The sequence below is a fragment of the Xiphophorus maculatus genome, chromosome 5 (assembly GCF_002775205.1).
Source record: "Xiphophorus maculatus strain JP 163 A chromosome 5, X_maculatus-5.0-male, whole genome shotgun sequence".
NCBI lineage: Eukaryota > Metazoa > Chordata > Actinopteri > Cyprinodontiformes > Poeciliidae > Xiphophorus > Xiphophorus maculatus.
Genome location: NC_036447.1, coordinates 29,165,644 through 29,292,464, shown reverse-complemented (window position 1 = coordinate 29,292,464; position 126,821 = coordinate 29,165,644). Strand labels below are relative to the sequence as shown.

At 40.6% G+C, this 126,821-nt stretch overlaps 1 protein-coding gene and 1 long non-coding RNA gene across 3 annotated transcripts; one reads left to right on the top strand and one right to left on the bottom strand.

The window, feature by feature from the left end:
- The first annotated feature begins 38,263 nt into the window (after nt 1-38,263).
- Nucleotides 38,264-100,689, top strand: fbxw7 (F-box and WD repeat domain containing 7). Of its 2 annotated transcripts, none has more exons than XM_014472651.2 (11): nt 38,264-38,651; nt 73,400-73,482; nt 74,738-74,879; nt 79,817-79,951; nt 80,042-80,165; nt 81,718-81,854; nt 82,321-82,434; nt 91,866-92,047; nt 94,195-94,420; nt 95,877-96,087; nt 100,421-100,689. In XM_014472651.2, the coding sequence occupies exons 1-11, from the start codon at nt 38,424-38,426 to the stop codon at nt 100,687-100,689; spliced, it is 1,851 nt and encodes a 616-aa protein (XP_014328137.1). In that variant the 5' UTR covers nt 38,264-38,423. The 2 variants fall into 2 exon arrangements, with proteins under 2 accessions (XP_014328137.1, XP_023189503.1); XM_023333735.1 differs by lacking the exon at nt 38,264-38,651 and adding an exon at nt 67,002-67,545.
- On the bottom strand, nt 88,047-93,722 carry LOC111608618. The gene is made up of 3 exons (XR_002752767.1): nt 93,227-93,722; nt 88,527-88,668; nt 88,047-88,401 (listed from the first exon to the last, which is right to left on the bottom strand). It is a non-coding gene; the product is annotated as an uncharacterized LOC111608618 (long non-coding RNA).
- Nucleotides 100,690-126,821: the final 26,132 nt, after the last annotated feature.

Sequence of the window (126,821 nt, the reverse complement as noted above, 5' to 3'; positions counted from 1 at the left end):
ATGAATGAACACATGGATGAACAGACAGATGGATGGCAGCAACACCCAATTTTACTATTTTCTTCCTCATTAAATGCTAACGCTAATTTCCAAATTTGGTCCTTTTTCAACATTTGGAACTTTCCAAGCGATCCCAGTGTTTCTAAACCTCGGGCTTCAGCGTCTGGTCCAGTCCAGTGTTGAAAATCCGCTGCTGAGCCTGTCTGCTTTCCTCTCTGAGTCTGACCGTCTGATGGCCGTTTGTGCAAAGCTGATTACATTCACACCCGGGGAGGGTCTGAGGGCGCGGGAACAGACAATCCAAAGCAATGAATACAAATGAGAAACGAGGCTCTGGCTGCAAACACAGCGCCGCAGGCCTGAGTCACTGCTCACACAAAACTGACCCCCGACTCACTTTCAATCTGATCCAATATTCTCCAATTTTATTTGGTGTTTATTGGAAAATCTATCATATTATGTTCTATCCTCAAGTTTTTAGTAACCCTAAAAAATAATATTCTCTTGAATGTTTTTGATAAAGGGCCGCTTTGCTTTTCCTCCTAACATTTGCCATTGCACCAAATCTCATTCCTAAAACTGGTCTCATTCTGGTTGCTGCTTGCAGAAAGCAGAACATTTTATGGAAGAATTTGATTGTGGCCAGACTGGCAAAGCTACAGCTTCTCATTAAACACAACTTCTGATTGATTTTCATCAAATTTTCACTGCACCAGGTGAGAGAAGAAGCGTACAGAAGAGTGAGAGAAATAAGACGTTTTTCTCCAGAGGATGGGTACCAGAAATCCTATTTTCTCTGTGAATTCTATTTTGTTCATGTTTGTTCCTTTTTTTTTGACTGAATCAGCGTCTGCCCAGATGTTGCTACCAGTTATGTTATCACTTTATACGTTTGCCAGACACACCAGTGTTCCCTGATAGTTTGATTTAAGGAGCTACGATGTTAGCTTGGTTAACGTTTCAGATGCAAACATGACACACCAGAGGATCCGTGTGTGTTTTTTGTCACGGTAGAAGACTTCACTACACCTCGGTTTTGTTTTGAGCCTGTCTCCGGCTTTAGAGAGATGATTTCCCACAGGATTTGGACAACATCAGACAGATTTGTGTGTGCTTTTAACACCTAGGCGCCGTGTCCTGCATTTGTATGATAACCGTGAGCAGAGCAGGAGAATAAGAATGGCATCGCTTTCCAGGAAAGTTGAGACTGTGTAAAATGCAAACACAAGGAACGTGAAATGTTCCCCCTTCAGGTTTTCTTTAGCCAATCTGTTTCTGAATCCATCTGGAACAGTCCGCAAATATACTCCCTAATTTTAGGAGTGCAACTGACTGGCTTCCTCAGCGAACCAAGAGCTAAATGAACCACCGCGAAATACCTGGTTTAAGAGCATTTGGGAACAAAGTGAGGACATCAACAGCCCTCCTTTGTTTCCAGGGTGTGCTTTTCATCTCACTGACTCCACGCTGGCCTCGGCTGCACACTTCCCAGGATCACATGCTCGCCGTTCGTGATATCTCAGGGTTTCAGACTCTCCCCCGAGGATCCGCGGGCAGGGCATGAAAATTACTGCAAGCCAAACCTAACCAATGCTGGCACTCTATGTTTAACTTAAGCTGTACGCTAATCCACAACTAAAAAAAAAAAGAAAACAAAAGAATATAAGGAGGCTCAAAATGCTGAAAGGAGTTAAGCCTTTTTCAGCGTGCGTGAGTTTATAAATTTGGAAGCATCATGCAAATTGCTCCCTTTCTGGGTCGTCTGTATGTTTATTCACAATGTTCTGACTGTCTTAATTTGTCATGTAAAAATAAGTGATGCTGGATGTTTCAGGTTATTGTAGCATCCTTCAAGAAATTCAGGACCCGTCCACTCAAATGAAACTAACAAACCTTGTCCAGTTTGACTCTCTGAGTGTTGGTCAGGATGCAGAACTGGATCTCACAATCATGCTGTCTTCTTTAGTGAAGAATAGTTAAGTCTGCAATCACTCATTAATCATTAATCCACTAATAAGCACAAAGAATTGACTAAATCCTAATATTCAAGTAAACTACAGCTTAAAGACCGCACAGATCTACCGTCATTGATTGGCTGGATTCATTTACAGACTGTGAGCTGATAGTTACTCAACAGTTTTGTCATTAATTACAGACATTTAGTATGAGATTTATGCCTGAAAAGTAAATCTGCTAAAAAAAACAATAAATGAACAAAGAAATATCTCTAAAGAAGTGATTCTGTCACACAGAGACCAAAGCACCAAACTAAAGACTTTTATCATCCAGTTTTTGTTTGAAAGAGAAAAAAGACATAAACAACAAATCATGCCAATGGGAATTATTGAATTTGTTTTAATTTATCATGCAATTGATTATTGTGACAGCCCTATTTAACACATTCAAATGACACACATTTTTTTTATGAACTGTGTGGTGAAGTGAGAGCTCTGGTGGAGTCAGCTGCACATTGTCTGAAAACAACGCAAATATAAACCATCATCTTCCTTTGACCTCCTGTCATCTTCTTTGTCATTTCTGTCAGTAGTATGTTACCATGTGTCTGAAAAACCACCTCATCCCAACACAAAACGGTATATGGACAACGTGTGTTTCTTCAAAATTGGCCCTTTTCCATTTAGTTTTTCTTGTAATTTAAATTTTCGCAATTTTATGGGTAATGGAGCTAGTATGTTTATGTAGATCAGTGGTCCAAGCAAATGAAAGTGCTTAAAAATAAAGATTCTGGACTTCTCATCTGGTTTCCTAAAGAGTGTTTTGCCTCTCCTTTACAGTCATTTATATGCTTTTGATTTGTCTTTTTAGTTCCCTTCCATTCCAGAACTTCATGTTTATCTTCAGCAGTAGTAGATCTGCATCAAAGCAGCTCATGTGAACCTGAGCAAATCGTTTCTGCGTCAGTACAGTGGAGACTGAAAGAGACTGAGGTGGAGTTCTGGATGAGACTCTCCTCTCCTCCGCTGCTGTTTGGTCAGAAGGCGGTCTCTGCAGCTGACAGGAAGACAACAACATGTCAAATCTGCTCAGAAAACTACCAGCAGGCGACTCCCTTCCTCTGAAAGCATCCTTTTTTTCTTGCCAGCAGGTGTAGAAGCAGGGTGTCACCGCACCCTCTCTATATGTGAACTCTTCACCCTAAACCATCAGACCAGAGGTTGAATAGCTTCACAGACAGCGCAACAACACCAAAGTGAAGCTTCTTTCCTTAAATTTTCACAATTTGAATTCCAAACTCTCTTCTTGCTCTTTCAGTTTCTTCTTTTTGACACCAAAAACACGACTATTTACTGTAGGAATCCAACAAGCTGTCCACTATGGATGAACTGTGGAACTGTAATAAATCTTGCCCAAAAGTTTATATTGAAAACAAATTTTTAAGTGAAAGTGAAGTCGAACAAGCAGAAAATGCCTCAGGGCTACATGGAAATCCTGACTGAACATTGTAAATGGTTCAAACTTTTACACACTCCTATAAACGCCGCCTGATTTGACATGTTTTACGATTATTTGAAATTCCTTGATGTCTTGATGGAGCTAGAGAGATTTGGTAGGGAGAGGATGAACGGGTTTTCTTATAAGACCTTTCACCTTCACAACCTTTAATAAGTAAAGACAGCAGCTGGAACTGAAACTATGACAAAATCTACGTTTTATGTATAGTAAATATTAAAAGTGCACTGCTTTATTACAAAATGTATTTGTTTTAAGATTTGTTCACTTTTTACTTTTACTTTATTTTCTGGTTTACATCCTTACTCCATTTTGAAAATATCAATAAACTGAATTCACACTTTCTTATAATTTTCAAGATAATGTAGCAAATCTACTTGTCACTGCAATCTAACTATTCTGCGAAGTGTTACTTACATTCACCAATCAGCTTATATATATATATATATATATATATATATATATATGGCAATTATATCCTGACATGTATATCTATGGATTATTTTCTGTACTTTGCTGCCATTTTATACCACCGTATGCACCTTTATTTTAATTTTTATTCTGACAACTATTACTAGTATTGTTATTATCATTCATTTATTCGTCTAGGTATAATTTCTATGAGATTTCTTTAACATAATATTTATTCTGTGTCTTGCTGGCTCCATGTAAGAATTGTGATGCGTTAAACGTATAATAATGGCAATATAATTGTTTTTTTTATTTTTATAAATATTACTACGTCACATTGCGGCGCAGTGGAGCAAACAAAACCGTGACGTCATCACCTCGCGACAACCACTCTTTCCTGTCGGTAGAGACGAGCAAACCAGGCGCTTGTTGAGGAGCCTGTAAACGGCTAAAAAACACCGGCAACTGACGCGCAGTTTGGTCTCAGCGGTGTGCTTTCCCCCTCGTAACGACCCGAGACCACCATAAGCTGAACTCTACAAGAACCGAGCCAAGGGTTCGGGCAGACCACCCAGTATAAGCGAGCAGCTAACGTTAGCGGTGTTTTTGGCTCATCTAACCGGTCGTGCTAACGCGTTAGCCTCGGATAGTCAGGTGCAAGCCGACTGCTTCTGCTGCTGCTGAAGGGAGGGAATCAAGCGTTGGCTTCCAGTGTCGAGCTTCCATGGATACATCGCCCTGGATCTACGCGGCCCGACGGAATTAGCGGAGGCTTCTGCTCTTTCCTTCTTCACATCCACCAGGTAAAAACAGTCCAGTGCAAGATCACAACTGCTCCGTTCAGCAGTGAACAGAGGGGCCTAGCATCAACTAGCATTAGCTCGGTGGCTATCCGTTAGCATCGCTAACTTAACGCAGTATTTTGAAAGTGGTGTTAAAGGGCTCTGAAAGAACATGAAAAGTCTTATTTTGGTTTAATTCTCTCGGTCTGACTTGAGTTTTTTTTTCCTGAACAAAGCTCACTAGCATCCCGAGCATGCTAACTGCGGGGAGTTAATCACAAGAGCGCATGAACTGGATATCTGGAGTTCTGCTCATCTTTCTTCAACTATATTCATTTCTCCTTCTGCACAGCCTTCACAACGCTCCAGTCGAGTCACTTTATGTCCGTAAAATACGATTTAAATCCTTAAAAATGTCAAAATGTAGACGCACTAAGCAGAGAAACATACTGGACTAGCTGCATGTGGTTAACCAGGTTAACATGGGCTGGATTGTAGCCCATGTGTCTTCACGACGCCTTATAAATGTAAAGATCTGTTTTGTTTTGTTTTTTTTAACGATGATCAATATCTAAATCGCTGTTATGTCTGCAGCCAGGAGAAAATCCTCTTCCCTCTGATGAATACGTGTAGATGCCACGAAAAGTAAAGTTACAAAGTGTTTAAGTAGGCAGTGGTTGAGCCCTTTAAACAACACTAAAGATTTAGTTTCTAGTGACGAGCATCACTGACAAAGACAATGAAACTGTAATGTTTACATGTGATGTTATAGTTGTCAGAAGTTTGTAGAAAAAAAAAGTTAAGTATTTATTACAAGGCATCAATTGCTCAACCTCCAAGTAATGCACTTTGGGACTTTGTAATATCATAAAACTTGTTTTTTTTTAAAACCTGCATATTAAATTCATTTTTATATCTCAGGTAGGATAGATGTGATCAACCTTTGTCAAATTATTTGCACACATGGCAGAAGTAACAGAACAGGGATGTCTGAATAAAGATGTCGGCAAAAATGTTCAAAATAAATAACTTAATCTAGAAGAACATTAAGTGACCTTGAAATTCACACCAATAACTTTTTTATTGGTTTAAAATTAAGCAGAATACGTGAGTTAAGTTTTGTACCCCCCTTTAGCCTAAAACCTCCTGCAAAAGTTGCACAGAAATTTTCTGCATTTCAAAACATTTCGTCGATGTCAGCTTGGAATGTCCAACAAATGATCCTTGATGAATGTTTCTCCTTTCTTGTGCTTAATTGTCTTGTAATAAGTCTTGTTTTTAGCCAAACGATCATGGTCCTTACTGTTTAAAATGATATTCTTTTACAATTTAAAATGGTGACACTCAGTACTCTGCAGTCAAACAGCAGCTGTTTGCTCTTTAGGAATCAAGTTGTTGGGCGTTGCATGCTATTTTAGCTCTGCAGTGTTAGATTTTTTTTTATGAATAGGAATGTATTTTGTCCTTCTGGCAGCCTGGACTGTGTGCAACAAAGTGCTGAAATATTCAGGTGAAAATGGATCCATGGCTGGGCTCTTTGTAATATGAATGAAAGGCTGTTAACATGTGACTGTACAAAAACAACACACCATGTGCACTGAGAGTATCATTCATTCCACATGAAATATGATTGGGAGTTATTTCAGATTTAGTTTTGACAGATGTTCTGGTAAAGTAGAAAGTTTTGAACCCGGTGTATTCTCTCTCTCTCTCTCTCTCTCTCTCTCTCTGACTATCATAAGATGAAAACAGTAAGTTAAGGTGATGGAGGTGTAACCAGCTTATATTTCCTGTTTTATATCACCGTTTTCAGAAATTATCCATTATGACTTGGATGATTTTTAGCTTGATATGAAGAAGTACTTTGGTTTTTGTCAATGATACGACTTTCCATACAGAGAACTGTGTTGGTAGCAGTTCAGATAATCAGTACTAGGGATGCACTAATTTGTTAGAGACGGGAATCAGCCGATTTTCTCCCAATCGACTCTGATCGGCTGATCAAATGCTGTTTTTTTTTTTTTTTTTAAAGGCTAACTCATTAAATTCCTAGATTACAGGAATAATAGATGCAAATAAAAAGAAGGAAAAAGAAAGAAAGTTTATTAGCCTGAGCCGACAGTATTTTCATCATTCTTTGACTCATGACACAAACACCCCCATTAATCACTCGGTTTGGTTATGGTGCAGAAATTGATTTCTATCCTACTGTGATGGATATTTCAGAACAAATGTTTTTTTTTTGTGATTAGGGATTGATGGCTACAGATTTATTGGAAGTTTTTGTGTTTCTTTAAAGGGGCAGTAGTATATATTTTCCAGGCATGTAGTGTCATTTTATAACGCAGTCAAGTAACTGTTACCTTCACTTGTTATAAAAATGCTATATCAAACACAACTTAAAAGAATTGTGACTTTGTAATTTAACACCTTGAAATTGGTTTCTATGTCTCTTTAAAAACTCCTGCTCTTTCTGAAACCTTAGGAAGTCGTCACAACATGGCTCCTCTATTAACCCTTTAATAACGTATTTACCAGCGTTGCAATGAGAAGTAGCTCCTATAATGAGCTCAGCAGATGTGCTAATTACTGCTGGCTAGTCTGAAGGAGCTGAGTGGGGGAGTCATGTGGGAGGGCTGCTCTGCCTTTGAGGTGGCGCTTGATCTTATAGATTGACTGTGGCTGTTTAGCTTTACACAGCTGAATGGTTGCCATGGGAGATTAAATGATTTCTCAAACTTGCATGAAAGAATCAAAACAACACTCCATGTGTGTTGTTGATGAGGGAATAACATTATAACTTGATGGAAAACAAAAAAGTAAATTTTCCATAACATTGCTCCTTTAAATCCGTCCTATGACAAACAGCATCAAATGAAAAGATAAAGACCTTTTGGATTTGGTGCTCTCATGTTACCCACTGGGACACTGTGGTTGCTTTGTGATATTGTTAGACGAGTCTGCTGTTAAGAAATAGACAAGCTAGCAATAACCTCATCGGTTTGTGTCCACAAGAACTCGCCATCAGAATATATCTGATGTATTCACGTGAAAGAGTCGCAGAACTCCTCGGTCGAAACGTGAAACGTTTTCTAGAAAGCCACCCTCGTGTTTTCCCCCTTGTCCTGACTCGCAGCGCTGCGGCTCGGTGATGATTTTGAAAATGTAAAGTGCGAAGATAGGACAATGGTGTCAGGAAAAGAATGGCATATTTTCGGTCCACATGGGGCATGAGGATGATGACATGAGATTTCCTGGCTGATAGCTGTGGCGAGGCCTTGAGAAGTAAGAGACCAGGGCTATCTCAAGAGTTTGTTTGCTCAAAGCCTTACATTCCCACACTCCTGAGTTGCGCTGTGTTACCCACCCCAGGGCTTTCCTAAGCCCTTTCTCATGTGGACAGTGGGTTTCCTGCCGTTTGAAGACTGTGTTGATAAATTGTGACGTCAGCTGGCGGCGCTCACGTGGCATTTCTTCAAATTTATCCCTAAAATAGAGAACAGTTCCTAATTGGAGCAACGTGGAGCCTCGTGATACTGAATATTTATTTCCACTACGTAATGTAGTCATTGATAGGTTTATTCTGCTGCTTTTAAACTAGGGAATAGGGAGGCAAGTTACCAATTAATGAGTTAATCTAAAGTTCATTGATTTGATAGATTGACGGATTAATTGATAAGCGGCCATTTTCTGAAAAACTTGAGTTTTCTCTTGTATTAACAAGGCTGACGGTCTTTCCATAACATAAAAGGCAAAATGTTTTAGAATATTCTGAAATAAAAAAAAGCAGTGAGTTGTGTTAAATACTGATTAAAATAAAAATGATGGTTTTCTCACATTATTAATCCTCCCGTGGTTAATAAATCTCATGGAGTCCATTCGGCTCCACAAGCTTTTTACCCTGTGCGCAGTCTGCTGGGTCACACTGACCCCTCGTGCGCTTTTACCAGGCTTTTTCTGTGTGTGCGGTTTTGGGATCTGACAGTCTGACGGGACACACTCCCCTCCGCCCGTCTCCTCCCTCTTCCACTGTCTAACCATGACATTTGCTGCACTCTGTTTCTGTATCTTCTGGTTCCACGTAAGGGGGATCAGTGGCGCCCTCTGCTGGATGGCGGCCCGCACCAAGAGAAGGTCTAAGTGGGCATTATTAATCAATTGGAACAAATTTCAATCTAATAAAACATTTATTGACAACTAATCGTTAGTCGGTTATTTCGTTCTCTAATGTAAACCCCTTGAAACCTTTCTCATTTAACTTTGTTACCAGGACAACCATCAGTGTATTTATCAGGCATGTGAGTGATGGAGGAGCACAAGACGGTTGCAGGGTTTCCCCCAGAAAACTTGCTAAGCCCGGTGGTCAGGGCACCAAGGCGGTCCACCGTGTTTTTGTATTAAAGATGTTAAGTAGACAGGAAAAGTAAAAATATTACTGGGTAATTATATGTTACGGGAAAATTATTGAGATGATCAATGCTGCTGAATTTGATTTAATGGTTTCAGCATACATAAATTAAACTATTTAAATTGGTTAACATTTAAATTTAAGATTATAAGGAGCTGGCAAATTTACTTTGTAAAAGTTCAAAGAACAATATTCATAGTTAGATTAGTTTGTTGCAACAATCTGATGCTCTGAGTTTGAGCTCTGTTTGTTCACAAATACAAATTAGTAAACTGCACTTATAATTTATTGCTTTTTACGTTGGCCAGTTAAACTACTCCCCCTCTTCCAGATTTCACTAAATCTAACACAGAAGCTGTTAGAGGTGCTGATGATTTTAGCAGCAAGAGGGGCCCCTAAGTCACAATCTGCTCAAGGCCTCATGCAGCTTTGGACCGGCCCTGCAGGATGAGTTAAATCTGCTGCACTGAGCAGAGATGCGCAACAAACAGGAGATTTAATTCAATGCTGTTAATGTGGCTTTAGTAGTTCTCCGATTTTGTGTCTGTTGAGTTTTTAATAAGAATCACAGAAACTGTTGCTCAAGTTTGAAGGACAAGTTTTTCAGATCTCCATGCAGCCGCGCGCAGTAACTCGGGCTGACTAAGTGGGCAAAGCATTTGATATTTGTTTTAAACTCTTACCTTGATACAGATTTCTCCAAAGAAAAATAATTCCTCACAGGAGGTTGACGTAAATATCTTTACAGGTCAGCCTGTGTCCAGTTCGAGTGAAAGGAGGCGCGCGCGATCCGCGCTGACGTAAACTTAATAAAGCAGCAGCAGAGCGCGAGGCAACGCGCAGAGGCACCAGCTGTGTGATTGGTCCGCTCTCCAGCTTTAAGTGCATAAACTATGAACCTTTTAGAAATAAATCTGCTCTGTGAGTGAAACGCTCAGAACAGAGATGCTTGCAATCCGGCTTAAAGATTTATCAAAAAATAAAAAAATTAAGCAGATTTTTTTCTCAATTATTAATTTTTCTAAAACATAAAAACAAGTGACGCTTAGCCTGGCGGGGGGTGTAACAAAGTATGGTGGGCCGCCAGGCTTATAATACACTGGAGGAAATCCTGTGGTTAAGTGGAGGGAAAATAATGTTTTTCATTTGCCTTGTTTGTGTTTTGTTTTTGCTCCCAAAGCTCAGTCAGATTGGCTCACGTTTGTTTTCAACATACTGGATATGGTTTGCATAGAAGCCAATATGGTGCATCTCCGTGTCCATGGTTACAGTGGCAGGACAACCTTATGTTTAGCCCTGAGAAACATCCCTGTCCTCTCTTACGCTCATTCCCACAGCATATTGCTGCCAGCGCCAGGTTTTGGGGAGGGAGTGCTGTGGTCCTGGGGATGTGCAGTGTTGGTTTCATGATCAAATTTGGTCTGATCAGACCAGAACACCGACTTCTGTGTTTGCGCTATTCCCTATCTGAGCTGGGCTGTCTTTCAAAAAGTATTAAGAATGTATTATTTTTCATTTCACTTTGCTGTATGTTGGTCAACCACATAAAACCCAAATAAAATGCATAAATGTTTTGGTTTTTAAATGTAGAAAAGTTGTATTTTGCTGCAGTTCTGTTTGCATCATCAGAGCTGCTGTCCTTTGTTTACATTTTTGTTTGTGGACTACTATTGTTTGCAATGGAGACAGAAAAGTATGAGTCTCATGTTCTAGACTGAAATCCATCTTGGGTTGTCAAGGAAACTGAAGACCACTGATTTTAGGAATGTCAAAAACTTGGAAAAGTCTCCCTGAAGCGGTGCAAATTAGTCTCAAGTTCAATTATTTTTCAGTCAGGTTTCATGAGCACTGTGGCAAGAACATTCTAGCTCATTTATTTTTATTCCATTAATCTCACCTGTTTCTATATAGGAATAAACAATGACCCGTGTTTTAGTTTGTTTGACCTGCGTTGTGTGTGCTTGCAGAAGGTCTGGGTGATAAATCGAGTTTTAATGATTAATTGAATTTTTAGTTTTTGAAGATTTTGTTTTTGGAAAATCTGGATTTTCCCCCTCACCATTGCACTCCTCGTGCTTCAGAGTGATGTCAGCACTCCTAAAGCCTTTTATCTTCACTGACTAGTGTGCACTGAAGTTGCAGTGAACTAAGATTGTACTGTACAACTGTAGGAATGCAGACGTCCCAGGACAAGAAATGGCAAGACTCTATGGAATCGATTTTATTTTTGGGTCTCTTCAACAGGCCATCAACAAATATCAGAATATTCAAAATATGACTAAATATAGTTACTGTGTACAGTCTAGTGATTCAAATTATACTTTTTTTTTTAAAGTATAAATGGAAATGATTATCAAGAGCAGTATTTGTGTTTGTGGAGCTGTGACTCCTCTGCCATGCAGTCACAGTCATACAGCTACCTATGACTGACTGCATGGATTTCATTAATAGTAATAATAATAATAATAATAATAATGCGTTTTATTTGTCTGTGCCTTTCAAAACACCCAAAGTCACTTTACAACATTAAAAACACAAATTATGCAGTAAAATATGGCTATAAAGACACAAAAACCATAAAATATCATAATCCCTCTCAATATTATAAAAGCACCACAAAATATTGCAATGAAGTTCTAAATCCTTATTGTCCCATATCTTACTGGATAAAACACACTATCGGTATTTTGTTCTTGTAGAAAATCAGAAAACTGTTCTCAAACCTGATTGGCTGGGAAATGGGATATGTCAGATTCCCACGATTGTTTCTAATGTAAATATTAAAAAATGCTTCTCAAAATATTGAGGCAAGAAAAAAGATTAATTGAAAACATTTTGGGACATTGAGGTTTGAAGCTACAGCGACGAGGTGAAGCCAACAGAAAGACACGGTTAGGTCTCCAGAGTTTGCTGTAAATGCTTTCGAGGTGTCGGTCGCTTAGCGATAACTAAGACGCTGACGCCACGTGCAAGCTCAGCAGTTTGAAAATGAAAGACCAGACTGCTGCTGCTGGTGGGGTTTGTTTTCTGGTCAGAGAGCGTTTTATGAATTCTTCATTTGGACAAAAGCAGTTTGTCTGAGAAGTTGGGAGTTTTACATTTGTGGAAGGAAAATCAAAGCATTGGAGTCTGAAATGGAGAGGAGGAGCTGGAAACTAGTCCCAGACAGCAGAAGCAAAGTCCCGTCTGTTTTAGTGGTGTAATTTAACAGGGAACCGCTCTGATAACCATCAAAGAAAGAGACTGTGTTGGGATTTAACTGGCTTGGCTTTAGTATTGTATACAGGCAGCTCAGAGGGTGGAGGAGGAGGGAGGCGAGAGACTGAGAGCGAAGAAAAACCAAATGAAAGGGCTTTTTTTTCTCTCTGGAGGTCCAGCAGGGATCTCCCGTCTCCAGAAACTCCCTCAGAGGGTGTAAGCGATCAGAACCATCCAGCTGGTTCAGGGCAGCACAGCTTTACTGCAGTAAAGGTCAGGCTGCAGTTGGTTCTCACTCTGAAGACCGGCTCTTCCTCCTGGAGTCGGTTGGGATCAAGCCTCTTAGTTAATCACCTGCTACAGTAAATAGAAACGCCACAGAGGAGGGATACAGGAATAAGTTCTAAGCTGTAGGTAATGCTATTAGATATTTGTTGTTATTGTTACCAGGTTTTGGATTCGGTAACACCAGCTTACCAGATTTATTTCTCACTGTTTTTCCTCTAAATTTTTCTGCCTTTTTAAATCCCCTCTGGATCACTTGGTTCTTCTCTGTTCACTGCAAAAGCACAAAATCTTACCAAGTACTTGGCAAGATTTTCTACTGCAAATATCAGCACTAAGATTTCCAGTGCAAATATCTTAGTAGACTTGAAATAGGACAACACTAACTTTGTAAGAAACTTTACAGAAAGCTAAAGGAGCTTGTAAATAATTCCTTAATATTGACAAAGTACTAGTTCCATTGGCAGAAGATTTAACTTAGACCATGTTGCAAATGAAATAATCTCCCAGTGAACTAGAACTTAAAAAAAAAAAAAACAATTAAGAAATTATTGACTTAAAGGGACAATATTATATGTTTTCCAGGTGCATAGTATCATTTTATAGCACATAAAATGATACTATGTGCTATAAAATAGTATCATTTTATAGCACATAGCACATTGACTTCATTTCTATATATCTGTATATATCAAATATGACCTAAAAGAAGTTTTACTTTGTACTTGGGTCTCTGCCTCCTTAAAAACTCCTGCTCTTTCTGAAACTCTGCCTTCAGAAAGTCATCACAACATGGCTTTTCTATAAACCCTTTTACAATGTGTTTACCAGCATTTCACTGAGAAGTAGATGATATAATGAGCTCAGCAGATGCTCAGTTCCTCTAGGTGTTTGCTAATTGCTGCTGGCTAGTCTGAAGGAGCTGAGTAGGGGAGTCATGCCCTGTGAGGCAGCATAAACTTTGATACTGAAGCTCTAAGTTGGAGGTGCTTCTCGGTGGAGCTAGTTGCTCCCTGGCGACTGGCACAGCTGAATGGTTGCCATGGGAGATTAAATAATTTCTCAAACATGCATTAATCAAGGCAACACTCCAGGTATGTTTTTTAGGAGGGAATAACATTATGACATGATGTAAAGATTAAAAAAAAGTCGATTTTACATCACACTTCGCCTTTAAAACTCCTATATCTTATAGCTCCTATATCTTGCTGAAAAGTTTTTCATAAGTTTTGTTGTTTTTTAAGTCTACAGTAGAAACTAGACTAAAAATACTTTGTTTGATCTTGTGCTTTTGAAGTGTTGTGTCTCTCTAGTATATTAAACCGGATGTTTGAGCTGCAGCAGCATTTCGGTCTGCTGTGACGTTGTTAATGACCCTCTGCTGTGTATCTGTGAAATCTGTGACATCTATGAAACATGTTAATAATTCAGTGCGGGGCATGTATCTTTAAGATGTTTTGCAAACAGAGAGGAATCTCCCCGGTTCTGATCCGGGCTGTGTTGTAAACATGGGGTGACGGTGCAGAGATGACGTGGCGCTGACAGTTGGGGACACAGCAAGTCAGACGCAATGCTAGAGAATCATTTCCTCTCACTTTGCTGTTGGGTGCAAATCGGTGTTAAAATATGATTTAATGAACGGAGGCGCATGCTACTCTCTCTCTTCCTGTTTGATTTCCTCGTCCCTCAAGGTGTACCACCAGGAGTCTAAAGTACAGTCAGTCACTGCAACTGTAGCACACAAACATCCTTGTGAATTCTTGTTTTTCCTTAAACTAAAAGTGAGTTTTGTTTCAAATTGGAGTATTTTCTTTATCCTACACTTCCATCTTTAATAGCAGACACCTTCTGTATCAATTTACATAGATAAATTGTCTATGTATGAGACCAATTAGACACATTTTTACAGTTTAAGAAGCAAAATGTTTTGGGAATAAAGTATAACTTTCTTTTAACCCTACATGTCAGTTTTAAGTTCACTTTATTTCTACCAACACTGTTTCTTGGGACACTTTACAAAAAAGATAATTTTAGTATTCAAATTGAGCATTTTTATGAGGATGGAATCACTGACATGCAGCACTCACTCCTCCTGGACCAGCACTTAGCGATAGCATGCAGCTAACGGATTGGACTCATCAGTATTTATGGATAGATGTAGCTTAGTATCAATAAGAAAATGGGGTAAATTTGTCCTGTGCTGTCTGATATTTTTTTTCAGGTGGAAGCATATACACAGCAAAGAGAATTGGTCTGAGCACAGAGCTCTGTGGTACTCCACAAGTGAATCTGCAGAGCGAATAAGATTTATCATTCAGATAAACCAGGACAACCAAAATCTATAAATAAAACCAAATTCAAAGAACACACACAATCGAAAATATAAATATAATCCATTATGTCTCTGTAAACAAAAACAAAACAAAAAATACTAACCATCAGAAGGGAAATTATTGAGCTGATTTTAATTTATCATATGATTAATTGCTTATAAAACACCGCAGTAATGAAAGGAATAACTTGACGGGGTCCGACAGGAGAGAGTAGAATATGTGATAAATGCATATCAAGAAAGAAAAACCTTTGACCTTTTTGTTGTTTTTAGTTTGATGATTTATTTCTTCTAAGTAAAGATGCCAAACATCTCTGCAGAACTCTGTCGTCATGGCATTCTTCCCCTTCCCCAGTGTTCACTGTTGGTATTTCTTATTAAAAGCATGGAAATGTAAAGTTAAAAAGTAAATGATTTTAATAACACATGTAGCCAGTGAGTTTGGAAACATGCTGTGTCTGCATGTTTACATACATTTTGTAGAAAATTAAGAGAGAAAAAAAAGAAGAAGAAAGTGTTGAACCTTTGAACTGTTGGCGTTTTCAGCAGATTTTCCCTGGCTCTGTTTCTCCTGTGTGACACAAACAGTCTTAAAATGTACAATTCAAAGTTATGTAGATTAGTTCTGTGGCCCAAATTTCCCTCCGCATCGATGAATTATTTACCGTCTCTCTAAATTCAAGCAGGCACGTGGTAAGTCAGCTCTGGTCTAAAATATAGCATGTATTATTTCATCTAGAGTTTAATCGGAAACTTTTTTCATCATGCGGAAAGCCCCGAGAAACCGCTGGGCTTTGAACTAAACGTCGATTTAAATGTAAGCTTTTTGAACATTTTAGTTTTATTTAAGCTACTTTACACTGGCCATTTATTTAAAGATGGATAGGGGACACAAGAGGACATGAGAGGTTTGAATTACTAATGTTGGTGTGGAACAACAAGGAGAATGTGTTGAGTTGGTCGTGGCAGGATATCCTCAGACTTGACCTGCAGGCAGCTGGCAGCCTGTTAAAGTGGCTTTTAAGTCTATTATAGAGGATAATCCTTTCCGTGAGTTTCAGTGAGCAGACAGAGCAGATAAACACTCCCTGCTATCACTTGTTCCACTGTCCTGTTTTGTCCCATCCTTCAATATTTGTCCCATTTTTGTTGCTTTCATAAACAGATGACTGATTGCCCTAGGTTACTACTTACTGATGGACTTCGATACCCAATAGAATTGTTTTAAATTAATGTTCTATTTGCTTACACTGGGTTTCTACTAAAATGTTCCTATTGCACGTAACTTTGTTGATATTCTGCTAATGTTGAAAAACACAATTTTGCAATTGTGGTGTTTCCATTAAGAAATGCAATTAAAAATTCACACGTGAATTGCAATAAGTCATTAAAAAACATGTTGTGCCGTGATCCTGCTACCGCTTTCTATCGTCTTGTTGGTCTGTTCCACCGGCAGCAACATCCGGCTGTTGATCGTGTGACGCAGGTGATGCGAGAAAAGTTTCAGCTTTGCGAAATGCACAAATTCTGTAAAACCACCTCTTCCTAGTGCAAAAACCTTTTTAGCTAAAACTAGTTGTTTTTTTTAAAATTGTTGCGCTTGCACCAAGAAAATTTGTTTGTAAGTTCAGTTTACACAATTTTTATTATCAATGGAAATGCAGTGTATTCAATTGGTTATGCTTTATGCTGAAAACTAAGTCAGTCACATAATTTAAACAGAACAACAAGCAGAATTGAAAATTGTTTCTGAATTGTGACCCAAAAAATCGTAATTGAATCGTTAGACGCTGAAATATTTGCATCTCTATTTGCTGTTCTTGTTCTGAGTTGTCCAAAGACAACTGAGATAACCTCAGTTGTCTGACAGAGATAAACTGTCTCTGACTGTCAAGAGATAGTTATGCTTATCTCTTGACAGTCATAACCTTCTCTTATTAACAAGTTGGTTTGCATTTGTTCCCCTAACTTAGTTTCAGTTTGACATCAAAACACCTCCTGCACCTTCACTTTCCTTAAACTGGTCAAACATCATCTTCTTCCTTAAGACAAGCCTGAAACCAGTAGAAAATATTCCAAGATAATCAGCATGCCAACAAGTTTTACATCAACGTCTCATGGTATGGCAAACTTTAGAAAAATATTGTTTCATCCTCCGAAAAAATGTATGACATTGCCAAAGTTGTTCTTATTTTTATCAAGTGGAAGGGTTTAAATAATGTTAACATTTATTTATTGTTTTGATTTTACTAAATTCACTAATTTATTGTAACGGCCAAGAAACATAGCTTTGGTTTGCTTTTGCTGTGCTTATCGCCCAGAATATTAAACCTTTTTGTCATTCTGCCCTCGAGAACAAGCTGAAACCAACTGATTAAAGGACAGGGCTAGCAGTTAGCCGCCTGACAGACAACGCTGCTCACTGTAGAGTCAGAAGTTCACCACCCAGATAAGAGTGCTGGGTGGGGCTCCTTTGGTTTCATGTTACAACTGGATATGCTCTAAACTGAAACATTTATCTCTCCTAAAAGAGAAGTAGCCAGCTGGCCGGCAGTGTGCAACAACAAGTAGGAGGAGCAGCAGAAAAGCTGTTCCAAGGAATATTTGTGCAACTCTGTTCTCATAAAAGATTCACCAGATTTAATTTTTTTTAGCTCAGACCTGTGCTCATTGTTTCACTTTTCTTTTTCCTTTTTTTCTTTTTTCTTTATTCAATGCCATCTTTATTATAAACAAGACAAAATGGTTCTGGAGTTTATCACATTAAACAGCTGAAAGTCAGATGCATACAATAAAGTACATTAAATTTTCAATTTGGTATTTGTTTTTGATTCCCTCCCAACCCCCCCGCCCCCCAATTCTGACTTTTACTTTTTTTTAAAAAAAAATTTAAATTTTTTTGTTATTGTTTAATGATAAAACACAGCTGCAGACTGCACTGGCTTTATCCCACATGGACTAAGGTAATGATCAGGGATGTACAATATGAAAATTTGGGTCTAATTGTCATGGCCAATAACTTATATTTACTGATATTGCATATATTTTCCTACCCTTTTGACACCATGAAAATATGACCAGACAGTCTCGTGTCCCCCCCACTGTCACATGGCCAAACAAATGCCACAAAATGAAGCATAAGTCCCGTAGAGCTTAACAAACGTGTTGTTGAAAATATCTCCCCCTAAACACCAGATGAGGCTAAGCTTGTGTTGCTATAAACCTGGGAATTATAACACTTCAGGATTTATTGAGGGGATTAAAGAGACTCGGAGACAGAAATGCTTGCAGCTCTACTGCAACTTTGACTCTGGAGTCAGCAACTGATTGCATTGAAGAAATTGGTTTTAAACTTAAATGAAATTCTCATCAAAGTGCAAAGCGCTTTGGAGTCCTCTGGACTTGATAAAACAATACACAAGTACAGGACATTTACCATTTATTTCAGCATTTGCTGGTGTACTGTCTGAGGAAATTGTTGAGAAACTTTTTTCCAAGTTCTTATCAACATTCAGATGATTTATTTTTTATATATAGATCCAAAAAATGGCTATGGATGTCACAATAACAAAGTCTGCTGGACAATAAACTGTCCCAGATATTATTGTGAGAAACAATATTGTTATTTGGAGACAGTTTTCAACTAATAATACTGTTATTATAACCTGGTTTCCCCCAGAAAAACTGCTTACCCTGTTGGTAGGGATTCTAGGGCAGTCTAAAAGCGACTGACCGCGTTTTTGTGTTTAAAAAATGTTTAAAAATTTGGAGGTGCATGAGCAAGCATCATAATACAATGGGGTAACCCTGAATAATAATGGCTTATTAATTCAAATGTGTCCACTTTAATTTCTAATGATCTTTAGAAATTAAAGTTTTTTTTATCTTTAACACTGGAACTGGAAATCATTTTAAATACCCAAAATAAACAAAATGATATTTTCATAAAATGGGTTATGAAGTATCCTTAACCAAAATTACCTTTCCAAAAATAATTATCATTCATCTTAGACAGCTGGAAACAGGCAAAAGGGGCAGGTAGTGCACGCTAACTACTTTGTCCTGGATATCAGATGTTTGCATTGTTTCTCAAAATGCCAACTTTTCAACAATATTTAGTGACTGTTGTCCAAATGGAAATTATCACGCTCATTTTGTTCACCGTGAGATTAATTCTCAAAATACTGTAAGTAAGATTAATTCTCACAGTGAACGACAGGCTTAGCTATAAATTTTTTTTTTTTACCCCTCCAGGGGGTCTTTTGTGGGCTCTAGTGTCCCTTATATGACAGTAGGCTGACAGGAAACGGGGAAGGAAAGGGGGGAAGACATGCGGCAAATGTCGTCGGGTCCGGGAGTCGAACCCGCGACGGCTGCGTCGAGGACTTGAGGCCTCCAAATATGGGTTGCGCTAACCGCTACGCCACCACGGCACGCCCATACATTTTTAAGAAATTAATAAATATCCGTCATTATGTCCTTCATGCAACGTTTATAGGTTTTTAGACAGATAAATTATCATTGTGACTAAGTTGAGAAGAACAGACATGTTTGCTGGCTGCCAGCCGTTGCCCATTGTTCACTTCCTATCTATGATGCAGAGGAAGAGCTGACACGTAGACTGTGACTCACTGCTACATGCTGCTGCAGGTGTTGTATGGTGATCCTCTGTTAATGCTTTTACAGTCAAAAGAAGTAGTAACAGCGTTTTCTCTGCCATCCGGGGAAGAGACCGTGAAGTCCCATCTTCCTTATCTTGCTGCTCTCCTCTCTGCTTTCTTTCCCCTTAATGCCATAACATTTTACTTGTTAACCTGCTGTTTTTCCGTGACCCAACCCTGGAGAAGATAATAATTAATACAAGTTAGAAGATGTTTTTGTTGAGCCCAAAGGCAGCCTGACATAAGTAATAATTTGTAGGACAGCCAAGGGATTCAAATTCTTAATCTGATTAATCTCAGTTTTAGCAGTGATTTCATCATGATTAATCTTAAACTGCATTTTGAATGAATGACTTCAGTTAATAAATGAGTTACAAATCTTTTTAGTTAGAAGACAAAATTAGTTCTCAATAATTATTGTTTGAAATAAAAACCAAAAATAAATCATGCCACTCCATAACTCTTCTGGTTGTTGCACCATTTATTTAAAAAATGAATGACATCATACTTTTACATATGAATACTAAATAAGGATCAATATTTTGATTCTTATTTAATAAAGTTTCCAAGTTTTAGTGATGAACTGTCACACCCGGATAGTATTAGTCACTAATACTATCCGGTGACTAATACTATTAGTCACTGGATATCACAGTGTGTTACTGTGACATCCTATCACAGTAACACACCCTGCAGTTTCACTTCCTTAATTGTTTCGTAGAGTTCAGGAATTTTAATCGGTACTGTCTTTCTCGACTGTGGATTGTAGAATCTGTTGAGATTTTCAGTTTTCAAAATATTGGCGAAGCCCATGTCCTTAACTATGTCAATCGGTCTACAATCCATGGCAATCCATTCTGCAATAGTTGCAGTGAGCTTGTCAGAGGTAGATTTATTCAGTAGTCTGCATTTGCTGAGGGTTGTCAGGCGCCTACTGGATGAAGCGGAGGCTCCTTCTAAAAGGTGCGTGGTGTTAAGATGATACTCGAACTCCAGGTGGTTGGTTGAAATGAATGTTTCTTTCCACAGCATGTGCAAATGTCATTGCGTTAAGTCTTCTTCTTCTTGTGTTTTATGCCAATTGAGAGACCAATTGATGGTGCATTACCACCACCAACTGGACTAGAGTGGGAATGCCGAGGGTCAGTGACAGCCCTATTTTTAAAATTTGAGGTGTTTTGAACCTACTAGATCCAGTTAGTGAGCGTGCTGGCTGTTCACCACTGCTCACAAGAGAAAAGAAATGGTGAGAGTACAGTTCCCTGTGTTTCTGACCACCTGGTCAGACACACAGTCCTTCAGTCTAAGAAACTGTGGTCTGTTAGTGACGTAGTCAAAGAACCAGCCGATTGTTGAGGTCTCTACCTGTGTTCTCTGGAGTTTCTCACAGAGCAAATAAGACTAAGTTGCATTAAATGTTCTGGAGAAATCAAAGAACATGATCCTCCCTTGAAGCAAATGCATAATAGCGTCATTAGGCCTGTCGCGATAAACGATAAATCAATTAATCTACAATAAATTAAAACTACCGACGTCATTTTAATTATCGGCATTATCGTCTCTTCCGGCCTTTTCCTCTTTCTGTTAATGACACTGAATGAAAAAAGGCTCAACTCCGGTGCTCTCCACTGACCCTCCTTCCTCATTTCCTTAGTTTAATGCCCAGCGCACAGGACACAATCTTAGAGCTGTCAGTCGATTGTCGGCCCATTTTCAAAACCTGACAGACCAAACATTAGCCGACAGAAATCCTAGGTATAACGGTTCGATCGGTTCGTTCCTGCCGTGTGGTGTCCAACAATGGTCACAAAATAATGGCTACTAGTCCAGTTAACTAATTTTAAAACCAGGTATTAATCAATGCTTTACTACAATCTTCCTGCAATGCATGTGGCTAGTGTCAGAGTAAAGTCCTGACTGAATGAAAATCATTAGGACCTATTTACGTCACGTTAATGAAGAACAGCTGAAAAGTTACCGGTTTCGCTCCAACTCCTCCCCTGGTCATTTCTATATTCTTTGCATGTTGAATAAACATTAATGTTGTTTCCACATATCATCTCCATGTCCGCTGGACTTCGTGTTGCTCCGTGTCAGCTGTTTGGGATTCCCCTCCGTAATTTCCCATCAGAAAGCATAGAGGAGAATCCGCGCTTTCTGATTGGCTACCTGTCACATTCAACAGGCTGCGTTAAGATCCCAGTCGGGAAAACCCCTGATTTGGATCGGAGTGGCAACGACGATCTACCGTAACACACCACACAATCTTAGAAAGACCAACGTGCTAAGATTGTTGTAAGGGGAAAAATAGGATCAAAAAATCATGTAGTGTGAATTATTGCATCAGGTAGTCGATGTGCCCATCTTCTCTATTTAAATCTAATTATTACTGAAGGGCAACATAATATACAGACTTCATAATCTGCCCTCTTTTAGTTGAATGCAGTATTTATTTACACTTTGGCTTTATGTTTAGTTTTTTTTCAGTACATTTTTTGTTAATGGAGACTGAGAATCCATTTTATTTTTGTTTTTGGTTGTTTTGTTTACTTTGTTTATCAGTTCCAGTGTTTAGTGTTCTTTTGAAAATAAAGTGTATCTATCTTTGGCAGGAAATCTCATGCGTTATTACATCATTTTCAGTGTAAAAAACAATATTATCGTTTATCGCAATAATTTTTGAGACAATTAATCGTTCAGCAAAATTTGCTATCGTGACAGGCCTAAGCGTCATCAACTCCAACTCCATGGCAGTACGCAAACTGCAAGGGGTCCTGATGTGCTGGATTTTCCTTACTGGGCCAGCAGGAGTCTCACCAGGACCTTCATAATGTGGGATGTCAGGGCAACAGGTCTGTAGTCATTAATGACTGGTGGGTGAGTTTTCTTTGGTACTGGAACCAGGCAGGATGCCTTCCACATCCAGAGTTCCTTCGGGACTCTGAGCTGACAGCATCCTTGATTTGGTCTCTCCAGATGCCCCTTCATGTGACTTCTAAAGATAGACATGTGAAAGGGGAGGCAACAGGAGCAGCATCATCTTCTGATTTGGTTGAAGACAAACTTGTGAAAGCAGAAGAGTCCATGACTGAGGTGGTGATATTGTTCCTCTGTCGTTTGTTCTCCAGCTCCCTGTGGTACACTTCCCGCTGTCTCTAATTTTGACCTTAAGCTGCTGATGTATAGTCCTCAATGATTCTGTCTCCCCGAAAGCTGCTTTCTCGCTTATTGATTTGTTTCTATGGTCAACAGCAAGAGATTTGGAGAAAAGAAAAAAAATAGAAGACAGATACCATGCAGCTCCTACAGTAGGGGAGACAGCATTTCATTTAGTGGACTGGGAAAGAGGCAACAGCTGTGCTTCCATTATGAATGTGCACAAAACTTTGTCAATATTCCACTAATGTTGACAAAACAATTTCACAATTGCTGTGTTTCTGTTAAATAAGAAACACAATCAGGAGTCACACCTGAATAAATCCGGTCACCCGATCAGTCATTAAAAATGATGCTGAATCATGATCTTCCAACTACTTCCTATTGGCACCAGTGGCAACATCTGGTTGTTGATCATGTGACTGTTATGATGTGAAAAATTGTTTCCGTTGCAGTTTTGCGAAACAAACAAATTTTGATACGGCCCAAAATAAAAAACCTTCATTCTAGCACCAAAACCTCTTGTTGACAAATAAGAGTTTCCCCGAAATTGCAGTGTTTCCATTAAGCAAATTTAATTATATGGTCAATGGAAACACAGCTATTGAGGTTTAGAGTCTCTTAGGGACTCTTCACCAGGAACAAGAACATGATTCCTCTGTTCCATGTTTGGAAGAGCCCACCCTGTGCTTCATTGTTAGCTTCCCTGGCAGGATGCAGACCTTTCACACTTCTGACCAAGACAAAGTGGAAGTTATCAGAGACATTATGAACAGACTTTCACTCTGAGGCATCCTGCTTTTATTGGGTCATTTTAAGCCTTGTCCAGGGTGCACCAAATGTTAGAATTTTGCTTAAGTTTGTTTTGTCTTTGTGCTTGGTGTTCAGAATTGTAATACTTGGGCTGTGAGGGGAGTATTTCTTGAAGCCCAGGCGTGTGGCGCAGCTCCTGAATAATTGATTCCAGCCACACGTTGGTAATCTAAAGGTAAAGTGATAGTGCTCTGCGTTGTCTTCTTCGGGCCTCTGCTGCATTTTTAAAGTGTGAACTAGCACTCGGGTGTCAAAATGTTGACCTTGTCATCTCCTTAAAACTCTCCCGTCTGCTCATGGGGTCCTGAAAAGGGGAGACATGAGACACGATGCCTCAATAATTTACCACAACGTTTTGGGACTTCAGCTTCATTTAGCTGCTGCATCCCTGTTTTTTTCTCTGCTGTTTTAGACAAAATTGAACTTTCTAATATGATGACATTTAATATTCACTCTGATGCTTGGCGTATTTCACAAAGCTTTCTCCTCTTCAAATGTTTGAGCAGCTGCTGTGATCTCACTTCATATTAATTGATGGAAGACGGATTAGGAACTACAAGGCTAGAGAATGCAATCATCCTAATTCCATTTGATTTGTAGCATTTACGTCTGTTTCTTAGCCCCTGTTTACTTGGAGCCGCTCTTTTGAATCAGAATCACTTTATTGCCTCCAGTTCACCAGCACTTTGTGAAATCTTTCCGTAACACCCCCTGCGGAGGTGTGAAGTACTCTGCTGATGTAAAAGTGAACATGCGTAGAGCATACGGCTGCAGCGTTTACCCTATGCATGAACAGGTAGACATCAAAAACCATGGGAGATGGCGTTGTGCTAAACTTGTTCAGTTTAATTTCTGATGAGGAATATATTTATTTACATGAGCACTTCGTTCATGGGAGACAGCAACGGGTTACAATAACCCATGTCGCTAGCATGGACATTGGGTTCCATGCCAGCGACAAATAACATTTTAGCATGTTATCATTTCGGCATGATAACATGCTAAAATCATAGCGCCATGTAGTGGCCTGCCATGAACACTACAACTGACTCACTGTGTTCTTGCGATGCTGTCGAAACTTTTTCCCAATCAACATCTGAAAATACCTGCAGTTTCCGGTTAATGGTCTTGTGCATAGCCTCAGTTGAATCTGTTTCTTACTGTTTGCAAGTTATAGGAAAACATATCTTGCATACACAATGACATGTTTTATTCGACGGCAGCAGAAAGAAGTCACTGCTGTTGTTTTCCAACAGAGTCCTGTAAACTGCTCTCTGCCGCCGGAGTTGAAAGCGACTGAGATTTCGGTATCCTCTGTGTCATTCCCTAATCAGTCCCACAACTCCCACCCACTCGTTCCCTCTAAATAATTCAACACAGCAGTTTTCCAGCCTCACGGATCTGGTGGCGAAGCGGGACGGGGAAAAAAAACCTGCTGCAGCTGCATGTCAGAAATAAACAGCTCTGAACAGTTCTGTTTGGACCTTTATTTATTACAGTCAGCTTCATGTCTGTGGTTTTGGTTAGTGTGATGCAGGAAATTCTTCTGAAACTGCAGTATATAGAAAATAAATGCTATAAATTGTCATTTTAGTTTCTGGTCCAACAAGGCATTACTGCAGAGCATTTCCCGCAGGAAACCTTTTCTGTGGTTCATAAATAAAAGTGACTCTTTCCAGATGAATAAGTTTAAAGCTCACGCTGTGTGTGTGTGTGAATTTTAAATACCTTTCAACACTGTGTGTGTGTGTAACAGAGAAACTGAGTTCAGTTTTTATTATCTTCAGAAATGTGTGTGTTGTCGATGCTTTAAGAGTTTCCAAGGATAGTGTGGGTGTTTGGGAAATGGGTCGTCTTCTCTTAGAGCAGCGTTCTTATGATGGTCTATTAATGTTCTCCTAGTAATTTTAATTTTATTTTAGCCTTATTGCAATGTGGCAATCTTTTAGCTGCCTGTCAGTGGATGGTTTTGGCCACTAGAGTGCAGCACACTCATCATGTTTAATATCCTTTCAGGCACTGTGATGAGATCTGTCTCATTTGACCTTCACTAAATACATAGTTAAAGAGGTCATATTCGGCTTAAAGGGACAGTAACGTCCACTTTTAAGTGTTCAGGCTGGATCTTTTTAATTGGGAAATTATTTAAAATCCATTTGATGTATTTTAAGCACCGAGTACATTAACTATAAACTATTTAATAAAACCATTTTAACTCCTCACTAACTTCTTGATGTTTGTTAAACTGAAAATGCTAAATTTTGAGTTGATATTTAAGCGCCACGTTCCAATCCAATTTATTTATGAAGCACATTTCAAAACAACAAATAGTTGACCAAAGTGCTGTACATCAAATAGAACTACTTAATGATGTGAAAACAGACAAAAAAAGAGATGTTTTTGTGTCTTCACCAGTTGTTCAGATCAGCTCTATTGCTCAAAATCCTTTACCTACATGAATCATCACAGATCACAGTGGAACAAAGTTTTCATTACAGTATGGGCCTTATTTAAACACCATACCGGTGTCTACCTTTATTAATGTGTTAATGTCCTGACCGTATATCTGTCTAGTGTTGGATGTGCCGGTGCAGCTGGGCTGCTGAAAGCTGCCAGTGTTGCTCCCTCTAGCTGCAGCTTGTGAGATTTGCTCCTGGTCTTCCTGTGAGACCCAGTGCTGTGCTGCATTGACTCTCCTGTTTATGGATCAATACCGAAGCAGGGAGCTGACACAGTGAAAAGCAATATTCATAAATGATTAATGAGGCACCCTTTCACCTGGCTTTGTCTTCAAGTCCCGAGCCAGAAAAGAACAAAACTCTGAAGATTCAGCCTCGGTTGTGTTTTGATGACGGATGAAAATACGCTGGTTTTATAGACCATTTCTGAAGCTCAGAGCATTCTGTTTTAAAGGTGTGTTGTAATGAGATGATGGTAGGCGGCTGTTTAAAGGGAATGTCTGCCTGTGTGGTGTCGTCCATCAGGTTCTATGAAAACATGGAGATTATAGTTGCACGTTGAGAGGTTGGCTTTGAGGGCGCGCGGGCCGCGCAAACAGCGAGGCATTTACAGCTGATTGGTGCAGTATTCTTTTAAAGATAGGGGGCGGTATAGTTTAGAGGTGGGAAACGGGTTAAAAACGGCTAAGAATGCTTGATGCTGCACATCAAAATTGGCTGCGGGTAAAACAAACATATATGATGAAGAACTGTTGTGTTTATGACTTTTAGGCAATCATAACCAAAGGAAAATATGGCGTGTTTGTCCGTCTTTTTCTGCGCTGAGTTTAAAAATCTCGACCAGGCGCCACAACAGCAAGCGAGGCGAACGCACCTGAAGAGGGGCGAAACCGGTGCAGACCACACGCGCCCCGTCTCGTCCTTTCAACGCGTCAACCATAAACCTAAATTCAGATGAAGCCATATTATGATGCTGCACTCCACCTTTTATATTTGTAGCTTCTACTTCCAGACTTAATTTCTAGCGAAATAATAAACTAGGACTTATCTATTATCCAGCTGGCAGAAGAATGCTGCTGCTTTAAGACAGTATTTCATCCAGAGAATGTAAACAGATTTTAGGAACTTCAGCATCACCATGAAGTTCAGACATTGTTGGATTTGTTGGAACTAGTTCTTTTTAAGGAGCAATAATTAGTTTCTGTTCTAACATTGATTTTGTTCAATTATAAATCAATATGTGTTTTCATGAGGCCTGATTGGCCTTTCCCTCTGAAGCGCTTCCATACTACATGGTGGCTTTTACTAGTCAGTTCTTAACTAGGTTTGTTAGTTTAGACAGCCTGCTGTTTAGAGTCAGCAGAGTTTATAAGTTCAGATTAGAACAGGGCGTTGACCTGAAGCTGCATCATGCCACCCTTTTTAACAGAACTGGTGTCAGCATCTGTCTGAGCTGCAGCAGAATAAAGATAATAGTTGTTCATTTTGAGATGGGGATGTTTTTTTATGGTATTTTGTTGAAGGTTGGACAACTTTAAGGACTGCTGTGATAAAATTGCTTAGAATAAATTTAGATTCTTCCTGCAGCTTCAGTGGAAGAAGCAGTAAAATATAATTTCTCCAGACAGGTGTTCAGTGGAAAGAAATCCTTAAACAAGGTAAACACCACCCTGCTCCCTGAGTTCTCCCTGAATTCTGAATATAATGTAAAATAAATAATAAAGCATAATGTCGCTCAGAGCACAAAGGGTAGAATTAGACTGAATAGATCTGCCCTTATGGATCAGGCAAATTGTCACTGATACCCGAACTAGAATTTCTTTAATATCAGAACTGATGCAGGTATTAATATCATATCGGTGCATCTCTAAAAACCATGAGAAACGTTTGTGTCTTGACTCTCAAAATTAACCAAAATTTTACCACTTCCTCATTTTTGAGCAGAAAAGAAATACATTTTTGTAAAAAATCAGAAGGAAACTTTATAACTTCCCAGTTATTTGTGCCTTATTCATGTACTATTAATAGCCAGCTGTAGCTAGTCATTTAACTGGAGATTTTTCTTCCATTATTCTCTGTTTGTTGTCTCAAACAGTTAATTTGACCCTTGAGAGTAATGTGGGGATTAAAAATATGCATTTCTAAAACTCATGTTTAGCTGACATCTATTGAAAATGCATTTTGATATCTGATATACTGCCAGCATCAAAGCATGCGCGCCGTTAGCCGCTTAATGACTCGGATGGATCTTAATTGCCACATTTCAAAGGATTTATTTTCCCGTCGCCTCTTGGTCTTTTCCATCAGTGATGGACGTCGTCGCGTTATTAGGGATTTTTCAGCATCTCTCCCGTTAAGTGTTCTACACTGCATTCACACAGCGCTGACAGATTATTGCTGTATGCCCTCCCCCCCCTCTCCCCACTGTGGTATCCTCCCCTGCTTATCGGTCCCTGTAGTGCTCAGAGTGGCTCGGTTCTCCTGCTGTATTCCATCCTTCCTCAATTAACAGAGCGTCCGGCTCAGATTTCACATGGAGAAAAGCACTTTTTTATCAGCGAGTTGGAGGAGTTGAGTCTGGGTGGTTTACTGCTGCTGCTGGGGGGGGAAAGGGGGTAGCATCCCTCCCTGCACAGCGGTCGCAGGCAGCAGAGGGAGCGGATCAGGAGACTGCAGGGACCGGCCGCAGACTGCAGCCTGGAGAGTTAGTCTGACTACAGAGGAGGGGGCGTGTTGTGGATGGAGGAGAGTTTGTAACCGAGGAGGCGGGGAACAGCGGGAGACATGTGCTGCTCCAGGACTGTAGCCAAGCACAAGTAGAGCCGAGGAGAACCAGGACCACCAGGGACTCCAGTTCTTCACCTGTTCTTTTTTTACTTTGAATGGACCGTGAGTGCCGCCGTCCGTGCTATGAGCATCTCTGAGTCGCCACCTGTGGATCAGAACCAGCCGGGTCCCACTCCAGCTCCGAGGAGGTTGCCTGGCGGCGGGCAGCGGCCGCGTCCCGCAGCCCGTCTCTCCCCCCGCCGGCGCGGCCCCCAACGCCGGCGCGGCCCGGCCCCCCATGAGCGGGTCCATGTGCGGTTGCGGCTGCAGCATCATCTCCTCCCTGATGAAGAGACTGGGCCGCTCGGCGTGCTGCTCGGACCTCCTCTCCTGCAGCCAGACCTCGGAGCAGCTGCAGCGCCTGGCCGCTGGCCGCCCGCCTCCACCCAAGGTAACCGCCGTCAGCGCCTTGCCGCCAAGCAGCCTGGGCTACGGCTCGGAGCAGGAAGTGGGAGTTTAAAAGGCCAGCGTCCTTTTTTTTCTCCTGTTTTCAGCCTGGAGAGCTGAGCTGTAATTGATTCTTTAATGGAAGCAGGTGATTTAACGGCTGTCTGGCTGCCTTGACAACAGTGGACCTGCTTTCAGTTTGCCCATTTATTTAAATGGATGCCTTCAGTCTGCTTGTGGTTGACCATGATTGCTGCTGCCCCCCTACCCCTACTCCAGCCAAAGAAAAGCTTTTTCTAATAACAACATGCTGGATGTTTCTGAGTTGGTGCTGATCCTGGCGGTGCGTTCAAGGGTTCCCCGTCTTCTCTGCGGCGGGTTGTTCACGGCCAGCAGCCACAGAGATGTTAGTCGTTTTCTGTTTTCCTGGCAGCTTGTCTGTGTTGCACCAGAAGGCCAGTTCTCTGGTTTCCAGGAAAATCAACAAAGGATGCTGATGAGTTGTTGCATGGCAACAACTTAAAGGGAAATAGATGAGTGACAGTTCTGGAGAAGAGCTGTTTATAGACTTTAGTGTCACTCAGAGGTGGGTAGAGAACCCAAAAATTATACTCAAGAGTAGCACCACTCCAACATATTTTTACTCAAATACAAGTAACTGAGTAAGTGTAGCTAGTTACTGCCCAGCTCTGGACTTTAGTGTCACTCAGAGGTGGGCAGTAAGTAAGACTACAAACAATTTACATTGTACTCGGATAAATGTAATTAAGTAACTATCTAAGAAATTACTCAAATAACAAAAACATGAAGTTATGTCCAATTTCTCATACTTTAAAGACTAAAGTGAAAAAAAGAGAAATAAGTAACATCTTTACAAAATAACATATTCAGGCAGCACTTCAAGTCATTAAAACAATATGAAACTAATACTGTCTGTAACGCAAACATAATGAATGTTAGAACAGGGTGAAGTACTTAAGCAGCAGACCCAGCAGAGAGGAAATAACATTAGAAAAATAAAGCTTGAGCACAAACAAGAAGTTTTATGTCTGCATCTCATGCATTTTTTGTTTTTCCTTCACTCAGTGAAGTTACAGTAGATAAAGTATCCACCAGAATTTTTCTCCAGTAAGAGTAGCGATACTTTATAATACAATTACTCAAGTAAAAGTAAAAAGTGTAGTAGTATAATTACTCCAGAATGTAAAATTTGTTGACAATTCAAAAAGTTGTTGATATTTGTCCATGTTTCCTCAGGTATTTTTTGGTCATTTATCTGTTGCTATTGGTTCCAAGTTTGTGACGGCGCCCTCGCCTTCAGCTCACTCCAGATTCTTCATCAGGTTCAGGTTGGAACCTTGAAAGTCACTTCAGTTAATCTGACCTACAGTGCAGAGACGTGGTTTCAGTCTGAACATGGCAAGGTTATCAGTGAGTCAGCTGTTCAATCACAAGTAAGACTCCACCAAATCAGGAAACCACTTAGTAGCAATATTATTGTTAAAAATTGCCGTGGCGATATTCGCTCTGATGGAACCAGGCTTTCCTTTGCCCTTACATGACGCCTCCACCTCCCTCCATCAGCTTCACTCAACATGGAGATCAGATGTCCGTCTAGCTGGCCTGATGTATAATCAAGATGCACAGAGACAGAATGCCTCGCACGTGAAATGTAACATCTCACTAAATATTCTGTTCAAGAAGTCATTCGTGATTGATGAATTTCTCTGCCAGATACTTTGTTCAATCATTATTAGATGGGATTAAGATTAGAGGCGAAAAGTGCCTGCGTCAAGACAGTAACAGTTCTTTCAGCAATTATGAGCTGAAAGAACTGTGGCTGAAATATGAATATATCTCATTTACGTCTAAAAATCTAATATAAACACAGCAATTGCAAGATTATTATTTCTTTTTTTGTAAACTGATTATCAGAATATCAACAGTTTTGTGCAGATTAGTAATGGAAACACAGCTACTGACTGCTAATTGCCACCAGCTGATGTGTGTGTGTTTTGCATCCTGTCTGTTTCTGTGACTGTTGATGAAACCTAGCAGACTCTGTTCTCTTCACCCACCGTGAAGCAGCTCCGTGATGTGCTGCTGTATTTCAAACCTCCAGGGCTTTTAAAACTCTGAAAAGGCGCCTTTTGACTCGGCTCGTCTGAGGCTGAAGCAGACTCTTTGTGCTGCAGTTTTCTTTTGAAACTGTAGTTGATGTGAAGTCAAGCAAACAAATTCACACAAACACAGATGCAGACAGGTTGTGACTTTTGTTAAGAGGTTTGGAAACATAATGTTGACTGATTATGGCAAAAATAATTTTTATATGAAGTCTCACCTTACTCTAAAATATGTTAATTTTAAACCAGAGGGTTTAAAATTAATTCCTCTGATTAATGAAAAAGGTAATTGTGCATTTATCATTGTGATAATGATAAATACGACAATAAGAACTATTTCTTCCTTTTTTTTGTAGTAGCTGTCTGCCTGTGACTGCATGACACAGCACCCATAATCCCACAAAATACAAATACTGCTCTAGAAAAACATTTCTGTTTGTACTGTCCTTATTTAGGACGGTAGTCACGAGGGCTACCGTGACAAATACTTGTATCGCGATACAAGTATTTCATATCAATCAATATCAATAATTATTTATTAGGTTTTTTTTGTTTTGTTTTAAATATGTGCAATCCTGCCAAACTGGTGACGTGACATTTCCTGTTTCATCTGGTTTTCTATCCACATCTTTGTTTTTTTACTTATAAGCAGTTATGAGGCACAGTGGCAAAACCTGAAACTGCTGCTGCGCAAGTTACTCAACAGGCTGTTGCTAGGTAACCAAGGAGTGACTGAATTGGTTCATGTCACCAACTCAGTCACTCCTTTGTAGCTCAGCCATTAAAGGTTGAGTGACTAAAGTCTTTCTTTTTTCTCCCCACATCCTCCAGAATGCTTTGCAGTTCTGCATTGGAGTTCAGTAAAATTATTGAACTTTCTAGCAGATGCATATTGATAGAATATTTTCAAATGTATTTTTATTTATTGATACTCTAATTGAACAAACTGTGGAGAAAGATAAATATAATCCTGACAATACAGACAATTTTTTAAAAACATAATTTAGAAATGATCGTGACAGCAATACAGCAAAATCCTTATCGTGGTAAGAAATTAATCACAATAAATGATAAAAGACGCGATAAATATCATTGATCTCTCTGTTAGGATCAAAGCAGCTCTTCACTCTTTATGCTGCTCTCTGTTTGCCAGCAGATGTGTTCTCTCCTCACAGAAACACAGTGGGTATTTAATCTGCCTGTCTGCGACAGTAAAACAATCTAAAGCGCTTTAAGATTCAATAAAAGTACAATTTGTGTTATTTTTCTAGCTGCTGTGTTATTTGAAGGCCAACTCTGGAATGCGCTTTATTTAGCGATCGATGTCAGACCTTAGTTGTGTTTGCCTGTTTCACAGCATGTTCATCTGCAGCAGCAGCAACTAGGAAGCACAGTTCCAGCTGTGCGAAGGACCGGCTACAGAATCCTGGTCGTTCCAGTAAAAGGCAGAGAAATTTCAGCTATTCATAGTCTTCCTTTTCTAGGCGGTCCCGAGAGACGGGGCCGTGCAATCCGAGCTACGTCTAATGCTTCCCACCACGCAGCAACAGCAGCAGCGGGTCTATCGGCCAGACAGGCAGAGAGGAGAGGCCTTTCAAAACTACCTGCCAGTCTCCCCTCAAGGTCGAAGCTCTTAGTGTGAACTGGAGACGATAAAGGATGCCAGCATCCTTCCAATATTCATCCATTTTCTGGTGAAGTGGGTTGTGGGTAAACATTAGGTCTTAATTTGTCAGACCTAATGTCTGGATTAGGTAGAGGTTTCCATACTTATTTAAACTCTCATAGACACTTTAACAACAATTACAATGGAACTAAATAACTCGATTCCTGTCACAGATGAGCAATCTGTTGAAGCTAAGGATGCAAGTTATGATTGAGTTAAACTAAAGTTGATAATCTTATTGTTAAATTAACAACTTATTGATGAGCTGGCATCTTCTTAAAAACTTGAGTTTTCTCTCAGAGGGCCGACTGTTTTGCCTCAACATAAACTTTCTACATTTTTCATATGATGAATTAAAAAGAAAACATTACGTTGTGTCTGCTGTATTAAATGCTGACTGAATGAACCAGAAATTGTGCTTTTCACAATAATAAACTGTCATAGTTATAAAGTAAAAGAACAACCTCTTAGGTTGCTGAAAAGAAAAATAAAAGATGAAAAGAATAAAATATTCTAAGCACTATATCTATCTGTTCCCCATGAACACAAAGCTATTCTGTTAGACGGAATATTAAAACTTAGAACTGAAGTTTACTCACGACAACCTTGATTATTGACGTGTTTTTTTCCCATGTGTTGCATTTTTCCCCCTCCACTTTTCTGTCATATTATACTTGCTTTCGTAGCGTATAATGAATTTTTGGTTGAGAAGTTAAAGCTGCTCCTTCTTGCAGCTCGGTTGATTGAGCGCTACTAACTAAAGTTGGTAACTTAAAGACCTCGAGTGTTTATATTTCAAAACAAAACAGCAAAAAGCGCAGTTATCTTCCCACAACTTACTCTGGTTGGACCGTTTCTTTTTACCATTTTCCGCCCTTTACCATTTTCGTTCTGGTGTGGCCGCCATCTTTGTTTCTGTATCAGCAGGATGCGCCGCTTAAGGACGACACGTAGCGCCCTCTGCTGGATGGGGTCAGAACTACAACACTGACAGTCGAAGGCTAAGCAGACGTTATTAGTCAATTAAATTGAACTAATTTTAATTTATTAAACCATTAATCGACAGTTAATTGTAAATGTATTGACTGTTTGCATCCCCAATTGAAGCCCGGCTTCCACAGACTTGTGTTTTAAAGAAATTTAAGTTTAAAATGCAGGATTTCAGTATCTGTAATATTGCAGCAGCCTCGGGGAGAAGAATTTGGAATGACCTTTGAACCACACTCATTCTCTCTCTGAACTGTTTATGTGGAGTCTATCCAATGTTGACCCACTCTGTGTGTTTCTGTGTGTTTCCTGCAGAATGCCAAGCCCTTCCCCTCCTCAGACAGCCTAGCGAAGGTCCAGGAGGTAGCAAGCTGGCTTTTGGAAATGAACCAGGATCTGCTGTCGGGGGGCAGCAGCAGCAGGCGCAGTCGGGGCCTCGGGGGTCAGGCCGTGCGAGGTAACGCCTCCTCCACCACCCGGGCACCACAGCAGGCGGCCGAGGACGATGAGGACGAGCACGTTAACCGAGTGGTGGAGGAAGAGGAGCTGCAGCAGAGGGTGAGGCTTCGGCAGACGCAACCTCACAAAGAGGGACAAACACTTTCTCATGAGAATGTTGTCTGTGTTTTTTTCCCCCCTCTTCTTCTCTGGTCCCGATCAGCCGGAGGCGTCGCTGGCTGACGGCGAGCGGGAGGAGCCGTGGGCGCCCGGCGAGTCCGGAGCCAGCAACGGCTCTCAGGGTGAGGGGGAGGAGGGGGAAGAGGGCCAAGGAGGGCCGCTGAGCGAAGTCACCGGGGACGGCAAGGGAAGCCGGTGGCAGTGGGGGAGGGACCAGCAGAGGCAGCTCCAAGGACAGCGCCCCCTAGAGGAGGACGAGGACGAGGAGGAAGAGGAGGAGAACAACAACAGCACCAGTCACCAAGAGGAGGAAGACACAGAGGGAAGGACAGAGGGAGGGGAGGAGCATGGGAGGGAGGAGGGAGAGGAAGAGGAGGAGGAGGAAGAGGAGGACGATGAGGAGATGGACCAAGACAGCGATGAGTTTGAACATTCAGCGGAGAGTGGAAGAGAGGAGGAGGAAGAGGAGGGGGGAGAGGGAGAGGAAGGGCTGCGCTCCCCCTCCCTCAGGAACAGCGTGTCTGCCCCCAGTAGGAATCAGGAGACGGGATGTCCACACCAAAGTTCTTCCAGCAAGAAGGTAAGCTGCTGCTGCTCGTTCTGTCCTGCTGCTCTGCAGGCCGGAGCACGCCCCCCTGTGGAGTCATCCGGGAAGTCCCAGAGTTTATCTTAGCGCCACACCCTGCTCACCTGCAGAAACACTCAGGTCAGCGCCACAGGCTGCTGTCTGCTCAGCTGTGAACGTGGTCAGAGTCTGAAACAGTGGCAGTAGCCCAGGGCCAAAAATGTTTTGTGTTTTGTTTTTTTTAATGAATGCGTGTTTTGCAGTACAATAAATCATTAACAATATATAATCGTTAATGATTTAGACACTTGATCGATATCAATAGATCATACATCTTATAGAATATTCAGTATACAGAACAATCATTGAACTCTGAACCAGAACCGCACAGCATTCTGGGGGACGTAGGCAGAGGAAAGGCTATAGCCGATCAACCTCTCATGGCAAGCTAAGCAAGGTTGGTAGCATCAACAAAGTTTCAGGTTTCACCACCATCATAACTGCTTAAAAATAAAAAACATCAGGACTGAGTCAAAACTGGATAAAACAGGAAAGGTGAAGCCACCGGTTTGGCTGGATTTCAAATACTTAAAACCAAAGACGAGGGGAAAATTATCGACATTAATTGATATGAAACACTTATAGTGTATAAAATTTTTAGCCATATTGTCCAGCTCTTATTGTACTTTATATAGCAGGTATAGACCCTTATCTGGTGAGCTGTAATAATATTTGGGGATTTTTATGAATATGAACAACACTCAGTATTTGAAAATGATGAAGGTATAGTCATTTTGTGGGGGTAACCGCATGTTAATGACCAAGAAATGAATTAAACCAACCGTAATTCAGAACTAATTATTTATAGAACTACTTATTAATATCCTATAATCTGCAATAGCAAAATGATTTTTCTCTAGTGGATAGAGTCCAGGGACTCGTATCCTTTTAAAGCTGGCCCAGCATGGATCTCCAGCTCCATCTAGTGGGCTAATGGTGCCTTCACGCTGCAAGCATTAGGAATAACTCTGAATGAGAAAAAAAAGAAGCTAAAATGTCCATTTTGATTGGGCATGTGAGGTATTAGTTTAATGTGTTTAATGTCCCTGCTGGGGCAGAGCTTAAGGCGGACTGGAGGAGTTTCCAGGACCAGAAGCTCCGATCAAGATCCTCCAGGCTGGAACAGACTTTTCTCTGCCAAGATGCCCACACATCCTTAAAAAGTCTTAAAGTCATATGAGAAAAAGTAAGTTTGTGCCTTTAATATGTAAATCACAGGCACGACTGTTTAGTTTTATAAAATATTTGCTTTTTTAAAAATGTATTTGTTTTTATAGAACATTTTTATTAAATAAATATACACTGCTCAAAAAAATAAAGGGAACACTTAAACAGGTGTTTAACACTTAAAGTGTTCCCTTTATTTTTTTGAGCAGTATATATATATATACACGTGGCATCTCAAATAATAATAGTTTAAGTTACCTCTTCACTGCATTCTTTAACTCGAGACAGTTGAGACAACAATGCCAGCAGCCTCAACTACGACTGGACGTGGTCTTAAAATTAAATATATATATTTTTTAAATTAAAAATGTTACATTTAGAAAATTGATGTAACAATAAACAACCCCCCATACTGAACGTGCGCCCCCTGCTGCCCACTAGTACGTGGGAAAATGCAGGAAAATATCAAACTCAACCTTTCTGGCCTCACAAGCAACTTGCGGAGTGTTTCTGTCTTCCCAACTTCTCTCAGTTTTTTTATTCCTTAATATGTATCTTTGGTTTTCCACATAATATTTATTACTTTCATTTGTTCGGTTGATAGAAATATGTCTAAAAAAGAGAAATTTGGTTAGTGTCTGCAGTGGGGTGGTGTTATGATGGTATTTGACACCAGAGGGCGACATTGGTTCGTTAGATTTTTGTGAATTTTATTGCGTTTTATTTTTGTCGCTAGATCCATGTTATTGGTTTTACTGATAAAATAAAAAGCATTGCTTTGTATTAAACACAGTAATAAATGCAGCTTGCATTGTCCTTCATGGCATGGTTGTAGTTAAAGGTTAGGACTTTAATTTCTTGACTTTGAGTCAAGACAACAACAACTCAAGTGTTTTCTTACCTTCACTTTCCTCTTAAAACTCTGGAGCTTATTTCACCTGCTTCTGGAGGTGAATTTATTGTGTCCTGCAGTGTAAAGTCAATCAATCTTGAGAAATTTCAGTAGCACTGACACATCTTATCTGGAATTAGAAACTGGAATGTTAAAAGCAGGACTATGGTCTTAAATTGATTCCTCAAATGCTGGGTTTTTGATTCTACTGGCTGGAAGAATCATTTCAACTCGTCAACTCATTTCAAACTAAAATGTGAAGAAAATGGTTCAACGACCATGCGCGAGAACTCAAGTTGTGCACAAGAGTCTGTCAGCATATTTTGGATAATCAAGTTACAGCAGGGAATAGTGTGAGAGCAGAAGAAAGTTTCAGTCTCTGGTTACCTGTGCTGCATACTGACTGTAAAGTACAACACCACTGTACTTCTGCTCCACTTCTCCCCAGTAAACTGCTTCATTTGTTAATATTTTTACTAGTAAAGTTCTTGTGTTCAGATTGAGTGAGGAAGAAGTCGTGCTTTTCTTTGTGTTTTAGCGTGACGTTCTTCTGCAGCTTTAAATAACGGCCGTTCTTGCTCAAGTGCTCTTGTTGGTCAGAATAACCTTGAACTATTGATATCTGCTGCTGAAGCCTGACCAGCCTTTCCACGGAGATCCTGAGTGTCTAACAAAACCCTAACGTCTTCTCTCTGGCTGACTCGTGAGGTTCAGATGAGGGTTTGTTGTCTGCTGTCTATTTAGGAACTGAACCCCTGTGATATCCAGTGACTTGGGTCTCCAGGTTGAAGGGGTCAGAGTGGTGACAGAACGACCCCGGTGAGGAATCGCCCCGATCACACGTGTGCTGTGTCAGACGAGTCTTGGTGCACATTCCAGCACCCAGGGGTCACGAGAGCTGGGTCTGACTGGGCCCATCCTCTTTTCAGACTCTGACATCAGCTGCTGTGCCTCGCTAAGCTGACACTCTGACCTCACAGACTACTTTAAAGACTGCCAGGCAGACGGCCGGACGAGTTACTGATCTGGTCGAAGCTCAACAAGTGCCGCGTTGAGATATCTGGAAGATACCAAGAGGAGCTGGGAAAGGTTTTAGAGCTTCTTCCGTTTCCTTCTGGGACATGATCCACTAGAAGGCTTGCATTTTTTTTCTGCAATGCTGCGGCATTGCCCCATTCCCCGTTTCTCGTCGTCGGGTGCTCGGGCAAAGATGCCAAATGCTGCCTCTGAGAAGGAGAAGGCTGTACGTGTCCCGCAGGAGAGCCAGGCCCTGGACCTGCCAGACCCCAAGGACATTGCCTCCAAATCGTTGCCGCCCCAGAAAGTACTCAAGATCTTTAGCATCAACATCATCGCGCAAGGTTTACCGTTCTGTCGCAGACGGGTGAGTGGCGTCCGTCACCAGAGAGGAATGCACTTTGGTTTCAGTTTAATCACTGATCCTGAAATATCAGAGATCACTGCAGAGGCTAGAGCTCACTCACAGGCAGACTCAAAATGTCTGCTGAATAACTACACGGTTAATAACTACAGAGATCTGCTGAATAATGCTGAACAACTGCAGATGTTTGCTGAATAACTGTGAATATCTGCATATAACTGTTAAATAACCACTGATTTGCTGAATAACTACATAAATCTGCTGAACTCTATTCAACACATTCTCTTGACCACATCTTAGCAAAAAATAATTACCTCTTTTGCTCACAGGGATTGCTAAATACTTATCTGACAAACATTTTTTAACACAAAACTACCAAAGTATTTTAGTTCTAGTTACAATTCATAATTGTAAAATAAATAGGATGTGAACAGCAGCTTGATTTGTATCAGGATTATCGTGCTGAATGTGGCAGGGCATAGATTTGTCCTTTTGTCCGTTGTTTCTGTTTCCCATTTACGGTTTGCTCTCTGTGGCTCCACCCCCAGCTGATGACGACCATGTAGGAGAAAGGACTGGGCCTATTTTAGTCTACTTTAACATTCCTGCTGAATTCAGTCAGCTTGATGTTCATCTAGATCAATGCACAGTGATTCATAGAGATGTCACAAGACGCCCGTCTGATGTAAAAACTGGTTATAATGTGTGCGTCTGCTGCATGTGACGCTGAGTGATATGAAACTATATATTAATTCTACCAATTTACATATTTCAGAACATTTGACTGCATATTTGATTATGTTGGTTCAGTTGCCAGACAGATCTATAGTTAGCGATATATATATATTTTTTCCATTCGATGTTAAGGTCTCAAGTCCTGAATGCGTCAAAGACATCGAGAGTTGCAACTTTACACCTGAGCTGCTGTTTCCATTTTAAGATCCTGGTTTGTTTACTGCTGCTGGAGGACCTCTACATTCCCTCCGCCCCGTGTGCTTTATCAGTGAAATAATGAGAGCAGTCTGACTCATTAGTCAGACTGCTCAACTCTAGAAATTGCTTCGAGGATGAAACTAACTCCCATTCCTAGTTTTATTCTTTCTTCTTCAAGAACAAACATGTGCGCAATCAATATAACTTTTTAATTTGTCACAAATCTTTGAACACAACTGTGGAAAATATCAGGGTAAAAAATAAAGAACAATATAATTATAAAGGATCGAGATTAGGTTCTAAGCAGTCATAATAATTTCTGCAAGATGCGTGCATATTTTACGTATCAGTAGTAGATATGGGGCTGAGATGCTTAGACTTACCATAAATGACGGGAACGTTGTGACAAAGTAGGAAGTTCAGAACAAAACTGAGGTAATCATAGTTGCCATTAATTTCTCATTATTCAGCAAAAGTCCAGCTGATGTTCGAACTACCCTGATGGTTAATAGCCTCGGCACACACGGATCAAAATGGCTTTAAGTCCACACAACAGAGATTCATAGAAAGCAAAAGTTGTTTCTATGTGTTTGTGTCACTGGCTGTGTTTCCATTGATCATATACTTACGCAATTTGACATTTTGAAAATAAATTTGCTTAATAGAAACCTGCCAGTTTTAGAAAAAATAATTGTTTGATTAAAAAACCCTTTGTTGATTAAAAAAAGTTTTGGTTATCTTGAAATTGGCTTGTTTTTCAACACTGCAATGGAAACACTTATTACATGATCAACAACCAGAAACTGCAGCTGGTGCAAACCACGAAGAAGAAGACAGGAAGTAGTTGGAGGATCATTGCGCAGTGAGTTTTCTCATGACTTATTGCGTGAACAAACTTATTTCATGGAAATGTAGCAATTGCGAAATTGTTTTTCGATATTAGCGGAATGTTGACAAAGCTTTTCGTCCATTTTGTAGTGTAATTGCAGCTAATCCGATTCCTCCATGTTTTAGCCGCCATGTTGCCTTTTGGTCCTCCTGACCCATTTCCATTTCCTTTTGGTCAACCAGTAAGTGACCCGGTTCATCCTCATGTAACTTACCATTGCATATCTGTTCAGTTCTCCTGACAGTTAATCATTTTCATTAAGTATAGAGAGAAATCTCACATGTAATTAGGTTTATTGACACAATTATTTTATTTTTGTGCATTTCCTACTACACTCTCTCTCCATTAGTTGTACTTCTGATCCCAAAGGAGCCAGTTAATCCATATTCAAACATTCAAACATAACTCACGCTCAGACTTTTCTATTTTAGTCAGCATGTGAATGCTGGTAAATGGGCAGAGTTTCACTCTGTGATGACAGAACAGCCATGCAGACTGGGTGTAGTCTCCGACTGGAACCAAACTCAGCTGAATGACCAGGCGTCCAGTCAAAGTAAGAGTTTGCTCTGTGCACGTTGTGGGGTAAACTAAGTCATGGCGGTTCATGGAGGTCCTGGCCCTGGTCTCCTCTGTGGCCTCTGCTGTGTATGTGGTAGCTGTCAATAAATAGCTTCACAGGGAACTTCCAATGGCTCCCTCTGGTATAGTTTAACTAAATTAGTCTGAAATCAAATCTTGAGAACAAATGGCTGATACCAAAACACAGTTTTAATCTTCGTCCTTTCGTTTCAGTGCTTCATTAGTTCTGATGCAAAGTATTTACTTCAGCAGTTCTCCTTTTTCTTTTTATATATTTGTTTGTCTTTTGTCATTAAAAAGGCAGGAAAAAAAGCTTTCAGTCATTAAACACAAACTCAGAGTAACAGCTTAAAGCAACAATGGGCTTAGCTTAGACTCCTGCTATTAAGATGGTTTGCTAATCATGTCTTCCACTTTTGGTATTTACACAACAAAACATATCCAGAAGTATTTTGTCAGTTTTACAGTTTGGAGAGTCAACATCAGGGTTTCAGAGCCTTCAAAACGCATCTGAAACATTACACATGACGACCAAACTATATTAATAAACAGCATTACTGTCATTCAATGCAACAAGCATTAACTTAAGGTTTGTTTTCACAAGCTTGCACTGAAAATGCATCCAACTTACTCTTCTGACTGTCGTCTCTAGTTATTTTTTACACCTGAAACCAGCGCAGTGCACAGTAGCCAGCTTCACAGCCAGACAGGCAGGCGCCAGTGGTGTTGCTTTTTTGAAATAAGTACATTTTAATGCTTCATGTTACTTAACTTTATTTCAAACTCTCATTAGGGTTAGTGTAATTTAATAAATATTGACTATGCTTTACATAGCTTTAATGTGAAAAAGCCCAAGAAAAATTCATTCTGAAGTTTGTGGCGTCTTTTATTTAGCCACCACTGTGCGCTACAGTCAGTTACACGTAGAGGAAACCCTGGACATCCTACTGACCCATCAAACAGTTTAAAATTCTGTCCATCATCAAATACAAACTTATGTATTTGTAAAATATCTCAAACTTTTGATTTTATGAACATAGAGCTTCTATTTTTAATCACATTTGGTTTAGAAATATATTATTTTTCATCTTAAACTTTTATCTTAGCTAAACTATAATCTAAAATCCTGAAGCTTTTTTCAAGTGATCTAATTTGAGGTTAAGTCATCTAGGACTTGGATTTTTTGATTCAAACCAGCCGTTCATTAAAACAGAGGCCCTCTTCTCCAGGTTAAAGAGCTACAGAGAGAATTCCCTCTATGTCTGAACTTCCGGAAACAGGAATGTAGCTCCAGCTGTTGAAGGAAATGGCTGCCATGATATAGATCCTTAATGACTGGTGGTGCCACTTTATCACGCCTCTGCTCCCCGAGCTACAGGCCTGTCGGGTAAGGCAATCTGGACGTGCCCTCTGCAGCTATGTCTGCATCTAGAGCCATCAGCAGAATGCATCTGCCATGTGAGCAGGTGTTGTGGGTGTGCTGGAGCTTTCTTTAGCCGCTTCCTCTCAGTGTCCGGTTCCCTTCAAGAGAGAGTTCAGCAGCTCCAGACCTCCACCTGGATCAGATGGATGGTTGATGATCAGGCTTTGGTCAAACTGGCTGACAGGCCAAGGAGGTCACTCAGCCGTCTGATTCAGCTGCGTTGGAGCAGCAGAGTGGAGTTGCTGACCTCTGACCTGGGCATTTCTCTCACACCAACGTGGTTTGATCTAACCCATCCCACTGTTGCTCTGGTGTCATATTTAAGGTCGTTCTCCGGCTGGAAACTGAAGCTCCGCCCAGGTTTCAGGTCTTTATAAGCATTTATTCAGCTTCGTCCATCTTTCCCTCATTTCTCCTGTCAGAATGAGGAGCAATGTTTTGTTTTCTATAGTGGTGCATTCACACCAAATGTGTTACGTGTGTTCAAAACGCGTCCAATCATTTCACTGCAGATGCCTAACATTTTGCTCTACACCTAGCATTTCATGCATCAGGTGCGTCCGGTTTACATGTAAAGTCTGTAGGGAGGCATGTGGAGGGCGCGTCAGACACGTCAAAATGGGCTCAGCCATTGTTTTCAGTGGCCGGCCTATTTGTCGGATGCATCAAATGCTCAAAATTCTTCAAATCGCTTCGCACTAGATGATGGCCCTCGACGTGCCTCCACATAGACTTTGAATGTGAACCAGACGCTATCAATGTTAACGCATGAAATTAATCTAAAAAGTTTAATGTGTTAACATTACATTATGCAGATTAATCTCATCACCTATTTTGACCTAGAAGTCAGTGGAGGGTTACCCAGATCACAGCGCCGTATTACACGGTCCATGTTATATTGTACTGCGTTCAACAATCCAGAGTCACAAACTGGAGTGAAAAGATGAGCGAGGAGAGTCAGACTGGTGCGCAGCAGCAGCTTCAGGTTTTGCCACTGTGCCTCATAACTGCTTAAAATGAAAAAAAAAACATGGAGTGAAACAGCAGATGTAGTACAAACACAAAGTTAGTGGTTTTGTGTAAAACTCGTGGAGTCCAACCATTATGGATACTCTGGTGTATGTTGTATCGTGCCAGCTGTAACATCATAATACAACACGGACCTGTACATGGACCTGGAGTCAGATGATCTGATGAATCAATTCCTTAAAGGGGCAGTACTATGTAAAATGGACGCTTGGGTGGACCAACCTCTGCCTTCGAGACGTAGCTCCTCCTCAGAGCTGCAGTTTCCAATCGTCTGAACTTCCATCTTGCAGAGCAAATTTCTCTTACGTCCTATTTGATAAATATACAGCATTTTTATAACAACTGAAAGTAACATAGTTTCTTAATTGTGCTATAAAATAGCACTATGTGCCTGGAAAATATATAATACTGCCCCTTGAAGAAGTTACATATGAATTCAATTTATTTACCATTAATAGTATTTACTGGATAACTTCCAAAATGATGTTATTTTTTAGATTTATTTACCATAGATTTGTAAATTTTGCACCTCCATTGATCAGAAAATAAAGTATAAAGCATCAACACGGGCCTTTTAACATGCCCTGATTACTATAGTTAACCTTATAGGTGCATTTCTGAAAGCCTTCAGTCTCGCTGCTGTCTCTGCCTGGTTCAGAGTTTTTAATCTGCAGACGTGGCATGAAGGAGCAGCTGGGTTTACCGTCACCGCTCTCTGTGGACCCGAGTGTACAGAACCCAAAGCTGGCCTGCGGGCATCCTGCTGCTCCACAAACAACCAGGCCTTTTAACTAGTTCTGTTTAGTTTACACATAGCCAGATGCATAATGATGAGCATGACAGAGTGAAAAGCTAATTAATCTTTCCAAGTTTTTATTCTTTCTTCCCTGACTTCCGTATGTGATGCAAGGCATTGCAATGCGCTGGAAGAAAGTCTGGATGAAGCTGTGAAGTGTTTAGACCAGATGATGAACTGCTCGATGTGAGAAGTTCATATTAACATGTTTCAAACATGCATAAAGTACATGATGGAGATGTCGGCAGTGATTAGAAATAATAGACGTGGATCATCCTCATCATTACTGAAAGTTTAAGCTGACTTGAAGCTTCAGCATCTTTCCTTTGCAGATAGCCAGCCATGCTTTATGTGCTTTAAAGATTTTATTATTTAGAAGAGGAAAAAAAATGTTTATAAATAGATTTGGCGCTAGAATGATTTTTTTTTTTGGCGTTTTGCTTTATCTCGCAAAACGTTAATGGAAACACTTTTTCCATATCACACGAGTCACATGATTTACATGTTATCACTGGCACAAACCATGAAGAACACGACAGGAAGTAGTTGGAGGATCATCGTGCAGCATGTTTTTTAAAGAGCCACTTTTGTATAACGTTATTCCCTCATCAAAAACATACCTGGAGTGTTGCTTTGATTGTTTCATGGATGTTTAAGAAATTCTTTAATCTCCCATGGCAACCATTCAGCCGTGCAAAATGAGTGGTGGGACATAGCTCCGCCTTCAAAGTCGTAGCTCCTCCTTTGAGCAGCAGTTTTCAAGTTTCCGAACTTCGGCCTCACGGTGCAGCCCTCCCCACTGCTGCCCCACTCAGCTCCTTCACACTAGCCAGTAGCAATTAGCAAACACTTAGTGAAAATGCACATCTGCTGAGCTTGTTATAGGAGCTGGTAAGAATGTTGTTAGTGGTTAATAGAGGAGCCATGTTGTAATGACTTTCTGAAGGCGGAGTTTCAGAAAGAGCAGCAGTTTCTTAAAGAGACACAGACCCAATTTGTTGGGCCTTGTTGAATTACAAATCATATCTTTGAAGTCATATTTGACGGAGCATTTCTATAACAGCTGAAGATAACATAGTTGTGTGAATGTGCTATAAAATGGCACTGTGCCTGGAAAATACATAATTCTGCCATTTTAAAGATTTAGCTCTTAGCTGACGGTCTGTGGAGCAGCAGCGGCGCTGCAGGATGGCGGATTCTTTTGCCCTTGGGCTGCAAATAACCCAGAGCAGAGGCATCTACCATTGGCTATTCTGAGAAGCTGCTCCATTCCAGGGAGGCGCACGGATCCGGTCGACTGGAGGCCCAGACCCGGGTTCGCCCGAGCAGTTGTGTTTAATCTGCAGGTTACCAGCAGGAACACAGGCTGCTGTAGAGGATCAGCCGAGGCGATTAGATCCTCCTGGTTTATTTTCCTTCTCATGTCCTGATTAGTCTGATTCCAGCATCAAGCAGCCCATAATGGCTGAGCTGACACTTTTTGGTTGAACTGAAGTCTGGTTAAAATATGATTTGAGTGAGAGCTGATGGTGCACAGTACCGTCATAATGTTATACGGTTCTTTACATGCAGTGAATACTGGATGTCGTCGTTGCCTCAGCTGCTGCAGGCAGCCTGGAGGCTCTTACGTATCCCATTGAGGGAGGAAGAGGCAGCTTCCATCGGTCACAGACCTTAAATATGGTTTTACCTTCAGTTTAAACGTACACTAACATTTGTTTAATTTGAAGCTAAATAATCTTGACTGAGGTAGTGGTGCGCCTATCCACGTTTTTCACTTCCGGTACCAATATCGATATCTGAAGTGAGGAATCAGCCAATACTGATCCAATTCAGAAAAACAGCTCTGGATTGACTTAAAACTTTTTAAAAAACGTTTTAACACAGAGATAAATGTATTGAATTACAAATGTATTTGCTAACTCTATACCTGGACAGCATTCTTAAATACACCAATAGCTTCATAGGCTTGGCCAAACATCTAAAAACAACTTTAATTTGTCCAGTCAGTTCAATTAGGAGTAGAAGAGCCAATGGAAAATGATCCGACACTGACAAAAACAATAGGTTGATTATGTTGGTCAAACATGTAAAAATAAACTGCAACAAAACTTTTTCTTTCGAATGGTTGAAGTGTAAAAGAAACCATTTGATCAGACTTTGTCAACAATAGTTTGCAAAAGCTGCTTTGACCAATGTGTTAGAAATATGATTTCATTCAACATTATTATTTAAATGGCAAAATTTACCATTTAAATAATGGTAAGTTTATTTACAAAAAAAAAAGAATTTTGGAAAAAAAAAATACTTTAGAAAATACAATTTTTTCGTAAAATTCCTCATAATCATATGTTAAGATGCTGGAAATGAGGGTAAAATATTCTGGGATAATCTGTGACTTGTTTTCAGCTGTCGGCCACGTTCTCTCCATCCGACCTGATTCTTTATCAGCCTGGATGGTGTAAGTGGTAATTTAGGCCCCGACGTCCATGTTTTGAAGGTTCTCATCATCATAATGACCTTGGCAGTGGAGTAATAAGCCTCCATGTCTGACGGCGGCAGCGATCAGACCAAAAATATCCATCTGTCAGAAACGAGGAGCCATGCCGGTACAGGTAGCACTGATGAAATACTATACGGTCCAACAACTGAAGGCTTATCATGTCCCAGCTGCAACAGAGAAAGGCTTGGAGAACGTTTCACCATGGTTACCGAGGTAAACCGTATTAATAACACTCAGATTTCACCGATGTTTAAAAAAACCCACAAACATTTACAGCTGAAATCTTTAACTCCTGCTCTCCCTGGGCTGTTTTTAGTTTAGTTGTCGTCTTCTTTTCATTTTTATTCACCCTAGTTTTCACACTATTCTGTGAGGACATTCCTGACAATCAATTCAAAGTTAAATCATGCTTCCTCGTCCCTATTTATTATTAAATAAACGCTTCCTGTATGCGCCTTGGCCAGCAGGTGGTGTGGCTCCCTTTAGCTCGCCCTCTGTTGGCTCAAACAGGACAAATGCTTCCTGGCTGGCAGAGGATTAGCTCTTTTTTTTTTCTTTTTTTTTTTTTTTTTTTTGCCGCTGCCAAAGTGTTTTATATTACTTTTGAAATTTGGCTCCTGATGTCTTTTTTCCATATATTTTTTTGGGGGGATAAAATGTCTGCAGGAAATCCCTCTCCACCACATTAGAACATTGGATTTTAAAACTTGACGGTTTCATGCATATTTCAAGTACAACTAACATTTAATAATACGTGACACTTTTCCTGAACAAAAGTTGAAACAAACGAAGAATATGTGTAGGGCTGGATGATATGGCTGAAAAACGTATCACAATATAGGGTTTCATACTATTCTGTGAAGTATGAAACCATTATTGATATCAGTCAATATCAATAATTATTGATGTGCTTTTTGTTTTACATATCTGAAATCCTGCCAAACTTGTGGTGTGACCGTAACCTTTTTATTCACAGTTTTCACTTGTGTATTTTTAGGCAGTCAGGAGGCAAAGTGGCAAACTACAGCACTGAAAGAAGGTCTAATCGGAAGTTAATAATTTAATCGATTGGAACTAATTTTAATTGAACTAGCCATTAATCAACAATTAGTTGTAAGTCGATTAATAGGCTGCATTCCCAATTGGAAATAAAAGCCCTGGACCTATTTTTAATGGCTGGGATTCAACATGGCGCCTAGAACTGCAGACACTAACTGGCATTTTAGCTAAAGCAGCATCAGCTTAAATACTTAAAAAAATAATAATTTCCTACTTATAAAGAACCAGCAGTGATGCACAGTGGGCGCAGAGTTGTTGGGGATGGTGAGGGGAGGCAGTGTGTCCTGGGCAGGTTTAGCTCCAGGTGGTTCCGACTGCAGCAGAGAGGGAAGCCGTCTGGTCCGGGGTTCCTGCAGAGATGCAGGAATTCTGGAGCCATTCTAGCAGACATTGTTGCCGTAACAACACATGGCTGAGTCATTCTGGACGTCTTCTCCAGGAGGCAGAGGAGCAGCCGTGATTTGCTCAAATGATAAAAACAGTCAATGAAACATGACTCATGGTGTGACTCGTTCAGATGAGTCAGACCAAGAACGGGAGCTGGAGTTGCTTCTGAACAGAAGTTTACAAAAAGTCTTAATGCATTTATATCAGGCTCATTTTAAACTGCAGCGTTTAAGTGATTATAAACAAAGGTTAACAAAGTCTGTATAAAAACTGGTGCATAAGAGACAAGTAACCTGAAGGTAGCTTGGTTACTTGACTGTGCTATAAAATGGCACTAAAACACATAAAACTGGTCTTTGAAAAACTCCCAAAAGAGATTTCTGATCATCTGTAATTCAGCTTTTAAAAAGTCCATTGAATCACACTGTTAACTGTAAAAAAAAAAAAAAAAGAAAGACTTTTTAATAACTGAAATCTTTCTCACTTTTTTCTATGTCTCCTTTCTTCCGCTTGGACGGGAACATGAAGGTAAGAAAAATATTTAGTTTTCCTGTAAATGCTCATGCTGCTGTTTCCTTTCTCTTTTCTAATCCTTTAGTCTGAACCACATTTGTTACAAACACATTTTGTTCTCGGGTGCAAAAGCTCAGAATATTTCGGTGACCAATAGGGGGCAGCATGACCAAAAAACTGATCACTTTTAGAGCCTTTGTGTGGAAACCAACCAGGATCTGTACGTTCAGCCTCAGCTTTTTGTGCACCACTTTGTCTGATGTGTGAATTTAGTTGGCTGCGGCTCTGTCGTCTGTCCCTCCCTCCCTCCCGCTGTTCTTGTTGTTTGTGCCGATTTTAAAATCACACCGTTTTCTCTTCTGCCCCTGTAAACAAACAAACAAAAAAAAACATCCATCCTCGTCTCTACTAAAGCTAATATGTAAAAGCAGTCCTAGTGTCTGCAGACACATCTGGCTAAGAGCTTCAGTAAACCTTCACATTGTCATGGCCGTGATTGTAGCACTCAGTGCCGTATTAGTGGACCAGATCCACCCCTCCATCTCCCACATTAACGCAGTGGTAAGTATGCAACAAAAACAAACAAAAAAAACCAAAACACATCCTTTTGTACAAGGTCAATGCTAAGAGGCCAGTCGCTTTTGTTAAATACTGAAGCAACAACTTAGCTTAAAAGCAGAATAATAAGCAGATGACTAAAAATCAAATGTACATTAAAATAAGTTGTTAAAAGCGAAGTTTTCCTTAAAGATTTAGCTGTTTAATGTGAATACAAAGCCCTGTTTTCCTCAGGAGGACGTTTCTCTTACATACAACGGCTTTTAGAGGAAGTTTGACGTCTTTATTTCTAAATAATATTTCTAGCAAAATATTCTTTGACAAATAAAGCTAATATGTCTCTGCTGAGTTGTGGTTAATGTGCAGCTCCAGCAGGCTATAGTCAAAGATACGGCTCAGCTTTAGTGTTAATTTGCTTATTTGACTGCTTCAGTCAAATAAGCAGGATAAATATTATTATCATTATTGTTTCAATGTATTTATATATTTAGAAGTAACTTTAAAAGAAAATACAACTATAGTCCATAACTATAATTATAAAAGAAACGTATTATTTTACCACATGTACTTTCAAAATGTTTGTATAAGATACATTGATGCCTCCCAGACCCAAAATGTTGTTGTATTTATCTTAGAAATTCATCTTCAGAGCATGAAGATTTATCAAAATTATGTAATTTTTTTCAAATAAAATTACATTTTCCGCCCCCAATAAATGATCATTTCTTACATCTTGACTCCACTGTTGTTGTTTTTTGCAACAGTTCCTCTTTTCATGCGTCTTTTTTACACCGTATTATGTATATTTATTGGGAAAATCCTAGAAAAGATTAATTGGCTTCAGCAAACGACCCAGAACAAAGACATAATAATAAAGCTTGATATATTTGTGTATCAAATACTGCAGCACACTGCTCAGAACTAATTTTTCGGCTTCATCCGAAAACTTAACGATGCAGTTTACTCATGGCATCACTTTAAAAACAAAACTGTTTTGGATTAGAGTTTATAGTAGAATATTTCAACTCAACCTGCATCCTCCTAGGAACTACATTAGACCAAGGTTATTAAAGTTAACTAAAACTAACAAAAAACAAAATTGAGAAAACCTTTTTGTTAGCTGAAACAAATAAAAAGACTAGTTAATGAGGAAAATCTATAAATATCTGGACCTATGTCATGCGTTTGTAAAACTACAACATACTGAAATTATAGATATAATATTCTTCATTATTAGCCTTTATAACTGAACCTAAATATTAACCAAAGCATGGAAAAACTAAAAGTAGTGCTAACATAAAAACTAAACTAAAACTAAATATTTACTAATGATAACAAACTAGCAAAGACACTAAAAACGAATTAAAACTAACTAAATTGGACAAACAAAAAGCCACAACGAAATAAAACTGAACTATCAAGAAAAACCCAAAACTGTCATAACCCTGCATCAGACTGAGAGTCTGTCACACAGCTGGGGATGATTTCGGTGCTGATCAGCCATCAGAGTGACGAGCTAAAACATTAAAGTCCCGTTTCCAGGCGGTTCATCATCCAGGACGTTGATGTGGCGTCAGCTGATGCATGTCTGTATACTTTTCACTGTGGAGGATGGACCAGCCTCTCTGACGGCTCTGATCCGCTGAGCGTTCCTGCTGCCGGGCCCATGATGGATCAACATCATGTCCACCTAGAGGAGGAGTACAACACCGTGAAAGATTTTCATATGGGTGGTTGTTTTATACGTCCAACCGCCTGAATGAGACTCTCAGAGTCGGAATACACTTTATCTCAACATGGAGGGGAAATCATTTTTCTTGCTGGGGGAAAATAACCGCAGTGTGTATGTATGTGTAGGAACCGTACTTCAAACCCTCTAGTGTTCTCTAGAGTGTTATCACCACTCTATATTCCTCAGCCGTTGAGCAGAAACGTGGCGTTAAGCACAAGGCGGTGTTCAATTATTTTCCATCTCTCTTTAAGTGCTTTTTTTCTACCTTTCTCTTCATTTGCCATTGGTCCTTAAAAGAGGAATATGCTTCTAAATATGGGAAATAATGATAAGAAATTAGCTTTCTGTACATACATTTTCATCTGTGCCATTAAAACATTCCGTAAAGAGTCATAAAACCTTCATCTGTTGTAACATACTTCTAACCAAAACAGCTGCATAGACATTTTTGTTTAGTTATGAAAACCCAACGTGACTAACCAGATCAATCACTTCTATAGATGCAAATTATGATTGAGTTGATCTATAGTTGACCGAGCTTATCGATCAACCAATTAATTGATAAGCAGCCATTTTCTCTTGTATCAAGATCGCTGACCGTCTTTCCATAACATAAAGGGCTACATTTTGTCAGTTGTATTAAATACTGACTGAATAAATAAAAAGCTGTGGTTTTCTTACATTATTAAGCGTAGACGTATTTTACGAAATATAACAAAACAGGAATCTCTTAGGTTGCCGAATACAAAAATAAAAGATGAAAATAATTAAATATGTGAAACACTAACTTCCCTGTGAACAGAGTGATATTCATACAGAAGTATCTGTGGTTGCTCTAGGAGTAATGTTCAAACGTGGCTCCATGAAGTGCTTTAACTCAGAATTGAACCTCAATATCAACTGGACTTATGGGCATCATGTTTTTCCCCCCCATCATGTTGCAGTTTTTCTGAGTTATCCCCTCCACTTTTCTGTCATTACATCCTTGTCTTCATAGCATATCAGTCAGTTTTGGTGGAGAGGTTGACGCTGCTCCGCCTTGCAGCTCAGCTAGGTGAGCGTTAAGGTGAAACTTCAGGAGCTTGTCAGGTGTTTATAATCGTAAACAAAACCACGTCAAATACATTTTGCATCCCACAGTGGACTCTGTTTGGACCGTTTCTCTTTCTCGTTCTGGGATAGCTCCACCATTTTTGTTTCTGTATCAACCGATTTCGCTTTATGATGAGCAGTGACTCTGCTGGATGGTGGCCAAACTGCAACACTAACAGAAATGTCTAAGCGGACGTTATTAGTTGGAACTAAATTTAATCAAATAAACCAGTAGTCGACAATTAATCATAAGTCAATTTATTGTTTGCATCCCTAGCTGCTTCTATAGAATTTGTACACATCTGCAGTGTATTATTATTTTGGGTTTGACGCCTATATTTGTCAGAAACACCTGATAATTATCCAGCAAGCTTAGAATGTTTTTACTGGTCTGCTGTTCAGAGAAACACTTGGTCTGGGAGAAGACCAAGCCGATTGGTTTTCTAGTTGGGTTTTTGAATTTGGTAGCTATCCTGCAGACTGCTGCTTAACAGACATGCCGCTGATAGTTAAACTGTATCTTTAGAATGACTAAATTATTTCCTTGACAGGGTAATAATACTGTTTATGCAGTCAGTATTTAATGGTTTTTACAACAATTCAATTCAGTTTATTTATGTTGCACCAATTCACTTGTCTCACTTCACAAAAAGTGCTACAGTTCAATCACACATACATGGATCCTAGTTATCCAACAGTAAAGTATGATCAATTAATTATTCAAAGTAGAATAAGAAGTTTTAATCTAAGTAAATCCAGCAGGTTGCAAATCATAGACTTTCAATCTCTCCTTGATAGTAAAAAGACACATTTCTGGGATTTATATAAAACCGGTTTATTTGCACACACACACACCAACACACGAACCCAAACCATCTGGATCGTGTGGGTTCTTATTTAGTTATGCTAGCTTGATAGATGACAGAGGAGAGGAATCCATGGCTACATTAGATTTCCCAGCCTTGTTTCAGGACCAGAACACAACATTCAGAGTCAGGCTCGTTATCCCATTAAGCCTGTCTTTCTCACTGGAGGACATGTGTCCTATCTGGACAGTCAGTCTAGTGTGGATCAGTAGAGTAGTTGTCTTCCTGGAGAAACAGGTGAAGTGTCATCTTTGACTTTCTTTTAAAAAAAACTTAAACTTTCTCATGTGCACAGGCTATCCAGACTCATCGTACATTCATAACCTGAAAGGACTTTGCACATTAGCTGTATGAACAGACATTTAGTTTTCAAATTCTTTTGGCCTCAATGGAACAAATCTATTCTTAGTTACAAAAACAGAATTTGGTTCACTTTCAAGATGTTTGCTATTCTCATTGTTAAATAAACAAAAAAAAGCAGCAAAGTCAGCATTTCAGTAAAAGTCTGTGGACAGACTTGGTTCGACTCAATATAAAAGCTTGGTTATAAAACAAAAACATAATTTGTGCTGTACTTAGCATTTTCTGTTGTAATAAAATTATATCTGTAGTAATTTTACCCTGTTTTAAAAATAAATCTCCATCTGCATCAACCACCTATGCTAAACGGGCCAAAGTTGTATCCAAGGGCCACAAATGGGCCAACGCGCCGCACTTTGTACACCCCTGCTCTAGTCAAAGGTACTGTGTGTAGTAAAGTTGCTTGAAGACACCAGAAGCCACATGTCTTCACCACCCCAATCTGGTCAGGATTTCACCCACACACACACAGAGACGTGCACCTCCTCCAAACATCAGCATGGTACTCTGGATAGAGCAGAAAGTGCTGATGTGGTCCAACTGGCCTCTTTAATTTGTGATGAGCAGGGCCAGTTCAGGACTGCCAGGGCCTGATGGCCAGATTGTACCGCTGTTCCACGCCCCCCTCCAACCTCTCAGCCTCCTACACACAATAAAATGGAAATTAATTATTTAAAAATCATACATTGTATTTTTCTGGATTTTTGTTTTAGATTTCATCACTCACAGTTGAAGAGTACCTATGATAAAAATTACAGTCTTCTACATGCTTTGCAAGTGGGAAAACCTGAAAAATCAACAGTGTATCAAATACTTGTTCTCCCCACTGTATATGTGTTACAAAAGCACTTCGTTCATGGGAGACGGAGTCGGCTTTCTCTTTACAAGGAGGCGGAAGATAAGGGTCAAATCACATGTTTAATGTCATGCTAAAATCACAGTGCCTGGCAAGACAACTGCTGCTGTGACTCAAGGAGTGTCGGTGGTTCAGTCTAAATCTGGGACTTTTTCCTCAATCAACATCTGAAGAACAAGACATTAGATTTGTTTTATGCAAATATCATGATTTATTTGTCTCTAAACCAAGACCTCCTCTGTGGAAATCAGATCACAATTTTGCTTATCTCTGCTCTGAATGTAAGCCTGACTACCTTGTTAGGAAGACAACTATTAGGGAGTGGTCACAGGAAGCCGAAGAAGCCCTACAGGGTTATTATGAAGTACTGATTGGACTGCTCTTTGCCAGCCACATGGAGAGGACATCAATGCCATCAAAGAGTGACAACACAAACTTTTGTGTGGACAGCACCATCCCCACCAGAACAGTGAGATGCTTCCCTAATAACAAATCCTGGATCACCAGTGAGCTAAAAAAATTATTCCCCTTTGGGATCAATAAAGTACTTTTGAATTTGAAATACCATCAGGCTGTGGTCTGTGTAACCGTAGTTTATGTTTAAGCAGCATTGTCAGGAAAGGAAGAAGAAGTAATTCTCGGTTTCAGTCTCGTTCACCTGTGTGGGGGTAGTAATGGGTTTTCTGGGTGAAGGAGGCAGGGAATCTGTTATGTTACACGGCGACAGATTTCTGGTTTATTTCCGGCCTCATATTCTGGTCATTGCTCCTAAGAAATGGAGTTTGCAGACTTTAACGGCGTACGGGAGTCTTCTCCTGAGACGAGGCCAGAGGCAGCAGCACACACTGCAAGCTGAAGGCCAGCCACAGCGAAGTCTGTTGCCTGGCAACAGTTTACAGAGTCTAGCGGGGTCCTTCAAGGCTGCCCACAGCCCTGCCTGCCCTTCGTCATCATCACGTGAAGATTAGGTCTGCAACTTTCCTGGCCTTGAATTATTTATCTGTTATTTTCTGGCAGCCTTCAGTGTTTCAGTCTGCTGGTCGTGCTTCAGGTATCCACATCACCTGCTACTGATCTGAAGTCTGCTGTAGATCAAATCAGACGCCTCTGTCCAGCCGTACGTGGATCGAGGAGTTTGACGATAGATTCAGTTAGGCTCGTTTGTTCTAAAGACTGCTGTAAAGGGAAATATTCCTTCAGCCCCAATGCGTTTGATGTTTTCTGTTTGTTAGTTCCTTCTCCCTCTGGGCTGTCACTGCTGCTGATCTGGGGTGCCCGGCTCTGATTATTTGTTTCCTGAATGTCTAATCTGCCAAGTTCATGCCTCTGGCTGCCTCACTGAGAAGGGCTTCCTTGTTCTGTGTCTGCCTGGCAATCCCAGCGACTGCTGCTGTCCCCGGCCTCTTGTGCACATTACCATACAGCTGTCCCCCAGGACGCAGAGGGGCAGAGACCCAGGAGCTTCAGAGGGACGCCCGCCACTCCCTCCGCTCTCCCAGGCTGGAGCTGCGGCAGATGGGCCGTGCAGATTAAACCACCAGGCACATGGCGGCCATTGTGCGTCGTCTATTGTGAAATCGGAAAGGTCACCTGTTGGGGTCAAGGCTGAATTTATTGCGAAGAGCGCTGCCTCTCATCCACGATCTCTGCTGGTGACGGCTTTGCTAACGTTAGCTTTATGACTGCAGGGAAATATTGAGCAGTACAGGCTCAGAGCACAGGTACGGCTCTTTGTTGCTGTGGTGTTGTAAAGCGCTTTCTTCACTAATCGAACCAAGTAAAAAATCACTCAGGCTGGTCATTTCTGTGCCAGGGTTGTTATAGTTAGCTAAAACTGGTCAAATAACAAAAACTGAAATTGAGGGAACATTTTTGTTAACTGAAGTAAATAAAAATGGTAGTTAATGGGGGAAAAACTTTGACCAACTAGAACTGTATCATGCTTTTATGAAACTAACTAAAACATACAGAATTTCTAGATATAATATTCTTTGTTTTTGTGTTTATGAATCTGTTTATTAGCCTTTCGAACTGACGTGAAAGGCTAATAAATTATGCCAGCTGTTGGCAAATTACGGTACATCGTACCCCTCTTGGTGACTCTTATGCTAGTCCGCAAAATGGCAACAGCAAATTTGGGAGAAAACTTTTTTTTTAATTGTATCTTCTGCTGAGCATTCATTATCCAGTGAACCGGTACATCTATCTACATAATCGCAATACAATATTTTGACCTTTTTGAATTCGGCACCTAAAAATGAACCCAAGTGTGAAAAAACTAAAACTACTACTATAATAAAAACTAAACTAAAATTGAGCATTGTTTAAGTAATAACTAATAAAAACTAGCAAACACACTCTAAAAACTAATCGGAACAAACTGAATTTGACAAAAAATCACAACGAAATAAAACTAAACTATAATGAAAGACTCAAAACTATTCTAACCCTGCTCTGTACAATACAGGCAAACACATCTCCTGGACTCCATCTGGTAGTGAGACTCCATTAAAATGTTTAATAGAGTTCATTTCAGGTTCCTGTACTATAGGAGATATGTGCCGCCTCGAAGTCTGTAGCGCCAGCGGTCAGCACTCTAACCGCTGTGCCACGCATCGCCTCAAAAATCACCTTTCCTGCAGCATAGTGCGAAGATTAGAAATGCTCGACATTGCATCCAAACTTGTGAACATGAACCCAACACCTAAAAGTTTGATTTTTCTGACTTTGGAGTCAGAAAGATGAAGTGATATGTGTAATATAGACAGAGGTTCGTCACCAAACCCAGCATAGAAATCCAACTAGTATTAGTTGGAGTAATAAACACTGTTCTACCCTTCTAACATTTTTTTTGTTTGTTTTTTTATTAAATCCATGGTGCGTAGTGTTCTTATCAACCCGATTTATTGCCGGTTTCCTGACCTGCACCTGTAGCTCTGGTCAGTCGTGTGTGTAATCGTTCCCACATCAGAGTTTAGACATGCATCTAGTGGTGAGGCTCCATTAAAATGTTTAATCAAAATCATTTCAGGGTCCATTGTTAATTTCCTGTTCAAACTGTTACCTTCTGGCAGACGATGTAGAGCCGTAACATCCAGAACTTCTGGTTTTTTTAATTCTTCCATTTTTTCCATTTACACATCATTTGAAATGAGTTTTAATTACATCTTTTCAATGCTTTTAATGTCTTAGCAGTACCATTTAGTGGCATTTTAAAATTTTTTGTTGTACTGTTTCAGTGCAGTGACAATAAAGGCTCTCCATTCTAATTATTTAAAAAAAAACAAAAACATTTTAATCAAATTATATGTTGGTAAAATAAATAAATCTGAGAAGCCCGAGTTTCAGACATGTTCTTGACGTGTTGCGTTCAAATTCCAGGTTCTGAACACCTTAAAGGTTAGAAGCGGCTCTTAGCCTGAAATATGTTGAACATCATGAGCTCAGCTGAAAGTTCCTGAATGTCCCGCACCAAACACTGCACCTCATCATGTCTAAAGCCCATTAAAAATACATTTGAGAAATGTAATCTCCACTGTCAAACACCCACTTATGTTTCTTTTTGTATCCAAAGTCGAGTGGGTCGGGACGAGCAGCTGGAAAAGTTGCTGCGGTTCAGGTAACTCATCATGCTGTGGTTTCTTTGCAGAAAGTGCTAAATCCATTCATGGGAGGATAAAAGTTGACCAGTTGGCTGGTAAAACCTTCTCCTGTCAGTGGGAAACTTAAATAGAGGATCCTCCTCAAAGTTTGGAAAGATGCTTTTAAAGGGGCAGTATTATGGGTTTTCCAGTCACATAGTATCATTTATAGCACAATCTAGTAACTGTTATCTTCAGTCGTTATAGAAAATGCTGAATATTGTAAATATAGCTTAAAAGAAATTTTATTTTGTAAACACCTTGAAATTGGGCCTTTGTCTCTTTAAGAACTACTGCTCTTTCTGAAACTCTGCCTTCAGGAAGTCATCACAACATGGCTCCTTTATTAACCCTTTAATAACATTTTTACCAGCACTGCACTGAGAAGTAGCTCCTACAATGAGCTTCGCAGATGCACAGTTCCAGCAGGTTTTTGCTAATTGCTGCTGGCTAGTCTGAAGGAGCTGTATTGATCCAAACATTTAAACTTTGTTTCTGGTATTTATTTAAACCGTAGGAACAGTTTGGCTTTAGCTTTTTAAAACCTTTTCTTTGCATAGATATAACCAGCTCATCCCTGATCTGCATGTATTCACTTTTAAAGAGCACTTTATTCTGCTTTTTAAAAGCTGTATGTTTAATTTATTCTCTGAATAAAACTCAGCAGTCAGTCACTCAGTGGCACATTAATATAAGCCCATACTAGAGGAACTGCTGTGCAGTGCTGGTTGTATGAGTGAGTGAATATCTGTCCCACACGTTTCAGTCTTTTGGGAGAAACATTGACAATTTTTCTGCATTATTTAAAGCACAAGACATGAGCAAACAGAAGCAGTAAACAAACAACACTCTGGCCTCTGGAGGGTTCTCCCACTCTGACTGGGAGTCAGGAAGCAGGGAAATGGTGCGTGTGTGTGTGTGTGCGCGTGCATGCGTGTGTTTTTGGAGGACTCTGTGAGTTTGTTCAAGCTGAAATGAGTTGGAGACGGGAAGGAGTGGAGCAAAGCATACTCTCAGTCAAAACTGCTTCCAGTGCCTTTTGCTCTAATTAAAACATCTAACATTGAATGCATCAGTTTACCCTCCAGCTATGTAGCTTGGTCTTTAGGTAAGGCCCCTTAAAGTGTTGCACCAATCCAGTTTTTTCACTTCCGATACTGATACTGTATTGGCCATTACAAACCAATACAGAAAAATGGTGCAGGATTGACCGAGACGTTTCCTTTTTATTAATGACAAACGTAAATATACTAAATTACAAATGTATTTGCTGACTCTGCACCAGTACAGCACACTTAAATATACCAATATTTTGACAAGCTTGGCCAAACATGTACAAACAACAAAACTTTAATTTATTCAGTCAGTGCAGTTAGGAGTAGAACAGCCAATACATTTCGCAGCTGTAGTGTTAAATAAGAAACATAATTAAAATCACGTGTGAATACGTTTGTTCACACAAAAAGTCATTAAAAAAACATGCAGTACCATGGTCCTCCTACCATTTCCATTTGTAATTGTCTTCTTCATGATGCCACCTATTTATAAAAAGAGGGATTTATATCACTAAACCACACAGGGGAACTGCATGTAATCAGTTTTAAACTTAAAGATACTTATTGATCCTGTTGTGGAACAAACAATGGAGAAAATAGTAAAAATGTTTCCAATAATGTCCTTGTTTTTTTTGCATCGATAATTAAAATGTATCAGAGCAATGTAGAATCAAAACCTTATAAGAAATTTTCAGAATCAATTCTAAACCATACCATAAATGGCCAACCCTGTTGCTTTTTCAGTAATCCCTCATATTGCTGAGAGGGAAAACTCCCCTTTAACAGGAAGAAACCGTCAGCAGAACCAGAACCTGGCTCAGTATGAGCAACCATCTCTCTGATGTAGGATTATTTTCTATGTTCATCAAAATTAAAAAATAAAAATCTTTTTAACAGTAGATTGTTGCTGGATTAGGGAACAACTGGAAGTGTGGATTATCTTGTACACAGAATAACAGCAGAAGGAGTGAATAATACAAAAGCAGTTGGGCTATTGATGCTAATCCCAACACACTGTGAGCTTCTTGAAAGCAGATCTGGGTCTAGAGGCGGCGGGAACACCTCGCAGTGACTAATAAGCTCACTCTGCCTCATCTGGGATGCCGAGTGGAAATTCTGGATGATTAAAGACGTCATTTTGTTTCTGTGTAAATGTTTGTGCCAGCTCTGGCTGAGTTTCATCTGGCTTGTCAGACACTTCTCTGCAATCATCTTTTCTTTTCTTCTAAATGAGAGCAGACTGCTCAAACTGCACCTATCACCAAGCCTGAGGGGGTGAAACGGAGGAGCAAGAAAAACTGTTTGCACCTGTACTATCAGCAGCTCATATTCACTAGAGGTGCAGAAAAGAATTGATCCTATAACGCATTGCAATTCCTAGGTCTGGGAATTCCGAATTGATTCAAAATGCTCACATGTGGATTTGTGAAGTTGTATGTCTTTGGTGCTCCTATTTGTGAGTATGCTCCACATTGCGTTACGCGTCCACTTGGCCACCGTAGAACGCCGTCTCTCACACTGCATATATTTGGAATAATTCTTTGCTATCTTTTTATTTAAGAAAAGAACAGGCAACTGACCTAACCTAATACTAGTAATTTAAGTTACAGAATTTTACGCACATACCTATACTTATTTAAATATAAACTAATAGGTCCTATGCTGTATCAATTTCTTATAGAATTCATTTAAAGGGACAGTATTATGTATTTTACATCAATACGGTGCCACAATCAAGTAACTGTTACCTTCAGTTGTTACACAGATGCTATATACAGTATATATTAAATATGATTTAAAAGAAATTTGCCTTTGTAAATTATTCCTTTGAAATTGGGCCTCTGTCTCTTTAAAAAGCTCCTGCTATTTCTGAAACGCCACCTTCAGGAAGTCATCACATCATGGCCCCTCTATTAACTTTATACCATTGTTGCACTGAGAAGTACCTCCTATAAAAAGCTCTGCAGATGCTCAGTTCCACCAGGTATTTGCTAATTGCTCTTGGCTAGTCTGAAGGAGCCGAGGTGGGGGAGTCACAGGAGAAGGGTGGAAGCTCAGAAGCTTGGAAATTGAGCAACTCTGAGGCGGTGGCGGCGGTTGGCCCACCCAGGTGTTTTGCATAGCTTAATGGTTGCCATGGGAGATTAAAGGATTTTTTAAAACATGCATGAAAAATCAAGGCAATCCAGGTAGACTTTTGATGAGGGAATAACATAGCTAATGTAAAACTGAAAAAAGTAAATTTTACATAACACTGCCCCTTTAAATAAATGTTCTATTTGTTTATGCTGTCTTTTCTTCTTGTCAGTCACTTAAGAAAATCTCTACATCATTTGCAGAGAAACATTGGTTTCTGAATCAAATCAGAACCCTAAAAATCTGAATTAAGTCACTACACATTGAACAATTTGCATTTCTAGTATTTAACTTTAAGGTGGATATTTATTTCATTTGACCTTGAAGCCTGTTAGAATGGTGTTTAATAGGAAGGTTTCAAAGTTTTCCAGACTTAAGTGAAACATTTTCCATTTCCTCCACTTTGACATTTCCATGTTGTGCAGGTACAGGTCTGAGTCCAGTGGCCCTGAAAAGCTTTCTGACCGCTCTCCTGGTTTCTCTCAGATGCGGTGAGCTGAAGCGGGTCACTCTTTTCTCTCTGAAGCATCGTTTAGTCTCCGCCGAGCCTCTTGCACTGAACTGCTGTGTCACCCGCTCCTTTACTGTTTCAGCGTGACGCTTGTGGCCCGTCAGCATCATGACCGAAGGCATCATTTAGCAGAAAAGCCACTCAAACCCAGTCATTGATTTCTTGTACTTCATTACTTCTGCTGCTGCAAAATGACCACATTGAGGAAGCTAACGAGGCAGTGTCCATCTTAATCAGCTCTCCCAGTCATTGTTCTCCTGTCCTGGCAGGACTACTGGGGCATGCAGCTGATACTACTGCTGTCCTCTGGTGCTGGGAACCGCTGGGATTGTGGCATTGTAATAATTTTAATAAGGCAAAAATAAGGAGCTCCAGGGTTTATGTGCCTCAGGTTTCCTTAAAGGTGGAGTACGAAACTTTTATCAAAAAAACATGGAATAATCAAGACAACCCTCCAGGTATGTTTTAATGAAGGAATAACATTATAATGTGGTGTAAAGTTTAAAAAGGTTAATTTTATATAATACTGCCCCTTTAGGTGCATCACTCAGTTAGACATACTCTGTTACGGTCCACCCCTGGTTTTAGACGATATGTAAAAAACATATTTTTATTAAAAGCTCCATACTGCAGCTTTAGCGAGACGAGCGCCTGCTTGAGTCGACTGCCCGTCATCTCTACAGAAGTGAAAAAGTCATATCTGTTGCATAAATATTAAATGAAACTTTGCTTCTCTTTTGTGCTGGAAGACAACTTTGAAAACAGTCAAAAGAATATTGATTTACAATCCTTTCATTCTTCAGCCTCCAGGTCTCCTGCTTTGTTTCTTTCTGCTATATTTGGGCTGTTTTCTGGGTGATGCTTTTAAGCTGAAGGTGAGCAGACAGCAGCGTATGACAGCATGTGGGGGCCTGGTGGTGTAAAACATGTCAAAACAAAGTTGTATCCGCCTACTTACTTTTCTGGTAAAATATCTCCGCTGTGCACACGTTTTACATCCGAGTAAAGACTCTCACAGAACATCAGTGACACCTTATGACAGGATTCTTAAGGCGGGTTTGGAGGGAGGAGTCACGTTGAAAGACCCAACAGGACTCATCAGGATTGTGTGTCACTAATTTGAATTTTGTGGGAATATTTTCTTGCTGATACCAGAGCCCATCTTATTACAAGTGATTGGCTTAAAAACTTAGTAGCTGTAAAGTATGGTAAAATAATGCACCATTTTTATAGTTTTACCTGGTTTACAGTTGTATTTACTGCATCATTATTTATTTTTTGCTGATGCTGACAGTCCCAACAGTCAAATGTGTTCTACAACCTTACATTTCTAATTACATTTTTGAATTAGCATCCAGCTGCAGTCTAATGAATTAACATCCTTGGTTCTAATGCTAGGCTAACAATAACATATTTAGTCTGCATTTTCATAGAGCTTATTGATTACTTGACTCTTAAAATAATCTGCTTCCAAAATTTCTCACTTTGAACTTTGAGTAGTTGGAGCATGATGTTTCCGACTGCAGAGCAATTAGCAAAACCTGGTGGAGCTGCGCATCTTCTGAGCTCATTGTAGGAGCTACTTCTGGTAAAAATGTTGCCAACGGGATAATAGAGGAGTCATGTTGTGGTGACTTCCAGAAGGTGGAGTTTTAGAAAGGCACAATGTTTTAAAGAGACAGAGGCCGAAATTCATGGCATTACATTTCAAAGTAAATTTTCTTTTTAGTAATATATACAATATAATAGAATAGAAGTACTTTATTCATCCCAGCAGGGAAATTACTTCTCAGTTACAGCATAGAGACAAGACACAATAACAACTACCACTGAGTAGTAGTTGTAGATAAAATAAAAATAAAAAATAAAATATAAAATGCTATAAATTGTAAAAATATGATTATTCAGCATTTTATAATAATAAAAAGCTACCTGGTTGTTCTATAAAATACCACTATATGCCATTTTAATTTATTGATACCTTTTGATTCGCTCGTCAATATAGACTAAACACCTGCAAAATGTTAGCATAAGTGCTTAAGTAACAATGTTTATTGTGCATAGTATATGTTTATGCAGTTATCTGCTCTTGATAAGGACTCACTGGTAAAACAATCTGCACTACAGTATATTCATCCTTAAGTCATTTAATACCGTCAAGGTTTTTAGTATACATCTGCACATGTTACACATTTACCTCTGCAGCAAAGTGGTGGATTTTTGGAAGTCTCATCTAATTCTGATGGGTTATGTATAGGAAGTAAAACTGCAAATATTTGACTGTAAGTACTCCAACAAGAGAGCATACAAAGATCTTTATCTTTACATTTTTCTCCAAAGATACTTAGTCTTTCTAAGTCACAGTACAGAAACTTTGACTTTGACGTTGTCTTTGTGTGTGCAGTCAAACGAGACGGCATTTGCATTTACCCACAAGCTATCCCCTGCACCGCTATGTAGCGAGTTTATATTTACACCTGCGGCTGTTCAAGTACTGCAGCAAGTGTTTAATGAGAATGTTAACCTGAATTTGTCTGATTTAAGATAACTTGATTTAGTTTTACACACAATACACCTGCCCTGTAGTTTCCTTCTACAGTCCCATAAAACTAACAATACACAAAAATAACATTAATCCAACACCATGCAAAATATGGACAACATCCCAGAAGACAGCCATGGTTCACTAACCAGTAGAAAAAGAGTGACAGCCAATCATCTAAAGGCCACAGTCCAACCTCCCTCGCATGCCAAGCATTCCAGAGTGCTGTGTAAAGGTTACAGCGACGTAGACCATCAAGAGGGGCTTCATCATCAGAGCCCCCTTAAAACACACAAAGACCCCAAACTCTGTTTCATCCACTTCAACATCTCATGATTCCCCCAGCTCTTTCACCACTGAAGTTCCACTAAACCTTTGTGCCCCTCGAACGACATCCATTCCTTCTAGTAGAAAATTTGCATTTCACAAGCATAATGGAAGAAGGGTGGGACTTCCCTAACAAAATAAAACTCTGTTGAATAGTGGCCCATTTCACATTTTGGACTGCAGCTAGATGTGAACCTTTAACCTCCAACTCCAGGTCACTCAGCAGTTACTGGTGTCAGCAAGCGATGCTTGAGAGCTCTGTGTTCTTCCCATGCTAATTCTTTATGAACACCAATGCCAATGATGTCAAAAGAAGGAAATATTGAATGTGGTTCAGTTTAAGCAGGCAGGTAGACTAGTCCATCGAAGCCTTTAAAGACTCCGACATACTTCATGCGAAGTACCGAAATCGGTTCTCATTGATGTAGGCGCTTGATGAAAGTTGTGTCATTTTGTTCGCAGGCATGCATTCGCTTGTCGAACTCGACACCAGGCCCTGGTCAAACTATTTCGACAGAGCTCTGTGCGAAATGTGGTGTGATTGGTCAGAATTTGTTGCTGTGCTTTATACGGAAATGCAGTCTGATATTTCACTTCAACTAGTCTGCTTCCACTATCCGGTTTCAGTACCTGCAGGGGACGTGGAGACTTTTGAAGAACGTTTATTTGACGCTTTGAGAAATTATGTACAGTTGTGTGATTCTTCACTAAATAACTCCTATTAAAATACGACTGGTGAATGGTTAGGTTAACTTCTGGATGGAAATTGTAAAGTCGTTCACTGAGGAGGCCTTCTTCAGAAAAATGTGGTGCTCTCTCCATGACTGTTTTGTTAAAAGAAAGAGGTTTGTTTTAACAAGTAGTGGAGTGATATATACTGAAGCAGGAAGGGTGTCCCTCAGGTGTCTGTATGAAAGGTGTGATCAAATATAAACATGGCAAAGTCACATGACTTTGCGTTGACTGTTCGGCTTCGGATGAAATGTTGGAGCCTTTAGGAAGGCTGCATCTTTTTAAACCTGTCACCATCAGGCATGAAAAAAAAGTCTGCTTTTAGTCCGAACCAAAGGGCTTTTCTGTTGTGAATAAACCTTGAAATAGACAGTAAATGTTTTCGTGGACTTTGTTTATTTATTCCTCCCTGTTTATGTGCTCCTACATAAAGGTTAAAGCAAACCCCTCACTGGTGGTTGGCTTGATGGGAGAAAGTGTCCAAGTTTGTGACAGCTTGCATCACTGTAAATATTAGCTGCCAACTCCAGGTTGTGATATTTTTCCCTTCGGCTGCTGTAGTTGACGTTGGGCTACAGGCGGTGCACGGTATTTCAGTCAGTCATGGATCATCATTTGGAATTTCACTCACTGCTGTTCTGACAGAAGGCGGTACAGACTACATCAATCAGGTATGACCCATGGAGCCATTGGCTGACTTAGAGAAAACATGATCCATCAAACCAGATACCCTTCATCCACCGATCCTTGATCCAGTTGTGAAGCTCAGTGTCCATTGTCACCAGTTCAGCCATCTTCCATCCTTGGACTACTTTTGATAGTTGGTGATCTCAGCAGACTAGGAACATTCCCCAGGAGCTCTGATCCAGCTGAGGGCAGTTTGGTCCTTGTTAAACTTGCTCACGTTCTTGTAACTTCCCCCATTTCTCTTCTTCTAATCCATGTATTTCAGCACAAAATATTCATTTGCTGCTGCCACCAACATGCGCCATAATCATTATGCAAAGTCAACTTATTTTGAGCTTTACATCTTGTTGTAATGTTATTCCATCATCAAAAACATGCATGGTGTGTTTCTTTGATTCATGTGTGAGAAATCCTTTATTCTCCTGTGGCAACTATTCAACTGTGCAAGACGCTTGGGGGAACAGAGTTCCAGCTTTGAGATACTATGAACTGCAGTTTCCAAGCTTTCCACATTGCTCCCCACTCAGCTCCTTCAGACTAGCCAGCAGCAATTAGCAAACACCTGGTGGAACTGATGTTGAGCTCATATATGAGCTGCTTCTCAGTGAAATGCTGGTAAAAACACTGTTAAAGATGTTAGAGGAGCCATGTTGCGATGACTTTCTGAAGGTGGAGTTTCAGAGAGAGGAGTTTTAAAGAGACAGGCCCAATTTCAAGGAATAAAATTACTAAGTAAAATTTCTTTCAAGTCATATTTGATATTTTTAGCAATTTTATAACAATTGAAGGTAACACAGTTACTTGAAAGCTATTTTATTGCACAATGTGCCTGGAAAACACAAAATACTACCCTTTAATCACTTCCCCTGCCAGTGGTCATAATGTTGTGCATTGTCAGTGTGGCTGAGAGGATGATGTTTTGAGACGTGATCCTCATATGTGGATCCATCGGTGTGATGCGGACCGGTTGAAGCAGAGCCATGAGGCCGCTGGGGCTCTGTGTTCGCTGCGGTTCGCAACAAGTGAAGCCCTCGCGACCGGAACGTACCCCACCCTGCAGCCTCCTCCTGCTCTGCTCTGCATAACCCCCCCTATCAGCAGAGGATGCGCCGCACACGGTGCTGCTGAGGAGACGTAGGACTGCACCATTCCTGCCGCGTCCACCGGGGAGGCTGTAATCCCATCCTGTAGGGAGGAAGAAGAGGAAGAGTCACTGCTTTGCGCTCTGACGCTCCGTCCTCTCCTCCCCCCGGTTTCCCTACCGCCTCTCTCTCTGTGTGTGTGTCTCTCATCCGTTCCCTCCCCTGAATGCAGAAGCTGCTCGGTCGCAGCTCGCTAGCCTCCGGGATCATCGTATTGTTCGCCCGCCGCTTTCCCCCACACATCTCTTCTCTCCCGGTTAAATTGAAGCAACACGGCGGACCTTTTCTTCTTTTCAACCCCCCTTCCTCCTCCCCTTCTCCTCTGGACGTGCTCACCGTGGGAATCTGCTGCAGCCGAGCCAGTCCGGTGACGTGCCCGAGCATGTTCTTACCAGAGGCGGATTTACCTGACAGTCCGCCGCTGTCCTCGCTCCCCCGCCAGCACGCGCGTTTGGACTTCACCCACCGTCACTGAGGAGGAAAGGAAGGAAACACACCCCGGCTCTAAGGATGGGGTTCTACGGCACTTTAAAGATGATTTTCTACAAAGTGAGTATGGTCGGCTCCGGCCGCTGCAGAGGAAGAGTCGCGGTGTGACGGACCCCCACCTCTTCCTCTCCTCCCCAGGGGCGGCTCTCTAACTGCCAGGGCCTTCATGTTATCACGGGGCACGGCGGTCACTGCTTCACTGCATCTCTGTGATTTGGCCTCTTCTTCGTCTCTCTTAACTTCAGCTGTAGTGAATTAAAGCCTCTGCTCCCATATGGTTTGGAGAAGGATGTTAGAAATGCTAATAATGGTTGGGGTTTTTTAAAATTATAATTATTCACCAATATTTCTGGAGAAATATCTAGATTTTTTTCACACATGACAGCAGCTCTGCACATGAGCTGCTGTTCTGCCTTTCTTAAACCACCTGGACGCATTTCCAAGCCACATCCAACCGACACACAGCAGACCGAACAGCTCTGCTCTGCTTTTGTAAAATTAGACTTTTAATAATAAGTTGGAAACAGGGAGCTGACAAACAGCCTGTCCGCCTGCAGGCCAGCTTGCAGGGTTATCATAATTAGATGTTATGCAGCACTGATTATCTTCCTCTGAGCAAAGTGACGGCTGGAGATGTGTGCATGTGATCGGCGCGCCTCTGCCTCTTCCCTGACATGGTGCTCCTCGCCTCAGGCTCCACAGCACAGATAATGGGTCACTGTGTCAGACCGGGTTGAGCTGGAACCTCCTCAAAGATGCTTCCTGTGTTACTGGAGCTCATTTAAATGGTGACACAACATCCAAGCTGCTAAGTATCAAATAAACCGTGCTGTGATCTAAATAAAGTAGATCATTAATATTAAATTTCTAGTTATTCTTTAGAGACTTTTTATTTGGTCCAAATAATCTTTATGAGGTAAAAATTTCATAATAGGAAGTGATTTTTATAACAGAAAATATTTGCTTGCTGTTTGAGCTCTAATCAACCAGCTGGAGATGGTGATCCTTGGTAGCAGTGAACCGATGGCAGTTTTCCTGCCGATCGCTGATACCGATTTTGGCCGACAATTTTTTGTCTGAAATGTTGCTAAATATAGCAAGAAAGTCGCTGAGTTGGCCAAAAGAGTTGGTGACCGTTGTTAACTGTCAGAACGTGCAGACTTGACCTGGTGGGTGTGTCAGTCAAACCTCTCACAGCAGAGCAAAAGAGAACAATGGTTGATTTTTAGAACTTTGCTGAGGTAGATAAGATCAGTGGATAAGATCGACTTCATGTGGAAGTATTGTCTGATCATCAATCTCCTGAAATGAAGGAAATCAGGGGCAAATTTTTTGGTGCGCCACAAATCCTTAGATCAGGTCTGATCAGCAGGTTAAAAAGTGATTGACCAAAAAAGTGATTTCCAACCACTTTTCCATATACTTTAATGCTTGATTGTCAATGAACCACTTTTTTTCCCCCATGTTGGATTCAAAAGTACTTGTGCTTGAGCACATTTTTTGTGTGCCAACAACTTCAAACCTTAACTTTGCCAGACTTTGCTTTCCTTCAGGAAAACCCTGAACATGAAGTGTTTAACAGTGATGTTAGTTTGAATATTTATGCTCTTCTGTTTGGTTGCCATTGTGGTTTTTGAAAATCACAGTTTAAATCTCAGCGGGCTCTGTTGTTCCAGCTCTGTTTTTTTGAAACTATTTTTGAACAGAACTGTTCTACATGCTGCCTTAATGAAAACGCCCACGTTTCCCGAGAAACTGAGAACGCCGTTAGCCCTCCTTGTAACCATCCCGTGGTTCTTTATTGGGTCGGGCAGAAGAGAGGGAACCCGGCGGTGATGAAGGGGGAGGGAAGAGGAGCGACTCGGCCGTGGTGATGCGTTCTCTCCGTCTCGTTAGCACAACAACAAGCTTTTTCTACTCTTCTTTTCTTTGATGTCCAGTTTCAGGTTTTCTCACAGAGGCACATACTGTTTTCTCCACCCAACCAGTACGGCCTTTTTTTTTTTTCTTCTCCTGTCTCACTCTGAAATACACACACAAAACAATACCCCACACAAACACACACCCTCTGCATGCATACACACACCCAGGCTCTCCTTGGCTACTGAACTGCCGATGCAGTGAGATCACCACTCTAAGAAAAAGACTTTTGGGTGTTATTTGCTACTCTAGATATCTAATAACTCACCCTAATTACACCGTCTTAAATTAAGTCCGACATAGGTTACACACCCGGCTTAGAAACCGGCTTAGAAACTTCCAGAGATGTTTCTGTACATTTCCCTTCATGGATTAACTGGGAGTTTTTCCAGTGAAACTCTCCACTTTTGCATACAGGAGATTAATTCTGAGGAGAAATAAGAAAAGACTGAAATAATTAACTGGAGCAGGAAACCTTTCACCCACAGGATATTGGTGTGTAATCATTTACACACAGGTTTGGTTTCTTGTCATTTGTTGTGGTCTAAACTTGTCAAAACTGGATTCCAAAAACACTTTGTTTAGAAGATTAATTGGTCATTTTCAAGTGAAAATTGCGTTTATGAGCAGGGATTTAAAAGTGGACCTGTAAAGCTGGGATGGTAAATGTGATGCATTTAAAAAAAGTGAGGGTGCACCAGTGGAAAAAGTTACTCTAGACCCCTGCGTCATATTTATTTTTTGATGTATCGTTTCTATGTATTATACTGATTAGCCTAAAAAGACAAAGGGCATTAATATTATAAGTTCTAAAGTAATCATGTTTAATTTGAAAGGGTTGGGAATCTTCTATAAACATTCATATTAGAGCCAGTCATACCTTTGAATATTTCATGTTTGAGTTTCTAGAGGGGGAAAAAACCATCTTACATTTAGATTTGCTGTTCATAACATTTCTGTAAGCCCAGGAAGCTGAAACCACAAACAGACGCTCAATCTTTCTCTCCTTTAAATTATAGTGATAAAAAAGAAAAGCACATATCTGGAGGTAGACGTGTAATCATGCCACTGTAGAGCCAGACAGCATGGAGTCAAATGTCCAGCGTTGTTCCCTGAGTAGAATACAATAGTACAATAATAAACCTGCATCCAAACGGCATTGTCTGCCTCGTAAGGAAAACATGGGTTGCTTTTGGTTTCTGGTTTCTATAAGCCATCATCTAATTATGCTCTGACTTGGCACAGATGCATGTTTTCCTGCACATGTTGCGGCAAAACAACTGAAAGCGACACAGTGGACAATAGCTAGCTTTGCCACCTGTGTAGTAACGGTGTACAAAGTTGGCCTGGAAGAAAAACCAAAAATTAACCGAGGAATTGCTGACGATGACCAAAGTCACTTTGCCCAAATCGGTATTTTTGGTATTTTAAATAAAAATGAAAAGAAAAGTTTTTTTCTTTTCTTTTTTTTTTTTGGTTTTGTAAGGTCGGCTACGCTCATGTCCCTTTAAGGCGCAGCTCTACCTGTGCTGCCTATAGTCACGTGACTCCACCACTTCCAGTCTTTAACAAGAATCGTAAAGAGAGAGGTTTTCAAACAGGAACTCAGTTTAATGGCTTCTGTAAGGAACAATAAAATCCTGAACAATTGGTCACCTGAGAAAAGAAGAGATTGTGACGATATGTGGCGTGAGTTTTTATTTTGAAAAGTAACTGCACTGGGGGCGTGGCTTAAATTCACTAGACTAGCAGCACAAAATTAGCACTTTGACATGGGAGGTCTCCAGGCCTCATCCGCTTTGGTCAAGGAGGAAGAGAAACTGCTCAGAAAAAAAAATGTCATCAATCATTTGGCAACATTTTGTGTTAATCAAAGTTCAGCTATTTTAAACTTCTACAGTTGTTCAGCTGTGCTTATTGGTTCAGTAACCAAGAAGCACAGTAACAAAATAGCTAAAAGTACACAGTTCCTTCATTTATTTTCAGATGCTGTAGTTTTAAAGTGGCAATAAAATTAGTTGTGAAAAAATAGTACAGAGGAATTTTGGTGTTAGTGTTATCGTTCACTAACAGCATATATGTGTGTGTGTGTGTGTGAATATGATGATATATATCAATATGTATCAATATGACTCATGATTCTGGCTTTCGGCCATACTACCTACCCAGCCATATAAAGAATGTTGGGACTTAAGCAGAGATGAACTTATATTTGAGCTTCAAAGATGAAGTTGTTCTTAAAATACTTCATGATTCTCTGCTGAACCAATTGAAAATGATTACGGGAAGGCCAGGCGGTTGCGTGTCGCGTCTCGTTGTGGCAGGACGCTAGAGGAACATGATCACTAATTCCTCTTGCTGAAGAAGGGAGGGTGATCATTCGCATGTGTGTTGATTAGTCTGGCCATGGAGAGTGGCAGGCATGGGATGAAGGAAACTTGGCTGGCCCAGGCCCTGCACACAGCCTCTTTTGTTTGCCCAGTCGGGTGGGTTGCAACGGGGACCCGAGGCAGCGCGCACACGCAGGTGATGAAGAATGATAAAGAAGCAACTCTCTGATGTTTGTTGTGAGCCGTCAATGTGAATCACAGCTAAAGAATGTGGCGTGTGCCCTCCTCCTGAGAGTTGCCGTATTCTGTGGTTATTTAGCGAACATTCTGTACCCTTGGAATCTGGGCGTGAATGTGTTTGGCTCTGGATATTATTGTACGTCTGGTTGCTTAGGGATCACCGTTCCCCGTTCTTGTGGTTATCATGTTCAGGATGGGAACACAAACACAGTTAAACACCCAGCCACTGTGCACTTTCTCACAGTGATGACTCTCTTTAGGTCTACCCATGGATCTGGTTTCTGTTTGAATCATCAAACATCAAAATGTTGAATTTATTCTGTAGCCAGTAGATGAATTTAATGCACACACACGTGTCTATCCAGTGGTGTTAATGTTTGAATGTCCTCAGTTTATTTTTTTAAATTTATTTATTTATTTTTTTCTCCCCTCCAGGGGGTCTTTTGTGGGCTCTAGTGTCCCTTATATAAAAGTAGGCTGACAGGAAACAGGGAAGGAGAGGGGGGAAGACATGGAATAGAATAGAAGTACTTTATTCATCCCAACAGGGAAATTACTTCGCAGTTACAGCATAGACACAAGACACAATAACAACTACCACTGAGTAGTAGTTGTAGATAAAATAAAAAAATTAAAAAAAACATATAAAATGCTATAAATTGTAACATGCGGCAAATATCGTCGGGTCGAACCCGCAACAGCCGACTCAAGGCCTCATAACGTGGGTCGCGCTGTCCCCTACACCACCTCAGCACATCCTGAATGTCCTCAGTTTAATAGTTTATGCTGACAATGTTTCTGACCTGCCAAAGCAGTCCTCCGTTTTTAAAAACATTCCTGACCTTCTTAAGGTTCCATTCAGAAATATTCATGCCACCGGCTGGTCTTCTAGCTGCAGATGCTTTTTTGGGGATCTCTCATCTGAAGATGGAAAATGTTTTTCCTTTTCCTCTTTGCAAAGTCACTCAAGCTCAGTCAGAAGTAATGGAGAGCATTTGTGAGCATGAATTTTTTCGAGTCTTGCTACAGACTCTGAATTGGATTCAGGTCTGGACTTTGATTGGACAATTATGTCTCTTCAATCTGGTTTGTCTGTTGTACCTGTGACTGAGTAGAATAGAAATATACTCTTATTGTCCCACAGTGGGGAAATTCTGGTTCAACAGCAGCAAAGGGACAGAACACTGAGGCATGTAGGCTCTACGTAGGTTTTATGTTGGTGTGTCACTTCATCATAAAGTACAAAATGAAAACCGTTTTTAATTTTCACATTTTGTGGAAAGGCTTGTTGGTAAATTCCTTGTAAAACGCTGCCTCCTTAAAAAAGAAGTGTGATTTATATATCTTTTTCCTTACTGAACATAAACTCGAGTGGTGTCATGTTTTCTAACGTTCTTCCTTTATTTCCCTCCTTTTCTCCTCAGATGAAGAGAAAGTTGGACCATGGCCCAGAGGTCCGATCTTTCCCTTCAGGGAAAAAGCCCTGCAAAGGCCCGGAGTATCCGAGGTACGTGCAGAGATCCTGTTCTCCGCCGTTTTCCTGAGGTCACCAGGCCCCGTCCGTTCCCTTGTTTGCCATCTTCCACGCAGCGTAACGGTGCCAATAAAAATGTCAAATGTTCTGAACTCTGAGAGCTGCGTTCGTCCTCCAGCGGGAGGTCGGTTACGTCCGCAGCGTCCTGCCTGCGGCTTGTTCCTCTGCCGCTCGATCTTTAATGCATGAGTTCACATGTAGCTGCTTTAAAATTCAAATCCAACACAACCACTTCTGCGTAAACGGTGCGCTGTAACAGGGTCCCTGTGCCATTAAAAATGAATCGATAATGAAACCGACCCCCTGGCTTTCAGTTTTTAATGCCAGCTGACTGCACTTGAAGCTTGGAGAGGTTCTCCTGCGGTCCGGACCCGGATCAGTGGTTCTAGAAACCTCCTGCCACAGAGATGTGCTCTTGCACAGTTGGTCAAATGAAATCTATTTTCTGTACCTGATTGAAAATAAACGCAGCTTAGCAGAAATCTTTTTGTTTGTCCAGATTTAATTTGTATTTAAACATTTAAAACAAAATGATTTCCTTTAAGCCTTCCTGAGTATAACATGGAAACCTGAGAATCTTCAGACATGTTTGGTTTGAGACAATAAAAAGATATTTTTGAAAATATTCAGAAAGTGGCAGTTTTTGGTATAGGTTACATGGGCAGTTGCACAGGGCAGCAAAGGGGCAGAGCACCAAAGAACTAGAAAATAAAATATATCTTATCTGTCAATTGTCCCCAGAACAAGTTTGCAACTACTTGTATGCATGTGCAGAGGAGTAAGTTTCCCTTAGTTGCTGTTGAGTACTGGGAAAACTCACGACCTGTTTTCTGCTGCAAGAAAAAAAAAGAGAAAAAAGTCAAATAGATTATACTTTTCATTTTAATTAGTTGGAGTGCGGCAGAAGGCGGGGTTTGGCCAGGGCACCATTCCTACAAGAACCAGAAGTGTGTGCATATTTATATTGTGAGCATTGTGAGTTAGGCATAGAGATTATTCACAGCGCTAGATTAATTTGATTACATTTTTTAATCGACTCACTGCACTGATTTAAATATTTGTCCGGGTCACAGCAAAGCATTGCCAGACACTCCCGGAATATGTTCCTTATTGTTCATGCTGAAAGCAGAGCTTCCTCTGCTGCCTGTTCGTGCGCTCATTTCCTGTAGAGGAGCAACAAGAGGGCCGATGCTGACTTTAAATGTGCTTTGTTGTGTGTAAATTGCAGCCCAACAGGAATTGTCCCGTGTCCAGCCACACCCACCACTTTCGGCCACATCAGAGCGGCCAACGGCCAGGGCCAGCAGAGACGACGAATCACCTCAATCCAGCCTCCTACGGGGCTCCAGGAATGGCTCCGAACATTTCAGGTGAGCCACCTCTGGCGGGCCGTCAGAGAGCAGGTGTCCGTCCAATCACTGCACTTTTAGTCTCCCATGTAATTGGTTGCCTTGTTGTGTCGGCCCAGCACATTATCAGGAGCACCGTGGTGGTGGATTGGGATGTAGCTGCTGGACAGAACAGCAATGAATAGATGAGAAGGGTTCAGAGCTGTTTATTAAAGCTTCATCAGAATCTGATCAACTATCTCAATGTTTCTGATAGTGATGTATTTTTTAATTTTTTCACTTTCTGTAATGGCCAACACCGATCCATTACAGAGTTGACTTAAAACGTTTCTTTTTTAAAAAAAAAAAAACACAGACATAAATGCACTGAATTCCAAATTTATTTGGTAACTGCACCAGTACAGCACACTTAAATCCACCAATAGCTTTCCAAACTTGGTGAAACATGTAAAAACAACTTTAATTTGTTCAGTCAGTGCAGTTAGGAGTAGAACAGCCAGTAGCTCAGATTCCATCACAATTGTGCGCCAAATGTATTCATAATACCTCATTTTTGATGTTGGCAAAATTTTGCAATTGCAGCGTTTTGATTAAACGTATTAAAATCACACGTGCATAAGTTTGTTTCCATAAGTCTTTAAAAACATGCTATGCCATCATTCTGCTACCACTTCCTGTTGATATAACCGAAAAACCACATCATCCGAGCACCTAAACCTTTTATTGAAAGATTTACTTGTCAAACCTGCCATCACTTTTTTTGTGTCTTGTTAGTCTGGAGCTGTAATGACCTCCGACCTCAAGGATATAAGATGTAATATAAACTTATTAGCCTTGATAATCCCGATGATTTCGTTGCTGTAATGACTTGTCATAGATTTCATTTCCACAGAGAGTTATGACTTATTATCTTATAATAGCTGTGTGAACCTGTGACCCCTCTGTGTTTGTTCTAAACATTATTTCATCAAACATATTTCTATTCTGACGGCAAGAGGGAGATGAAGTGCCGTCTGTAGAGGCTGGACGTGTTTTCTTGTTATTACTGGTTTGTGGTGAATTTAAGAAATAACGCATTTGATACAGTAGACCGCAAGCTAGCAAAGAATCACAAAAATATACATCAATTCCCTATTTTTTTCCCCCACAAATGCACAACTCAATTTGAAGTATATTAGATTGAGAAGAAAAATTTTTTCCAGACTTTTAGAAATCCTTCTGGACTAGCCCTTTGACTCCAGGTCAGAACAGATCAGGATTTTCTTCCACTGCAACAGATATTCTCATCTGCTACTTAGAGTTGCACCGATCCAATATCAATATCTGTATCGATCCCGACTTTTGAAAAAATTCTGATTCTGGTACCAGTGACAATCTGCCCAATTCATAAGGACAGATCTATTCAATCTAATTCTGTGCTTTATGCTTTGAGTGACATCATGCCTTATTATTTATTTTACATTGTATTAAGAATTCCTAATTTCTGAAACATTTCAATGGTTTGCTGCAGTTTATTTTTTACATGTTTAACCAACATAGTCAACCTGTTGTTTGTGTCACTTTATTTATTTCCCATTGGCTGTTGGAATCCTAATTGCCCTGACTGAACAAATTATAGTTGAGTAATTTTTAAACAAAGCTTCTGAAGCTGTTGGTGTATTTAAGTGTGCTGTACTGGTGCAGTGTTACCAAATAAATTTGTAACTCAGTCATTTATGTCTGTGTTTAAAACAAAAAAAGAGAAACATTTTAAGTCAATTCAGAACAGTTTTTCTTTATTGGATCGGTATCGACTGATGCTAAACCTCAGGTATCCAGGTATCGGAAGTGAAAAAGTGGATCAGTGCATCCCTGCCGTTTGTTGTTTAAACACCATGATCCCAGAATCCTTCTTCATGCATCCTTCTCAAGCAATTACAACCATACTTACGTCGCAATGCTTTAATAGGGTTGATATTGTCATACCTCTAATAAATGTGGGGGGGGAAAGTGTATTCAAGTGTTATTCTGACCATGTTTTCAGTCCACCAAATTTTTGCTGCAGTTGTGAAAGACGGGTTATAACAAGGTAGAAATTTTAGAAGAGAAAATAATTTTAATCTCAGGTTGAGAGGACGGACCTGAGGAGGAGAGGCTCGTGTTTGAAGCTGAAGATCAGTGGCTGGAGTTGATGTAAGAGTTAACTATCTGTTGCTCAGCGCTGTGTTTGTGGGCAGCTCTCTGCAGCCCCTCATTACCCTGAGAACCAGCACCTCCTTCAGTTGCCAAATTACAGGTGTAGAGCCAGATTTTCCACTCTGCCTGTAATCAGCGTCAGAGCCCGGCTTTTCCAGGGCAGGGGACCTGCGTCTGCCGGCTTCAGCAAACACCTCAGAGTGTTGTTCTGAAGAAACAGTTGAAATGTTGAAGCTGGAGGAATTAAACTACCGACTGGTGCTGCAAAGCAACTTTATGGTGTCAAACTTTTCCACTGATGCACTGGTGGAAAAACCCAAGACCTGGAGCACATCCACGCCTCACTTGCTGCCTTTCCATGACGAAGGTGCGGGAAAATTAGCCTATATTCTGCTAACATAGGAAAAACACAATTTTGCAATTGCAAGAAATTAAAATAAAATCACATGTGGATAATTTTGTAAAGGGAGAGTATTATATATCATAGTATTATATAGCACAATCAAGTAACCGTTAACTTCATGCTATATAAATCAAAGATGTCTCAAAATAAAATGGACTTTGTAATTTAATACCTTGAAATTGGGCCTCTGTCTCTTTAAAAACTCCTGCTCCATATGAAACTCCGCCTTCAGGAAGTCATCACAAAATGGCTCCTCTATTAAACCTTTAAGAAGGTTTTTCCCAGCGTTGCACCGAGAAGTAGCTCCTGTAATGATGTGCAGTTCCACCAGGTGTTTGCTAACTCTTTCTGGCTAGTCTGAAGGAGTTGAGTGAGGTGAAAACTTGCAAACTTTAGCTCTGAGGAAGAACTTTGCTTGAATGCGGCGCTAGGTCGCATTCAAGCGACACCCAGGCATTTTGCAGAGCTGAATGGTTGCCATAGAGATGAAAGAATCAAACACTTCAGGTTTGTTTATGATGAGGGAATAACATTATAACATGATATAAAGCTCAAACAAGTTGATTTTACACAACAATGCCGCTTTAAAAACATCCTGTGTCATCATCCTCCAACTACTTCCTGTCATCTTATTTTTCATGGTTTGCGCCAGTAGAAACATCCATGATGTGAAAAAAGTGTTTCCATCACAGTTTTGCAAAAATAAATCGATTTTGATTCGGCTGAAAAAACACCAAAATGCCAAAACTTTATCAACAAACAAGTTTTTTCCAAACTGGCGTGTTCCCATTTAATTTCGAAATGTCAAATCGTGCAATTATACAGCCAATGGAAACGCAGCTACTGATGGACGACTGTGTTCTGTTTGCTTCACTTTTTTCACTTTCACCTGCAGTCATGCTCAGAGACGTGGAGGCAATGCTTTTAAGGCACTGCTATGTGTGAATGTTTGTATTGCTGCCCTGCAATTCCCACTTTTCATTTTTCTGAATAATATCTGCAGAAATGATGTGGTTTGGAAATAAAACCAGAGTTTATTACAGAAGTAGATCAGAGAGAAACTATGTTTGGCTCATCTATCTGGTTCAATAGAGTCTTGTTACGCTGTGCAGCAGAATGTCTATAACTGGCTCAGTGTTTCATATCAACAACTCCATATTATAGACAATCCAATAAAATAGCTGCAAGCCTTTTTACTGGAAGATAAACTGCATTCAGCTTCCTAATTCCACCAGTACCACCAGTGAGTTTATAGAAATGTCACCCTTTAATTCTTCTGTGAAGTCAGTCGGCTCTGTTTGCTTCTATTTCACACTTTAATGGCTGAAAATGAACTTTGACCTCTGTCTTTGTCACATTTTCTTCTCACCTTTCATTCATTTGCCTTTTGGAGCACCTTTGTTCAGCTCAGCTTTATGGGTTGGAGCAAAGGATGCTGGGTAAAGCCTGAAATGTTCGACTTTTCTTGCATTAAGCCATCTTGACTCAGGCGGATGAATCCTTCTGGGAGTTTGGACGCTGCACGTTTTATTCACTCTGGTTATCTTTGATAATTCTAAAAAGAAAAAAGTGTAACAACAAAGAACTCTCAACAATTATTGTTTTTCTGTTAAATACATTTTTTAAATTTGTTTGGGTTCCAAAAATCACCTTCCATCTACACCTACAGGGCGTCAAACTCATTTTCATTTTGGGCCATCTCCAAAATTTGAATGTTGTTAAAGGGCCAGTTGTGCCAGAATCTGATAATAGAACCCATTAAACTGTTCAAATATCAATAAGTATCTGTTGATTTGAGAATTCAATAAGTGTTCCTTAAAAAAAAATAAAAAATTGAACACCTTTTCAGTCCATCCAGAATTTCTTGATTGTTTTTGTAGGGTTTTTTGCCATCAAAATCACAGATATTCTGGTGCTAATTTAGAAATATTTGAATTTTTTTTTTCTTTTTCAATATTTGCGCTAATGTATGACGTGAAATGTGACTTTTTATTAACCACCGTATCGATCACGGACTACAACTTGACATCAAGTAAAACAAAGGCAGCAGTCACTTAAATGCTGTTTTTGGCCAATTTTGAGAAAAAATTACAGCAAAAGCTGAAAAAATGTTGAATTTTGCATGAATTTAGTGGATTTGCAAAAAAGTGGAGGGACTTACTGATGTAATTTGGAGTCTATAGGGCCACATAAAAAGCTACAGCGGACCAGATTTGGACCCCGGGCCTTGAGTTTGGCAGGTGTGATCTACATCCTTTTCCAGATTGATGCTGTAATGATGTCATCTAAAACTGAGCACGTTTATTGTTTGGCGTCGTTGTCAGCCGGTGTCTGGCCCCTGAATGAAACCTGTCTCCACGTTTGCTTGTGCTGTCTGCAGAGCTGGAGCGGCCCAGAGAAGCTGCTAGCGCTGGATGAGCTGATCGACAGCTGTGAGCCCACACAGGTCAAGCATATGATGCAGGTGATCGAGCCGCAGTTTCAGCGCGACTTCATCTCCCTGCTGCCCAAAGAGGTGAGCGCCTCCTATCGCCTGGCCCTCTGCCTGTTGTCCTGTTCTGTTGTGAATTTGCAGCCCTCTAACGTTGTCTTGGTCCGTCAACAGTTGGCTTTGTACGTACTTTCATTCCTGGAACCGAAGGACCTCCTGCAAGCGGCGCAGACGTGTCGCTACTGGCGCATCCTGGCAGAGGACAACCTGCTGTGGAGAGAGAAATGCAGGGAAGAGGGTGAGTCTGGCTGCTTCCCACTGGGGCTGTCGGAATAATGGATTCTTGGAAATGAATCACTCAAAAATGCTAGCATGCATTAAAATCGATGTAAACCTGTAAATGTAGCTCCTCCACTCCCTGTAGAATCACCCAGTGAGCTGAGAGCATCCAGAAACGGCATGATCACTCTCTTTAGCCGACAAGAGAACACAAGCGTTGTTCTGCATGCTAGCTATGCTAACGCAACAGGCTAACTCTACCACACTGATGTTAGAGAGCAACTTAAACAGTTAGTGATTAAATATTAGGGTCACAAAAACTCAGAGATGGTGCTTGGTTGGTCTGAGCTACCTGTCTAGATGAGCTTCCCAACTGAAAAGTTACAAACTGTGTCCCGTTTCCTGTCCTGTGACGCTCTGTTCTGCTGTTCCGGTCCCGTTCCGTTCCAGTGTGGTGTGAGTTAATGCAGGAAAATGTCAATCAGCTGAGACTGATCTGCTACTAAACAGGCAGCAGTGAAACAGCCAGAGCTCCAGTTGTAAGGGTAGCTAATAATAACAATGGTGGTGCCAGGCTGGAGCTGACAATTAGAGCAGAAAGAGCCAGTAACCCGTAGCAACCCACCCTGCTCCTGTAGCTGATCACTAAAGAAGTGACTGTGCAAAAATTACTATCAGGCAGAAATTGTACAGAGCTGCTGCTGAATACATCGTCACGGACCGGATCCTTGTTTACACTGTAAAAATGTGTTTTATTATGCTCCAGATCCATGTTTGATTTGAAGCAGGTTATTTTATTTTTGAATTTGTCCTTTATTGCTGTCTCAGTAACACTGATTTGGATCAACAGCAAATGAACAGACAGATGGAAGAACTCAATGTCTCACTGAAGATAAGCAGTTATAAGATCAAACAACTGCGCACCTGAATCAAAGTTCATCCTCCTCTAACAGATATTATGGGAGGATACTTCTATGAAATATTATCTTGTCTGTTATACCAAACGGGGAAGTGACACTTTTAAACTTCTTATTTTTGCAAGTGAGGGCTGAATTCTCCTCTATTTATACAAAGTTCCCACAAGACCAGACCGGAACATTGACCTGGAAATGCGCCATCTTAGTAGGCAACCTGTGTCACAGTGTTACATAAGAGCATCATTACTGAGAGTTAAATGAGTTTTTTAAGGCTTTTTCTGCTCTTTGAGAGAACCAGTTCAGTAACTAGCTACAGTCAACAAGTCATTTGTGTTTGCTGAGAGTCGTACAGTGAGGAGGATGACGATGTGATCGGCTGTGACTACAAGAATTGACAGCATGTGTGGTTGTATTTAAGTCCATAAGCTTGATCCGTGTCTCAAAATAAATATGGTCACAAAAGCAGAGATTGCATTTGCTGAAGTACAACAGCGACTCTGAATGTAACATGTAACTTTTTTTTGTTCAATCACAGGTGTTGCAGCAGGAATAGTTTGACCACAGTGACCACCCTGCTGAGGGTGGTGCAGATCTTAGACACTCCTGCTATTTTGTACTGTGAAGCACATTCAGCTTGTGTTTCTCTCCATGCAGGTATCGACGAGCCTCTGCCCCCGCGGAAAAGGAAGGTGGCCAAGCCGGGCTTCACCCACAGCCCCTGGAAAAGCGCCTACATCAGGCAGCACAGGATAGACACCAACTGGAGGAGAGGGGACCTGAAATCACCCAAGGTAGCTTCCTCTATTGATTCCCACTGGGGTTAGATGATGATGAAGATCTGTTATCAGGCACCTTTAAGTTAAAGAAAGCGGCTTCAAACGAGGCCTGAGGGTTGGAATTGATGGAAAATGGTGATAAGTCACGTCCACAGTGTTCCACTGAAATAATAATGGAGCAGGCTCTCAGGACGGTGTCCTTCAGTCTGAGGTCTGGTTTTATCTTTTACCAGTGAAGAAAGTTTTCTTCACATCATGACCCTGAAAAATAAAATCTTTAGGAGACCTTGGAGGTTGCCGTTGCTTCTGGGACATCTGGAGGTCATTTTAGGACACAGATTATCTTCCTGAGGTCTTTGTTTTCTTCTGTATGGGCACATAAACTCAGAACCAAACACTTTCCCTGAAATCTCACTCTGACCCCTGGAGACACGCCGCTGTCGTCCTCCTGTTGTCTTCATCCTGTCTCTCCTGTCACAAGGTGCTGAAGGGACACGACGACCATGTGATCACCTGCCTCCAGTTCTGCGGCAACCGCATTGTCAGCGGCTCTGACGACAACACACTGAAGGTCTGGTCGGCCATCACAGGAAAGGTAGTTCTGTTTCTATTCTATAGCGGGGTTTTCTGGAGTCAGACTGGTCACCAGGCCTGTTTTCAATTTATGGCAAAGATACATGGGAATATTTTTGCAGCAGTTTTTGCCTAAAACTTTGAAGGGGACGTGTTATGCAAAATTAACATTTTTGTACTTCCATTTGGGTTTCTATTTGTAAAAATAGTCAAAGCGCTTAAAAAAAAATCACTCAGCCGTTTTTTGGCAATAAGCTGATGTTATTTGGTGTCTGGAAAATGAGCCGTTTCATAAACCTTCTGGAATGTAATGTCACAAATCAGCAGGCACTGCTAACCCGTCACCTAGCAATCTCGGCAAAGCCCAGCCCGTTACCTAGCAACCTCAGGAAAGCCCCAAGCGGTTCTGATGTTTGGTCAGCTTGTTGCACTGCTGTATGCACTGTAGAATGGCTGCTGGAAAATACAAGTGTTTTGGTGTAGACTTACCATTCAGAAACCACTTGCTGCATTCTTGTTGGCTGTGCAGGAGGCTTCACTTCTGCTTTTCAAAGACGTAAGGTTATATAATTGAGCATCTGTTTGCAGCCATTTTCATGTGCAAGTGTGAACGTTGAGTTGGGGGGGCCCTGCCAGCAAAACACTTATTTGCTTTTAAAGATACAGAGGCCCTAAAACATTATGAGAGGAGCTCAAAACAAACAAAAATGTCATTATCGAGGAATGATTTTGTGCAAAAAACGTGAAGAATGTTTTTTAGAGCCCCTACACCTTTACTGACCTGTTTGCGGAAGCATTACAGGTCACATTTAAAAGAAAGACAATCAGGAATGAGCTTGAATCATCCCAGCTCTAGTGTTAAGCTGATGAAGTGTGAGGTGTTGGAGTCCTGGATGTTGCCTGGAAGCTTTTGAGGAAATGAACCCTTCTGATCAGAGAATGTGACATCATGCAGAACCAAAGCTGATTCTCAACAACAACTGTGATCAGTAGAGACTTTCCCTCTACAAAGGAACCTCTTTCCAGAAATATTTACTCTGGTGTTGTTGCAGATTAAATCCTATTAGAATAAATAATTTCTGTTTAATGCTGACAGAAGAAAACACAGTAAACCACCAAAAATTATGATTTATATCATTAAGCTGCACACCGTAACTGATTCTAAACAGATTTTCAAATTTACTGATATTTATTGATTTGCTTGTGGAACAAGCGGTGGAGAAAGTATCAAAAATAACATTTCCGATCATACGCAATTTTGTTTTGTTTACCATCAATAACTGCAATCTATAATGACAATGGTAAATCAAAATTATCAAAATTTTTCACAATAAATAATGAATGTTTGCTTTTCAGTGTTGATTTGATTCACAGTCCTGGTGTTGGTCTGTCACGTAAAAGAAATAAACACAGCAATAAAACATGAAAAGCATTATGATTGCTTGTTCCTAGTGCTGTATGAAAACAAATATTTCATTTGCCTCGTGTTATTTTGAAAGGCAGCATGTTCACCGCATGTCTCAGCTGGAGGAACTCACAGCAGCAGGGTGTCTGTCGTCTCTGGTGATCAAAACTTTTCTCTGCATCCAGATCCAATCTTCTTCTGAAGAGCCTCACCAGTCTGCTTTGGCTTCTTACGTTGATGTGTTTCGCAGCGCTGCTCCACAGCATCCGCCTGCACACACTGTTGGTATGCATAGCAGGAGCTGGAGCGGTCACACTGGGCTGCTGCTTTATTAAAAAGGAGGTGGAGGTGTGGAGAGGTTGCAGATCAGTGTTTATGTCTCCTTGTTGTACTTCAATTTAACTAATAATCTATAATGATCATCTAAGCACACAACTGGAACATGTCTTCTGTTTTTTCTTCACAATATTACATCCGTATTCGGGAACCATCTTTGTGGAGTTCTTTATAGACATGTTGCAATGCGACTCCTTGCGCGTTAGACCCCATCCTCCAGCTCTCTGCTGGAGGGCAAAAAAACTGCTCACTGATGATGACTAGCATTGGTTTTAACTGTCAAGTCGTCAATATGACGAGTTAAATCTTAAATACACATGTGATATATAAAAGTAAAAAGGGTGTGGTGCTTTGCTGCATACAAGACTATCACATTTCACAGGTCAGGTGTAAGATTTAAGAAAAAAAAAGATGGAGAGGGAAGTATCACAAGTACGCTAGCTTGACTTTGACAACTTTAACATGTAGATGTGCTGTGGAATTCAGAGTGTTGTGGTTCAGTTTGAAAAAATAACCAATCTACACAACAACTCTGGCTGTGTGGGAAATGTTTGTGTATTTTTTGGTGTTGAATCCTGATACAGCAGTGGAGCTGTTGTCAGTTAATTGCTATAGCAACAGGTATGTGTTTAGCTTAGTTGACAGAGAACAAGAAAAAATAAGAATATGGGTGGTTTTTAGTTGTTCAATGGTTTTTCTGTGTTATTTTTCCCTTTGCTGTGACGCCAAATTATAACCTACATCTCCATGTTTCATTTAGTTAACTGAATTGTTCTACCGCCAGTAGAATTCTTGCAGTAAAAGAATCGTCTTTTTGCCCTCCAGCGTTGCACAGCATTTCCATATGTAAACAATAATATGCAACGTGCCTATAGGCATCTATGCTGTGCATTTTCACTCAGTTATGGATTTTTGGCATTCTTGGCATATAGTGAGGGTGTGGGGGAAGCTTTTTATGGATGCAAAGATTCTCCTTTACACATGCTAATGTTGGCTCTGGGGCCATGGTTAATTATAAACCCACCAGTAACAGCATTTGCTGATCTGAGTCGATCTCACCAAGGTGATCCGACGGGCAGGGAGCTGGCTTTGGCTCTGCTTCACTAAAACCCAAACGTCTAGCTGACGGGTTGCTGAGTTACGGGCTCAGCGGCTGCATGTTGGGGGTAGGAGTGTGCAGTGATTCGCAGCAGCAGGATGAACCACCTTCATTGAGACCGGCCGGCTCGTCGCCTGCAGCGTTTGAACTGCCTCACCATTGTTTGCTTGCAGCAGAAAAACAAGCTGGAATCTGTTTGTTTGGGTGCTGCAGTCAGACCACACTACCCCCTCACACTCCCACCTCCCACCTCAATGCTCCTGAAAGAACAGTCAGTGAGGCTGAGTCAACCCTTTCAGTGAACCGTCTGTCGATGCTCATAAAACCAAAGTAAAAATCCTATAAGGGTCCAAGCTCTCTTCATTCCTCCTTCTTCTTCTCTGTTGCCAGCCTTTATTAGTTATTACCTGTTATATGGTTTCACCTTCAAGTGTTACCTGTGGAGCAATCAGGCGTGTTTAATATAAATTCAGATATTAGAATCTGTATCGGTCCTGATATTGACAAAAATTCTTGATCAGGTATCGATGACAACGAGCCCAATCCATAAAGGCAGATCTATCTATTTAGTCTAATTCTATGCTTTGTGCTCTGAGTGCTCTTTATTTTACATCATACTTAGAATCCCTAATTGCACTTTCTAAATCATTTGAAAAAAAGATTTGTTGCACTTTATTTTTACATGTTTAACCAGCGCAGTCAGCCTGATTTTTGGTCTCCACATTTTCCTAAAGTTTAAATTTGCGAATGTCAATTTTTGCTTCTACCAAAAATCCTTCTGATGTATGATATGAGAGGAGCAACAGTAAAGTTGTTCTCTAGCGTTTCTTCCATCACCATCTACAACAACTCTTGAAATGAGTTACAGCAACGTTTAATTTCCCTTTGGGATCAATAGAGTATTTTTGAATTGAATTGAATTAAAACAGGACTGGGGAAGAGTTGGCCTGTGATGAAGAAATCAAGAGCTGTTGACCCTGAGAGCCAGCAGGTCTCTAAATATTATATTATAGTTATTAAACCCATCTATGTGAAATCCTGCTCCTATCAAAGATGAGCGAGTTAGAAACGTGATCTAAATGTTAATATTTTCAACAAATTAGTGCAGCTAAATCCTGCTCATTATTATGTTTTTTTTTGCTCCATTTGTTCCCTCCTTGAATTATATTTTTGGATGAAACGCTTGAATCGAACGCACGCTGAGAGACAATCAGAAAATTAACTCTTATTATCTCAATATTTGTGAGTATAAAGGGGGAAAAAAACAGCTAGTAAACAAAACTGCCTTGTATTTGTCTTCATGAAAGTAGTTTTTCTGCTAACTTGTTCCCGTGGAGGTGTTTAAAGATGCTGTCTTCGGTGGAGGAACCTTTTGTCTCGGGCTGGAGCTGTCAGTCTCCCGTCCACACACACCAACAGGTGCACACACATCTCAGCGCTTCAAAGGTGGCTGCCTTGTGTTTAACAGAGCACAGCTTGTCCTTGGGGTGCCTGTCAGCAGCAGGCGCGGCTGTCACGCAGATTTAAGATGGCAGACCGGTGGACTGATGTTGCACCCAGGGAAGAGGGGGCGTGTCCGCTGGGGAGCTGCAGTGATCCGCGCTTTACCCTGTTCTTTCCATCAACAAGACAAACGTTTCAGCTTGCTCCTTCTGAGGCTATCACTGATAAGAATTTAAGATTGGGGAATTTATACAGAGTCATTGTTGTTTCATTTCAATGTTTGGAGCAGGTTATTGATTTCATTGAAAATATAATGCATAGTAAGTAGAGTTTCCCATCGGGCTTCACTTGTGTCCCCAACAGGTTAAACATTGTTTGTCTATTTATTATAGGTTCTTTTATGCATCAGTAAGCAGAGATGGAATAAAGTCTCTTTAGTAGAACTGTTGGAAGCACAATGGCAACATAGTACGGTCAGTATGTGAACACAGAGGAAGACTGAGGTCAGGTGTTTTTTTGGGGGGGGTTTTATTCATTGGAACTCTGATCACTTCCTGTCTTTAATGGTCTGCAAGCTAACAACTTTAGCAAAGAACGTGACAAATCATGGAAAAAGGATTAAATGTTTTTTATATTTGCTGTTTAGGTATTGTTGGTAATATCTTCTAATAACACATAAATACCAAGTTACATTTTCACATTTTTTGTTAACTTTAAACATTCTTAGCTCAAAAACACAGTAGGCTGCTGGATGACTGCCCTAGCACCCGTAACACCAGAGTATCAAGTTTTCAGGAGGAATCTCCACTAAGTTGTAAATAACTAACAAAAGAAAATCTAAACTTTAGTTCCAAAGAAAAATTACCCCATTTCATACAGAGAAAGGTTTATTCTTCACTCTGTTGCTCATCTTCAACAGTTGAAAAGATGCCCAATTAAATCATTTAAGTCCCAATAACATCTTTATACAGTTGTCGTAAAGAAATATCCAAACATTCAGGAGGGAGACAGAGAGAGAAAGATAATCCTAGACACCCCTCTGGCCAGCTACATCCTCACGCCCAGAATCCTGAAGGTGAACCCCCAACATGAAAACCATAAACAGATGAAAAGACATGCAGAGCAGGATTCCTGCCTGGCTGCATGTTTGTTGCTTATGACCCTTGGAAAACTTTGATCAGAGGAGGCATTGTCCTGTATATCAGAAAAACTATGCAAGTACATTTCGTCAAATCCTCAACATCTCGTCCAACAGGAGGGGTGTTGCCTTAGCATTAGCTTACTGTTTCCTGTAGTGAACAATCTCAGGCTCAGTCAGGTATGATGACCACTGCTCTATGTTGAAACATACTCATGTACTCATGTTTTTATTGCACAATATTGTTACTGTCTAAAGCACTCCACACCAAACTAATGCAAGAATGGCTGGAAATAATGGCATACAGGAAGCTAGATGTCAGTATTGATTGTTATTGATTGTTTTTAGAGAAAAAACATTTCATCTTTGTTTGGATAAGGATTTTTTTTTCAAAGCATTTTATACATTTCATGACTGTACCCAATATATGAGGAGGAATAATTAACTCTAGTCGTCCCCAATGAAACATGTAAACTCTTTTATTTGATGTGACGATAAGACGTGAAGGTGAAACATGTCTCCTAGACAGCTTTAACAGCTCGTTGGCGTTTCTGGATCTTTCAGTGTCCTGGAGGCAGAGCAGGAAAAACATTTATTCAGCTTCCACGTGTTGGAGCGTGTTTCTTTTATGTGTTTGTAATTTTGGCTTTGAGGCTTTTCCACCCCCTGAGACTGACGCGTAACATTTCTAACCTCTTTCTCCTGTCGTTCTTGTTTCAGGCTGTCTGGTATGAAGATGAAACAGTAATCCTCAATAATCTTTGAATGATGTGGCGTTTGGTTGTAAATATGTAGAATCTTCTTCACCTGTGGCTGTTATGAAACCCAGGAACACCTGAATATAGAAAACGTACGGGAAAAGAAAAAAGTTCAACCATGTAGATGGATGATTACGAGTATTTTTGAGACAAAAATGTGTTTTCAGACTTTGTTTTGTGATGTGTCATGAAAATGTAATCTTATATAATAAAATTATTTAGCATTTTGTACAAGGGTTGCACAAAAAATATGCTCTAAGTATTATGTAGATTTAGGCCTATCAGGACGTTTGCTGGGAGCTAAATTGTCCCAGAAGTTATTGCGATAAACGATAATATCGTTGTTGTGAGAACATTTTCATGTGATATAATGGCAATGACACGGTAATGCAATTATAAGACATTTTAAATATGCAAAATAAATAAACAAAACAACAGAAACAGCAAATGAAATGATTTTGTTTTATTAAACAAAATTGTCTTTCAAAAAAACCAACACTTTAGTCAATCGGTTTTTGGTAGAAAGAGAAAACCGACAAATTATGCAAATGGAAATGATTAAGGTGGTTTTAATTTATCATGCGATTAAACAGATTTACTGCTTATTGCAGATTTCCCATCCAGTAGCACCACAGACTGAATAATAGAGTTCCATCTTTAAATTTGGGTAAAAACCAGGAGAAAAGTCAACATTTATGGCGGGTTTTTTTTTTTTTTTGTTTGACACTGAGACGTAATATTACAGCACAGACTTACAGGGTTAATCTTTGCTCAACATACATTTGGCTCTGTTTACCCTTATTATACTCCCCACAACGATTATAAAAGCTTCATTTCTTTATTGATAATTAACGCAGAAACACAATTGACCCTCTTCTGTAGATCTGCAACAGCAGCTGCGTCTTTAAAGCGGGCGTTCACAGTTTGAGTGAAGAATTTGATCTTAATCTTCCTTCATTCTCAGGGAGAGGCTTGTTTAACGTTGGATTGCGGAGACGTTCATCTCAGACGCAGTCTCTTCCCACGCAGTGTTTGAGGGGCTCTAATCACACGGATTCTTGTTCTCTGAGCTTCCTTCTGAACCATTAATTCACCGATGAATCCTGGATCCGCATGTGTCCACCGCAAATTACATAAAGGTGCAGCCCTCTCAGTATCAAACCCAAAATTGTAGAATCTATTTGTCAAAAATGTAATTTGGAGGGATTTTATTATACGGATTTTTAGGCATTTAAATAGTAAACTGTACTGTGCAAAAGTATCAAACCAACTGTGACGGCTAGGAAGTAGTATTTAGATTCTCATGATGGGATAATATTCAGTAAAGTATCAGTTCAAAGGCTGTTATTTTACACCTAATATTTGTGGCTTCATTAAAAATAGAAGTTATTCTAACTGCTGCAAAAATCATTTGTTACTGGTTACAACTACTGTTTAATTCATAAACTTGAGCTAAAATGTCAAATAAAATCTTGATAAATATTTCAGTACTTTTACAATAAGCATGCTTATTGGCATGCTGCTGATGTTGGCTGGTTAATTAACCGTGTTTCTGCTGAGGAGGCCTGGCCTGCAGTCTACTGCTCTACAGACACGCTCCTCATACCCTGCAGTTTTAAAACAGCTTTATTATGCCTCAAGTAGGCTTTAAGTTGGAAGGTTGGGTGTTAGATTCCAGCCTTCTCACACGTCTGTGGTATCTTTGGCCATTTTTTTTATTGACTTAACAAATGAAATGGAAAGCAAAGTTGATACCAACTGATGGGAACAAAGAGCCAGATTAAAAATGTCTCTTTAGAGAGTTGTCTGTCATGTATGGACTTCAGTAGTGTTCATGTCTCCTGTTTAGGATTTGCTTTGTCTGAATGGGTTATTTGTTAATGGAGTGACTTTAACATGAAACCAAGCAACTCCTTAAAGGGGCGGTATTATGTAAAATCGAATTGCTGAATGCAACCATTCAGCTGTCTAGAATGCCTGGATGGATCTAGCCCAACCTTCAATGACAAAGCTCCACCTTCCCATTCAGCGCCTTCAGACTAGCCAACAGCAATTAGCAGTTCCTCGTGGAACTTTGCATCTGCTGAGCTCATTATATGAGCTACGTCTCAGTGCAACTCTGGTTAAAAATGTTTTAAATGGGTTAACAGGGGAGAGATGTTGTGGTGACTTCCTGAAGGTGGAGTTTCAGAAAGAGCAGGAGCTTCTTAAAGAGACAAGCGCCCAATTTCAAGGCATTAAATTACGAAGTCTTATTTCTTTTAATTTATGTTTGATACAAAAGTTTTATAACAACTGAGGGTAATAACATAGTTACTTGATAGTTCTATAAAATTATTCTATCTAGAGGGAAACAGCATAACACTTCCCCTTTAAAATGCCTGGGTAGAGAAAACCTTTTTAAGAACCTCAGCTTGATGTGAGCAATTTATGAAAAAAAAAAGCAAAACATAAAGAATGTTGGAGAGGTGTTTGTTTGGATGCAGCTTGTTTGAAGTGCAGAAAGTGCCTCCAATGAAGCAAGATAAGATATTGTAACTGGACGTTACGGTGGCGTACAGCGGTCAGTGAAGGTCCTCTGTCCCTCACGGGAGAAGGAAAGTCTGCCGCTTCATTTTCACTCCTCCGTCTGCGCTGATGTTCCCTTCAGCTGGAGCTTATCAGGCACAGTCAGAGGTCACATGTTCTACAGCGGAGCGACAAGCTTCAGCCTGATGCGCAGAGAACCACAGCTGCTCCCTCCCACCCCCCAAACCCCATCGCCAGAGACTTTCACCTTAATGCATTTAGGATAATTAAATCGACCCAAACATGGGACAAACTGCAGAGACGCAAATTCAATTGATCAGAAAGATTTCCATAGCTGCTGTAATCAATAGCTAATCAGGCATCCCTAATGAGGATGAATGGATGTGTTTTATTGAGGACGGCTGTCAACCCCTTTCTCAACAACAATGAATTGTCTGCCTTTCAAACAGATAAGTGAAAGCGATTCTAGCAGCTGGCTGAGGAACGGGTTATTTTGCCCGTGAGCAGAAGCGGTGTGCAGCAGGTCTTTCTTCCAATAAAGGGTCACAGAAATTGAATGTTTCTTTCTTTTTCCCTCCCCTCCCCCGAAGGCAACATGAGGTTGACGGCAAATGAAATTCCAAATGAGATTTCCAGTTGTGAACCTGATGCTGGTGTGTGTAAATGCAGACCGGGGAGCCGGTCCTCCGGGAGGCGGCGAGGAGTCCTGACTCTGTCTCTGTGTGCCCCTCCCCACCTCCCACAGTGTTTACGAACGTTGGTGGGCCACACCGGGGGCGTGTGGTCGTCCCAGATGCGAGACAACATCATCATCAGCGGCTCCACCGATCGCACGCTCAAGGTCTGGAATGCAGAGACGGGAGAATGTATCCACACCCTCTACGGGCATACCTCAACAGTACGCTGCATGCACCTACATGAGAAAAGGTAGGAAGCCGCTCTGCCCATCAGCCTGTCACTGCTTTGCTTCAGGAGAATGTCTTGTGACCGTTTTCTAATAGGAACTGAGTCCTTTATAAATCCACCGATCCAATTTTAATATCCGTATCGGTGTCAATATCGAAAACCATTCTAGTTTGGTTTTCTGTGACAATGTGGCAGATCCATAAGAGCAGATCTATTTAGTCTAATTCCACCCTTTGTCCTTTGAGCAACGTCGTGCTTTATGATTTATTATACATTATGTTTATAATTCCTAAGTGCACTTTATGAATAATTTAAAATAAAGTTTGTCGCAGTTTATTTTTTACATGTGTGACCAATAGAGATGTGAATCTTCCAGTGTATAACGATTCGATCCGATTCCAATTTTTAGGGTCACAATTTGATCTGTTCTACTCATTACAGCACCGACTGAACAAATTAGAGTTGTCTTTCAGTGTTTGACCAAGTGTGTGAAGCTATTGGTGCATCTAAGTATGTTGTACTGGTGCAGAGTTATCAAATAAATTAGTATTTCAGTACATTTATGTCTGTGTTTAAAAAAAAAAGGAATGAACTGTTTTAAGTCAGTTAAATTTTTTTTGTATCAAATTGATTTTGGCTGATACTGGACCTCAGATATCTGTATCGATATCGGAAGTGACAAAGCGGAATCAGTGCGTCCCTACAGTTCATGCAGTGTAACAACATAGAGCAAAAAAAAAAAAGTTATGTTCAGTTCACAAATATTTTAATAAATCTGATTTTCTGGTTTAGTATGATTTATTAAAATGCAGGCTAAATGTACTCCTGCAGCCATCATGTCTTTATCTACATACTAAGCTCATCACGGTTGATACCTGTTTAGTGCCAAATGTAAAAAAAAAACAAAAACGAGCCTTTAGTTGTTTATTCCCGTTCCTCGTGATTAACGACCGGCAGAGCAATCAGGCAGAAAGAGCAACAGCAGCTCTGGAGCAGAGGCCTGTAGCAGTTCTCCTGCCTCTGCAACAGGCAGCTCGTGCTTTCACAGCGAATAAACGGAGCCTGTGAGGCGTCTTAAGTGAACTGCTGCTCACTTGTTCACGCTGTAGCACTCTGGAGATTCAGAAGTGCTCTTTTTGCCTCAGGGCACAGCTGAGTTTTTTTTTTGTGTGTGTGTGTGTGTAGTATTTGATTACTCACCGGGTGGAAAGAACATGTCAGTGATTTCCATCTTTTAAACGCTGCGAGGCGTTGACTAAATAAAGAGTGTGAGCTTTGTAGTTATTGCTGTAATATTTTCTATCCAAGCGATTTACGAGATGCTCCGGAAGGTCTGTTGGTGTTTGTCTGCGGTGTTCAGTTCACGGCTGATCGAGGTGAAGCCGTGATGGGCGGCGACCAGACTCTTTGAAACCCGTCTTCTTCCTAACCTACGATCATATTGCCGTCTGTCGTCAAGACGTGGCTCGAGGCGGCCGTTTGAGCTAAGGAGCACATTCTGTACTTTCAAGTGTGAACATGAATGTTGCAGGATGAGGGACAGAAAGTGTTGGGGTTTTTTTTTACTTTTAGGACAGCTACCGCTGTTTAACTGACGACCGATGGAGAATGTTGAATTTTATAAAATCATTGTCAGGCCTGGGTGGATATGGAAAAAAATCTTGTCAAAATAAAAGTTTTCATATTGCCACCTTCCTAAAATAATGACTTTCTGACAAGTGATTTTTTATTTTATTAGATTTTTTTGCCTAAAAAAATGCTTTTTTTTTTTTTGAAACAAAGAGGTGGTGATATTTTAGTTAGGTGACGATATGTCGATATCGATGTATATCACGATATAAAACAAGTTACTATTTTTGAACTACATGAACATCTAATGCAGGGCTGCCCACAGTGGGTCCTGGAGGGCCGGCATCCTGCATGTTTTATTCTCTCCCTGGTTGGTAGTAACAACCTTTTCAGCAGGTCAATGTTCTTCTTAGGCCTCTAATGAGCCATCATTTGATCCAGGTGTGTTAAACCAGGGAGAGAACTGAAACATGCAGGATTCCGGCCCTCCAGGACCGACTTTGGGCACCACTGAAATAATGTGAATAATTCTGAAGCAATTTAAACAGAATTTTGCTACTGCGACTGAATTGCCACGTCTGTTTGCGGTTGATCCGCAGGGTGGTCAGTGGCTCTCGTGACGCCACGCTTCGTGTCTGGGACATCGAGACGGGTCAGTGTTTACACGTCCTCATGGGCCACGTGGCGGCGGTGCGATGCGTCCAGTACGACGGGCGGCGGGTGGTCAGCGGGGCCTACGACTTCATGGTCAAAGTGTGGGACCCAGAGACAGAGACCTGCCTCCACACGCTGCAGGGCCACACCAACAGAGTGTACTCCTTACAGGTGAGCCGAGTAAGCTGCAGGCGCCGCCTCTAGGTGGCGTGTGTCTTCCTCACGCTTTGTGTGCTGTTTAAAGTTCACCAAAGAGAATTTGGGAAGGCTTGACCTTTTGTGACTTCTGGAAACATGTAAAATCGTTAAAATGACATTGGCACAAATGAAAATTGTTGCTGCACATATGTAGCACAGTTCATTAACATCACATTTTGTTGAATTTTGCAAATTTGGACTGGCTGGTTGACCTTTTGTGACCTCTGGAAACTTTTGTTAATATGTTTTTTAAAATTTTTATTCATTTAATTATTTATTTTAGTTTGAGGATGACAGAATAAAATAACAGACATGAACAAGGAATGCAAAAGACAGTTATTTTGTACCACAATAATCTTAACATGCTCTAAAAGGAGCAGGAAGAAGTAAGAAACTTATGAACTCCTGCCCCATAAACTCATACCAGGTTTTCAGATGAATCCTCATTATTTAAAAAAAAAAATCTTTAAATTGAAATGCAGTACAAGCAAAATTTTTTGCTGCACAAACCTTTGTCACCCATTTTGTGTGATCTGAGGAATGTTCCTCCTCACTTTCTTCAAATCCAGCAAAATTGGTGTCAAATGTTTGCGCTGCAGAAAAGATGTGTTTGTGCCGCATTTCATTTGAAAGATTAATAAATCTTTCCAGACATCATGAAAAGTGGACCAAGCTCTTGACATTTGCCAAATCAACTGGTAAATATGCTACGTTACTTGTGGTTTGTGCAGCAACAATATTTGTTTGTTCTGCTATCATTTTAAAGATATTAATAAATGTTTCCAAAGGTCATTTATTAATTTTTTTTTCTATTTGTGCAGCTATAAAATTTATAGCAGTTGATTGACACAAAATTAGTTTGAAATGTGGAGAAAGTTCCCACATGTCCTTTCAGGACTTCTGGAAAAATCTTTAAGCTGATTTTCCCATTATAAGGAAAATGGAAAAATCCATTCAATTTATTTTTGCGAACAAAAATAATTGCTGCATAAACATAGCACAAACATTTGTCACCTGTTTGGTTTGTTATGAAGAAGTTGGTGGAGAACTTCAGCCATGTTTGGAACTCAGTTATGTTGATTTAATTTGCCATGTGTAGTTTTTAAATTTTGTAGAAATGAAAGCGGTTTTCTGTCTTCAAGATGTTCTCCAGCGAGTAATGATCAGTCTGTTTACTCTGCTAATGGATGGATTTTGCGCCTCCTCCTCTTTGTTAGGCAGTAACCATGCTCTCCTACTGGACAAATAGACAAAAAAGATGAGCTCCGGCAGATCAATAAAATTCGATCCCTTTCAATGAGTTTAATCAAAAGTTTGTAAGCGAGAATGCTGCGTCAGCTAAATGTTTTTGGGGGGTTTTTTGCAATCAGCTGCCAGCTCCAGTTACCCTGCCTGAATATATTTAAAGCGATCGTTTTGATTCTCCCAGTTTGACGGGATCCACGTCGTGAGCGGCTCCCTGGACACGTCCATCAGGGTCTGGGACGTGGAGACGGGGAACTGCATCCACACCCTGACGGGTCACCAGTCCCTCACCAGCGGCATGGAGCTGAAAGACAACATCCTGGTCTCAGGCAACGCAGACTCCACAGTCAAGATCTGGGACATCAAGACGGGCCAGTGTCTCCAAACCTTGCAAGGTGAACACACACAGCTGCTGCCTTCGCTCATATAACTTTTATTTAAAAAAAAAAAATGATCATTTTTGTTTACATATTTGTTAAACTTATCATTATGTCGTGGTATCATAAGAGAGATAATCTGTGAAAAAAAAAAATCGAGCTCCAGCACTAATTGGAGAAACACACCACTCAGTCAGAAACAGCCAATCAGAGCCAGGAGGAGGGTCTTAGTGCTGTCAATCACTCTCATCCTCACCCTCTCCCACTGGCTCTTTCCAGCTATTTCACCACAATATAGCCTGCTACCAACGCTAAGGCTAGTTAGTATGACCACTAATGGTGGCGGTACACAGTTTTCTGTGGTGGTAAGTTGTTTTTCCACCATTTGCACATTTAGCAGTGTGTTCACAAAATTGATTGACCTAAGACCTAAGCTAAGAGCCTCCTCCTCGCACTGATTGGTTGTTTTTGACCCAGAGCAATGGATTTCCTCAGATGGCAACAGTAGCTCTGTGAAGAGGTGGAGGATTATATTTCTCATATCGTACTATCACAACATGGTACCAGTTTTCAAAAATATGAGGCAAAAAACGTATTTTTGTAAAAGTGTCATACTGCAGCTTTAATGGCACAAATAAAAGATTACAAGCACCAGGGATGGAAGTAACTTATCTAAGCCTTGGAGTTGATAGATCTTCTGTTTGTTCACCTGAGATAGGAACACCTGCTTAGCTATTTTCTTCAGGACAATCTAAAGATGATTGTTCTATTATTTATGAAAATGTGGACATCCGCACTTCTGTGAAAAACTTTGCTGTACGGCAGAAATTATTGATGAGTATTTAATAATTCACATCTACTAATAAAACCACACAAGTTGTAAACACGTGGTACGGTACGTGGACTGCAGCTGACCCCGGGTCAGAAGAATCAGAACTGTGTTGCCATGGGAAACAGGTGATTGCTGGAAGCAGCGAGAACTTGTTGATCAGCTGCTAGTTAAAGGATTATTAGATATCATTATGCAGACAGTAGCAAACAGCTGCTGCTGTCACGTCCATGTTGGCATCACCAGCATCATGTCTGTCAGACATAATGGAGGAGCATGGCTGCCAAACACTAACGCTGCTTCCAGCCAGAAACATGTTGGTAAAATTAAAGGATTACTTTAAACCTAAAGATGCTGGGGGTATGAATAATTCTGACTTTGACTGTGTATTATTGAATGCCCACTACAAATGTGTTGCTTTTATATATTTAGCCGATGTGTTTTGCAAGCGTGTCCAGTAGCAACCTTGCAAAGAAATCGTGATAGTGATAAATTTTCTATTTATTCTGCAGTGTATTCTAGCAAACACTGATACCGTGACATATTTTCTGTTCCTTTCACACTTCACCTCCTACTAATATTGAAGCATAATAAACAGCCATCATATTGTGTAAAAGCTAATGATGGTGGGGCTAAAGTCAGTTTGATTGTGGACCAAAGTTGCAACATTTGTTGCATTTTCAGCTGCTGCAGTTCACAGTCACTGACACTGCACTGAGTCAAATGAACCAAACCCTTGGAAAACCTGTTCTCCTCCTCGCCTCTGGTAGCGCTGCACCAAGTCCTCTGATGCAACCTAACATTTTGTTGTTTGAGAAAAGAAAACTTTTGAAGTTGATGTGGACCAACCAGGCGCTAGCATCGTTTTGAGGACTTGAGTTGCATCAGTGCTGTTACAGATCCTCCTGCTGTGTGCTGAGATCCTGGTTCTTCTTTTCTTCCTCTTGCTGCTTAGCTCCTTGTGTCCTTTGTGTCCATTTGAATAGTTTTATCTCCATTACCAGGACTTAGTGTCTCACTGGAAGACCAATGTCCTTTTCCTGAATACCCGTGGCTGTCACTGGTGCCCCTGTCTCTAAATGCCCTCATTAGCAGCCTGCAGCCCAGTGAGCTGGCCCCCCTCATGCCAGAACAGCATCTGAACAAAAAGATGCCCCAGTGAGAGCCTGAAGAGACGAGACTGGGGAGGAGAGGGGTCCAGCAGGAAGGGGCTACAGATCTTTGTAGGTCAAATAATGAGGTCATGATGATTCCTGCCGGTCATTAGTGTGTTCTGATCAGACCATAGTGAAACAACAAGGTCATCGCTGTCACTGGACCAGGATGAAGGTTCTGATGAAGTAGGCTGCTTTGTTGTGTCAGAAAGGAGGCCAACATGGTGGTGGGAGCGGGGATCGGTTCTGAGGGAGGGGACCCAAACCTGAGAATTCATCCTCACACGGAAATATTCTTTAGCTTTTTTTTTTTTTAGCTTTACATCCTGTTATGTTATTCTCACACATTATATGTTATTCCAAGTATGTTTATTTCTCATGAACATACTTGGAGTGTTGCCTTGATTCCTTCATGCATGTTTGAGCAATTCTTTAATCTCCATGGTAACCATGAAACTCTGCAAAACACCTGGATGGACCTAGCACAGCCTTCAAGGATGAAGCTCCTCCTTATAGCTACAGTTTCCAAACTACTGGGCTTCTGCCTCACAGAGCAGCCCTCCTCCGTGACTCCCCCCACTCAGCTCCTTCAGACTAGCCAGCAGCGATTAGCAAACACCTGACGGAACTGCATCTGTTGGGCTCATTATAGGAGCTGCTACTCAGTGCAACGATGGTAAAAATGTTGTTAATAGAGGTTAATAGAGGAGCCATGTTGTGATGACTTCTTGAAGGCGGAGCTTCAGAAAGAGCAAGAGTTTCTTAAAGAGACAGAAGCCCAATTTCAAGACCTTAAATTACAAAGTAAAATGTCTTTTAAGTCATACTTGATATATACTGCTATATAGTATTATACATGTGTTATAACAACTGAAGGTTACAAAGTTATTTGGTTGTGCTATAATGGCACTATGTGGCTGGAAAGCCCCTAATACTGCCCCTTTAAATTTATTATTATTTTTAACTAAATGATATCATCAGCATTTCCATCCATCCACCCATCCTTACATTAGCAGCAGCTTTGATTGCATGTTCAGTCTTCCTGATCTGTCCCAGCTAAACTTTTCAGGACCTTCAGTGGTAAAAAAAAAAACCCCCAAAAAACCAGTTTTTTAAATAGTAATTTTTGCAGTAAATCTTTATAGGAGGTGATAAACCTCGCTGATCCAGACAGACTAATGTGAAATGAAACGGCAGTGGAAACTTCACCAGACGCAGCCTTTGGCTCTGATCACATGGACTATAACTTGGCTTGTTAATCTAGTTCTCTTCAGGTCAGCAGACGTGATCATGTTGTAGAATCAAATTGTCCAACATGACAGGAACGCGGTTTTCAGATGTTCGCTTTCACACAGACTTTCACACAGACTCGCTTTGCACAGGTCACTCTGAGCCGAGCTCCGCCTCCCGTTGAAGGAACGACCGTTACCAGTTCACAAGTTTGGAGGAATTAATTGACGTGCTGGAAAATCTAATTTTAGTTGTCACTAAAAACTAAAATGAGAAGGACAAAAATAAAAACAGAAGTTGTCGGTGAGCCGTTCTCTCGCTGCATCAGACCAGAACTGAGCAGAGGAGGTTTAATATTTCAGTACGTATTTCCTCATTTCCTTTCCGTCTTCTGGCAGGAAGCACAGAGCAGCTGGACAGTGCAGTGGGTCAAGGTTATTCATAGAAAAATATTTAAATTAAAAAAGTTGGATCAAAACTCTGGCATCTCAGAAAGGCCAGTCGGATGGCAAAAAATTGACAAACATGCACTTTGAATATTCATCCTAAAACATAAATGATGTCAAACTGTTTCAAAATAAACTAAAAATCTACTGTTGCAAAAATATTCAATCACATTTCAGCAACAAGGCAGTACAAAGTGATTTACATCATGAAAACATTTTAAAAAATCATAAACATGTCAGACGGTGACCAACTGTGAAACCAGTAACAAACATTACGTTTTGACGAGTGCCATTAAATCTGTTCAGGTGGGGTTTTAGCATCAATTTAAAGGAGCTCGGTGTTTCGGCTGTTTTGCAGCTCTCTGGAAGTTTATTCCAGATTAGCGGTGCATAGAAGCTGAATGCTGCTTCTCCATGTTTGGTTCTGGTTCTGGGGATGCAGAGCAGAAACAGAACCAGGAGAGCTGAGAAGGTTTGGAAGGCTGATACAACAGTTCAGTGATTTATAAACTAACAGAAGTATTTTAAAGTCATATTTTCACAACTACTGTTGTTTTCTTGGTGTATTGTTTGACGGTTTCTCTTGGTTTTTCTTATCCGGTGGAGTTTGTGCGCTGAAGCCGAAACGCCACCAAACAAATTCCTCATCCTTTCTTCTCCTAACCGTCCTCTCTCTGTCTGTCTGGGTCCAGGTCCACACAAGCACCAGAGTGCCGTGACGTGCCTCCAGTTCAACAAGAACTTTGTCATCACCAGCTCCGACGACGGCACGGTCAAGCTGTGGGACCTGAAGACGGGCGAGTTTATCCGGAACCTGGTGACCCTGGAGAGCGGCGGCAGCGGCGGCGTGGTGTGGCGCATCCGGGCGTCCAACACCAAGCTGGTGTGCGCCGTGGGCAGCCGCAACGGCACGGAGGAGACCAAGCTACTGGTGCTGGACTTTGACGTGGACATGAAGTGACAGGAAGTGGTGTGGGGGAACACGCCGTGGAAGGACGAAGAGAGCGACCTGCAGAGAGAAAGAGAGAGAGAGGAGGAGGGGGACGGGAGCCCTGAGACCCAAAAACTCTTCACCTACACTCAGAGAGTCTGCAATTACAAAAGCCCGACGCTGTCCGCGTCTACCGTTTGAGTTCCTGCTACGGACAAACTCAGTTCCTAAGAGTCCAGTCCCCTCTGACCCCCGACCCCTCCTGCTGAAGGTGATCTGGAGGGAGAAACGGAGCGAACTCTCCTGAACCAGCCAGCTTCGCACAGAAGACCCGCTTTCGCTCGAGTCAGACAGATTTTCAGATGTACAGAGAGATATTATTTTTTAAAACTCCCCTACCCACCCATTCACCCCCTCCCTCATATCAGAGCGCGTGCATACAGTCATCACACGGCCATGATGACTGACTTCCCCTCACAGTTCCTCCCAAAGAGCTGCTGGACGTGGTGGTGAGGGGGTGTCGGGGTGGTCCGGTCCATTTCCGTCACTCTGTTTCCGTTCTCTGCACTCGGGTTTCTGGACTCTGATTTCTCCACATAAACACAACTGTGAATTTCAGGATCTGAAGAGGTTTTTTTTTTTGTTGTTGTTGTTGGTTTTATGCTTCATGCAAAATTTCAGTATTAGAGGAGGAATCCGGTCCGGTCCGGTCCGGTCCAGTCCGGTCTCTGTTACCGTCAGTGCTGATCAGCTCTGGGGGGAGGGGGCTTCCTCAGAAGCTGGAGGGCTGAGGACAAACACCTGTACTATCCACTGACCCTGACCCCCTGACCCCACCCTGCCCTGACCCCGCCCCCCGGAGTGGCCAAACTGAATCTAATGCTGCTAGAGGAACCGGAACCAGAGAACGGAGCTTCTACTTGCTGTGACGTTTTAGTCCACAGGCGAAATTCCTCACAGGACTCTGTACGTTTGGACTTAAACGGACTTAAACCAGAAACGCGACGTGACGTGATCACCATCCTCCGACCTTTTTTTTTTTTTTTGCATTTGTTTTTTTTGTTTTGTTGTTGTTTTTTTTGTGTTTTTTTTTGCCACTGAAACTTGAGCCAAACGTGCCTCTGCGTTTGAGGCTATGAGGAGGGAGCGCGTCCGACAGAAACTGACAGGAGACACAAACAAGGGGGAATTGTAACACTGTTAGAGAATGTGCGAGTGTGTGTTTGTGTCTGTGTGTGTGTGTGTGTGTGTTAAAGCGTGTTAGCTGGCAGCTTGTTATCACATTCCTCGGGACAACGCTTCTCCAGCCTGTTCTTTGGGAAAAATGTCGAAATGCTGCGTGGACTGGCTTAAAAAAGAAAAAAAAAGGTTAAAAAGAAATCAAACTAACAGATGTACTGATTTTAACTTGTGAATGAGAGAATGGCCCATATGTCTGTGTGAGAGACTGTTTTTTTTTGGGGTTTTTTCTTTTGCCCCTCCACAGGTGTCTGAAGCAACAGAGGAGACCACCATCAAGCATCAGCTGGCAGGTCGGGCCGCGGCGCGTCTCGGTGTTCCACCGAAACAAACATGGACAAAACACCTTGTAGCCAAAACAAGTCGTCTCAAAACCTCCCAGAGTCACAGCTCCAGCTGAACTGTGAAAGTGGTATAACACTGTATATTAAAAAAAGAAAAAAGAAAAGAAAGAAAGAAAACAATCTTGCTCTATCTCCTCCTGTTGTTTTCTCCGTCTGTTTTTAATTTATGATCTGGTTTGAGAAATCAGATTTGTTGCAGGTGTTTTTATTTTGTTCAGTTCATGTAAAACTGCCTGGCAAAAAAACAGCAAAAAAAAAAAAAACAAACAAACAAAACAAACAAACTAAAAACAGACAAAAAAACCTGAAAGGGATTGTGTATTTGTTTGATTCACTTAGAATTTTATTTTCTTATAACTTAAGTGCAATAAAATGTGGGTTTTTCTTTTTCATTTCAAGCATATCAGTTGTCTGTTTTTGTTTACCTCTGTGAAGGCATCTTATATGGTCAATAAAGCAAAACTATTTGGTTAAATTCTCCTGGATGGTTATCATCTCAGCTCCTCAGTTATCCTAATTTTTCTAGGATGAAGTGACTCAAAAACAAATAACAGCAATGATTTTAAAAACAAGAATCGGGTGGAGAAGTTTCAAGTTATGGACTTTCTCAAGACTAAAAAAGACCTTGTTACAGATGGAAGTTCAGTTACCTCACAAGCTGGAGTCTGCAAGTTCTCCCTCTGCATCTGTGGGTTTTCCCTGGGTACTCCAGCTTCCCAAAGACAACAACTAGCTGTGTTTTTGTTGAGAAATGTGCACAAAACTGCCCATATTCCGATAATGTGGAGAAAACACAACTTCACAATTGTGGTGTTTCAATTAAATAACACAAGTAATGTCACACCTGAATACTTTTGCTCACGCAATAAGTCGTTAACAATCTTCCTACCACTTCCTGTCGTTTTCTTCGTCGTTTCAGGCAGGCGTAACTGTTGATCACAAGCGATTTTTTTTTCTCACATCACTCGTGATATGAAAAGAGTGTTTTGATTGGAGTTTGTGAAATACATCTATTTCGATACAGCTGGAAAAACCACCTCATCCTAGCGCAAGAACTTACTAAAATATTTGTTTTTTTTATTGCCATGCTTCTAATAAGCAAATTTATTTTCGTAATTCCTGTTTGCGCAATTTTAAGCTTTACCTTTGGGATTTTGTCTTCCATCGGTGATGTATCATGAAGCCACTCAGTTCGAGCAGCAACGGAGTCGGCCCACTGCTGCAGGTTTCCCCCTGTTGCCTAGCGATGGCTGGTTTCTGGCCCAGGAAACAGTTTACTGTGTGGGAGCGCTGAGGGGGCTGCACACCCTAACATGAAGGCGTGTACATGTGTGTGTGTGTGGGGAGAGGGAGACGGGGGTCTTTATTATAGTTGGCAGGTCACTGCAACTGTTGCTTCCCAGACTCGCATCATGTTGGGTAAACAGCTGCTCTGCTCCACTCAGGTGCATCTTTCCTGCTTGTAAACTAAATGGATGTAATCTAGATTTATATACTCATTTCTGCTGTTTAGTTCTGGCCAAGTTGGCCCTTTGTTTCACGTTTAGATGCTGCAGTTTGTCACTTTTACCTCCAAACAGTCAGACCAGGCCTGTAATGTTTTAAACTTGTGTGTCAGCACTTGTGCAGGATTTGCAGAGGTGGTTCTTGTTTGTTTCTGAGCTCTTTCTGCTCTTTCTCCTGTCATTTTCAGTCCAGTGGCTAACTTCTGTTTTCAGAAGAATGCCTTTTTGTTAACATGCAAAGCATACAGTGGCTCAGAAATGTGTTGTTGACACGGTGGAGACATTTGTAATTCTTTACAGAGACAGACTTTGCTGCCATTTCTCTAGCTGAATTGGTTGAGAATAATAATGAAATAATTTGGCACCCAGGAAATAGACAAAAGAAGTTTGGCACCCAGAAAACACTGATTTTGACCCCATTGTAAATGCTGATCATACGTGTAAAAAAATCTTATTGGTTGTGATGTGAAGAAAAAAAATATCATGTTCAGTTTGGTGCAGATCAGATGAAATATGTGGAAATTAAAGCCAAACCTCTGGCCATGGTGTGACCCCCCCACTTCAACCTGCAGGAAAAGTCAATATTTTGATCACTTTAGATTCAGAACTCAACAATTTTCAAGCCAAGAAAAGTTTGATGAAATACAGAGCTTAAAAATGACTCAAAATGAAGTTCAATCCAATATGGCCCCCATCCTGCTTGTTGTAGACCAGGCCTGGACTTTGACCCAGACCTCTATAGGTCCTGGGAAGTTCTGTAAGTGTGACAAACTTCAGACCTTTGCAGTAAGGTAACCTAAATGCGGACGGTGTTTTGAAAGTTGCCAGGTGGCGCTGTTGAGCTCTTTCTGTTGCGACTTTTGCAAAACCGTATTGGTACATTTTCACTAATGCCAACAAAATTCGGTGAGTTTTCATATATTGTTAGACCTTCAAAAAGTCAACATATTTCTTGATCAGGCCTAATAATGAAAAATATGCTTGTTTTTGTATCAATAATTATGCAACTGGTGAATTTGTTTATTACATTTATTAAACTGAGCCACTATTATTTGGTTCATTTTAATAGCCAAATCATTAAAACGAGCAATAGACGTTGAGAAATATTTTAGATATAAAAAATTATCCAGTGAAAATACTGTAGGCTGTTTGGTTTTCAGAAATTTAAATAGTTGTTGGCGCTGCGATGCATTCTGGGTAAATGAGGTGCGCAGGTCCCATCGAGCTATTTCCGCTGTAGGAAACGTCGTAACCTTTCTCAATTGGAACCGTAGCGCTTTGAAACTAGAAAACTCAAGGAGTAATGAAGATGAGGAGGACCAGACGGAGGAAGAGTTGGCCGAAGAAGCTGCTGTTTGTGCTGCTGCTGTCATCTTCATAAGTGAAACGATGCGTGACGCCCGTCTCTTCTTCTTCTTCTTCTTCTTCTTCTTTTGTTTTTTATTGGCGGCTGGCATCCAACTTAAGGTGCATTTACCGCCACCTACCAGACTGGAGTGTGGTCATCAGAGATCTCAGAGGGAATTAAATCCACCTCAATGATGTGTAGGATGTGCAAATTCACATCCTAACACACTCATTAATACCTGAATTAATGCATGAGCATGCACTGGCATGCACACAAATACTTGTTCATATCCTAAATACGACTCATTAACCCAGTGTTATTTAAGAACCTAAATAAGAGATTTCTAACATAACTTGATTTATTATCTAATAGACTAATCATAGACAGTCCTATATTCTTTCTGCTTAGTAACGACTTTAAAATCTGGCGTTCCTCTGAGTATTTATCACATTCTAACAAGACATGCTCCACAGTTTCCACCTGATTGCAATAATTACAAGCCCCATTCTCATGCTTTCCTATTTTAAAGAGCGAACTATTAAGTCCAGAATGTCCAATAGACCCTTTTCACATGACGTCACACAACTTCCGTTTTGGCTCGAAGCTGTGTATCCTTAGTTCCGGTGTACATAGTAAGTAATGATAAAGTTGTCTATTTCATATATATATATATATATATATATATATATATATATATATATATATATATATATATATATATATATATATAGAGAGAGAGAGAGAGAGAGAGAGAGATGTATAAATCTGACAGCATATGTTGATCAGACAGATCACCGGAGCATGGAGTTTACACAGTCTCTAAAACATTTGCCTAAAATAAGATTTGAAGATATATCACGATTTGCAAACCAGTTCTCTCTGACAAAAAAATCTAAATTAGACAAAGGCTACAAATTCTTCACCGAACAATACCTGTTTGACTATGAAGGTAGGTATTTTTGTTTTGCGTAACCGTTAGCTTAGCATTAGTGAATTTTGTTAGCTAGCTAACTACGTGACATAACTGTTCCTTAACCAGAACTTTTTACTGTTTTTGAACTCTAACGTTTTAGGCTCTAATCTTGATCAGATTATTAAATTATAGACTGGAGTTGCCACTCATCCCATAAAATAGGGATTTGTTTGTTATAAGCAGAGATGTCCGGTGCCGCCGCTGCTTTGTAATGCCTTTAATCGGACCACTTTTTCGGTAACGAATAATCTAACGAGTTCGTATTTCAAATCCAGTAATCAGATTAAAGTTATTTATCCAAATCATTGCACATTAATATTTTCTTGTGTATTTATTTTTATTCCTTCTTTGCGTCTTTGGGAGAGACTCTGTGACAGTTAGCAGTGACAGAAACATGAACAGTGCATGGAGATGCGCATTTTGTTGCTGGAAAAACAGAAATATCGTCAAGCCCAACTGTTATTTGTGGCTTTTGTCTTGTTTTTATTTTCCATTAATACAGAAAATGAACCTCTAAACGTTACATCACTGACAGGCGGCGGTGTATATGTTTCCTAACTGTGGCTAAAGCTGCTGCTAGCTGGTTTACTCATGATCGGAAGCTGGTTCCTTTGAATACAGTTGGAGAATGGTAAATTGACAATGACTGATAACGGTTATCTAGCACATAAACACTGTTTTATAAAATACAGAGAGTGAACCTCTAACGTTACAGCGCTGACAGAGAGTATATTTTTCCTAAATGTGGCTAAAGCTGCTGCTAGGTGGTTTACTCTCCGATCGGAGGCTGTTTATTTTATACACAGATAGAGAATGGTGAATTTACAATGATTAGTAACAGCTATCTAACACTTAAATGCTGTTATTATTAAACTTACCTTTTATTATATCCTTAAGATTATGAGAATGCGGGAAGTTTTCAGCTTGGTTCCCAAGGCAAAATCACATCGGAAGTAAAGATACCCAGTTTTGAGTTATGGCGGCCATTGTCTGACGTCACTGTGAAAAGGGTCTATTCTAAGTCGAGACATAACTACTTCCTCTTTCCGCCTTCCACTCATGACGCCCGTCTCTGGTCTCGCGGTAAGTAGTTGACGTGCTCTGTCTTTTCCGGTCTTCAGTCCGGTTAAACCTGTTTAGGTTCCGGTCTTCAGTCCGGTGTAGGGTCCCTGGTTTCACATTCAGTACCAGCGGAGGTGGAAATAACGTTATCATTTAAAACAGCTTCCAGCTTCCTGCCTCTATTGTTTCTCCCAGCGACATTTGCTCGCCAGCCGGAGGTTTAGCCTCCAGCTAGCTCGGCTTGCTTTTAGCTTTAGGGTAACGGTCACCTGTTGGCGCCTTCATCAGTTTTGCTCCTACAAATGACTCCATATTTTTGAAGTAATTGTGAGTTTTTACTTAACACAAACAGCGTTTTATTTAGTTGATAGGAAAATGACAACATATTTAAGCCAACATGTTTAATTGTGGCTCACTTTAAAGTGGGACGCTGAATAAATTAATTCAAAGATTTTTTTTCTATAGTCTTCAGTGTCAGATTATGATGCTGCCACAAAAGGTTAATGCTAAACCTTTATATACATCGTTTGCATGCAGAATTGGAAGCATTTTACTGAAGAATAAACATATTTTATCACTGATGACAAAAATCTTCTCATTGAACAACCAGGTTGTCAAGCATGATAGTATCTTCCTTGTTAATCTCTAAAACTACAATTATCCCACTCGACCGGTTAATTCCGTAAACTGCTCTCTTCACTTCTGTTTTTACCCACACTTGCTCTATATTCACTGAAAACACTTTTTTTGTTTTAATTAAGTTTTTTTTTTAATGGGTGTAAACATTCAGAGTTCACACAGCGTAACAAACAAGATAGTCTGCTCTGTAGCAGACACTGATGGATCCCCGCTGGCGGTCCTCAAACGAGCGCAACATCAGGAAGAGATGAATCATCTCAGTCCTCCAGGTGATTAGCCATTTATCTACTTTACTCTTGCTGCCACAATTGCACTGCGCATCCTGTTGATGAATGAATATGCCCCCCCCCCCCTATTCTCGGCGCTCAAACGAAGCACGTCTGCTTGCCACCCCAGCAGCACTAACTCATCCAGACACAAGCGACACGGCGTGAGGGACGGAAGGGGCGACGGGATGCTCTCCGCCAGGAGCTGATGGCGCGGCAAAAAAGTTTAGGGAAGGGAAGAGCTTTGGATGCTTCATTCAGTGTATCTCCCATCTCTTTGTTCGCTAATCCTGCCCTAAAGCGCTGCAGCCCCTCTAATTGTGAGCAGGTTTTCTAAAAGGACCGTAGCATCAGAAGTGGTCGTGTTTCACACTTCAGCCTAATCCCATTTGGGAGGTTTTGTTGCAGCACATCAATGGGTAATGAAAAGGTTTAATCGCCATAAAGCTGCAGTCAGTGGTTGATGACGGGGAACATTTAAATCTCCTTTTCGTTCCTTTTGGACAGCTGATGTTCGTGTTGGTCATTAATGCTGACCTCCTGATACGAAGGTCAGGAGGTTCCTGCAACCCCACAGCTGCATGAATGCACCAACTGTTACCCTCCTCCCCTCTTCCCCTTTGCTACTCAGGTTTAGTGGAGGTATTTTAAATTCTTCAGCTTTAAAGGGGCAGTATTATGCACAATCAACTTAAAAAAAAAAATCTTTACATCATTTTATTACATTATTCCTTCACTAGAGTGTTGCATTGATTCTTTAATGCACAGGTGTCAAACTCCAGTCCTGGATGGCCACTGCCCTGCAACTTTTAGATGTGCCTCTGCTGCACCACCTGAATAGAATAATTAGGTCATTAAGGCTCTGGAGAACTGATCTACACAAGGAGGAGGAAATTAAGCCATTTCATTCCAGTGTTTTGTACCTGTGGCACATCTAAAAACTGCAGGACAGCAGCCCTCGAGGACTGGAGTTTGACACCTCTACTTTAATGCATGTTTGAGTAATCCTTTAATCTCCATGGCAACCATGCAGCGGTGGACCTATTTCCACCTTCAAGAACGAAGCTTCTCCTCAGAGCCTCACTTTTCAAGTTTCTGAGCTCCTGCCTCACAGAGCAGCCCTCCCTCCACTCAGCTCCTTCAGACTAGCCAGGAGCAATTGGCAAACATCTGGTTGAACTCCACATCTGCTGAGCTCATTATATGAGCTACTTCTCAGTGAAATGCTGGTTAAAAACAAAACACTTTGTTACAGAGTTAATAGAGGAGTCATGTTGACTTCCTGAAAGTGGAGTTTCTGAAAGAGCAGGATTTTTTTAAAGAGACAGAGGCTCAATTTCAAGGCGTTAAGTTACTTCGCTATAAAATGCTATAAAAGCCACATAGTGCCTTTATTTCCCCTGGGCTATAAAATGGCACTACGTGGCTGGAATACTGCCTCTTTAAAATCAAAAACTACCTCAAGGCCAAAGGTGAGAAACCAAGAGGAGCTGCTCCTCCAGAGTCGGCTGCTATAGCACATGAATCACGTGGTTCTAACTGTGACGTGAATGTAGTCGTCCTGCTGGAAGGTGAACCTCCACCTGTTTACAGCCTCCATCTGCTTTGTTTATCTCCATCCATTTCCCCATAAACTCTAACCAGATTCCCTGTCTCTGCTGAGCAGAATCATCCCCACAGCATGATACTACCACCGACTTGATTGTCTTCCTCTTCAGGGTGTCACTTACAGTGACTGTAACAAAATTTTGTTCTCATCTGATCTGAACACCTTCCTTCATACTTCCAGTGTCTCCTACATGGCATGAAAAGTTTCATAATCTAGCAGAGAAAATCTTCAATTCTCCACCTAAATATCGTCTCAGTCCACAAACCGATCCACAGCTTCTGGCCTGTTTTTCATCTTCCTCTTCTTTGACCTTGTTCCTGCAGGTTTTAAATGTCTCGCGGTCATAATGTGTTCGCATGCGGCAGAGACCTGCGAAGGAGCATCGGGCTTCGTGCCACACCGGAGCCCATCTGCAGGGCCTGCGTGCGTGGGTGGTGAAAGTACGTCGGAGGAGAGGAGAGGATGGCAGCGCTGTAGGTAGGAGCCTCCCCTCCCCGCTGACTGTCCGGCACCACCTGTCCCACTCAGCTGAACCGATGGGAACAAGGTGTGCGACGGTGCGCTGCTTTCATTTATCTGCAGAGGAGGAGATGAGTAAGCAAATCCACTCTAGTGGTAATTATATGCCCAATTTTCTGCAACAGAGAGCAGATTGAGCGCTGCAGTGTTACATCCGCTACGTTCCTGGTTCGTTCTAAAATGGGACAAGACTTGGTAGGGTTACAAATGATCCAGTGTCAGATGAATGTGTTTGCACCCTTTTCCCCCAGGTTTGAAAGCTGGTAAGTGTGTGTGTGTGTGTGTGTGTGTGTGTGTGTGTGTGTGTGTGTGTGTGTGTGTGTGTGTGTGTGTGTGTGTGTAGCTGGGGCTCCACGCTGCCTGCTGGGTTTGGCAGTGACACTCTGCGGCTCCTGAGCAAGAAACTGAGAGCTGCAGGTGGAGTTTGGGCGTGACAAACCCTTCTGGACCAGACATGTGATTCAGCAGAGCTACTTAAAGCTGCAGTATGTAACTTTTAACTCAGGAAGGAGTTGGAGACCTTTTTTTCACAGATTATCTATTTTATATTTAGCTGTCATAGCATTTTAACAAATATGTAAATATTATATTATTTGCTTCATACTCTACCTTTAATGTCCTGACCTCATGAATAATGAGGTCACCGGTGAAGTCATAGTTCAGAAGTCTTAAACATCCATCTTCTATTTATAGTTTTCTCCTGCAGGCAGGCTTCTTCTGGTAATCTTCTAAAATGTTTCTGATGAATAATTCTCCAAGCCTTCTGAAGGCGGCTAAGTTGTTCTTTAGGCTTTAGCAGCTTTTTCAAACACTTTCTGTTCAAAAAAACCTTCTAGCATCCAGTCAGTGACCACAGGTTGTGTAGAGGGTCCTCAACAATGAAATAAGAACTGAGCATAGAAACTGAATGCTACCTGTCCTTGTTTGGTTCTGGTTGCAGAGCAGAACCAGAAGTCCTGAGAGGTCTGGAAGGTTGATACTACAACAGCAGATCTTTAATGTGTTGTGTTGCTAAGCTGTTCAGTGATTTATAAACTAACAGCAGCATTTTAACGTCTATTTTATCAGTGTAAGGACTGTAGAACTGGGCGATGTGTGTAGTAGATTGTAGATTGTGCAGTGTGCGCTGGGCTTTACACTAAGGAAATGAGGAAGGAAGAGGTCAGTGGAGAGCACCGGAGTTGAGCCTTTTTTCGTTCTGCGTCTTCAACAGAAAGAGAAAAAGGCCGGAAGAGACGATAAAGCCGATAATTAAAATGAGGTCGATAGTTTTAATTTATCGTACGATTAATTGATTTATCGTTTATCGTGACAGGCCTGGTACCAGACAGGTTCTATTTAAGGTTTTTCTTGATTCCACAGATCTGGCAGTAATCAGGCCTGGCTCTAACTAGCAGTAGCATTCACAACAGGTTCTGCCAGCTGCAGCATATCAGACAGCCAGGGGAGGACGGATGGTGGGGGAAGAGGAGCGCCACACAGAAGGTGATTAACATCGCTAAAAACCACCTCCTGGGTCTGATTGGTTGTTTCTTATTAGCACTAGGAGAAGGCCGAAGTTTGATTTTTTTCACAGATTTTCTGTATCATACCAAAATGAAAAGCGTTGGTCTTCATTGGGTTTTTCAAGATAAAAGGTCCAATCCAACACAGAAGTTATAATTTATTCACACACAGAAATATTCACACACCGGCCTTACATGACCCGGGACCTAAATCCAGAAACAATCTGATTGGTTGACCTAAAAAAAGAACCCTGAATCTGGATCCTCTCTCCGTACGCTGTCCTGTTTACAAAAGCAGTTTGTACAAACTCTTAACAGCAGGGAGGCGAGCCTGATGAATAATTTATTCTGCCTCATCTTCCTCTTCTGTCCTGGCAAAAAAATAAAATAACGCGTCACCTTTGAACCAGCTTTCTGCCAAACGATTCAGCTTTCCTCAAACATTTACAATATCAGTCTACTAAGGAACAGAGCCAGAGCAGAAAGCTGCATTCATTCAACAGGAAACCAGTTTGGGTCGACTGAGCTGGAGCTGATTGTCTGCCTGCTGTGATGTTTATGGGAGTTTCTTTTGCAAAAAAAATAGCTGACATTCATCTGCACATTTATTTTTGTATAGTTAAGACGCCCGAGGAATTCCATCAGAACCTCCCTGGAAGGTCCAGAGGATTCTCTTCAAGTCAGAGTGCTGCAGCGACGATGGGAGGAACCTCTGCTGCTCATACAGATGTTTGCACAGCTAATTAAATACATATCTGGCCATAGATCTCTCTCCACTTTGTAGAAAAACTGTGTAGAGATAAATTGCTCATTAGAAGCCTCCACGTCTTTGAAAACATCCGCCGGTTCAACGTTATGAGCGGCGCCTGTGAGCCTTTGATTAATGATGCTCCTCCCCAGCCGTCTGCTCCCTAATGCAATATGCATGCATTGTGTTTTTTTTTTTCCTTCCCCTTTCGTTTCCTCCCACCACTCTAAAAGGACTGATTACACGCGCGGCAGAAATGAATAATACGGACTGATTTGGTTCATTTCATTTGCATGTCTCATTTGAAGCTTCGTAAGAAAGTCAGTAAACAGAGGGAGTGAGAGTCTGTTTCCACACGGTTTGGTCCTGTCCAAGTCCAAGTGGGTTTTAATGTGGAAATTGAGTCAAGCTGGACTGATTCGGCTGAGCTCCCTTCAAGCTCATTACAAGTTTTCAATTAGAGGCTGACTGAAGTCCGGAGCGCAAGCAGAATCCCAAACTCTCTGGCCTTTTTTAGCCATTCCCTTTGCTTCTGCAAAGGGCTTTGAATGAGTGAACTGCAGTGCAAAATGAAGAACAGCATTCAGTTTGGTTAGCGTCTAAAAAGAAATATCTCAGAAATTAACGGTTGGCAATATTAAAGGTTTCCTAAAATAAAACCCCCAAAAATGGCTGATTAAAGCCAAAATATCTAATATAAAAATAAAATTTTGGCACAAAAACATTACAGTACGCCTGGATTAAACCTTATTCTCTCAGTAAAGTAAAAAAAACAGCTTTTTGCTGTTGACAATAATGTAATCACTCCACTCAAATATAAATAATACATTACAAAATACTAAACATAATGATATATTTTCCTGCATGAAGTCTCCTCAGTGTTTGTGCAGTCGCACATCAAAATGTTCAGATTTCCAACAATATCAGATTCTTAACCAGGATTTTAGTAGAGAAGAAAAAACATTCTCACTACTGCAAGTACAAATTATATATCACTATGAACAATTACAAAATAACTTAAGGCAATTTTTAATAAAAACTAGTCATTTAGATCAAAACGACTGAGTCAGGGGATCACTTGATAATAAACAAAATAGTCAAGTCAATAATTTCTTAATATTGATGAATAAGTATGTGTTCCGCTGGCAGATTATTTCACTTATAACATGACATGTTTCCACTTACACAACTGACAGTGGAAATTGCACTTTTTCATCAATATTAAGGAATTATCGACTTAAAACAAGCTCCTATATGTTGCTGAAAAGTTTCAACTGTATTTGCACAAGAAACTAGACCAAAAATACTAGGTAATATTTTGTATTTTTGCAGTGCGTTGCCTCAGAACATAACTGGCTGATGACACTGAAGTTGGTGTCTGATTAGAGTCCTTCATGGCTGATCATTTTCTGGGCCACTTCATATTCCTTTGAGGAATCTGAAAGCGTTTGATACTAAAGAGTAAAAATCTCAACTGTGTAGTTCTACGCTGAACAAATGACAAGAACCCAGATTGAAGTTTATCAAAACATAATATTATTATTATTGATTAAAAAAAAATATCTCAAAGGAAGCAATTCAAAGCTTTCTGTCTATCAGAACCACCTTGTATGAAAATCCTGTGTACAGACTGATCAAACTTCAACCAACTTAATAACTTTACGTGTTTTTGTTTGGTTTGGTGAAAATAACCAAAATCTGCCACGTTTTCTCACATATATTGGTAAAACCTCTTGGCAGCAGTACATTGTGGATCATGCATTAACTGCACCTGTGCAACATTATGCTAAACTTTACAGCAGCTCCAAAGATTTCAGAACCTGTCCTAGCAACAGCACCTGCTGTCTGCTCCTTGATCCGGTTGCACTGAACCCTCTGCACGATCGTCAAAACGATTTGGAGAAGGTAGCTCCAGGCAGAGCCGGCGGGCGAACACCAGCCGCCCCCTGATCTATTCGTCCCTGCATAATATCGTTTGGAAACCCCCACCTGATCCAGGTGTGCCGTCTCTGACAGGAAACGTTTCTGGTAGCTTTGGAAACCCAGCAGAAACCAGGATGCAGACTGGATATGGTATGTTTGGCGGCGTCGGCTCATCGTCTCATCCCACTCGGTGTCTGACTGACCACAAAGCCTCCTGTCTCATTGGCAGTGGTGTGGAAATCTAACAGATTATGAGGACGGACGTTTTAGGATAGCATGTGGGTGTTTTTCTGTTTTTCTTGCCTAAAGGAGCCTCTTCTCATAGAACAGATCTCCTCTGGTAGAACGCTGAAATGACTGAATGCCTGTTGCAGATTCCTTCGACGCATTTCCAACTCTCTGCAGAGGAAACGCCCGCTGCATCTCGACATTCTCTGCTGTGCGTTTTAGAAACGGACCGCCCCCCCACCTCTCCGTTTCACCCGGCCTTCCCCCTTCAGAGAAACGAGACGGTTTCTGTAAAATATCGGCCGTCTCCGTGGTCAGGCTCCTGGGTTTTTTTCTCTCCTCCCTTTGAGTTCTTTCTCTCGCTCTTATTTCCAACATTATCCTTCACATCTCATTTTCAGACACTTTGATCAGTGTTGTGTGATGCACATCATCATGCGAGTCCTCTCACACAGCCAGAGGCCACCATCATTATTATCAATCAAAACACAGTCTAGAGCATTGCAGCATGCCAAACTCCATCTGCAGCTTTCTTAATTATATGTAAAAGTCCTGCTGGCTTCAAAAGATGTGTGTCTCTGGATGATGCAGTGGGTGTGTGTGTGTGTGTGTGTGTATATTGTCTCCCTGACAACATTCTGGAGCTCCAACTTCAACCTTCAACCTTTATATTCACTTGAACTCTGTCTGTGTTTGACGTCTTTCTCTTCCCATTTTGTTCGTCTGATGTCAGCTTCTCCAGCCCGACAACATGAGCTTGTTTTATTTTACTGGTGTTTTTTCTTTCATCTCATCTCTCCAACATCCATAAAATATGTTCACGTAGCCTGTAAACAGGCATCATCATATAAAATTGACTTTTTGAGCTTTACATCATGTTATAATCTCCCGTGGCAGCCACTCAACTGTTTAAAACACTTGGGTGGCCCTAGCTCCGCCTTCCGGGACTAGGCCTGTCGCGATAAACAATACACCAATTAATCGCACGATAAATTAAAACTATCGACCTCATTTTAATTATCGGCATTATCGTCTCTTCCGGCCTTTTTCTCTTTCTGTTAATAACACTGAATGAAAAAAGGCTCAACTCCGGTGCTCTCCACTGACTCCTCCCTTCCTCATTTCCTTAGTGTAATGCCCAGTTCACACTAAACGATCTTAGAGTTGTCGGCCCATTTTCAAAGCCAACTGAAGGTGACATAGTTATTTGATTTGTGCTATATAATGGCACTATGTGGCTGGAAAACACAAATGTGCTGACTTGTGTCCATAACCTCAGCTGCTAACAGTGAAGCTAGTGTGTGTGATGCAGGAAGTAGCACAGTCTCTTTTCCTCATTTGTGACTATTAATAAAAGGAGTTGCTTATGGAATAAAACAACTCCTTTGATGTGGGAGTAATTAAGAAAGAAATGACGAGTGAAAGAAAACCCTGTGAATTTCACAGAAGGGGATTAGCAGCCGCATTGCAATTATTATGGCCTTTATTATCCGTTTGCTCTTACTGTGTTTCAGTTATTAAGAGTAACCACACAGGGCCAGCGGGGGGAGCTGGCTCCCTGGTGGGGCATTTTATCCCCCACCTCCCCAGAGTCGCACCCAAATTTAAAAATTAATTGATATCAATCTAGGGGAACAAAATACAGGACTTGGAGATAAAAATGTCACCACAAACCCATCATGTATATTTTAAAACAGATTTTGGATGTCTGAGAGAGCAACAATCAGTATTTTTTCCATTTTTCTCCTAATATTTTCCAAATGATTAGAAGTGTCGGCTGCTTCAAGGTCTCACGATTGAGCCGACACAGCAGTCCCACTGCAGTCCTCAGAGGTTTTATACGTCCTGTTGTAAAATCTTTGATCGCAGCCCAAACACCCCCCAACTTCCTCCTGATCATCATTCTGTTCCAGTTGGATTTTTTTCTAAATGTTTCGTAGCCTTACATATTTCTCTTAGGCATCTCCAGTTGCTTCCTGTCTCGTATTGGTCTGATTTTAAAGATCCTGTTCCTGGTCTGTGGAGCTCCTAGTCGCCTGACACTAAATTGCGCATTGAAATGCATCCAGTTCATCAACCCAGCAGCTTTCTCAGTTACCAGACAGATGGATCCTTTAAATTCCCAAAAGCTGGTTAGAAAATCTGTTGATTCAAATCAGTTCTCACACACACACAAAAGACAGTCATACAATTATTTTTGCATGCAATTTTAGTTCTTTTGCAGAAAGATTACAGTATGTTGTTTTAATCACAAAGAAAAAGGCTTAAATGTATTTTACACTTGGTTTCAAACTAAAATATCTCCTTGCTGCTTTGACAAATCAAAAATAATCTTTGTTTCTGATATGACATGTAAGAGAAGTAGAGACTGAGGAAACTGTCAAGACGACAGAACAATAGCTAAATAATGAGTATAATCAGTACTACACTCAGTGATATTTAAAGCTGCAGAATGTAACTTTTAGAATCAGACACAGTTTTTATCTTATATATTTGTTAAAATTGTCAATATGTTGTGGCAGTATAATATAGGATAGATAATCTGTGAAAAAAACGTAGTTCCTCTGTCAAACACAAAAACACAATGCAACATAGAATCAACAATCAAAACACGACATTAAGTCAAGTTCCATCAATAAATATGTAATTGAATGCTGTCAATCACTCTCATGCTCACTCCCTCCCGCTTGCTCTTTGCTACACTTCAGCTGGTTCACCACAACATAGCCTAACACTAATGCTAGTTAGCATGGTCACCAATGATAGCAGATAAACGGTTTTCCTGTAACGGTGTAAGTTGTTTGTCTGCCATTAACACATTTAGCAGCGAATACATTATGTTGATTGACAGCGCTTAGACCCTCCTCCTGGCTCTGATTGGTTGTTTTTGGTCGGGAGCAGAGCATTTCTTCAGACAACAATAGCAGCTCATTTCACAGCAGACCATCACTACATGGTGACAGTTTTAACAAATGTGTAAAATAAAAATATATGTTTTTATAAAAGTTACATACTGCAGCTCAAAGTGTCAACCTAAGTGTTAAATACAGGTCTATCTGATAAAACCTAAAAAGATCCTCTTCCATATTCTTTGCATTCTAATATTCAGTTCATTGATATGCGCCACCTTTTAAATCCTGAGAAACAGATTCTGAATGCAACCGGTTTCATCAAACTCACTTTGAATCATTCTTTACCTATTGCTCGTTCCCAGCGGAAACAATATCCAATATCCTGTTAGTTTCCCGCCAATAAGGATTAAGAAAGGGAAAGAAAGATGAAGCAAATTATCGCTCAAACCTGTCAAAAGTCCAAATGAAGCCAGTACCATCGTTCCCACGTGAAGCTATTTGGTTTTGTTGTATCATTTTACTCGGGGCGTGACATTCACAGCTACCTCCATCGCTCCTCAGGAAGGAAACTTTGATAAGGAAATGATAAAACTTGAAAGAGGGAAGTCGTCATTAGCAGGTTTGTTGTCGTTTCGATTTCACTGCCAGTGTTCAGAGCGTTTTTGAACACAGACCTCTGCATAATTTATGCACAGCTATGAATTAAATATGGCTTCTCACTGCAGTGATGGGAATTGAAAAAGATTTGACATTTGTTTTACACGTTATTTGCCGAATAGTCTGACAGTCCGGGGCATTTAGACGAGATGAGTGACCAACTGGATGGAGATGAACCTTACTGTTGCTAATTTTCCTTCTGTGTTTTCTCAGCTTTTAGCGCCTGTTTCAAAGTAAGCACACGTAGCTCGGAAACAAAATGAAATTTCTTTCTTTTTTTCCCCCGTATTTCTACCTACATGGATGCTCTCAGGCTCAGAATGATCATTCTGGTAGCAAACTGCTGCTCTGTTTTTGTTAGCAGTCCACTCTGGGCCTCATTATAATCACTGCATGTTTATTGCTGCTGCAATCACACAAACTGGATCATAATGTTCCTCTCCCCTCTGTCATCACACATCATGTTACTTTAAATGCATCTTCTGCTCCTGAAAACAACTAGACTAACACTGTTGTTAATTGTGACTATTTAGACGGGTTTTGATGTCAGAATACTTCAAAGAACATTTTGTAGCAGCACAAAATCTAGCTAGCACTGTCTAAGAAAATGGTGGTGGCGTTCATGAACCATCTAGAACCTTTCCAGGTAGAAGGTACGCCACTCTTAGTCTGACTGGACTTTACCTTTTAGAGGTTACTTTTCTGAAATGTTCCCATAGAAATTTCTGAACTTATTGGGGTCTTCCCTGGAATCTTACGGTAACAAACCTGTCTCTGGTTACTTACTGACTACATTCTAAAACTTTCCTGATTTGTACTTTCCTGTATGAATGTTCCTCTCGAAAAAAACACACCTGCACCGCGGGCTTTAGAAGAAAAAAACGCTACAGAGCGGAGTCAGGATGCAGCGGCTCAGTCAGAAGAGCAGTGAAATACACGTGAGTCACTATTTGTCCTGCTGTACTTTGTATTTTTTTTTCATAATCATTTTTCTTTTTCTCCCGTTCTAATCCAATGACTCGGGTCACGGTGCTGATCTCAGCAATTTGAGTTCAGTTCGTATTGATGATTAGAATTATTATTTTACTGTACAGTAGTTATTTGTAAAAAAAAAACTAAACATTTATACAGTGCTTTTATTTATTAAACAAATGCTTGGGCTTGTAAAAAGGTTTTGTTCTTTGGTTTCAATGTATTATGGAGTATTTCATTGTATAATAATTGTAAAATAAATAAAGGCTACTACTTCGTGGATTTCGTCTATCACTGGGGATCTTTTTGGAACGTAACCCCATTCCAAACGAGAACGTGAAAAACGAGGGTTCACTGTATTCACTTTTCTAAAACTTGCTGGGTATTGTCTTGGAACTTACAGCGAGTAGTTGTTAAATTTCACAAAAGTAAACACTAACTTCTGAAAAGTACCTAGTTATTTGCATTAGAAACCTTTAAAAATAAACAATATGTTCATTAAAAAACCCTCTACGGGTATATTGTCCAGAAATAGTTTTTTGCCCAAGAATATTTACAACTCTTAAGAATTAAGCCAGTAAAGAGATAACAGCTGTGAACATCTGGAGACAGAAGTGATTGTACATCTTCTGATGAATGCTAATGATATGCTTCCTAAATCCATCTGTCTGATTGGAAACCACAAGAAACCACCTTAATGTACCAGAAACTAGTTTTGCAGACCATCTTTAACTTTTAGAATAAAAAGGTGGGATTTGTTAAGTATCCTCAGATTTCAACTAAATAACGACTCCTGCTCGTTTCAATCAGGTATCCTCTGTTTAATTAAAATCTCAATCAAACAAAAAGGAGAAACAGTAAACACTACACATTTCCAAATTTCTTCCGTTTGAATCTGTACTGTCCAACACACTGCGCTGAATGCAGCCAGAAATCCTGAAGTCAAAGATGGCATATAGTGAAAATTACACACTTCAGCAAGCATAAAGTTTTGATGATGATGAATAAAAAGTAATTATGACAGATTATGAGGAACATGAACGACTCACCGATTAAAGACAGTGAAAGACATTTTAAAAGTAGTCAGATACAAAGACGGTGCTTGCTTTTGGACTTTGTTTTGATTTCTTATCGGCGTACAAGAGTATTGAAAGTTTTGAGGTGAAAGACAATGATGTCCCCTGGATAAAAGCTGCTAATCTGGCTCACATAGATGAGGATCATGGGTGTGTGCCTCCAGTCCAGTCCTGCTGCTCTGACAGCCCGGTCTGCTTCACAGGCCCCATTACCATCCTCTGAGCCCTCCTCGTCTTTTCTACACTCTTGCTTTCCCTGCTGTCTGGGCCGGATCCCTGACTGCCACTCCCATCTATTTGTGGGTCTGTCCACTGCCCTGAGTGGCAGGTAATTACCAGTGAGGTGACAGCAGGCTATTCCAAGAGCTGAGAGGTCATCAAGGTGCTTTCTGGTGCGCAGTTTTCCTGGACTAACCGAACTTTCTCCCGTTGAGAGACATTGGGTGGTGGCAGCTTCCATCCACAAGGTCTGAACTCATCTTCCATCACCTGACTTACACAGACTGAGGATATTCACCTTGTCTTACCTGTTGCTAGTTCAAGTGGGCAGGAATGGAGGTACTTTAACTGAAAAATGTAAAAACTGCTAATGGTTGTGTAGGAGGCTCCACTTCTGCTTTTCAAAGATGTATGGTTGTATAATTTCGCAACTCTTTGCAGCTATTTTCATGTTTGAGTGTAAACGTTGAGTTTGGGGGCGTGGCCAGCAGCAGCTTATTTAGATTTAAATTGACAAGACGCCCTGTAACAGCTCATAGGTAGAACTGAGCAACCTAGAATCTCATTATCTAAGAATGATTTCATGCAAAAAACATTTAATGAGCATTTTTTGTATTGCCCACAGACTTTTCCTAACCTTTTTAAGTAAAATATGTCACCCTTAAAGTGATAGGTATAATGGTGTATTCACACCAAACGCATTTTGTGCATCTGGTTTCCAGTATAAGTCTATGTGGAGGCATCGAGGGTCCGTTGTGGAGCATCTAGCACAAGCGACATGGAGCATTTTTAGTGTTTCACGTGTCCGACAAATTGGTCAGCAACGGAAAACAACGGCTGGAGTGATTGTGACGTGTCTGACGTTCCCTCTGCTTCCACATAGACTTCGAATGTAAACCTCATGCATAAAACACCCGGTGTAGAGTAAAATGTTCAACGTGCACATGTGTCGAACTTGAAGCGTCAGAATGAAGGTCTTCATTACTTGGCTGGAAAACACTTAAAATGTGTGTTGAATAATAAAAGAAAAGGTACAAACAGATTGAAGTATTTTATTTTATTGATTGTGTGTTTTTATGCAGCATCATCTCAGCTGGAACTGGTGGTGTCCTGTTAAAATAAAACATACAAATGGATAATAGAAGTATTGTGACTGAAATGCACTGAGATGTTTGAAGGCTTTGTGTTGATGTGGCTTACCTCTGTTTCTTCCGCTGCAGGGTGTTCAGGCTAAAAGATTCCCCGGGGGCCTGAGCACCTTTTAAAGGTTCCGGAAGAGACCAATGCAGATGGTTGGGGGGGAACAATAGAACTATGTACTTTAGAAGTTTTATGTTACATTCATATTTATAGAAATGTCTTTTTAGTGGTGCTTAAAAATGAATAGTATTTGTATGTATTTAGTTTTGCCTTGTTTCTTGGTGGGTTTGTTAATTGGAGCAGCCAGGGACTATAAAAGGCTGCAAGTTGGCCACATTGTGAGTTGTTGCTGATGAGACCCTGAAGCAGGGTTGCCTGTTTGTGAAATGTTGGTGAATAAACACCCAGTGGGTCTGCACCGTTTCTCTGACTCAAGACTCCTACTTAGTCCAGCCGCTAAGGGCCAGTCTAACACGCACCGTAAGTAAAACATCTAGACAAATGGAGCTGAAGGAGTGTTTTAATAATAGAAACAATGGGTCAGCCGCTCAAACTGTCCTTAGTAAGGAGAAATTTTCAATTAGAACTTGCTAGCTCTTGCTTGTTGGTAGTAAAATTAGCCACATTATATTTTGGGGGCGTTACAACCAAAGCAATCAGGTTATAATCATATTTTAAGTCTATTTTGTTTTTCACCAGGTATAAAGAAGAGACTCCATCTGCTCCCAAAGAATAAAAAACCAGAAACTCAGTCAAGCCCCAGTTCTGTCCAGCGTGGGTAATACCAACATGTCTTCTGTTTTCTTCTCCACAGACGAGTCTTATTGTACACATCCACTCTGGTTACATAAGACCGAGTGACCTTTATTTAGCTTGAGAAGGCTCCAATTTGAGGTGCAGCATAAACCATGCAGGGCACTGAATGACGCATGTAGACGCAAAGAAGTGGAAACATTTGTACTTTTGGTGCAGGGAGTCACCAACACGGTGGCAGCGTGTTTCAAACCGGGGCATCTGGTGCCTCTAGTGAGAAAATAAATCAATATCTGTCTTGTGAATGAGATGATTGAACATGAAAGCAGAGCTCAGGAAACCTGGGGGACGGAGGAGGCTGGGTAAAAAAAATAAAAACCTTTTTTTTTTTAAACCGCGGTCAGTACTTTGAATCTGTGACAGAGACGTGAGGGCGTGGTGGGATCCACCACAGAAACACCACAGAACAATCTGGAAACAGCTGAGTCATCTTGACTTAAACCACACTGCCATGTAAAGCCATCATTTACTAACAAGACGGTGGCTTTTCCACCAGCTGACCCGAGTTCCTACCCTCACACTTTGCTGACATGAGCTTCCCTGATCTTAAAATTACACTACTATTCATTTCCGCTGCGCGATTTGTAGACACAGCAGCAGGCAACACGAGGCTTGAAGTTCCCCGCCTGTGGCTCAGTGATGGATCTGCACCCTGCACTCCGATTGATATGCAACAACTGTCTTCAGATAGGCCTCTGCTACTGCTGCTGCTGGAGTGGATGAAGAAGAGAAAAATAAAGCACGTGCAGGCAGGCAGGCGCAGAGCTGCAGCAGAGACTCGGATAAAAAACCCCCAGCTTACTTTGTGATCCCACTTCTCTGTTGAGCCCTCGAAAAACAGAGCAGAGCTGCACTCTGAGCTGAACAGACCCGCGGATGTAGGCTGTTAATCTAATGTAAACCTGCGGCTGCTCTGCATTCAGCTCCCTTTTTAACTCACTTCATTTGAGATTCAGAAGTCGGAGAGGACGGTCTCTAGATACGGCTGGATTTCCTGCAAAAATACCTCCCAAAAAAGGCTTTTCTGAGGATGGAGGCCTGATAAATGAAGTCTGACATTTTTGGTCAAAGTGTTTTTTAACAGCAAAGTGGGCTGTGGTCCAATCTAAATGACTCGCTGTGTTTTTCAGATGAAGTTGATGTTCTTGGTGCTTCATCACCATTTTATCTGCTGTTTCTATGATTAACACACAATCACCGCCTTTCAAATGTATTCATTCCCCTTGACTTTTACCGAATAAAACTGGATTTATACTAAGTTACACACCTAATAATTAAACTATTAGGTGACTGAATAGATAACTGAAGGACGTTGGTTTCCCTGGATTAACTGTCAAAGTGAGAGTTCATCTATTAAATGGACTGAAGATGAATACATGAACTAAAGAGTGTAGGCTTTTTTCTCAGAGGTGTCTTTGTGAGCCTGCCTCTTTATTATTAAATTCAATATAATTTCAGATTTTTGTATCATTTTTGTCTGGGTTAACATAAAAAGTGAGCTGCTATTGTTACTGGTTAAAACTACAGCAAAATAATTGTATTGATGCACAAATATGAAAATTTGAGCCAACGTTTCTATCCAATGGTAAGACTGCTGTTATGGTAGAATTTACCAATATTTTATTTGATCAAATTTTTATCCAGTTACTCGATTAATTGTCAGAATAAATCGATAGAATACTTGGTTACTAAGATAATCTTTTAACAACATTCCTAATATATATTTACACATTAGCTAGGGCTATTGATCGATAATTTGTAACTGGATTAAAACAAGTTTGCTGTGAATTAGCCATGACTAATCATTATAGAAACGGACTGAGTTAGTGAGTTGGAAATGCTTGTCAATTTATTAAAATACAATCTAACAGGCAAAACATGGGATCATTTCTCATGTCTTTCATGCTTTTATATTTATCATATATTTATCATTGTTCATATTTTTTTATTTATTCACAACAGTTTAGTGTTGCTTCAGTCACGCAAAATGATCCTTTGCTATGTAAAATGTTGTTTTGTCTACAACAGTAAAATAATTCTGGGTTGTTTTTTTTGTGCTGTGAGCGACACAACGCAGAGCAGGAGAGGTGAAGAGAGTGAAACTGTTTTCAGAGATGATTTTTTTAAAGAAACATTACATCAGACCCAAAGAGAAGCAGCTGAAACAGAGAAGAAAATCACATTCAAATTACACAAACCTATGCAATTAATCCCACGTTAAAAAGAGATTAACGGCGTTAAAAGAATGTGAATTAATGCAGGATTAATGATTCATTTTGACAGCCCTATAAAATATATGTAAATAACAAGTGATTTGAATACTTTAGTAAAACGTTGCCTTCATATTAAATAAATAAGCCCTTCTACATGAAAGCCAGAACAACGTCACCATTAAAAGGTGGCTAAAGCTTTTTATGTAAAACAGTTTACATAAACCTTCACATGTATACGGACTGTAAGCCTAATCAATAACGGCAAAAACATTTTCTTAGATGAAAGTCATTACTTTGACAAATCCACAATTAAAAGCGCTAATTAATTACACGCAAAGCAAATGTCGCTAATAACGGAGAGCAGGAATGGAGGACAGATGATGGTTCCATTTATGGGAGCAGATGGGTGTTGGTTCTGCTCGTTCTGCTGCGTCTTTCCGAAGCTCGGTTCGGTTCGGTGTCCCGCCCAGACCGCTAAGCTGCGTAGCAGAGGCGTGGTGTCAGCCGTCTGCCAGCCGATGGCAACAACTTTGTTTAGGGAGGTAAACGAGTCTGTTGGAGCTCCAGCAGGGGCCATCTGTTGATGTAGGCTCGGTGACAGCCACAGCAAAGATGTAAAGCTCCGGCAGCACTGCTTGTTTGATTATAAAGAGCTGCAAGCGCGCTTGGGTGTGTGTGTGTGTGTGTGTGGGTGGGTGTGCGCACTCACACATCTGCATGCTATTGTTTTGGAATGCAGGATCAGTGTGCGTGTGTTTGAGAGCATTAAACATTCATCCTGGTTGTGCCCCTCAGACGCCATCATTGCCTCCAAGCCAAGACAGTTAAGCGTCTGTGTTTCAAAGACAGTAAACACAAGTTGTTCTCTGGAAAGCAAGAGCCTTTTTATTCATAAATAATGATGCGGCTCATTTGTTTGGGGCAATTGTTGTCTCAACAGAATCTGGAAGTTAAAAAGGTTTTGAAGAGATTTTTTTGTGTTGTGTGTTTTTAAGAGTTACAAAGAAGGTTCCATTTAAATTGAGGTCCAAGAACCTCAGAGAGGTGGAAAAAAAAAATTCACCATCTCTGATTAAAAAAATCTCTTTGTGGGAGCGTCTTAAAAACAATAACAACAATTTTATCATGTCGTATAGTAAATGTTGTTTTCATCTTAAATTAGGTTTTACCAAATGGTCACAGTTTATGTACATTTTATGACCATTAAAGGGTTCAGTGTTATGTGTTTTCCAGGCTCATAGTCATCAGTGACTTAAAAGAAATTTTACTTTATAATTTAACGCCTTGAAATTGGGCCTCTGTCTCTTTAAAAACTCTTGCTCCTTCTGAGATTCCGCCTTAAGGAAGTCATCACAACATGGCTCCTCTATTAACCCTTTAACAAGGTTTTTACCAGCGCTGCACTGAGACGTAGCTCCTATAATGAGCTCACAGATACAGTTTTGCCAGGTGTTTGCTAATCGCTGCTGGCTAGTCTGAAGGAGCAGAGTGGGTGGAGTCATGGCGAGGGCTGCTCTGTGAGGAGGAAGCTTGGAAACTCCAGCTCTGAGGAGGAGCTTCATTCTCAAAGGTGGAGCTAGGTCCACCCAGGCGTTTTGCACAGCTGAATGGTTGCCATGGAGATTAAAGGATTTCTCAACATACATGGAAGAATCAAGACAAAACTCCAGCTATGTTTTTGAAGAGGGAATAACAGACCATGATGTAAAGCTCAAAAAGGTCGATTTTAAATCACACTGCCCCTTTAAAACTTGGATATGAGAAAACCTTTTTTTCTGTTTTTTTTTGTTTGTTTGTTTTTTTGCAATAATGAATATTTGAATAAATAAATAACTATTTGGCTCATGTATGTCATCATATATATATGTATATATATATACACAAATTTAGAAGCACCATTTTGACCATCCCATGCTATATTAAATATCAGAAAGTCAGGACCAGTTTCTGTTCTGCAAATATTAATGGATAATTAGCATATTTAAAATGTGCATTTCTCATGTTCTGCAACTGGAAAACCTATTTTCCCTTCACATCAGATGGACCCAGACTGTGCCGTCGTTTTCATTTGATGCCGACTGACCAATAAGACCCTGCAAAACCTCACCGTGTGTGACTTGTCCTCCCCTGACTCCAGAGACAGACACAGATCCAAGCCGGCTCGGCACAAACAGGCGATGGCAATCAATGGGCAACATAAACACACAGCGGCTGTGTTCTTCCCTGCTCTTTATCTATTTCTCCAAAGCACCGGGAAGCTAAATAACCTTTTAGCAGGCCCAGGCAGGCGAGACAGATGACTCGCTTAAATG

Coding starts and splice junctions, on each gene's coding strand:
- fbxw7 (XM_014472651.2), top strand. CDS start 38,424: ATGCTGCGGCATTGCCCCATTCCCCGTTTCTCGTCGTCGGGTGCTCGG. Junction 74,880..79,816: donor AATGGCTCCGAACATTTCAG/GTGAGCCACCTC, acceptor TGCTGTCTGCAG/AGCTGGAGCGGCCCAGAGAA. Junction 81,855..82,320: donor GGGACCTGAAATCACCCAAG/GTAGCTTCCTCT, acceptor TCCTGTCACAAG/GTGCTGAAGGGACACGACGA.